Source organism: Stylophora pistillata, chromosome 12 (genome assembly GCF_964205215.1).
Source record: "Stylophora pistillata chromosome 12, jaStyPist1.2, whole genome shotgun sequence".
NCBI classification, from domain to species: domain Eukaryota; kingdom Metazoa; phylum Cnidaria; class Anthozoa; order Scleractinia; family Pocilloporidae; genus Stylophora; species Stylophora pistillata.
In genome coordinates, this window is record NC_142530.1 from 29,105,728 (window position 1) to 29,247,830 (window position 142,103).

Sequence of the window (142,103 nt, forward strand, 5' to 3'; positions counted from 1 at the left end):
GTGCACGCGGGAATCCATTTTATTCGCGTGGTGATGTGTTTCGTGGAAGTAGCAGGCGTGAGTACAAGGCTGACCCCTTCCTCTTGCACAGCCTCTCACTCTCACGCATGCCACTCCGTCGCCCGTGATTTTCCGGAGTTGCGCGTCTATTGCCGACGTTCCCCTGGGTCTAGTGCACCTGGGATTTGATTTTGGTGGCGTTGTCATGCGTTTCGTGGAAGTGGCAGGCGTGAGTACAAGGCTCACCGCCTTCTTTACCACATGTGCCTCATAGTGCACAGCCTCTCACTCGCAGGCGTGCCACCACGGCTCCCGTGACTTGCAGGAGGTGCGCGCCTAACCCCCAACTCCTCTGGGACTATCTAGTGCACGCGGGAATCCATTTTAGCCGCGTGGTGATGTGTTTGGTGGAAGTAGCAGGAGTAAGTACAAGAGTCACCGCCTTCTTTAGCACATGTGCCTCACAGTGCACAGCCTCTCACTGGCAGGCGTGCCACTACGGCTCCCGTGATTTGTCAGGAGCTGCGCGCCTACTCTCCAACTCCCCTGGGACTATCTAGTGCACCCGGGAATCCGTTTTGGCCGCGTGGTGAATGTGTTTCGTGGAAGTAGCAGGCGTGAGTACAAGGCTGACCCCTTCCTCTTGCACAGCCTCTCACTCTCACGCATGCCACTCCGTCGCCCGTGATTTTCCGGAGTTGCGCGTCTATTGCCGAGGTTCCCCTGGGTCTAGTGCACCTGGGATTTGATTTTGGTGGCGTTGTCATGCATTTCGTGGAAGTGGCAGGCGTGAGTACAAGGCTCACCACCTTCTTTACCACATGTGCCTCATAGTGCACAGCCTCTCACTCGCAGGCGTGCCACCACGGCTCCCGTGACTGGCAGGAGGTGCGCGCCTAACCCCCAACTCCCCTGGGACTATCTAGTGCACGCGGGAATCCATTTTAGCCGCGTGGTGATGTGTTTGGTGGAAGTAGCAGGAGTAAGTACAAGAGTCACCGCCTTCTTTAGCACATGTGCCTCACACTGCACAGCCTCTCACTGGCAGGCGTGCCACTACGGCTCCCGTGATTTGGCAGGAGCTGCGCGCCTACTCTCCAACTCCCCTGGGACTATCTAGTGCACCCGGGAATCGGTTTTGGCCGCGTGGTGATGTGTTTCGTGGAAGTAGCAGGCGTGAGTACAAGGCTGACCCCTTCCTCTTGCACAGCCTCTCACTCTCACGCATGCCACTCCGTCGCCCGTGATTTTCCGGAGTTGCGCGTCTATTGCCGACGTTCCCCTGGGTCTAGTGCACCTGGGATTTGATTTTGGTGGCGTTGTCATGCGTTTCGTGGAAGTGGCAGGCGTCAGTACAAGGCTCACCGCCTTCTTCAGCACATGTGCCTCATAGTGCACAGCCTCTCACTCGCAGGCGTGCCACCACGGCTCCCGTGACTTGCAGGAGGTGCGCGCCTAGCCCCCAACTCCCCTGGGACTATCTAGTGCACGCGGGAATCCATTTTATTCGCGTGGTGATGTGTTTCGTGGAAGTAGCAGGCGTGAGTACAAGGCTGACCCCTTCCTCTTGCACAGCCTCTCACTCTCACGCATGCCACTCCGTCGCCCGTGATTTTCCGGAGTTGCGCGTCTATTGCCGACGTTCCCCTGGGTCTAGTGCACCTGGGATTTGATTTTGGTGGCGTTGTCATGCGTTTCGTGGAAGTGGCAGGCGTGAGTACAAGGCTCACCGCCTTCTTTACCACATGTGCCTCATAGTGCACAGCCTCTCACTCGCAGGCGTGCCACCACGGCTCCCGTGACTTGCAGGAGGTGCGCGCCTAACCCCCAACTCCTCTGGGACTATCTAGTGCACGCGGGAATCCATTTTAGCCGCGTGGTGATGTGTTTGGTGGAAGTAGCAGGAGTAAGTACAAGAGTCACCGCCTTCTTTAGCACATGTGCCTCACAGTGCACAGCCTCTCACTGGCAGGCGTGCCACTACGGCTCCCGTGATTTGTCAGGAGCTGCGCGCCTACTCTCCAACTCCCCTGGGACTATCTAGTGCACCCGGGAATCCGTTTTGGCCGCGTGGTGAATGTGTTTCGTGGAAGTAGCAGGCGTGAGTACAAGGCTGACCCCTTCCTCTTGCACAGCCTCTCACTCTCACGCATGCCACTCCGTCGCCCGTGATTTTCCGGAGTTGCGCGTCTATTGCCGACGTTCCCCTTGGTCTAGTGCACCTGGGATTTGATTTTGGTGGCGTTGTCATGCGTTTCGTGGAAGTGGCAGGCGTCAGTACAAGGCTCACCGCCTTCTTCAGCACATGTGCCTCATAGTGCACAGCCTCTCACTCGCAGGCGTGCCACCACGGCTCCCGTGACTTGCAGGAGGTGCGCGCCTAGCCCCCAACTCCCCTGGGACTATCTAGTGCACGCGGGAATCCATTTTATTCGCGTGGTGATGTGTTTCGTGGAAGTAGCAGGCGTGAGTACAAGGCTGACCCCTTCCTCTTGCACAGCCTCTCACTCTCACGCATGCCACTCCGTCGCCCGTGATTTTCCGGAGTTGCGCGTCTATTGCCGACGTTCCCCTGGGTCTAGTGCACCTGGGATTTGATTTTGGTGGCGTTGTCATGCGTTTCGTGGAAGTGGCAGGCGTGAGTACAAGGCTCACCGCCTTCTTTACCACATGTGCCTCATAGTGCACAGCCTCTCACTCGCAGGCGTGCCACCACGGCTCCCGTGACTTGCAGGAGGTGCGCGCCTAACCCCCAACTCCTCTGGGACTATCTAGTGCACGCGGGAATCCATTTTAGCCGCGTGGTGATGTGTTTGGTGGAAGTAGCAGGAGTAAGTACAAGAGTCACCGCCTTCTTTAGCACATGTGCCTCACAGTGCACAGCCTCTCACTGGCAGGCGTGCCACTACGGCTCCCGTGATTTGTCAGGAGCTGCGCGCCTACTCTCCAACTCCCCTGGGACTATCTAGTGCACCCGGGAATCCGTTTTGGCCGCGTGGTGAATGTGTTTCGTGGAAGTAGCAGGCGTGAGTACAAGGCTGACCCCTTCCTCTTGCACAGCCTCTCACTCTCACGCATGCCACTCCGTCGCCCGTGATTTTCCGGAGTTGCGCGTCTATTGCCGAGGTTCCCCTGGGTCTAGTGCACCTGGGATTTGATTTTGGTGGCGTTGTCATGCATTTCGTGGAAGTGGCAGGCGTGAGTACAAGGCTCACCACCTTCTTTACCACATGTGCCTCATAGTGCACAGCCTCTCACTCGCAGGCGTGCCACCACGGCTCCCGTGACTGGCAGGAGGTGCGCGCCTAACCCCCAACTCCCCTGGGACTATCTAGTGCACGCGGGAATCCATTTTAGCCGCGTGGTGATGTGTTTGGTGGAAGTAGCAGGAGTAAGTACAAGAGTCACCGCCTTCTTTAGCACATGTGCCTCACACTGCACAGCCTCTCACTGGCAGGCGTGCCACTACGGCTCCCGTGATTTGGCAGGAGCTGCGCGCCTACTCTCCAACTCCCCTGGGACTATCTAGTGCACCCGGGAATCGGTTTTGGCCGCGTGGTGATTTGTTTCGTGGAAGTAGCAGGCGTGAGTACAAGGCTGACCCCTTCCTCTTGCACAGCCTCTCACTCTCACGCATGCCACTCCGTCCCCCGTGATTTTCCGGAGTTGCGCGTCTATTGCCGACGTTCCCCTGGGTCTAGTGCACCTGGGATTTGATTTTGGTGGCGTTGTCATGCGTTTCGTGGAAGTGGCAGGCGTCAGTACAAGGCTCACCGCCTTCTTCAGCACATGTGCCTCATAGTGCACAGCCTCTCACTCGCAGGCGTGCCACCACGGCTCCCGTGACTTGCAGGAGGTGCGCGCCTAGCCCCCAACTCCCCTGGGACTATCTAGTGCACGCGGGAATCCATTTTATTCGCGTGGTGATGTGTTTCGTGGAAGTAGCAGGCGTGAGTACAAGGCTGACCCCTTCCTCTTGCACAGCCTCTCACTCTCACGCATGCCACTCCGTCGCCCGTGATTTTCCGGAGTTGCGCGTCTATTGCCGACGTTCCCCTGGGTCTAGTGCACCTGGGATTTGACTTTGGTGGCGTTGTCATGCGTTTCGTGGAAGTGGCAGGCGTGAGTACAAGGCTCACCGCCTTCTTTACCACATGTGCCTCATAGTGCACAGCCTCTCACTCGCAGGCGTGCCACCACGGCTCCCGTGACTTGCAGGAGGTGCGCGCCTAACCCCCAACTCCTCTGGGACTATCTAGTGCACGCGGGAATCCATTTTAGCCGCGTGGTGATGTGTTTGGTGGAAGTAGCAGGAGTAAGTACAAGAGTCACCGCCTTCTTTAGCACATGTGCCTCACAGTGCACAGCCTCTCACTGGCAGGCGTGCCACTACGGCTCCCGTGATTTGTCAGGAGCTGCGCGCCTACTCTCCAACTCCCCTGGGACTATCTAGTGCACCCGGGAATCCGTTTTGGCCGCGTGGTGAATGTGTTTCGTGGAAGTAGCAGGCGTGAGTACAAGGCTGACCCCTTCCTCTTGCACAGCCTCTCACTCTCACGCATGCCACTCCGTCGCCCGTGATTTTCCGGAGTTGCGCGTCTATTGCCGAGGTTCCCTTGGGTCTAGTGCACCTGGGATTTGATTTTGGTGGCGTTGTCATGCATTTCGTGGAAGTGGCAGGCGTGAGTACAAGGCTCACCACCTTCTTTACCACATGTGCCTCATAGTGCACAGCCTCTCACTCGCAGGCGTGCCACCACGGCTCCCGTGACTGGCAGGAGGTGCGCGCCTAACCCCCAACTCCCCTGGGACTATCTAGTGCACGCGGGAATCCATTTTAGCCGCGTGGTGATGTGTTTGGTGGAAGTAGCAGGAGTAAGTACAAGAGTCACCGCCTTCTTTAGCACATGTGCCTCACACTGCACAGCCTCTCACTGGCAGGCGTGCCACTACGGCTCCCGTGATTTGGCAGGAGCTGCGCGCCTACTCTCCAACTCCCCTGGGACTATCTAGTGCACCCGGGAATCGGTTTTGGCCGCGTGGTGATGTGTTTCGTGGAAGTAGCAGGCGTGAGTACAAGGCTGACCCCTTCCTCTTGCACAGCCTCTCACTCTCACGCATGCCACTCCGTCGCCCGTGATTTTCCGGAGTTGCGCGTCTATTGCCGACGTTCCCCTGGGTCTAGTGCACCTGGGATTTGATTTTGGTGGCGTTGTCATGCGTTTCGTGGAAGTGGCAGGCGTCAGTACAAGGCTCACCGCCTTCTTCAGCACATGTGCCTCATAGTGCACAGCCTCTCACTCGCAGGCGTGCCACCACGGCTCCCGTGACTTGCAGGAGGTGCGCGCCTAGCCCCCAACTCCCCTGGGACTATCTAGTGCACGCGGGAATCCATTTTATTCGCGTGGTGATGTGTTTCGTGGAAGTAGCAGGCGTGAGTACAAGGCTGACCCCTTCCTCTTGCACAGCCTCTCACTCTCACGCATGCCACTCCGTCGCCCGTGATTTTCCGGAGTTGCGCGTCTATTGCCGACGTTCCCCTGGGTCTAGTGCACCTGGGATTTGATTTTGGTGGCGTTGTCATGCGTTTCGTGGAAGTGGCAGGCGTGAGTACAAGGCTCACCGCCTTCTTTACCACATGTGCCTCATAGTGCACAGCCTCTCACTCGCAGGCGTGCCACCACGGCTCCCGTGACTTGCAGGAGGTGCGCGCCTAACCCCCAACTCCTCTGGGACTATCTAGTGCACGCGGGAATCCATTTTAGCCGCGTGGTGATGTGTTTGGTGGAAGTAGCAGGAGTAAGTACAAGAGTCACCGCCTTCTTTAGCACATGTGCCTCACAGTGCACAGCCTCTCACTGGCAGGCGTGCCACTACGGCTCCCGTGATTTGTCAGGAGCTGCGCGCCTACTCTCCAACTCCCCTGGGACTATCTAGTGCACCCGGGAATCCGTTTTGGCCGCGTGGTGAATGTGTTTCGTGGAAGTAGCAGGCGTGAGTACAAGGCTGACCCCTTCCTCTTGCACAGCCTCTCACTCTCACGCATGCCACTCCGTCGCCCGTGATTTTCCGGAGTTGCGCGTCTATTGCCGACGTTCCCCTGGGTCTAGTGCACCTGGGATTTGATTTTGGTGGCGTTGTCATGCATTTCGTGGAAGTGGCAGGCGTGAGTACAAGGCTCACCACCTTCTTTACCACATGTGCCTCATAGTGCACAGCCTCTCACTCGCAGGCGTGCCACCACGGCTCCCGTGACTGGCAGGAGGTGCGCGCCTAACCCCCAACTCCCCTGGGACTATCTAGTGCACGCGGGAATCCATTTTAGCCGCGTGGTGATGTGTTTGGTGGAAGTAGCAGGAGTAAGTACAAGAGTCACCGCCTTCTTTAGCACATGTGCCTCACACTGCACAGCCTCTCACTGGCAGGCGTGCCACTACGGCTCCCGTGATTTGGCAGGAGCTGCGCGCCTACTCTCCAACTCCCCTGGGACTATCTAGTGCACCCGGGAATCGGTTTTGGCCGCGTGGTGATGTGTTTCGTGGAAGTAGCAGGCGTGAGTACAAGGCTGACCCCTTCCTCTTGCACAGCCTCTCACTCTCACGCATGCCACTCCGTCGCCCGTGATTTTCCGGAGTTGCGCGTCTATTGCCGACGTTCCCCTGGGTCTAGTGCACCTGGGATTTGATTTTGGTGGCGTTGTCATGCGTTTCGTGGAAGTGGCAGGCGTCAGTACAAGGCTCACCGCCTTCTTCAGCACATGTGCCTCATAGTGCACAGCCTCTCACTCGCAGGCGTGCCACCACGGCTCCCGTGACTTGCAGGAGGTGCGCGCCTAGCCCCCAACTCCCCTGGGACTATCTAGTGCACGCGGGAATCCATTTTATTCGCGTGGTGATGTGTTTCGTGGAAGTAGCAGGCGTGAGTACAAGGCTGACCCCTTCCTCTTGCACAGCCTCTCACTCTCACGCATGCCACTCCGTCGCCCGTGATTTTCCGGAGTTGCGCGTCTATTGCCGACGTTCCCCTGGGTCTAGTGCACCTGGGATTTGATTTTGGTGGCGTTGTCATGCGTTTCGTGGAAGGGGCAGGCGTGAGTACAAGGCTCACCGCCTTCTTTACCACATGTGCCTCATAGTGCACAGCCTCTCACTCGCAGGCGTGCCACCACGGCTCCCGTGACTTGCAGGAGGTGCGCGCCTAACCCCCAACTCCTCTGGGACTATCTAGTGCACGCGGGAATCCATTTTAGCCGCGTGGTGATGTGTTTGGTGGAAGTAGCAGGAGTAAGTACAAGAGTCACCGCCTTCTTTAGCACATGTGCCTCACAGTGCACAGCCTCTCACTGGCAGGCGTGCCACTACGGCTCCCGTGATTTGTCAGGAGCTGCGCGCCTACTCTCCAACTCCCCTGGGACTATCTAGTGCACCCGGGAATCCGTTTTGGCCGCGTGGTGAATGTGTTTCGTGGAAGTAGCAGGCGTGAGTACAAGGCTGACCCCTTCCTCTTGCACAGCCTCTCACTCTCACGCATGCCACTCCGTCGCCCGTGATTTTCCGGAGTTGCGCGTCTATTGCCGACGTTCCCCTGGGTCTAGTGCACCTGGGATTTGATTTTGGTGGCGTTGTCATGCGTTTCGTGGAAGTGGCAGGCGTCAGTACAAGGCTCACCGCCTTCTTCAGCACATGTGCCTCATAGTGCACAGCCTCTCACTCGCAGGCGTGCCACCACGGCTCCCGTGACTTGCAGGAGGTGCGCGCCTAGCCCCCAACTCCCCTGGGACTATCTAGTGCACGCGGGAATCCATTTTATTCGCGTGGTGATGTGTTTCGTGGAAGTAGCAGGCGTGAGTACAAGGCTGACCCCTTCCTCTTGCACAGCCTCTCACTCTCACGCATGCCACTCCGTCGCCCGTGATTTTCCGGAGTTGCGCGTCTATTGCCGACGTTCCCCTGGGTCTAGTGCACCTGGGATTTGATTTTGGTGGCGTTGTCATGCGTTTCGTGGAAGTGGCAGGCGTGAGTACAAGGCTCACCGCCTTCTTTACCACATGTGCCTCATAGTGCACAGCCTCTCACTCGCAGGCGTGCCACCACGGCTCCCGTGACTTGCAGGAGGTGCGCGCCTAACCCCCAACTCCTCTGGGACTATCTAGTGCACGCGGGAATCCATTTTAGCCGCGTGGTGATGTGTTTGGTGGAAGTAGCAGGAGTAAGTACAAGAGTCACCGCCTTCTTTAGCACATGTGCCTCACAGTGCACAGCCTCTCACTGGCAGGCGTGCCACTACGGCTCCCGTGATTTGTCAGGAGCTGCGCGCCTACTCTCCAACTCCCCTGGGACTATCTAGTGCACCCGGGAATCCGTTTTGGCCGCGTGGTGAATGTGTTTCGTGGAAGTAGCAGGCGTGAGTACAAGGCTGACCCCTTCCTCTTGCACAGCCTCTCACTCTCACGCATGCCACTCCGTCGCCCGTGATTTTCCGGAGTTGCGCGTCTATTGCCGAGGTTCCCCTGGGTCTAGTGCACCTGGGATTTGATTTTGGTGGCGTTGTCATGCATTTCGTGGAAGTGGCAGGCGTGAGTACAAGGCTCACCACCTTCTTTACCACATGTGCCTCATAGTGCACAGCCTCTCACTCGCAGGCGTGCCACCACGGCTCCCGTGACTGGCAGGAGGTGCGCGCCTAACCCCCAACTCCCCTGGGACTATCTAGTGCACGCGGGAATCCATTTTAGCCGCGTGGTGATGTGTTTGGTGGAAGTAGCAGGAGTAAGTACAAGAGTCACCGCCTTCTTTAGCACATGTGCCTCACACTGCACAGCCTCTCACTGGCAGGCGTGCCACTACGGCTCCCGTGATTTGGCAGGAGCTGCGCGCCTACTCTCCAACTCCCCTGGGACTATCTAGTGCACCCGGGAATCGGTTTTGGCCGCGTGGTGATTTGTTTCGTGGAAGTAGCAGGCGTGAGTACAAGGCTGACCCCTTCCTCTTGCACAGCCTCTCACTCTCACGCATGCCACTCCGTCCCCCGTGATTTTCCTGAGTTGCGCGTCTATTGCCGACGTTCCCCTGGGTCTAGTGCACCTGGGATTTGATTTTGGTGGCGTTGTCATGCGTTTCGTGGAAGTGGCAGGCGTCAGTACAAGGCTCACCGCCTTCTTCAGCACATGTGCCTCATAGTGCACAGCCTCTCACTCGCAGGCGTGCCACCACGGCTCCCGTGACTTGCAGGAGGTGCGCGCCTAGCCCCCAACTCCCCTGGGACTATCTAGTGCACGCGGGAATCCATTTTATTCGCGTGGTGATGTGTTTCGTGGAAGTAGCAGGCGTGAGTACAAGGCTGACCCCTTCCTCTTGCACAGCCTCTCACTCTCACGCATGCCACTCCGTCGCCCGTGATTTTCCGGAGTTGCGCGTCTATTGCCGACGTTCCCCTGGGTCTAGTGCACCTGGGATTTGATTTTGGTGGCGTTGTCATGCGTTTCGTGGAAGTGGCAGGCGTGAGTACAAGGCTCACCGCCTTCTTTACCACATGTGCCTCATAGTGCACAGCCTCTCACTCGCAGGCGTGCCACCACGGCTCCCGTGACTTGCAGGAGGTGCGCGCCTAACCCCCAACTCCTCTGGGACTATCTAGTGCACGCGGGAATCCATTTTAGCCGCGTGGTGATGTGTTTGGTGGAAGTAGCAGGAGTAAGTACAAGAGTCACCGCCTTCTTTAGCACATGTGCCTCACAGTGCACAGCCTCTCACTGGCAGGCGTGCCACTACGGCTCCCGTGATTTGTCAGGAGCTGCGCGCCTACTCTCCAACTCCCCTGGGACTATCTAGTGCACCCGGGAATCCGTTTTGGCCGCGTGGTGAATGTGTTTCGTGGAAGTAGCAGGCGTGAGTACAAGGCTGACCCCTTCCTCTTGCACAGCCTCTCACTCTCACGCATGCCACTCCGTCGCCCGTGATTTTCCGGAGTTGCGCGTCTATTGCCGAGGTTCCCTTGGGTCTAGTGCACCTGGGATTTGATTTTGGTGGCGTTGTCATGCATTTCGTGGAAGTGGCAGGCGTGAGTACAAGGCTCACCACCTTCTTTACCACATGTGCCTCATAGTGCACAGCCTCTCACTCGCAGGCGTGCCACCACGGCTCCCGTGACTGGCAGGAGGTGCGCGCCTAACCCCCAACTCCCCTGGGACTATCTAGTGCACGCGGGAATCCATTTTAGCCGCGTGGTGATGTGTTTGGTGGAAGTAGCAGGAGTAAGTACAAGAGTCACCGCCTTCTTTAGCACATGTGCCTCACACTGCACAGCCTCTCACTGGCAGGCGTGCCACTACGGCTCCCGTGATTTGGCAGGAGCTGCGCGCCTACTCTCCAACTCCCCTGGGACTATCTAGTGCACCCGGGAATCGGTTTTGGCCGCGTGGTGATGTGTTTCGTGGAAGTAGCAGGCGTGAGTACAAGGCTGACCCCTTCCTCTTGCACAGCCTCTCACTCTCACGCATGCCACTCCGTCGCCCGTGATTTTCCGGAGTTGCGCGTCTATTGCCGACGTTCCCCTGGGTCTAGTGCACCTGGGATTTGATTTTGGTGGCGTTGTCATGCGTTTCGTGGAAGTGGCAGGCGTCAGTACAAGGCTCACCGCCTTCTTCAGCACATGTGCCTCATAGTGCACAGCCTCTCACTCGCAGGCGTGCCACCACGGCTCCCGTGACTTGCAGGAGGTGCGCGCCTAGCCCCCAACTCCCCTGGGACTATCTAGTGCACGCGGGAATCCATTTTATTCGCGTGGTGATGTGTTTCGTGGAAGTAGCAGGCGTGAGTACAAGGCTGACCCCTTCCTCTTGCACAGCCTCTCACTCTCACGCATGCCACTCCGTCGCCCGTGATTTTCCGGAGTTGCGCGTCTATTGCCGACGTTCCCCTGGGTCTAGTGCACCTGGGATTTGATTTTGGTGGCGTTGTCATGCGTTTCGTGGAAGTGGCAGGCGTGAGTACAAGGCTCACCGCCTTCTTTACCACATGTGCCTCATAGTGCACAGCCTCTCACTCGCAGGCGTGCCACCACGGCTCCCGTGACTTGCAGGAGGTGCGCGCCTAACCCCCAACTCCTCTGGGACTATCTAGTGCACGCGGGAATCCATTTTAGCCGCGTGGTGATGTGTTTGGTGGAAGTAGCAGGAGTAAGTACAAGAGTCACCGCCTTCTTTAGCACATGTGCCTCACAGTGCACAGCCTCTCACTGGCAGGCGTGCCACTACGGCTCCCGTGATTTGTCAGGAGCTGCGCGCCTACTCTCCAACTCCCCTGGGACTATCTAGTGCACCCGGGAATCCGTTTTGGCCGCGTGGTGAATGTGTTTCGTGGAAGTAGCAGGCGTGAGTACAAGGCTGACCCCTTCCTCTTGCACAGCCTCTCACTCTCACGCATGCCACTCCGTCGCCCGTGATTTTCCGGAGTTGCGCGTCTATTGCCGACGTTCCCCTGGGTCTAGTGCACCTGGGATTTGATTTTGGTGGCGTTGTCATGCGTTTCGTGGAAGTGGCAGGCGTCAGTACAAGGCTCACCGCCTTCTTCAGCACATGTGCCTCATAGTGCACAGCCTCTCACTCGCAGGCGTGCCACCACGGCTCCCGTGACTTGCAGGAGGTGCGCGCCTAGCCCCCAACTCCCCTGGGACTATCTAGTGCACGCGGGAATCCATTTTATTCGCGTGGTGATGTGTTTCGTGGAAGTAGCAGGCGTGAGTACAAGGCTGACCCCTTCCTCTTGCACAGCCTCTCACTCTCACGCATGCCACTCCGTCGCCCGTGATTTTCCGGAGTTGCGCGTCTATTGCCGACGTTTCCCTGGGTCTAGTGCACCTGGGATTTGATTTTGGTGGCGTTGTCATGCGTTTCGTGGAAGTGGCAGGCGTGAGTACAAGGCTCACCGCCTTCTTTACCACATGTGCCTCATAGTGCACATCCTCTCACTCGCAGGCGTGCCACCACGGCTCCCGTGACTTGCAGGAGGTGCGCGCCTAACCCCCAACTCCTCTGGGACTATCTAGTGCACGCGGGAATCCATTTTAGCCGCGTGGTGATGTGTTTGGTGGAAGTAGCAGGAGTAAGTACAAGAGTCACCGCCTTCTTTAGCACATGTGCCTCACAGTGCACAGCCTCTCACTGGCAGGCGTGCCACTACGGCTCCCGTGATTTGTCAGGAGCTGCGCGCCTACTCTCCAACTCCCCTGGGACTATCTAGTGCACCCGGGAATCCGTTTTGGCCGCGTGGTGAATGTGTTTCGTGGAAGTAGCAGGCGTGAGTACAAGGCTGACCCCTTCCTCTTGCACAGCCTCTCACTCTCACGCATGCCACTCCGTCGCCCGTGATTTTCCGGAATTGCGCGTCTATTGCCGACGTTCCCCTGGGTCTAGTGCACCTGGGATTTGATTTTGGTGGCGTTGTCATGCGTTTCGTGGAAGTGGCAGGCGTCAGTACAAGGCTCACCGCCTTCTTCAGCACATGTGCCTCATAGTGCACAGCCTCTCACTCGCAGGCGTGCCACCACGGCTCCCGTGACTTGCAGGAGGTGCGCGCCTAGCCCCCAACTCCCCTGGGACTATCTAGTGCACGCGGGAATCCATTTTATTCGCGTGGTGATGTGTTTCGTGGAAGTAGCAGGCGTGAGTACAAGGCTGACCCCTTCCTCTTGCACAGCCTCTCACTCTCACGCATGCCACTCCGTCGCCCGTGATTTTCCGGAGTTGCGCGTCTATTGCCGACGTTCCCCTGGGTCTAGTGCACCTGGGATTTGATTTTGGTGGCGTTGTCATGCGTTTCGTGGAAGTGGCAGGCGTGAGTACAAGGCTCACCGCCTTCTTTACCACATGTGCCTCATAGTGCACAGCCTCTCACTCGCAGGCGTGCCACCACGGCTCCCGTGACTTGCAGGAGGTGCGCGCCTAACCCCCAACTCCTCTGGGACTATCTAGTGCACGCGGGAATCCATTTTAGCCGCGTGGTGATGTGTTTGGTGGAAGTAGCAGGAGTAAGTAGCAGAGTCACCGCCTTCTTTAGCACATGTGCCTCACAGTGCACAGCCTCTCACTGGCAGGCGTGCCACTACGGCTCCCGTGATTTGTCAGGAGCTGCGCGCCTACTCTCCAACTCCCCTGGGACTATCTAGTGCACCCGGGAATCCGTTTTGGCCGCGTGGTCAATGTGTTTCGTGGAAGTAGCAGGCGTGAGTACAAGGCTGACCCCTTCCTCTTGCACAGCCTCTCACTCTCACGCATGCCACTCCGTCGCCCGTGATTTTCCGGAGTTGCGCGTCTATTGCCGACGTTCCCCTGGGTCTAGTGCACCTGGGATTTGATTTTGGTGGCGTTGTCATGCGTTTCGTGGAAGTGGCAGGCGTCAGTACAAGGCTCACCGCCTTCTTCAGCACATGTGCCTCATAGTGCACAGCCTCTCACTCGCAGGCGTGCCACCACGGCTCCCGTGACTTGCAGGAGGTGCGCGCCTAGCCCCCAACTCCCCTGGGACTATCTAGTGCACGCGGGAATCCATTTTATTCGCGTGGTGATGTGTTTCGTGGAAGTAGCAGGCGTGAGTACAAGGCTGACCCCTTCCTCTTGCACAGCCTCTCACTCTCACGCATGCCACTCCGTCGCCCGTGATTTTCCGGAGTTGCGCGTCTATTGCCGACGTTCCCCTGGGTCTAGTGCACCTGGGATTTGATTTTGGTGGCGTTGTCATGCGTTTCGTGGAAGTGGCAGGCGTGAGTACAAGGCTCACCGCCTTCTTTACCACATGTGCCTCATAGTGCACAGCCTCTCACTCGCAGGCGTGCCACCACGGCTCCCGTGACTTGCAGGAGGTGCGCGCCTAACCCCCAACTCCTCTGGGACTATCTAGTGCACGCGGGAATCCATTTTAGCCGCGTGGTGATGTGTTTGGTGGAAGTAGCAGGAGTAAGTACAAGAGTCACCGCCTTCTTTAGCACATGTGCCTCACAGTGCACAGCCTCTCACTGGCAGGCGTGCCACTACGGCTCCCGTGATTTGTCAGGAGCTGCGCGCCTACTCTCCAACTCCCCTGGGACTATCTAGTGCACCCGGGAATCCGTTTTGGCCGCGTGGTGAATGTGTTTCGTGGAAGTAGCAGGCGTGAGTACAAGGCTGACCCCTTCCTCTTGCACAGCCTCTCACTCTCACGCATGCCACTCCGTCGCCCGTGATTTTCCGGAGTTGCGCGTCTATTGCCGAGGTTCCCCTGGGTCTAGTGCACCTGGGATGTGATTTTGGTGGCGTTGTCATGCATTTCGTGGAAGTGGCAGGCGTGAGTACAAGGCTCACCACCTTCTTTACCACATGTGCCTGATAGTGCACAGCCTCTCACTCGCAGGCGTGCCACCACGGCTCCCGTGACTTGCAGGAGGTGCGCGCCTAACCCCCAACTCCCCTGGGACTATCTAGTGCACGCGGGAATCCATTTTAGCCGCGTGGTGATGTGTTTGGTGGAAGTAGCAGGAGTAAGTACAAGAGTCACCGCCTTCTTTAGCACATGTGCCTCACACTGCACAGCCTCTCACTGGCAGGCGTGCCACTACGGCTCCCGTGATTTGGCAGGAGCTGCGCGCCTACTCTCCAACTCCCCTGGGACTATCTAGTGCACCCGGGAATCGGTTTTGGCCGCGTGGTGATTTGTTTCGTGGAAGTAGCAGGCGTGAGTACAAGGCTGACCCCTTCCTCTTGCACAGCCTCTCACTCTCACGCATGCCACTCCGTCCCCCGTGATTTTCCTGAGTTGCGCGTCTATTGCCGACGTTCCCCTGGGTCTAGTGCACCTGGGATTTGATTTTGGTGGCGTTGTCATGCGTTTCGTGGAAGTGGCAGGCGTCAGTACAAGGCTCACCGCCTTCTTCAGCACATGTGCCTCATAGTGCACAGCCTCTCACTCGCAGGCGTGCCACCACGGCTCCCGTGACTTGCAGGAGGTGCGCGCCTAGCCCCCAACTCCCCTGGGACTATCTAGTGCACGCGGGAATCCATTTTATTCGCGTGGTGATGTGTTTCGTGGAAGTAGCAGGCGTGAGTACAAGGCTGACCCCTTCCTCTTGCACAGCCTCTCACTCTCACGCATGCCACTCCGTCGCCCGTGATTTTCCGGAGTTGCGCGTCTATTGCCGACGTTCCCCTGGGTCTAGTGCACCTGGGATTTGATTTTGGTGGCGTTGTCATGCGTTTCGTGGAAGTGGCAGGCGTGAGTACAAGGCTCACCGCCTTCTTTACCACATGTGCCTCATAGTGCACAGCCTCTCACTCGCAGGCGTGCCACCACGGCTCCCGTGACTTGCAGGAGGTGCGCGCCTAACCCCCAACTCCTCTGGGACTATCTAGTGCACGCGGGAATCCATTTTAGCCGCGTGGTGATGTGTTTGGTGGAAGTAGCAGGAGTAAGTACAAGAGTCACCGCCTTCTTTAGCACATGTGCCTCACAGTGCACAGCCTCTCACTGGCAGGCGTGCCACTACGGCTCCCGTGATTTGTCAGGAGCTGCGCGCCTACTCTCCAACTCCCCTGGGACTATCTAGTGCACCCGGGAATCCGTTTTGGCCGCGTGGTGAATGTGTTTCGTGGAAGTAGCAGGCGTGAGTACAAGGCTGACCCCTTCCTCTTGCACAGCCTCTCACTCTCACGCATGCCACTCCGTCGCCCGTGATTTTCCGGAGTTGCGCGTCTATTGCCGAGGTTCCCTTGGGTCTAGTGCACCTGGGATTTGATTTTGGTGGCGTTGTCATGCATTTCGTGGAAGTGGCAGGCGTGAGTACAAGGCTCACCACCTTCTTTACCACATGTGCCTCATAGTGCACAGCCTCTCACTCGCAGGCGTGCCACCACGGCTCCCGTGACTGGCAGGAGGTGCGCGCCTAACCCCCAACTCCCCTGGGACTATCTAGTGCACGCGGGAATCCATTTTAGCCGCGTGGTGATGTGTTTGGTGGAAGTAGCAGGAGTAAGTACAAGAGTCACCGCCTTCTTTAGCACATGTGCCTCACACTGCACAGCCTCTCACTGGCAGGCGTGCCACTACGGCTCCCGTGATTTGGCAGGAGCTGCGCGCCTACTCTCCAACTCCCCTGGGACTATCTAGTGCACCCGGGAATCGGTTTTGGCCGCGTGGTGATGTGTTTCGTGGAAGTAGCAGGCGTGAGTACAAGGCTGACCCCTTCCTCTTGCACAGCCTCTCACTCTCACGCATGCCACTCCGTCGCCCGTGATTTTCCGGAGTTGCGCGTCTATTGCCGACGTTCCCCTGGGTCTAGTGCACCTGGGATTTGATTTTGGTGGCGTTGTCATGCGTTTCGTGGAAGTGGCAGGCGTCAGTACAAGGCTCACCGCCTTCTTCAGCACATGTGCCTCATAGTGCACAGCCTCTCACTCGCAGGCGTGCCACCACGGCTCCCGTGACTTGCAGGAGGTGCGCGCCTAGCCCCCAACTCCCCTGGGACTATCTAGTGCACGCGGGAATCCATTTTATTCGCGTGGTGATGTGTTTCGTGGAAGTAGCAGGCGTGAGTACAAGGCTGACCCCTTCCTCTTGCACAGCCTCTCACTCTCACGCATGCCACTCCGTCGCCCGTGATTTTCCGGAGTTGCGCGTCTATTGCCGACGTTCCCCTGGGTCTAGTGCACCTGGGATTTGATTTTGGTGGCGTTGTCATGCGTTTCGTGGAAGTGGCAGGCGTGAGTACAAGGCTCACCGCCTTCTTTACCACATGTGCCTCATAGTGCACAGCCTCTCACTCGCAGGCGTGCCACCACGGCTCCCGTGACTTGCAGGAGGTGCGCGCCTAACCCCCAACTCCTCTGGGACTATCTAGTGCACGCGGGAATCCATTTTAGCCGCGTGGTGATGTGTTTGGTGGAAGTAGCAGGAGTAAGTACAAGAGTCACCGCCTTCTTTAGCACATGTGCCTCACAGTGCACAGCCTCTCACTGGCAGGCGTGCCACTACGGCTCCCGTGATTTGTCAGGAGCTGCGCGCCTACTCTCCAACTCCCCTGGGACTATCTAGTGCACCCGGGAATCCGTTTTGGCCGCGTGGTCAATGTGTTTCGTGGAAGTAGCAGGCGTGAGTACAAGGCTGACCCCTTCCTCTTGCACAGCCTCTCACTCTCACGCATGCCACTCCGTCGCCCGTGATTTTCCGGAGTTGCGCGTCTATTGCCGACGTTCCCCTGGGTCTAGTGCACCTGGGATTTGATTTTGGTGGCGTTGTCATGCGTTTCGTGGAAGTGGCAGGCGTCAGTACAAGGCTCACCGCCTTCTTCAGCACATGTGCCTCATAGTGCACAGCCTCTCACTCGCAGGCGTGCCACCACGGCTCCCGTGACTTGCAGGAGGTGCGCGCCTAGCCCCCAACTCCCCTGGGACTATCTAGTGCACGCGGGAATCCATTTTATTCGCGTGGTGATGTGTTTCGTGGAAGTAGCAGGCGTGAGTACAAGGCTGACCCCTTCCTCTTGCACAGCCTCTCACTCTCACGCATGCCACTCCGTCGCCCGTGATTTTCCGGAGTTGCGCGTCTATTGCCGACGTTTCCCTGGGTCTAGTGCACCTGGGATTTGATTTTGGTGGCGTTGTCATGCGTTTCGTGGAAGTGGCAGGCGTGAGTACAAGGCTCACCGCCTTCTTTACCACATGTGCCTCATAGTGCACATCCTCTCACTCGCAGGCGTGCCACCACGGCTCCCGTGACTTGCAGGAGGTGCGCGCCTAACCCCCAACTCCTCTGGGACTATCTAGTGCACGCGGGAATCCATTTTAGCCGCGTGGTGATGTGTTTGGTGGAAGTAGCAGGAGTAAGTACAAGAGTCACCGCCTTCTTTAGCACATGTGCCTCACAGTGCACAGCCTCTCACTGGCAGGCGTGCCACTACGGCTCCCGTGATTTGTCAGGAGCTGCGCGCCTACTCTCCAACTCCCCTGGGACTATCTAGTGCACCCGGGAATCCGTTTTGGCCGCGTGGTGAATGTGTTTCGTGGAAGTAGCAGGCGTGAGTACAAGGCTGACCCCTTCCTCTTGCACAGCCTCTCACTCTCACGCATGCCACTCCGTCGCCCGTGATTTTCCGGAATTGCGCGTCTATTGCCGACGTTCCCCTGGGTCTAGTGCACCTGGGATTTGATTTTGGTGGCGTTGTCATGCGTTTCGTGGAAGTGGCAGGCGTCAGTACAAGGCTCACCGCCTTCTTCAGCACATGTGCCTCATAGTGCACAGCCTCTCACTCGCAGGCGTGCCACCACGGCTCCCGTGACTTGCAGGAGGTGCGCGCCTAGCCCCCAACTCCCCTGGGACTATCTAGTGCACGCGGGAATCCATTTTATTCGCGTGGTGATGTGTTTCGTGGAAGTAGCAGGCGTGAGTACAAGGCTGACCCCTTCCTCTTGCACAGCCTCTCACTCTCACGCATGCCACTCCGTCGCCCGTGATTTTCCGGAGTTGCGCGTCTATTGCCGACGTTCCCCTGGGTCTAGTGCACCTGGGATTTGATTTTGGTGGCGTTGTCATGCGTTTCGTGGAAGTGGCAGGCGTGAGTACAAGGCTCACCGCCTTCTTTACCACATGTGCCTCATAGTGCACAGCCTCTCACTCGCAGGCGTGCCACCACGGCTCCCGTGACTTGCAGGAGGTGCGCGCCTAACCCCCAACTCCTCTGGGACTATCTAGTGCACGCGGGAATCCATTTTAGCCGCGTGGTGATGTGTTTGGTGGAAGTAGCAGGAGTAAGTAGCAGAGTCACCGCCTTCTTTAGCACATGTGCCTCACAGTGCACAGCCTCTCACTGGCAGGCGTGCCACTACGGCTCCCGTGATTTGTCAGGAGCTGCGCGCCTACTCTCCAACTCCCCTGGGACTATCTAGTGCACCCGGGAATCCGTTTTGGCCGCGTGGTCAATGTGTTTCGTGGAAGTAGCAGGCGTGAGTACAAGGCTGACCCCTTCCTCTTGCACAGCCTCTCACTCTCACGCATGCCACTCCGTCGCCCGTGATTTTCCGGAGTTGCGCGTCTATTGCCGACGTTCCCCTGGGTCTAGTGCACCTGGGATTTGATTTTGGTGGCGTTGTCATGCGTTTCGTGGAAGTGGCAGGCGTCAGTACAAGGCTCACCGCCTTCTTCAGCACATGTGCCTCATAGTGCACAGCCTCTCACTCGCAGGCGTGCCACCACGGCTCCCGTGACTTGCAGGAGGTGCGCGCCTAGCCCCCAACTCCCCTGGGACTATCTAGTGCACGCGGGAATCCATTTTATTCGCGTGGTGATGTGTTTCGTGGAAGTAGCAGGCGTGAGTACAAGGCTGACCCCTTCCTCTTGCACAGCCTCTCACTCTCACGCATGCCACTCCGTCGCCCGTGATTTTCCGGAGTTGCGCGTCTATTGCCGACGTTCCCCTGGGTCTAGTGCACCTGGGATTTGATTTTGGTGGCGTTGTCATGCGTTTCGTGGAAGTGGCAGGCGTGAGTACAAGGCTCACCGCCTTCTTTACCACATGTGCCTCATAGTGCACAGCCTCTCACTCGCAGGCGTGCCACCACGGCTCCCGTGACTTGCAGGAGGTGCGCGCCTAACCCCCAACTCCTCTGGGACTATCTAGTGCACGCGGGAATCCATTTTAGCCGCGTGGTGATGTGTTTGGTGGAAGTAGCAGGAGTAAGTACAAGAGTCACCGCCTTCTTTAGCACATGTGCCTCACAGTGCACAGCCTCTCACTGGCAGGCGTGCCACTACGGCTCCCGTGATTTGTCAGGAGCTGCGCGCCTACTCTCCAACTCCCCTGGGACTATCTAGTGCACCCGGGAATCCGTTTTGGCCGCGTGGTGAATGTGTTTCGTGGAAGTAGCAGGCGTGAGTACAAGGCTGACCCCTTCCTCTTGCACAGCCTCTCACTCTCACGCATGCCACTCCGTCGCCCGTGATTTTCCGGAGTTGCGCGTCTATTGCCGAGGTTCCCCTGGGTCTAGTGCACCTGGGATTTGATTTTGGTGGCGTTGTCATGCATTTCGTGGAAGTGGCAGGCGTGAGTACAAGGCTCACCACCTTCTTTACCACATGTGCCTGATAGTGCACAGCCTCTCACTCGCAGGCGTGCCACCACGGCTCCCGTGACTTGCAGGAGGTGCGCGCCTAACCCCCAACTCCCCTGGGACTACCTAGTGCACGCGGGAATCCATTTTAGCCGCGTGGTGATGTGTTTGGTGGAAGTAGCAGGAGTAAGTACAAGAGTCACCGCCTTCTTTAGCACATGTGCCTCACACTGCACAGCCTCTCACTGGCAGGCGTGCCACTACGGCTCCCGTGATTTGGCAGGAGCTGCGCGCCTACTCTCCAACTCCCCTGGGACTATCTAGTGCACCCGGGAATCGGTTTTGGCCGCGTGGTGATGTGTTTCGTGGAAGTAGCAGGCGTGAGTACAAGGCTGACCCCTTCCTCTTGCACAGCCTCTCACTCTCACGCATGCCACTCCGTCGCCCGTGATTTTCCGGAGTTGCGCGTCTATTGCCGAGGTTCCCCTGGGTCTAGTGCACCTGGGATTTGATTTTGGTGGCGTTGTCATGCATTTCGTGGAAGTGGCAGGCGTGAGTACAAGGCTCACCACCTTCTTTACCACATGTGCCTCATAGTGCACAGCCTCTCACTCGCAGGCGTGCCACCACGGCTCCCGTGACTTGCAGGAGGTGCGCGCCTAACCCCCAACTCCCCTGGGACTATCTAGTGCACGCGGGAATCCATTTTAGCCGCGTGGTGATGTGTTTGGTGGAAGTAGCAGGAGTAAGTACAACAGTCACCGCCTTCTTTAGCACATGTGCCTCACACTGCACAGCCTCTCACTGGCAGGCGTGCCACTACGGCTCCCGTGATTTGGCAGGAGCTGCGCGCCTACTCTCCAACTCCCCTGGGACTATCTAGTGCACCCGGGAATCGGTTTTGGCCGCGTGGTGATGTGTTTCGTGGAAGTAGCAGGCGTGAGTACAAGGCTGACCCCTTCCTCTTGCACAGCCTCTCACTCTCACGCATGCCACTCCGTCGCCCGTGATTTTCCGGAGTTGCGCGTCTATTGCCGACGTTCCCCTGGGTCTAGTGCACCTGGGATTTGATTTTGGTGGCGTTGTCATGCGTTTCGTGGAAGTGGCAGGCGTCAGTACAAGGCTCACCGCCTTCTTCAGCACATGTGCCTCATAGTGCACAGCCTCTCACTCGCAGGCGTGCCACCACGGCTCCCGTGACTTGCAGGAGGTGCGCGCCTAGCCCCCAACTCCCCTGGGACTATCTAGTGCACGCGGGAATCCATTTTATTCGCGTGGTGATGTGTTTCGTGGAAGTAGCAGGCGTGAGTACAAGGCTGACCCCTTCCTCTTGCACAGCCTCTCACTCTCACGCATGCCACTCCGTCGCCCGTGATTTTCCGGAGTTGCGCGTCTATTGCCGACGTTCCCCTGGGTCTAGTGCACCTGGGATTTGATTTTGGTGGCGTTGTCATGCGTTTCGTGGAAGTGGCAGGCGTGAGTACAAGGCTCACCGCCTTCTTTACCACATGTGCCTCATAGTGCACAGCCTCTCACTCGCAGGCGTGCCACCACGGCTCCCGTGACTTGCAGGAGGTGCGCGCCTAACCCCCAACTCCTCTGGGACTATCTAGTGCACGCGGGAATCCATTTTAGCCGCGTGGTGATGTGTTTGGTGGAAGTAGCAGGAGTAAGTACAAGAGTCACCGCCTTCTTTAGCACATGTGCCTCACAGTGCACAGCCTCTCACTGGCAGGCGTGCCACTACGGCTCCCGTGATTTGTCAGGAGCTGCGCGCCTACTCTCCAACTCCCCTGGGACTATCTAGTGCACCCGGGAATCCGTTTTGGCCGCGTGGTGAATGTGTTTCGTGGAAGTAGCAGGCGTGAGTACAAGGCTGACCCCTTCCTCTTGCACAGCCTCTCACTCTCACGCATGCCACTCCGTCGCCCGTGATTTTCCGGAGTTGCGCGTCTATTGCCGAGGTTCCCCTGGGTCTAGTGCACCTGGGATTTGATTTTGGTGGCGTTGTCATGCATTTCGTGGAAGTGGCAGGCGTGAGTACAAGGCTCACCACCTTCTTTACCACATGTGCCTCATAGTGCACAGCCTCTCACTCGCAGGCGTGCCACCACGGCTCCCGTGACTGGCAGGAGGTGCGCGCCTAACCCCCAACTCCCCTGGGACTATCTAGTGCACGCGGGAATCCATTTTAGCCGCGTGGTGATGTGTTTGGTGGAAGTAGCAGGAGTAAGTACAAGAGTCACCGCCTTCTTTAGCACATGTGCCTCACACTGCACAGCCTCTCACTGGCAGGCGTGCCACTACGGCTCCCGTGATTTGGCAGGAGCTGCGCGCCTACTCTCCAACTCCCCTGGGACTATCTAGTGCACCCGGGAATCGGTTTTGGCCGCGTGGTGATGTGTTTCGTGGAAGTAGCAGGCGTGAGTACAAGGCTGACCCCTTCCTCTTGCACAGCCTCTCACTCTCACGCATGCCACTCCGTCGCCCGTGATTTTCCGGAGTTGCGCGTCTATTGCCGACGTTCCCCTGGGTCTAGTGCACCTGGGATTTGATTTTGGTGGCGTTGTCATGCGTTTCGTGGAAGTGGCAGGCGTCAGTACAAGGCTCACCGCCTTCTTCAGCACATGTGCCTCATAGTGCACAGCCTCTCACTCGCAGGCGTGCCACCACGGCTCCCGTGACTTGCAGGAGGTGCGCGCCTAGCCCCCAACTCCCCTGGGACTATCTAGTGCACGCGGGAATCCATTTTATTCGCGTGGTGATGTGTTTCGTGGAAGTAGCAGGCGTGAGTACAAGGCTGACCACTTCCTCTTGCACAGCCTCTCACTCTCACGCATGCCACTCCGTCGCCCGTGATTTTCCGGAGTTGCGCGTCTATTGCCGACGTTCCCCTGGGTCTAGTGCACCTGGGATTTGATTTTGGTGGCGTTGTCATGCGTTTCGTGGAAGTGGCAGGCGTGAGTACAAGGCTCACCGCCTTCTTTACCACATGTGCCTCATAGTGCACAGCCTCTCACTCGCAGGCGTGCCACCACGGCTCCCGTGACTTGCAGGAGGTGCGCGCCTAACCCCCAACTCCTCTGGGACTATCTAGTGCACGCGGGAATCCATTTTAGCCGCGTGGTGATGTGTTTGGTGGAAGTAGCAGGAGTAAGTACAAGAGTCACCGCCTTCTTTAGCACATGTGCCTCACAGTGCACAGCCTCTCACTGGCAGGCGTGCCACTACGGCTCCCGTGATTTGTCAGGAGCTGCGCGCCTACTCTCCAACTCCCCTGGGACTATCTAGTGCACCCGGGAATCCGTTTTGGCCGCGTGGTGAATGTGTTTCGTGGAAGTAGCAGGCGTGAGTACAAGGCTGACCCCTTCCTCTTGCACAGCCTCTCACTCTCACGCATGCCACTCCGTCGCCCGTGATTTTCCGGAGTTGCGCGTCTATTGCCGACGTTCCCCTGGGTCTAGTGCACCTGGGATTTGATTTTGGTGGCGTTGTCATGCGTTTCGTGGAAGTGGCAGGCGTCAGTACAAGGCTCACCGCCTTCTTCAGCACATGTGCCTCATAGTGCACAGCCTCTCACTCGCAGGCGTGCCACCACGGCTCCCGTGACTTGCAGGAGGTGCGCGCCTAGCCCCCAACTCCCCTGGGACTATCTAGTGCACGCGGGAATCCATTTTATTCGCGTGGTGATGTGTTTCGTGGAAGTAGCAGGCGTGAGTACAAGGCTGACCCCTTCCTCTTGCACAGCCTCTCACTCTCACGCATGCCACTCCGTCGCCCGTGATTTTCCGGAGTTGCGCGTCTATTGCCGACGTTCCCCTGGGTCTAGTGCACCTGGGATTTGATTTTGGTGGCGTTGTCATGCGTTTCGTGGAAGTGGCAGGCGTGAGTACAAGGCTCACCGCCTTCTTTACCACATGTGCCTCATAGTGCACAGCCTCTCACTCGCAGGCGTGCCACCACGGCTCCCGTGACTTGCAGGAGGTGCGCGCCTAACCCCCAACTCCTCTGGGACTATCTAGTGCACGCGGGAATCCATTTTAGCCGCGTGGTGATGTGTTTGGTGGAAGTAGCAGGAGTAAGTACAAGAGTCACCGCCTTCTTTAGCACATGTGCCTCACAGTGCACAGCCTCTCACTGGCAGGCGTGCCACTACGGCTCCCGTGATTTGTCAGGAGCTGCGCGCCTACTCTCCAACTCCCCTGGGACTATCTAGTGCACCCGGGAATCCGTTTTGGCCGCGTGGTGAATGTGTTTCGTGGAAGTAGCAGGCGTGAGTACAAGGCTGACCCCTTCCTCTTGCACAGCCTCTCACTCTCACGCATGCCACTCCGTCGCCCGTGATTTTCCGGAGTTGCACGTCTATTGCCGAGGTTCCCCTGGGTCTAGTGCACCTGGGATTTGATTTTGGTGGCGTTGTCATGCATTTCGTGGAAGTGGCAGGCGTGAGTACAAGGCTCACCACCTTCTTTACCACATGTGCCTCATAGTGCACAGCCTCTCACTCGCAGGCGTGCCACCACGGCTCCCGTGACTGGCAGGAGGTGCGCGCCTAACCCCCAACTCCCCTGGGACTATCTAGTGCACGCGGGAATCCATTTTAGCCGCGTGGTGATGTGTTTGGTGGAAGTAGCAGGAGTAAGTACAAGAGTCACCGCCTTCTTTAGCACATGTGCCTCACACTGCACAGCCTCTCACTGGCAGGCGTGCCACTACGGCTCCCGTGATTTGGCAGGAGCTGCGCGCCTACTCTCCAACTCCCCTGGGACTATCTAGTGCACCCGGGAATCGGTTTTGGCCGCGTGGTGATGTGTTTCGTGGAAGTAGCAGGCGTGAGTACAAGGCTGACCCCTTCCTCTTGCACAGCCTCTCACTCTCACGCATGCCACTCCGTCGCCCGTGATTTTCCGGAGTTGCGCGTCTATTGCCGACGTTCCCCTGGGTCTAGTGCACCTGGGATTTGATTTTGGTGGCGTTGTCATGCGTTTCGTGGAAGTGGCAGGCGTGAGTACAAGGCTCACCGCCTTCTTTACCACATGTGCCTCATAGTGCACAGCCTCTCACTCGCAGGCGTGCCACCACGGCTCCCGTGACTTGCAGGAGGTGCGCGCCTAACCCCCAACTCCTCTGGGACTATCTAGTGCACGCGGGAATCCATTTTAGCCGCGTGGTGATGTGTTTGGTGGAAGTAGCAGGAGTAAGTACAAGAGTCACCGCCTTCTTTAGCACATGTGCCTCACAGTGCACAGCCTCTCACTGGCAGGCGTGCCACTACGGCTCCCGTGATTTGTCAGGAACTGCGCGCCTACTCTCCAACTCCCCTGGGACTATCTAGTGCACCCGGGAATCCGTTTTGGCCGCGTGGTGAATGTGTTTCGTGGAAGTAGCAGGCGTGAGTACAAGGCTGACCCCTTCCTCTTGCACAGCCTCTCACTCTCACGCATGCCACTCCGTCGCCCGTGATTTTCCGGAGTTGCGCGTCTATTGCCGACGTTCCCCTGGGTCTAGTGCACCTGGGATTTGATTTTGGTGGCGTTGTCATGCGTTTCGTGGAAGTGGCAGGCGTCAGTACAAGGCTCACCGCCTTCTTCAGCACATGTGCCTCATAGTGCACAGCCTCTCACTCGCAGGCGTGCCACCACGGCTCCCGTGACTTGCAGGAGGTGCGCGCCTAGCCCCCAACTCCCCTGGGACTATCTAGTGCACGCGGGAATCCATTTTATTCGCGTGGTGATGTGTTTCGTGGAAGTAGCAGGCGTGAGTACAAGGCTGACCCCTTCCTCTTGCACAGCCTCTCACTCTCACGCATGCCACTCCGTCGCCCGTGATTTTCCGGAGTTGCGCGTCTATTGCCGACGTTCCCCTGGGTCTAGTGCACCTGGGATTTGATTTTGGTGGCGTTGTCATGCGTTTCGTGGAAGTGGCAGGCGTGAGTACAAGGCTCACCGCCTTCTTTACCACATGTGCCTCATAGTGCACAGCCTCTCACTCGCAGGCGTGCCACCACGGCTCCCGTGACTTGCAGGAGGTGCGCGCCTAACCCCCAACTCCTCTGGGACTATCTAGTGCACGCGGGAATCCATTTTAGCCGCGTGGTGATGTGTTTGGTGGAAGTAGCAGGAGTAAGTACAAGAGTCACCGCCTTCTTTAGCACATGTGCCTCACAGTGCACAGCCTCTCACTGGCAGGCGTGCCACTACGGCTCCCGTGATTTGTCAGGAGCTGCGCGCCTACTCTCCAACTCCCCTGGGACTATCTAGTGCACCCGGGAATCCGTTTTGGCCGCGTGGTGAATGTGTTTCGTGGAAGTAGCAGGCGTGAGTACAAGGCTGACCCCTTCCTCTTGCACAGCCTCTCACTCTCACGCATGCCACTCCGTCGCCCGTGATTTTCCGGAGTTGCGCGTCTATTGCCGAGGTTCCCCTGGGTCTAGTGCACCTGGGATTTGATTTTGGTGGCGTTGTCATGCATTTCGTGGAAGTGGCAGGCGTGAGTACAAGGCTCACCACCTTCTTTACCACATGTGCCTCATAGTGCACAGCCTCTCACTCGCAGGCGTGCCACCACGGCTCCCGTGACTGGCAGGAGGTGCGCGCCTAACCCCCAACTCCCCTGGGACTATCTAGTGCACGCGGGAATCCATTTTAGCCGCGTGGTGATGTGTTTGGTGGAAGTAGCAGGAGTAAGTACAAGAGTCACCGCCTTCTTTAGCACATGTGCCTCACACTGCACAGCCTCTCACTGGCAGGCGTGCCACTACGGCTCCCGTGATTTGGCAGGAGCTGCGCGCCTACTCTCCAACTCCCCTGGGACTATCTAGTGCACCCGGGAATCGGTTTTGGCCGCGTGGTGATGTGTTTCGTGGAAGTAGCAGGCGTGAGTACAAGGCTGACCCCTTCCTCTTGCACAGCCTCTCACTCTCACGCATGCCACTCCGTCGCCCGTGATTTTCCGGAGTTGCGCGTCTATTGCCGACGTTCCCCTGGGTCTAGTGCACCTGGGATTTGATTTTGGTGGCGTTGTCATGCGTTTCGTGGAAGTGGCAGGCGTGAGTACAAGGCTCACCGCCTTCTTTACCACATGTGCCTCATAGTGCACAGCCTCTCACTCGCAGGCGTGCCACCACGGCTCCCGTGACTTGCAGGAGGTGCGCGCCTAACCCCCAACTCCTCTGGGACTATCTAGTGCACGCGGGAATCCATTTTAGCCGCGTGGTGATGTGTTTGGTGGAAGTAGCAGGAGTAAGTACAAGAGTCACCGCCTTCTTTAGCACATGTGCCTCACAGTGCACAGCCTCTCACTGGCAGGCGTGCCACTACGGCTCCCGTGATTTGTCAGGAGCTGCGCGCCTACTCTCCAACTCCCCTGGGACTATCTAGTGCACCCGGGAATCCGTTTTGGCCGCGTGGTGAATGTGTTTCGTGGAAGTAGCAGGCGTGAGTATAAGGCTGACCCCTTCCTCTTGCACAGCCTCTCACTCTCACGCATGCCACTCCGTCGCCCGTGATTTTCCGGAGTTGCGCGTCTATTGCCGAGGTTCCCCTGGGTCTAGTGCACCTGGGATTTGATTTTGGTGGCGTTGTCATGCATTTCGTGGAAGTGGCAGGCGTGAGTACAAGGCTCACCACCTTCTTTACCACATGTGCCTCATAGTGCACAGCCTCTCACTCGCAGGCGTGCCACCACGGCTCCCGTGACTGGCAGGAGGTGCGCGCCTAACCCCCAACTCCCCTGGGACTATCTAGTGCACGCGGGAATCCATTTTAGCCGCGTGGTGATGTGTTTGGTGGAAGTAGCAGGAGTAAGTACAAGAGTCACCGCCTTCTTTAGCACATGTGCCTCACACTGCACAGCCTCTCACTGGCAGGCGTGCCACTACGGCTCCCGTGATTTGGCAGGAGCTGCGCGCCTACTCTCCAACTCCCCTGGGACTATCTAGTGCACCCGGGAATCGGTTTTGGCCGCGTGGTGATGTGTTTCGTGGAAGTAGCAGGCGTGAGTACAAGGCTGACCCCTTCCTCTTGCACAGCCTCTCACTCTCACGCATGCCACTCCGTCGCCCGTGATTTTCCGGAGTTGCGCGTCTATTGCCGACGTTCCCCTGGGTCTAGTGCACCTGGGATTTGATTTTGGTGGCGTTGTCATGCGTTTCGTGGAAGTGGCAGGCGTGAGTACAAGGCTCACCGCCTTCTTTACCACATGTGCCTCATAGTGCACAGCCTCTCACTCGCAGGCGTGCCACCACGGCTCCCGTTACTTGCAGGAGGTGCGCGCCTAACCCCCAACTCCTCTGGGACTATCTAGTGCACGCGGGAATCCATTTTAGCCGCGTGGTGATGTGTTTGGTGGAAGTAGCAGGAGTAAGTACAAGAGTCACCGCCTTCTTTAGCACATGTGCCTCACAGTGCACAGCCTCTCACTGGCAGGCGTGCCACTACGGCTCCCGTGATTTGTCAGGAGCTGCGCGCCTACTCTCCAACTCCCCTGGGACTATCTAGTGCACCCGGGAATCCGTTTTGGCCGCGTGGTGAATGTGTTTCGTGGAAGTAGCAGGCGTGAGTACAAGGCTGACCCCTTCCTCTTGCACAGCCTCTCACTCTCACGCATGCCACTCCGTCGCCCGTGATTTTCCGGAGTTGCGCGTCTATTGCCGACGTTCCCCTGGGTCTAGTGCACCTGGGATTTGATTTTGGTGGCGTTGTCATGCGTTTCGTGGAAGTGGCAGGCGTCAGTACAAGGCTCACCGCCTTCTTCAGCACATGTGCCTCATAGTGCACAGCCTCTCACTCGCAGGCGTGCCACCACGGCTCCCGTGACTTGCAGGAGGTGCGCGCCTAGCCCCCAACTCCCCTGGGACTATCTAGTGCACGCGGGAATCCATTTTATTCGCGTGGTGATGTGTTTCGTGGAAGTAGCAGGCGTGAGTACAAGGCTGACCCCTTCCTCTTGCACAGCCTCTCACTCTCACGCATGCCACTCCGTCGCCCGTGATTTTCCGGAGTTGCGCGTCTATTGCCGACGTTCCCCTGGGTCTAGTGCACCTGGGATTTGATTTTGGTGGCGTTGTCATGCGTTTCGTGGAAGTGGCAGGCGTGAGTACAAGGCTCACCGCCTTCTTTACCACATGTGCCTCATAGTGCACAGCCTCTCACTCGCAGGCGTGCCACCACGGCTCCCGTGACTTGCAGGAGGTGCGCGCCTAACCCCCAACTCCTCTGGGACTATCTAGTGCACGCGGGAATCCATTTTAGCCGCGTGGTGATGTGTTTGGTGGAAGTAGCAGGAGTAAGTACAAGAGTCACCGCCTTCTTTAGCACATGTGCCTCACAGTGCACAGCCTCTCACTGGCAGGCGTGCCACTACGGCTCCCGTGATTTGTCAGGAGCTGCGCGCCTACTCTCCAACTCCCCTGGGACTATCTAGTGCACCCGGGAATCCGTTTTGGCCGCGTGGTGAATGTGTTTCGTGGAAGTAGCAGGCGTGAGTACAAGGCTGACCCCTTCCTCTTGCACAGCCTCTCACTCTCACGCATGCCACTCCGTCGCCCGTGATTTTCCGGAGTTGCGCGTCTATTGCCGAGGTTCCCCTGGGTCTAGTGCACCTGGGATTTGATTTTGGTGGCGTTGTCATGCATTTCGTGGAAGTGGCAGGCGTGAGTACAAGGCTCACCACCTTCTTTACCACATGTGCCTCATAGTGCACAGCCTCTCACTCGCAGGCGTGCCACCACGGCTCCCGTGACTGGCAGGAGGTGCGCGCCTAACCCCCAACTCCCCTGGGACTATCTAGTGCACGCGGGAATCCATTTTAGCCGCGTGGTGATGTGTTTGGTGGAAGTAGCAGGAGTAAGTACAAGAGTCACCGCCTTCTTTAGCACATGTGCCTCACACTGCACAGCCTCTCACTGGCAGGCGTGCCACTACGGCTCCCGTGATTTGGCAGGAGCTGCGCGCCTACTCTCCAACTCCCCTGGGACTATCTAGTGCACCCGGGAATCGGTTTTGGCCGCGTGGTGATGTGTTTCGTGGAAGTAGCAGGCGTGAGTACAAGGCTGACCCCTTCCTCTTGCACATCCTCTCACTCTCACGCATGCCACTCCGTCGCCCGTGATTTTCCGGAGTTGCGCGTCTATTGCCGACGTTCCCCTGGGTCTAGTGCACCTGGGATTTGATTTTGGTGGCGTTGTCATGCGTTTCGTGGAAGTGGCAGGCGTCAGTACAAGGCTCACCGCCTTCTTCAGCACATGTGCCTCATAGTGCACAGCCTCTCACTCGCAGGCGTGCCACCACGGCTCCCGTGACTTGCAGGAGGTGCGCGCCTAGCCCCCAACTCCCCTGGGACTATCTAGTGCACGCGGGAATCCATTTTATTCGCGTGGTGATGTGTTTCGTGGAAGTAGCAGGCGTGAGTACAAGGCTGACCCCTTCCTCTTGCACAGCCTCTCACTCTCACGCATGCCACTCCGTCGCCCGTGATTTTCCGGAGTTGCGCGTCTATTGCCGACGTTCCCCTGGGTCTAGTGCACCTGGGATTTGATTTTGGTGGCGTTGTCATGCGTTTCGTGGAAGTGGCAGGCGTGAGTACAAGGCTCACCGCCTTCTTTACCACATGTGCCTCATAGTGCACAGCCTCTCACTCGCAGGCGTGCCACCACGGCTCCCGTGACTTGCAGGAGGTGCGCGCCTAACCCCCAACTCCTCTGGGACTATCTAGTGCACGCGGGAATCCATTTTATTCGCGTGGTGATGTGTTTGGTGGAAGTAGCAGGAGTAAGTACAAGAGTCACCGCCTTCTTTAGCACATGTGCCTCACAGTGCACAGCCTCTCACTGGCAGGCGTGCCACTACGGCTCCCGTGATTTGTCAGGAGCTGCGCGCCTACTCTCCAACTCCCCTGGCACTATCTAGTGCACCCGGGAATCCGTTTTGGACGCTTGGTGAATGTGTTTCGTGGAAGTAGCAGGCGTGAGTACAAGGCTGACCCCTTCCTCTTGCACAGCCTCTCACTCTCACGCATGCCACTCCGTCGCCCGTGATTTTCCGGAGTTGCGCGTCTATTGCCGAGGTTCCCTTGGGTCTAGTGCACCTGGGATTTGATTTTGGTGGCGTTGTCATGCATTTCGTGGAAGTGGCAGGCGTGAGTACAAGGCTCACCACCTTCTTTACCACATGTGCCTCATAGTGCACAGCCTCTCACTCGCAGGCGTGCCACCACGGCTCCCGTGACTGGCAGGAGGTGCGCGCCTAACCCCCAACTCCCCTGGGACTATCTAGTGCACGCGGGAATCCATTTTAGCCGCGTGGTGATGTGTTTGGTGGAAGTAGCAGGAGTAAGTACAAGAGTCACCGCCTTCTTTAGCACATGTGCCTCACACTGCACAGCCTCTCACTGGCAGGCGTGCCACTACGGCTCCCGTGATTTGGCAGGAGCTGCGCGCCTACTCTCCAACTCCCCTGGGACTATCTAGTGCACCCGGGAATCGGTTTTGGCCGCGTGGTGATGTGTTTCGTGGAAGTAGCAGGCGTGAGTACAAGGCTGACCCCTTCCTCTTGCACAGCCTCTCACTCTCACGCATGCCACTCCGTCGCCCGTGATTTTCCGGAGTTGCGCGTCTATTGCCGACGTTCCCCTGGGTCTAGTGCACCTGGGATTTGATTTTGGTGGCGTTGTCATGCGTTTCGTGGAAGTGGCAGGCGTCAGTACAAGGCTCACCGCCTTCTTCAGCACATGTGCCTCATAGTGCACAGCCTCTCACTCGCAGGCGTGCCACCACGGCTCCCGTGACTTGCAGGAGGTGCGCGCCTAGCCCCCAACTCCCCTGGGACTATCTAGTGCACGCGGGAATCCATTTTATTCGCGTGGTGATGTGTTTCGTGGAAGTAGCAGGCGTGAGTACAAGGCTGACCCCTTCCTCTTGCACAGCCTCTCACTCTCACGCATGCCACTCCGTCGCCCGTGATTTTCCGGAGTTGCGCGTCTATTGCCGACGTTCCCCTGGGTCTAGTGCACCTGGGATTTGATTTTGGTGGCGTTGTCATGCGTTTCGTGGAAGTGGCAGGCGTGAGTACAAGGCTCACCGCCTTCTTTACCACATGTGCCTCATAGTGCACAGCCTCTCACTCGCAGGCGTGCCACCACGGCTCCCGTGACTTGCAGGAGGTGCGCGCCTAACCCCCAACTCCTCTGGGACTATCTAGTGCACGCGGGAATCCATTTTAGCCGCGTGGTGATGTGTTTGGTGGAAGTAGCAGGAGTAAGTACAAGAGTCACCGCCTTCTTTAGCACATGTGCCTCACAGTGCACAGCCTCTCACTGGCAGGCGTGCCACTACGGCTCCCGTGATTTGTCAGGAGCTGCGCGCCTACTCTCCAACTCCCCTGGGACTATCTAGTGCACCCGGGAATCCGTTTTGGCCGCGTGGTGAATGTGTTTCGTGGAAGTAGCAGGCGTGAGTACAAGGCTGACCCCTTCCTCTTGCACAGCCTCTCACTCTCACGCATGCCACTCCGTCGCCCGTGATTTTCCGGAGTTGCGCGTCTATTGCCGAGGTTCCCCTGGGTCTAGTGCACCTGGGATTTGATTTTGGTGGCGTTGTCATGCATTTCGTGGAAGTGGCAGGCGTGAGTACAAGGCTCACCACCTTCTTTACCACATGTGCCTCATAGTGCACAGCCTCTCACTCGCAGGCGTGCCACCACGGCTCCCGTGACTGGCAGGAGGTGCGCGCCTAACCCCCAACTCCCCTGGGACTATCTAGTGCACGCGGGAATCCATTTTAGCCGCGTGGTGATGTGTTTGGTGGAAGTAGCAGGAGTAAGTACAAGAGTCACCGCCTTCTTTAGCACATGTGCCTCACACTGCACAGCCTCTCACTGGCAGGCGTGCCACTACGGCTCCCGTGATTTGGCAGGAGCTGCGCGCCTACTCTCCAACTCCCCTGGGACTATCTAGTGCACCCGGGAATCGGTTTTGGCCGCGTGGTGATGTGTTTCGTGGAAGTAGCAGGCGTGAGTACAAGGCTGACCCCTTCCTCTTGCACATCCTCTCACTCTCACGCATGCCACTCCGTCGCCCGTGATTTTCCGGAGTTGCGCGTCTATTGCCGACGTTCCCCTGGGTCTAGTGCACCTGGGATTTGATTTTGGTGGCGTTGTCATGCGTTTCGTGGAAGTGGCAGGCGTCAGTACAAGGCTCACCGCCTTCTTCAGCACATGTGCCTCATAGTGCACAGCCTCTCACTCGCAGGCGTGCCACCACGGCTCCCGTGACTTGCAGGAGGTGCGCGCCTAGCCCCCAACTCCCCTGGGACTATCTAGTGCACGCGGGAATCCATTTTATTCGCGTGGTGATGTGTTTCGTGGAAGTAGCAGGCGTGAGTACAAGGCTGACCCCTTCCTCTTGCACAGCCTCTCACTCTCACGCATGCCACTCCGTCGCCCGTGATTTTCCGGAGTTGCGCGTCTATTGCCGACGTTCCCCTGGGTCTAGTGCACCTGGGATTTGATTTTGGTGGCGTTGTCATGCGTTTCGTGGAAGTGGCAGGCGTGAGTACAAGGCTCACCGCCTTCTTTACCACATGTGCCTCATAGTGCACAGCCTCTCACTCGCAGGCGTGCCACCACGGCTCCCGTGACTTGCAGGAGGTGCGCGCCTAACCCCCAACTCCTCTGGGACTATCTAGTGCACGCGGGAATCCATTTTATTCGCGTGGTGATGTGTTTGGTGGAAGTAGCAGGAGTAAGTACAAGAGTCACCGCCTTCTTTAGCACATGTGCCTCACAGTGCACAGCCTCTCACTGGCAGGCGTGCCACTACGGCTCCCGTGATTTGTCAGGAGCTGCGCGCCTACTCTCCAACTCCCCTGGCACTATCTAGTGCACCCGGGAATCCGTTTTGGACGCTTGGTGAATGTGTTTCGTGGAAGTAGCAGGCGTGAGTACAAGGCTGACCCCTTCCTCTTGCACAGCCTCTCACTCTCACGCATGCCACTCCGTCGCCCGTGATTTTCCGGAGTTGCGCGTCTATTGCCGAGGTTCCCTTGGGTCTAGTGCACCTGGGATTTGATTTTGGTGGCGTTGTCATGCATTTCGTGGAAGTGGCAGGCGTGAGTACAAGGCTCACCACCTTCTTTACCACATGTGCCTCATAGTGCACAGCCTCTCACTCGCAGGCGTGCCACCACGGCTCCCGTGACTGGCAGGAGGTGCGCGCCTAACCCCCAACTCCCCTGGGACTATCTAGTGCACGCGGGAATCCATTTTAGCCGCGTGGTGATGTGTTTGGTGGAAGTAGCAGGAGTAAGTACAAGAGTCACCGCCTTCTTTAGCACATGTGCCTCACACTGCACAGCCTCTCACTGGCAGGCGTGCCACTACGGCTCCCGTGATTTGGCAGGAGCTGCGCGCCTACTCTCCAACTCCCCTGGGACTATCTAGTGCACCCGGGAATCGGTTTTGGCCGCGTGGTGATGTGTTTCGTGGAAGTAGCAGGCGTGAGTACAAGGCTGACCCCTTCCTCTTGCACAGCCTCTCACTCTCACGCATGCCACTCCGTCGCCCGTGATTTTCCGGAGTTGCGCGTCTATTGCCGACGTTCCCCTGGGTCTAGTGCACCTGGGATTTGATTTTGGTGGCGTTGTCATGCGTTTCGTGGAAGTGGCAGGCGTCAGTACAAGGCTCACCGCCTTCTTCAGCACATGTGCCTCATAGTGCACAGCCTCTCACTCGCAGGCGTGCCACCACGGCTCCCGTGACTTGCAGGAGGTGCGCGCCTAGCCCCCAACTCCCCTGGGACTATCTAGTGCACGCGGGAATCCATTTTATTCGCGTGGTGATGTGTTTCGTGGAAGTAGCAGGCGTGAGTACAAGGCTGACCCCTTCCTCTTGCACAGCCTCTCACTCTCACGCATGCCACTCCGTCGCCCGTGATTTTCCGGAGTTGCGCGTCTATTGCCGACGTTCCCCTGGGTCTAGTGCACCTGGGATTTGATTTTGGTGGCGTTGTCATGCGTTTCGTGGAAGTGGCAGGCGTGAGTACAAGGCTCACCGCCTTCTTTACCACATGTGCCTCATAGTGCACAGCCTCTCACTCGCAGGCGTGCCACCACGGCTCCCGTGACTTGCAGGAGGTGCGCGCCTAACCCCCAACTCCTCTGGGACTATCTAGTGCACGCGGGAATCCATTTTAGCCGCGTGGTGATGTGTTTGGTGGAAGTAGCAGGAGTAAGTACAAGAGTCACCGCCTTCTTTAGCACATGTGCCTCACAGTGCACAGCCTCTCACTGGCAGGCGTGCCACTACGGCTCCCGTGATTTGTCAGGAGCTGCGCGCCTACTCTCCAACTCCCCTGGGACTATCTAGTGCACCCGGGAATCCGTTTTGGCCGCGTGGTGAATGTGTTTCGTGGAAGTAGCAGGCGTGAGTACAAGGCTGACCCCTTCCTCTTGCACAGCCTCTCACTCTCACGCATGCCACTCCGTCGCCCGTGATTTTCCGGAGTTGCGCGTCTATTGCCGAGGTTCCCCTGGGTCTAGTGCACCTGGGATTTGATTTTGGTGGCGTTGTCATGCATTTCGTGGAAGTGGCAGGCGTGAGTACAAGGCTCACCACCTTCTTTACCACATGTGCCTCATAGTGCACAGCCTCTCACTCGCAGGCGTGCCACCACGGCTCCCGTGACTGGCAGGAGGTGCGCGCCTAACCCCCAACTCCCCTGGGACTATCTAGTGCACGCGGGAATCCATTTTAGCCGCGTGGTGATGTGTTTGGTGGAAGTAGCAGGAGTAAGTACAAGAGTCACCGCCTTCTTTAGCACATGTGCCTCACACTGCACAGCCTCTCACTGGCAGGCGTGCCACTACGGCTCCCGTGATTTGGCAGGAGCTGCGCGCCTACTCTCCAACTCCCCTGGGACTATCTAGTGCACCCGGGAATCGGTTTTGGCCGCGTGGTGATGTGTTTCGTGGAAGTAGCAGGCGTGAGTACAAGGCTGACCCCTTCCTCTTGCACAGCCTCTCACTCTCACGCATGCCACTCCGTCGCCCGTGATTTTCCGGAGTTGCGCGTCTATTGCCGACGTTCCCCTGGGTCTAGTGCACCTGGGATTTGATTTTGGTGGCGTTGTCATGCGTTTCGTGGAAGTGGCAGGCGTCAGTACAAGGCTCACCGCCTTCTTCAGCACATGTGCCTCATAGTGCACAGCCTCTCACTCGCAGGCGTGCCACCACGGCTCCCGTGACTTGCAGGAGGTGCGCGCCTAGCCCCCAACTCCCCTGGGACTATCTAGTGCACGCGGGAATCCATTTTATTCGCGTGGTGATGTGTTTCGTGGAAGTAGCAGGCGTGAGTACAAGGCTGACCCCTTCCTCTTGCACAGCCTCTCACTCTCACGCATGCCACTCCGTCGCCCGTGATTTTCCGGAGTTGCGCGTCTATTGCCGACGTTCCCCTGGGTCTAGTGCACCTGGGATTTGATTTTGGTGGCGTTGTCATGCGTTTCGTGGAAGTGGCAGGCGTGAGTACAAGGCTCACCGCCTTCTTTACCACATGTGCCTCATAGTGCACAGCCTCTCACTCGCAGGCGTGCCACCACGGCTCCCGTGACTTGCAGGAGGTGCGCGCCTTACCCCCAACTCCTCTGGGACTATCTAGTGCACGCGGGAATCCATTTTAGCCGCGTGGTGATGTGTTTGGTGGAAGTAGCAGGAGTAAGTACAAGAGTCACCGCCTTCTTTAGCACATGTGCCTCACAGTGCACAGCCTCTCACTGGCAGGCGTGCCACTACGGCTCCCGTGATTTGTCAGGAGCTGCGCGCCTACTCTCCAACTCCCCTGGGACTATCTAGTGCACCCGGGAATCCGTTTTGGCCGCGTGGTGAATGTGTTTCGTGGAAGTAGCAGGCGTGAGTACAAGGCTGACCCCTTCCTCTTGCACAGCCTCTCACTCTCACGCATGCCACTCCGTCGCCCGTGATTTTCCGGAGTTGCGCGTCTATTGCCGAGGTTCCCCTGGGTCTAGTGCACCTGGGATTTGATTTTGGTGGCGTTGTCATGCATTTCGTGGAAGTGGCAGGCGTGAGTACAAGGCTCACCACCTTCTTTACCACATGTGCCTCATAGTGCACAGCCTCTCACTCGCAGGCGTGCCACCACGGCTCCCGTGACTGGCAGGAGGTGCGCGCCTAACCCCCAACTCCCCTGGGACTATCTAGTGCACGCGGGAATCCATTTTAGCCGCGTGGTGATGTGTTTGGTGGAAGTAGCAGGAGTAAGTACAAGAGTCACCGCCTTCTTTAGCACATGTGCCTCACACTGCACAGCCTCTCACTGGCAGGCGTGCCACTACGGCTCCCGTGATTTGGCAGGAGCTGCGCGCCTACTCTCCAACTCCCCTGGGACTATCTAGTGCACCCGGGAATCGGTTTTGGCCGCGTGGTGATGTGTTTCGTGGAAGTAGCAGGCGTGAGTACAAGGCTGACCCCTTCCTCTTGCACAGCCTCTCACTCTCACGCATGCCACTCCGTCGCCCGTGATTTTCCGGAGTTGCGCGTCTATTGCCGACGTTCCCCTGGGTCTAGTGCACCTGGGATTTGATTTTGGTGGCGTTGTCATGCGTTTCGTGGAAGTGGCAGGCGTCAGTACAAGGCTCACCGCCTTCTTCAGCACATGTGCCTCATAGTGCACAGCCTCTCACTCGCAGGCGTGCCACCACGGCTCCCGTGACTTGCAGGAGGTGCGCGCCTAGCCCCCAACTCCCCTGGGACTATCTAGTGCACGCGGGAATCCATTTTATTCGCGTGGTGATGTGTTTCGTGGAAGTAGCAGGCGTGAGTACAAGGCTGACCCCTTCCTCTTGCACAGCCTCTCACTCTCACGCATGCCACTCCGTCGCCCGTGATTTTCCGGAGTTGCGCGTCTATTGCCGACGTTCCCCTAGGTCTAGTGCACCTGGGATTTGATTTTGGTGGCGTTGTCATGCGTTTCGTGGAAGTGGCAGGCGTGAGTACAAGGCTCACCGCCTTCTTTACCACATGTGCCTCATAGTGCACAGCCTCTCACTCGCAAGCGTGCCACCACGGCTCCCGTGACTTGCAGGAGGTGCGCGCCTAACCCCCAACTCCTCTGGGACTATCTAGTGCACGCGGGAATCCATTTTAGCCGCGTGGTGATGTGTTTGGTGGAAGTAGCAGGAGTAAGTACAAGAGTCACCGCCTTCTTTAGCACATGTGCCTCACAGTGCACAGCCTCTCACTGGCAGGCGTGCCACTACGGCTCCCGTGATTTGTCAGGAGCTGCGCGCCTACTCTCCAACTCCCCTGGGACTATCTAGTGCACCCGGGAATCCGTTTTGGCCGCGTGGTGAATGTGTTTCGTGGAAGTAGCAGGCGTGAGTACAAGGCTGACCCCTTCCTCTTGCACAGCCTCTCACTCTCACGCATGCCACTCCGTCGCCCGTGATTTTCCGGAGTTGCGCGTCTATTGCCGAGGTTCCCCTGGGTCTAGTGCACCTGGCATTTGATTTTGGTGGCGTTGTCATGCATTTCGTGGAAGTGGCAGGCGTGAGTACAAGGCTCACCACCTTCTTTACCACATGTGCCTCATAGTGCACAGCCTCTCACTCGCAGGCGTGCCACCACGGCTCCCGTGACTGGCAGGAGGTGCGCGCCTAACCCCCAACTCCCCTGGGACTATCTAGTGCACGCGGGAATCCATTTTAGCCGCGTGGTGATGTGTTTGGTGGAAGTAGCAGGAGTAAGTACAAGAGTCACCGCCTTCTTTAGCACATGTGCCTCACACTGCACAGCCTCTCACTGGCAGGCGTGCCACTACGGCTCCCGTGATTTGGCAGGAGCTGCGCGCCTACTCTCCAACTCCCCTGGGACTATCTAGTGCACCCGGGAATCGGTTTTGGCCGCGTGGTGATGTGTTTCGTGGAAGTAGCAGGCGTGAGTACAAGGCTGACCCCTTCCTCTTGCACAGCCTCTCACTCTCACGCATGCCACTCCGTCGCCCGTAATTTTCCGGAGTTGCGCGTCTATTGCCGACGTTCCCCTGGGTCTAGTGCACCTGGGATTTGATTTTGGTGGCGTTGTCATGCGTTTCGTGGAAGTGGCAGGCGTCAGTACAAGGCTCACCGCCTTCTTCAGCACATGTGCCTCATAGTGCACAGCCTCTCACTCGCAGGCGTGCCACCACGGCTCCCGTGACTTGCAGGAGGTGCGCGCCTAGCCCCCAACTCCCCTGGGACTATCTAGTGCACGCGGGAATCCATTTTATTCGCGTGGTGATGTGTTTCGTGGAAGTAGCAGGCGTGAGTACAAGGCTGACCCCTTCCTCTTGCACAGCCTCTCACTCTCACGCATGCCACTCCGTCGCCCGTGATTTTCCGGAGTTGCGCGTCTATTGCCGACGTTCCCCTGGGTCTAGTGCACCTGGGATTTGATTTTGGTGGCGTTGTCATGCGTTTCGTGGAAGTGGCAGGCGTGAGTACAAGGCTCACCGCCTTCTTTACCACATGTGCCTCATAGTGCACAGCCTCTCACTCGCAGGCGTGCCACCACGGCTCCCGTGACTTGCAGGAGGTGCGCGCCTAACCCCCAACTCCTCTGGGACTATCTAGTGCACGCGGGAATCCATTTTAGCCGCGTTGTGATGTGTTTGGTGGAAGTAGCAGGAGTAAGTACAAGAGTCACCGCCTTCTTTAGCACATGTGCCTCACAGTGCACAGCCTCTCACTGGCAGGCGTGCCACTACGGCTCCCGTGATTTGTCAGGAGCTGCGCGCCTACTCTCCAACTCCCCTGGGACTATCTAGTGCACCCGGGAATCCGTTTTGGCCGCGTGGTGAATGTGTTTCGTGGAAGTAGCAGGCGTGAGTACAAGGCTGACCCCTTCCTCTTGCACAGCCTCTCACTCTCACGCATGCCACTCCGTCGCCCGTGATTTTCCGGAGTTGCGCGTCTATTGCCGAGGTTCCCCTGGGTCTAGTGCACCTGGGATTTGATTTTGGTGGCGTTGTCATGCATTTCGTGGAAGTGGCAGGCGTGAGTACAAGGCTCACCACCTTCTTTACCACATGTGCCTCATAGTGCACAGCCTCTCACTCGCAGGCGTGCCACCACGGCTCCCGTGACTGGCAGGAGGTGCGCGCCTAACCCCCAACTCCCCTGGGACTATCTAGTGCACGCGGGAATCCATTTTAGCCGCGTGGTGATGTGTTTGGTGGAAGTAGCAGGAGTAAGTACAAGAGTCACCGCCTTCTTTAGCACATGTGCCTCACACTGCACAGCCTCTCACTGGCAGGCGTGCCACTACGGCTCCCGTGATTTGGCAGGAGCTGCGCGCCTACTCTCCAACTCCCCTGGGACTATCTAGTGCACCCGGGAATCGGTTTTGGCCGCGTGGTGATGTGTTTCGTGGAAGTAGCAGGCGTGAGTACAAGGCTGACCCCTTCTTCTTGCACAGCCTCTCACTCTCACGCATGCCACTCCGTCGCCCGTGATTTTCCGGAGTTGCGCGTCTATTGCCGACGTTCCCCTGGGTCTAGTGCACCTGGGATTTGATTTTGGTGGCGTTGTCATGCGTTTCGTGGAAGTGGCAGGCGTCAGTACAAGGCTCACCGCCTTCTTCAGCACATGTGCCTCATAGTGCACAGCCTCTCACTCGCAGGCGTGCCACCACGGCTCCCGTGACTTGCAGGAGGTGCGCGCCTTACCCCCAACTCCTCTGGGACTATCTAGTGCACGCGGGAATCCATTTTAGCCGCGTGGTGATGTGTTTGGTGGAAGTAGCAGGAGTAAGTACAAGAGTCACCGCCTTCTTTAGCACATGTGCCTCACAGTGCACAGCCTCTCACTGGCAGGCGTGCCACTACGGCTCCCGTGATTTGTCAGGAGCTGCGCGCCTACTCTCCAACTCCCCTGGGACTATCTAGTGCACCCGGGAATCCGTTTTGGCCGCGTGGTGAATGTGTTTCGTGGAAGTAGCAGGCGTGAGTACAAGGCTGACCCCTTCCTCTTGCACAGCCTCTCACTCTCACGCATGCCACTCCGTCGCCCGTGATTTTCCGGAGTTGCGCGTCTATTGCCGAGGTTCCCCTGGGTCTAGTGCACCTGGGATTTGATTTTGGTGGCGTTGTCATGCATTTCGTGGAAGTGGCAGGCGTGAGTACAAGGCTCACCACCTTCTTTACCACATGTGCCTCATAGTGCACAGCCTCTCACTCGCAGGCGTGCCACCACGGCTCCCGTGACTGGCAGGAGGTGCGCGCCTAACCCCCAACTCCCCTGGGACTATCTAGTGCACGCGGGAATCCATTTTAGCCGCGTGGTGATGTGTTTGGTGGAAGTAGCAGGAGTAAGTACAAGAGTCACCGCCTTCTTTAGCACATGTGCCTCACACTGCACAGCCTCTCACTGGCAGGCGTGCCACTACGGCTCCCGTGATTTGGCAGGAGCTGCGCGCCTACTCTCCAACTCCCCTGGGACTATCTAGTGCACCCGGGAATCGGTTTTGGCCGCGTGGTGATGTGTTTCGTGGAAGTAGCAGGCGTGAGTACAAGGCTGACCCCTTCTTCTTGCACAGCCTTTCACTCTCACGCATGCCACTCCGTCGCCCGTGATTTTCCGGAGTTGCGCGTCTATTGCCGACGTTCCCCTGGGTCTAGTGCACCTGGGATTTGATTTTGGTGGCGTTGTCATGCGTTTCGTGGAAGTGGCAGGCGTCAGTACAAGGCTCACCGCCTTCTTCAGCACATGTGCCTCATAGTGCACAGCCTCTCACTCGCAGGCGTGCCACCACGGCTCCCGTGACTTGCAGGAGGTGCGCGCCTAACCCCCAACTCCTCTGGGACTATCTAGTGCACGCGGGAATCCATTTTAGCCGCGTGGTGATGTGTTTGGTGGAAGTAGCAGGAGTAAGTACAAGAGTCACCGCCTTCTTTAGCACATGTGCCTCACAGTGCACAGCCTCTCACTGGCAGGCGTGCCACTACGGCTCCCGTGATTTGTCAGGAGCTGCGCGCCTACTCTCCAACTCCCCTGGGACTATCTAGTGCACCCGGGAATCCGTTTTGGCCGCGTGGTGAATGTGTTTCGTGGAAGTAGCAGGCGTGAGTACAAGGCTGACCCCTTCCTCTTGCACAGCCTCTCACTCTCACGCATGCCACTCCGTCGCCCGTGATTTTCCGGAGTTGCGCGTCTATTGCCGAGGTTCCCCTGGGTCTAGTGCACCTGGGATTTGATTTTGGTGGCGTTGTCATGCATTTCGTGGAAGTGGCAGGCGTGAGTACAAGGCTCACCACCTTCTTTACCACATGTGCCTCATAGTGCACAGCCTCTCACTCGCAGGCGTGCCACCACGGCTCCCGTGACTGGCAGGAGGTGCGCGCCTAACCCCCAACTCCCCTGGGACTATCTAGTGCACGCGGGAATCCATTTTAGCCGCGTGGTGATGTGTTTGGTGGAAGTAGCAGGAGTAAGTACAAGAGTCACCGCCTTCTTTAGCACATGTGCCTCACACTGCACAGCCTCTCACTGGCAGGCGTGCCACTACGGCTCCCGTGATTTGGCAGGAGCTGCGCGCCTACTCTCCAACTCCCCTGGGACTATCTAGTGCACCCGGGAATCGGTTTTGGCCGCGTGGTGATGTGTTTCGTGGAAGTAGCAGGCGTGAGTACAAGGCTGACCCCTTCTTCTTGCACAGCCTCTCACTCTCACGCATGCCACTCCGTCGCCCGTGATTTTCCGGAGATGCGCGTCTATTGCCGACGTTCCCCTGGGTCTAGTGCACCTGGGATTTGATTTTGGTGGCGTTGTCATCCGTTTCGTGGAAGTGGCAGGCGTCAGTACAAGGCTCACCGCCTTCTTCAGCACATGTGCCTCATAGTGCACAGCCTCTCACTCGCAGGCGTGCCACCACGGCTCCCGTGACTTGCAGGAGGTGCGCGCCTAGCCCCCAACTCCCCTGGGACTATCTAGTGCACGCGGGAATCCATTTTATTCGCGTGGTGATGTGTTTCGTGGAAGTAGCAGGCGTGAGTACAAGGCTGACCCCTTCCTCTTGCACAGCCTCTCACTCTCACGCATGCCACTCCGTCGCCCGTGATTTTCCGGAGTTGCGCGTCTATTGCCGACGTTCCCCTGGGTCTAGTGCACCTGGGATTTGATTTTGGTGGCGTTGTCATGCGTTTCGTGGAAGTGGCAGGCGTGAGTACAAGGCTCACCGCCTTCTTTACCACATGTGCCTCATAGTGCACAGCCTCTCACTCGCAGGCGTGCCACCACGGCTCCCGTGACTTGCAGGAGGTGCGCGCCTTACCCCCAACTCCTCTGGGACTATCTAGTGCACGCGGGAATCCATTTTAGCCGCGTGGTGATGTGTTTGGTGGAAGTAGCAGGAGTAAGTACAAGAGTCACCGCCTTCTTTAGCACATGTGCCTCACAGTGCACAGCCTCTCACTGGCAGGCGTGCCACTACGGCTCCCGTGATTTGTCAGGAGCTGCGCGCCTACTCTCCAACTCCCCTGGGACTATCTAGTGCACCCGGGAATCCGTTTTGGCCGCGTGGTGAATGTGTTTCGTGGAAGTAGCAGGCGTGAGTACAAGGCTGACCCCTTCCTCTTGCACAGCCTCTCACTCTCACGCATGCCACTCCGTCGCCCGTGATTTTCCGGAGTTGCGCGTCTATTGCCGAGGTTCCCCTGGGTCTAGTGCACCTGGGATTTGATTTTGGTGGCGTTGTCATGCATTTCGTGGAAGTGGCAGGCGTGAGTACAAGGCTCACCACCTTCTTTACCACATGTGCCTCATAGTGCACAGCCTCTCACTCGCAGGCGTGCCACCACGGCTCCCGTGACTGGCAGGAGGTGCGCGCCTAACCCCCAACTCCCCTGGGACTATCTAGTGCACGCGGGAATCCATTTTAGCCGCGTGGTGATGTGTTTGGTGGAAGTAGCAGGAGTAAGTACAAGAGTCACCGCCTTCTTTAGCACATGTGCCTCACACTGCACAGCCTCTCACTGGCAGGCGTGCCACTACGGCTCCCGTGATTTGGCAGGAGCTGCGCGCCTACTCTCCAACTCCCCTGGGACTATCTAGTGCACCCGGGAATCGGTTTTGGCCGCGTGGTGATGTGTTTCGTGGAAGTAGCAGGCGTGAGTACAAGGCTGACCCCTTCCTCTTGCACAGCCTCTCACTCTCACGCATGCCACTCCGTCGCCCGTGATTTTCCGGAGTTGCGCGTCTATTGCCGACGTTCCCCTGGGTCTAGTGCACCTGGGATTTGATTTTGGTGGCGTTGTCATGCGTTTCGTGGAAGTGGCAGGCGTCAGTACAAGGCTCACCGCCTTCTTCAGCACATGTGCCTCATAGTGCACAGCCTCTCACTCGCAGGCGTGCCACCACGGCTCCCGTGACTTGCAGGAGGTGCGCGCCTAGCCCCCAACTCCCCTGGGACTATCTAGTGCACGCGGGAATCCATTTTATTCGCGTGGTGATGTGTTTCGTGGAAGTAGCAGGCGTGAGTACAAGGCTGACCCCTTCCTCTTGCACAGCCTCTCACTCTCACGCATGCCACTCCGTCGCCCGTGATTTTCCGGAGTTGCGCGTCTATTGCCGACGTTCCCCTGGGTCTAGTGCACCTGGGATTTGATTTTGGTGGCGTTGTCATGCGTTTCGTGGAAGTGGCAGGCGTCAGTACAAGGCTCACCGCCTTCTTCAGCACATGTGCCTCATAGTGCACAGCCTCTCACTCGCAGGCGTGCCACCACGGCTCCCGTGACTTGCAGGAGGTGCGCGCCTAGCCCCCAACTCCCCTGGGACTATCTAGTGCACGCGGGAATCCATTTTATTCGCGTGGTGATGTGTTTCGTGGAAGTAGCAGGCGTGAGTACAAGGCTGACCCCTTCCTCTTGCACAGCCTCTCACTCTCACGCATGCCACTCCGTCGCCCGTGATTTTCCGGAGTTGCGCGTCTATTGCCGACGTTCCCCTGGGTCTAGTGCACCTGGGATTTGATTTTGGTGGCGTTGTCATGCGTTTCGTGGAAGTGGCAGGCGTGAGTACAAGGCTCACCGCCTTCTTTACCACATGTGCCTCATAGTGCACAGCCTCTCACTCGCAGGCGTGCCACCACGGCTCCCGTGACTTGCAGGAGGTGCGCGCCTAACCCCCAACTCCTCTGGGACTATCTAGTGCACGCGGGAATCCATTTTAGCCGCGTGGTGATGTTTTTGGTGGAAGTAGCAGGAGTAAGTACAAGAGTCACCGCCTTCTTTAGCACATGTGCCTCACAGTGCACAGCCTCTCACTGGCAGGCGTGCCACTACGGCTCCCGTGATTTGTCAGGAGCTGCGCGCCTACTCTCCAACTCCCCTGGGACTATCTAGTGCACCCGGGAATCCGTTTTGGCCGCGTGGTGAATGTGTTTCGTGGAAGTAGCAGGCGTGAGTACAAGGCTGACCCCTTCCTCTTGCACAGCCTCTCACTCTCACGCATGCCACTCCGTCGCCCGTGATTTTCCGGAGTTGCGCGTCTATTGCCGAGGTTCCCCTGGGTCTAGTGCACCTGGGATTTGATTTTGGTGGCGTTGTCATGCATTTCGTGGAAGTGGCAGGCGTGAGTACAAGGCTCACCACCTTCTTTACCACATGTGCCTCATAGTGCACAGCCTCTCACTCGCAGGCGTGCCACCACGGCTCCCGTGACTGGCAGGAGGTGCGCGCCTAACCCCCAACTCCCCTGGGACTATCTAGTGCACGCGGGAATCCATTTTAGCCGCGTGGTGATGTGTTTGGTGGAAGTAGCAGGAGTAAGTACAAGAGTCACCGCCTTCTTTAGCACATGTGCCTCACACTGCACAGCCTCTCACTGGCAGGCGTGCCACTACGGCTCCCGTGATTTGGCAGGAGCTGCGCGCCTACTCTCCAACTCCCCTGGGACTATCTAGTGCACCCGGGAATCGGTTTTGGCCGCGTGGTGATGTGTTTCGTGGAAGTAGCAGGCGTGAGTACAAGGCTGACCCCTTCCTCTTGCACAGCCTCTCACTCTCACGCATGCCACTCCGTCGCCCGTGATTTTCCGGAGTTGCGCGTCTATTGCCGACGTTCCCCTGGGTCTAGTGCACCTGGGATTTGATTTTGGTGGCGTTGTCATGCGTTTCGTGGAAGTGGCAGGCGTCAGTACAAGGCTCACCGCCTTCTTCAGCACATGTGCCTCATAGTGCACAGCCTCTCACTCGCAGGCGTGCCACCACGGCTCCCGTGACTTGCAGGAGGTGCGCGCCTAGCCCCCAACTCCCCTGGGACTATCTAGTGCACGCGGGAATCCATTTTATTCGCGTGGTGATGTGTTTCGTGGAAGTAGCAGGCGTGAGTACAAGGCTGACCCCTTCCTCTTGCACAGCCTCTCACTCTCACGCATGCCACTCCGTCGCCCGTGATTTTCCGGAGTTGCGCGTCTATTGCCGACGTTCCCCTGGGTCTAGTGCACCTGGGATTTGATTTTGGTGGCGTTGTCATGCGTTTCGTGGAAGTGGCAGGCGTGAGTACAAGGCTCACCGCCTTCTTTACCACATGTGCCTCATAGTGCACAGCCTCTCACTCGCAGGCGTGCCACCACGGCTCCCGTTACTTGCAGGAGGTGCGCGCCTAACCCCCAACTCCTCTGGGACTATCTAGTGCACGCGGGAATCCATTTTAGCCGCGTGGTGATGTGTTTGGTGGAAGTAGCAGGAGTAAGTACAAGAGTCACCGCCTTCTTTAGCACATGTGCCTCACAGTGCACAGCCTCTCACTGGCAGGCGTGCCACTACGGCTCCCGTGATTTGTCAGGAGCTGCGCGCCTACTCTCCAACTCCCCTGGGACTATCTAGTGCACCCGGGAATCCGTTTTGGCCGCGTGGTGAATGTGTTTCGTGGAAGTAGCAGGCGTGAGTACAAGGCTGACCCCTTCCTCTTGCACAGCCTCTCACTCTCACGCATGCCACTCCGTCGCCCGTGATTTTCCGGAGTTGCGCGTCTATTGCCGACGTTCCCCTGGGTCTAGTGCACCTGGGATTTGATTTTGGTGGCGTTGTCATGCGTTTCGTGGAAGTGGCAGGCGTCAGTACAAGGCTCACCGCCTTCTTCAGCACATGTGCCTCATAGTGCACAGCCTCTCACTCGCAGGCGTGCCACCACGGCTCCCGTGACTTGCAGGAGGTGCGCGCCTAGCCCCCAACTCCCCTGGGACTATCTAGTGCACGCGGGAATCCATTTTATTCGCGTGGTGATGTGTTTCGTGGAAGTAGCAGGCGTGAGTACAAGGCTGACCCCTTCCTCTTGCACAGCCTCTCACTCTCACGCATGCCACTCCGTCGCCCGTGATTTTCCGGAGTTGCGCGTCTATTGCCGACGTTCCCCTGGGTCTAGTGCACCTGGGATTTGATTTTGGTGGCGTTGTCATGCGTTTCGTGGAAGTGGCAGGCGTGAGTACAAGGCTCACCGCCTTCTTTACCACATGTGCCTCATAGTGCACAGCCTCTCACTCGCAGGCGTGCCACCACGGCTCCCGTGACTTGCAGGAGGTGCGCGCCTAACCCCCAACTCCTCTGGGACTATCTAGTGCACGCGGGAATCCATTTTAGCCGCGTGGTGATGTGTTTGGTGGAAGTAGCAGGAGTAAGTACAAGAGTCACCGCCTTCTTTAGCACATGTGCCTCACAGTGCACAGCCTCTCACTGGCAGGCGTGCCACTACGGCTCCCGTGATTTGTCAGGAGCTGCGCGCCTACTCTCCAACTCCCCTGGGACTATCTAGTGCACCCGGGAATCCGTTTTGGCCGCGTGGTGAATGTGTTTCGTGGAAGTAGCAGGCGTGAGTACAAGGCTGACCCCTTCCTCTTGCACAGCCTCTCACTCTCACGCATGCCACTCCGTCGCCCGTGATTTTCCGGAGTTGCGCGTCTATTGCCGAGGTTCCCCTGGGTCTAGTGCACCTGGGATTTGATTTTGGTGGCGTTGTCATGCATTTCGTGGAAGTGGCAGGCGTGAGTACAAGGCTCACCACCTTCTTTACCACATGTGCCTCATAGTGCACAGCCTCTCACTCGCAGGCGTGCCACCACGGCTCCCGTGACTGGCAGGAGGTGCGCGCCTAACCCCCAACTCCCCTGGGACTATCTAGTGCACGCGGGAATCCATTTTAGCCGCGTGGTGATGTGTTTGGTGGAAGTAGCAGGAGTAAGTACAAGAGTCACCGCCTTCTTTAGCACATGTGCCTCACACTGCACAGCCTCTCACTGGCAGGCGTGCCACTACGGCTCCCGTGATTTGGCAGGAGCTGCGCGCCTACTCTCCAACTCCCCTGGGACTATCTAGTGCACCCGGGAATCGGTTTTGGCCGCGTGGTGATGTGTTTCGTGGAAGTAGCAGGCGTGAGTACAAGGCTGACCCCTTCCTCTTGCACATCCTCTCACTCTCACGCATGCCACTCCGTCGCCCGTGATTTTCCGGAGTTGCGCGTCTATTGCCGACGTTCCCCTGGGTCTAGTGCACCTGGGATTTGATTTTGGTGGCGTTGTCATGCGTTTCGTGGAAGTGGCAGGCGTCAGTACAAGGCTCACCGCCTTCTTCAGCACATGTGCCTCATAGTGCACAGCCTCTCACTCGCAGGCGTGCCACCACGGCTCCCGTGACTTGCAGGAGGTGCGCGCCTAGCCCCCAACTCCCCTGGGACTATCTAGTGCACGCGGGAATCCATTTTATTCGCGTGGTGATGTGTTTCGTGGAAGTAGCAGGCGTGAGTACAAGGCTGACCCCTTCCTCTTGCACAGCCTCTCACTCTCACGCATGCCACTCCGTCGCCCGTGATTTTCCGGAGTTGCGCGTCTATTGCCGACGTTCCCCTGGGTCTAGTGCACCTGGGATTTGATTTTGGTGGCGTTGTCATGCGTTTCGTGGAAGTGGCAGGCGTGAGTACAAGGCTCACCGCCTTCTTTACCACATGTGCCTCATAGTGCACAGCCTCTCACTCGCAGGCGTGCCACCACGGCTCCCGTGACTTGCAGGAGGTGCGCGCCTAACCCCCAACTCCTCTGGGACTATCTAGTGCACGCGGGAATCCATTTTATTCGCGTGGTGATGTGTTTGGTGGAAGTAGCAGGAGTAAGTACAAGAGTCACCGCCTTCTTTAGCACATGTGCCTCACAGTGCACAGCCTCTCACTGGCAGGCGTGCCACTACGGCTCCCGTGATTTGTCAGGAGCTGCGCGCCTACTCTCCAACTCCCCTGGCACTATCTAGTGCACCCGGGAATCCGTTTTGGACGCTTGGTGAATGTGTTTCGTGGAAGTAGCAGGCGTGAGTACAAGGCTGACCCCTTCCTCTTGCACAGCCTCTCACTCTCACGCATGCCACTCCGTCGCCCGTGATTTTCCGGAGTTGCGCGTCTATTGCCGAGGTTCCCTTGGGTCTAGTGCACCTGGGATTTGATTTTGGTGGCGTTGTCATGCATTTCGTGGAAGTGGCAGGCGTGAGTACAAGGCTCACCACCTTCTTTACCACATGTGCCTCATAGTGCACAGCCTCTCACTCGCAGGCGTGCCACCACGGCTCCCGTGACTGGCAGGAGGTGCGCGCCTAACCCCCAACTCCCCTGGGACTATCTAGTGCACGCGGGAATCCATTTTAGCCGCGTGGTGATGTGTTTGGTGGAAGTAGCAGGAGTAAGTACAAGAGTCACCGCCTTCTTTAGCACATGTGCCTCACACTGCACAGCCTCTCACTGGCAGGCGTGCCACTACGGCTCCCGTGATTTGGCAGGAGCTGCGCGCCTACTCTCCAACTCCCCTGGGACTATCTAGTGCACCCGGGAATCGGTTTTGGCCGCGTGGTGATGTGTTTCGTGGAAGTAGCAGGCGTGAGTACAAGGCTGACCCCTTCCTCTTGCACAGCCTCTCACTCTCACGCATGCCACTCCGTCGCCCGTGATTTTCCGGAGTTGCGCGTCTATTGCCGACGTTCCCCTGGGTCTAGTGCACCTGGGATTTGATTTTGGTGGCGTTGTCATGCGTTTCGTGGAAGTGGCAGGCGTCAGTACAAGGCTCACCGCCTTCTTCAGCACATGTGCCTCATAGTGCACAGCCTCTCACTCGCAGGCGTGCCACCACGGCTCCCGTGACTTGCAGGAGGTGCGCGCCTAGCCCCCAACTCCCCTGGGACTATCTAGTGCACGCGGGAATCCATTTTATTCGCGTGGTGATGTGTTTCGTGGAAGTAGCAGGCGTGAGTACAAGGCTGACCCCTTCCTCTTGCACAGCCTCTCACTCTCACGCATGCCACTCCGTCGCCCGTGATTTTCCGGAGTTGCGCGTCTATTGCCGACGTTCCCCTGGGTCTAGTGCACCTGGGATTTGATTTTGGTGGCGTTGTCATGCGTTTCGTGGAAGTGGCAGGCGTGAGTACAAGGCTCACCGCCTTCTTTACCACATGTGCCTCATAGTGCACAGCCTCTCACTCGCAGGCGTGCCACCACGGCTCCCGTGACTTGCAGGAGGTGCGCGCCTAACCCCCAACTCCTCTGGGACTATCTAGTGCACGCGGGAATCCATTTTAGCCGCGTGGTGATGTGTTTGGTGGAAGTAGCAGGAGTAAGTACAAGAGTCACCGCCTTCTTTAGCACATGTGCCTCACAGTGCACAGCCTCTCACTGGCAGGCGTGCCACTACGGCTCCCGTGATTTGTCAGGAGCTGCGCGCCTACTCTCCAACTCCCCTGGGACTATCTAGTGCACCCGGGAATCCGTTTTGGCCGCGTGGTGAATGTGTTTCGTGGAAGTAGCAGGCGTGAGTACAAGGCTGACCCCTTCCTCTTGCACAGCCTCTCACTCTCACGCATGCCACTCCGTCGCCCGTGATTTTCCGGAGTTGCGCGTCTATTGCCGAGGTTCCCCTGGGTCTAGTGCACCTGGGATTTGATTTTGGTGGCGTTGTCATGCATTTCGTGGAAGTGGCAGGCGTGAGTACAAGGCTCACCACCTTCTTTACCACATGTGCCTCATAGTGCACAGCCTCTCACTCGCAGGCGTGCCACCACGGCTCCCGTGACTGGCAGGAGGTGCGCGCCTAACCCCCAACTCCCCTGGGACTATCTAGTGCACGCGGGAATCCATTTTAGCCGCGTGGTGATGTGTTTGGTGGAAGTAGCAGGAGTAAGTACAAGAGTCACCGCCTTCTTTAGCACATGTGCCTCACACTGCACAGCCTCTCACTGGCAGGCGTGCCACTACGGCTCCCGTGATTTGGCAGGAGCTGCGCGCCTACTCTCCAACTCCCCTGGGACTATCTAGTGCACCCGGGAATCGGTTTTGGCCGCGTGGTGATGTGTTTCGTGGAAGTAGCAGGCGTGAGTACAAGGCTGACCCCTTCCTCTTGCACATCCTCTCACTCTCACGCATGCCACTCCGTCGCCCGTGATTTTCCGGAGTTGCGCGTCTATTGCCGACGTTCCCCTGGGTCTAGTGCACCTGGGATTTGATTTTGGTGGCGTTGTCATGCGTTTCGTGGAAGTGGCAGGCGTCAGTACAAGGCTCACCGCCTTCTTCAGCACATGTGCCTCATAGTGCACAGCCTCTCACTCGCAGGCGTGCCACCACGGCTCCCGTGACTTGCAGGAGGTGCGCGCCTAGCCCCCAACTCCCCTGGGACTATCTAGTGCACGCGGGAATCCATTTTATTCGCGTGGTGATGTGTTTCGTGGAAGTAGCAGGCGTGAGTACAAGGCTGACCCCTTCCTCTTGCACAGCCTCTCACTCTCACGCATGCCACTCCGTCGCCCGTGATTTTCCGGAGTTGCGCGTCTATTGCCGACGTTCCCCTGGGTCTAGTGCACCTGGGATTTGATTTTGGTGGCGTTGTCATGCGTTTCGTGGAAGTGGCAGGCGTGAGTACAAGGCTCACCGCCTTCTTTACCACATGTGCCTCATAGTGCACAGCCTCTCACTCGCAGGCGTGCCACCACGGCTCCCGTGACTTGCAGGAGGTGCGCGCCTAACCCCCAACTCCTCTGGGACTATCTAGTGCACGCGGGAATCCATTTTATTCGCGTGGTGATGTGTTTGGTGGAAGTAGCAGGAGTAAGTACAAGAGTCACCGCCTTCTTTAGCACATGTGCCTCACAGTGCACAGCCTCTCACTGGCAGGCGTGCCACTACGGCTCCCGTGATTTGTCAGGAGCTGCGCGCCTACTCTCCAACTCCCCTGGCACTATCTAGTGCACCCGGGAATCCGTTTTGGACGCTTGGTGAATGTGTTTCGTGGAAGTAGCAGGCGTGAGTACAAGGCTGACCCCTTCCTCTTGCACAGCCTCTCACTCTCACGCATGCCACTCCGTCGCCCGTGATTTTCCGGAGTTGCGCGTCTATTGCCGAGGTTCCCTTGGGTCTAGTGCACCTGGGATTTGATTTTGGTGGCGTTGTCATGCATTTCGTGGAAGTGGCAGGCGTGAGTACAAGGCTCACCACCTTCTTTACCACATGTGCCTCATAGTGCACAGCCTCTCACTCGCAGGCGTGCCACCACGGCTCCCGTGACTGGCAGGAGGTGCGCGCCTAACCCCCAACTCCCCTGGGACTATCTAGTGCACGCGGGAATCCATTTTAGCCGCGTGGTGATGTGTTTGGTGGAAGTAGCAGGAGTAAGTACAAGAGTCACCGCCTTCTTTAGCACATGTGCCTCACACTGCACAGCCTCTCACTGGCAGGCGTGCCACTACGGCTCCCGTGATTTGGCAGGAGCTGCGCGCCTACTCTCCAACTCCCCTGGGACTATCTAGTGCACCCGGGAATCGGTTTTGGCCGCGTGGTGATGTGTTTCGTGGAAGTAGCAGGCGTGAGTACAAGGCTGACCCCTTCCTCTTGCACAGCCTCTCACTCTCACGCATGCCACTCCGTCGCCCGTGATTTTCCGGAGTTGCGCGTCTATTGCCGACGTTCCCCTGGGTCTAGTGCACCTGGGATTTGATTTTGGTGGCGTTGTCATGCGTTTCGTGGAAGTGGCAGGCGTCAGTACAAGGCTCACCGCCTTCTTCAGCACATGTGCCTCATAGTGCACAGCCTCTCACTCGCAGGCGTGCCACCACGGCTCCCGTGACTTGCAGGAGGTGCGCGCCTAGCCCCCAACTCCCCTGGGACTATCTAGTGCACGCGGGAATCCATTTTATTCGCGTGGTGATGTGTTTCGTGGAAGTAGCAGGCGTGAGTACAAGGCTGACCCCTTCCTCTTGCACAGCCTCTCACTCTCACGCATGCCACTCCGTCGCCCGTGATTTTCCGGAGTTGCGCGTCTATTGCCGACGTTCCCCTGGGTCTAGTGCACCTGGGATTTGATTTTGGTGGCGTTGTCATGCGTTTCGTGGAAGTGGCAGGCGTGAGTACAAGGCTCACCGCCTTCTTTACCACATGTGCCTCATAGTGCACAGCCTCTCACTCACAGGCGTGCCACCACGGCTCCCGTGACTTGCAGGAGGTGCGCGCCTAACCCCCAACTCCTCTGGGACTATCTAGTGCACGCGGGAATCCATTTTAGCCGCGTGGTGATGTGTTTGGTGGAAGTAGCAGGAGTAAGTACAAGAGTCACCGCCTTCTTTAGCACATGTGCCTCACAGTGCACAGCCTCTCACTGGCAGGCGTGCCACTACGGCTCCCGTGATTTGTCAGGAGCTGCGCGCCTACTCTCCAACTCCCCTGGGACTATCTAGTGCACCCGGGAATCCGTTTTGGCCGCGTGGTGAATGTGTTTCGTGGAAGTAGCAGGCGTGAGTACAAGGCTGACCCCTTCCTCTTGCACAGCCTCTCACTCTCACGCATGCCACTCCGTCGCCCGTGATTTTCCGGAGTTGCGCGTCTATTGCCGAGGTTCCCCTGGGTCTAGTGCACCTGGGATTTGATTTTGGTGGCGTTGTCATGCATTTCGTGGAAGTGGCAGGCGTGAGTACAAGGCTCACCACCTTCTTTACCACATGTGCCTCATAGTGCACAGCCTCTCACTCGCAGGCGTGCCACCACGGCTCCCGTGACTGGCAGGAGGTGCGCGCCTAACCCCCAACTCCCCTGGGACTATCTAGTGCACGCGGGAATCCATTTTAGCCGCGTGGTGATGTGTTTGGTGGAAGTAGCAGGAGTAAGTACAAGAGTCACCGCCTTCTTTAGCACATGTGCCTCACACTGCACAGCCTCTCACTGGCAGGCGTGCCACTACGGCTCCCGTGATTTGGCAGGAGCTGCGCGCCTACTCTCCAACTCCCCTGGGACTATCTAGTGCACCCGGGAATCGGTTTTGGCCGCGTGGTGATGTGTTTCGTGGAAGTAGCAGGCGTGAGTACAAGGCTGACCCCTTCCTCTTGCACAGCCTCTCACTCTCACGCATGCCACTCCGTCGCCCGTGATTTTCCGGAGTTGCGCGTCTATTGCCGACGTTCCCCTGGGTCTAGTGCACCTGGGATTTGATTTTGGTGGCGTTGTCATGCGTTTCGTGGAAGTGGCAGGCGTCAGTACAAGGCTCACCGCCTTCTTCAGCACATGTGCCTCATAGTGCACAGCCTCTCACTCGCAGGCGTGCCACCACGGCTCCCGTGACTTGCAGGAGGTGCGCGCCTAGCCCCCAACTCCCCTGGGACTATCTAGTGCACGCGGGAATCCATTTTATTCGCGTGGTGATGTGTTTCGTGGAAGTAGCAGGCGTGAGTACAAGGCTGACCCCTTCCTCTTGCACAGCCTCTCACTCTCACGCATGCCACTCCGTCGCCCGTGATTTTCCGGAGTTGCGCGTCTATTGCCGACGTTCCCCTGGGTCTAGTGCACCTGGGATTTGATTTTGGTGGCGTTGTCATGCGTTTCGTGGAAGTGGCAGGCGTGAGTACAAGGCTCACCGCCTTCTTTACCACATGTGCCTCATAGTGCACAGCCTCTCACTCGCAGGCGTGCCACCACGGCTCCCGTGACTTGCAGGAGGTGCGCGCCTTACCCCCAACTCCTCTGGGACTATCTAGTGCACGCGGGAATCCATTTTAGCCGCGTGGTGATGTGTTTGGTGGAAGTAGCAGGAGTAAGTACAAGAGTCACCGCCTTCTTTAGCACATGTGCCTCACAGTGCACAGCCTCTCACTGGCAGGCGTGCCACTACGGCTCCCGTGATTTGTCAGGAGCTGCGCGCCTACTCTCCAACTCCCCTGGGACTATCTAGTGCACCCGGGAATCCGTTTTGGCCGCGTGGTGAATGTGTTTCGTGGAAGTAGCAGGCGTGAGTACAAGGCTGACCCCTTCCTCTTGCACAGCCTCTCACTCTCACGCATGCCACTCCGTCGCCCGTGATTTTCCGGAGTTGCGCGTCTATTGCCGAGGTTCCCCTGGGTCTAGTGCACCTGGGATTTGATTTTGGTGGCGTTGTCATGCATTTCGTGGAAGTGGCAGGCGTGAGTACAAGGCTCACCACCTTCTTTACCACATGTGCCTCATAGTGCACAGCCTCTCACTCGCAGGCGTGCCACCACGGCTCCCGTGACTGGCAGGAGGTGCGCGCCTAACCCCCAACTCCCCTGGGACTATCTAGTGCACGCGGGAATCCATTTTAGCCGCGTGGTGATGTGTTTGGTGGAAGTAGCAGGAGTAAGTACAAGAGTCACCGCCTTCTTTAGCACATGTGCCTCACACTGCACAGCCTCTCACTGGCAGGCGTGCCACTACGGCTCCCGTGATTTGGCAGGAGCTGCGCGCCTACTCTCCAACTCCCCTGGGACTATCTAGTGCACCCGGGAATCGGTTTTGGCCGCGTGGTGATGTGTTTCGTGGAAGTAGCAGGCGTGAGTACAAGGCTGACCCCTTCCTCTTGCACAGCCTCTCACTCTCACGCATGCCACTCCGTCGCCCGTGATTTTCCGGAGTTGCGCGTCTATTGCCGACGTTCCCCTGGGTCTAGTGCACCTGGGATTTGATTTTGGTGGCGTTGTCATGCGTTTCGTGGAAGTGGCAGGCGTCAGTACAAGGCTCACCGCCTTCTTCAGCACATGTGCCTCATAGTGCACAGCCTCTCACTCGCAGGCGTGCCACCACGGCTCCCGTGACTTGCAGGAGGTGCGCGCCTAGCCCCCAACTCCCCTGGGACTATCTAGTGCACGCGGGAATCCATTTTATTCGCGTGGTGATGTGTTTCGTGGAAGTAGCAGGCGTGAGTACAAGGCTGACCCCTTCCTCTTGCACAGCCTCTCACTCTCACGCATGCCACTCCGTCGCCCGTGATTTTCCGGAGTTGCGCGTCTATTGCCGACGTTCCCCTAGGTCTAGTGCACCTGGGATTTGATTTTGGTGGCGTTGTCATGCGTTTCGTGGAAGTGGCAGGCGTGAGTACAAGGCTCACCGCCTTCTTTACCACATGTGCCTCATAGTGCACAGCCTCTCACTCGCAAGCGTGCCACCACGGCTCCCGTGACTTGCAGGAGGTGCGCGCCTAACCCCCAACTCCTCTGGGACTATCTAGTGCACGCGGGAATCCATTTTAGCCGCGTGGTGATGTGTTTGGTGGAAGTAGCAGGAGTAAGTACAAGAGTCACCGCCTTCTTTAGCACATGTGCCTCACAGTGCACAGCCTCTCACTGGCAGGCGTGCCACTACGGCTCCCGTGATTTGTCAGGAGCTGCGCGCCTACTCTCCAACTCCCCTGGGACTATCTAGTGCACCCGGGAATCCGTTTTGGCCGCGTGGTGAATGTGTTTCGTGGAAGTAGCAGGCGTGAGTACAAGGCTGACCCCTTCCTCTTGCACAGCCTCTCACTCTCACGCATGCCACTCCGTCGCCCGTGATTTTCCGGAGTTGCGCGTCTATTGCCGAGGTTCCCCTGGGTCTAGTGCACCTGGCATTTGATTTTGGTGGCGTTGTCATGCATTTCGTGGAAGTGGCAGGCGTGAGTACAAGGCTCACCACCTTCTTTACCACATGTGCCTCATAGTGCACAGCCTCTCACTCGCAGGCGTGCCACCACGGCTCCCGTGACTGGCAGGAGGTGCGCGCCTAACCCCCAACTCCCCTGGGACTATCTAGTGCACGCGGGAATCCATTTTAGCCGCGTGGTGATGTGTTTGGTGGAAGTAGCAGGAGTAAGTACAAGAGTCACCGCCTTCTTTAGCACATGTGCCTCACACTGCACAGCCTCTCACTGGCAGGCGTGCCACTACGGCTCCCGTGATTTGGCAGGAGCTGCGCGCCTACTCTCCAACTCCCCTGGGACTATCTAGTGCACCCGGGAATCGGTTTTGGCCGCGTGGTGATGTGTTTCGTGGAAGTAGCAGGCGTGAGTACAAGGCTGACCCCTTCCTCTTGCACAGCCTCTCACTCTCACGCATGCCACTCCGTCGCCCGTAATTTTCCGGAGTTGCGCGTCTATTGCCGACGTTCCCCTGGGTCTAGTGCACCTGGGATTTGATTTTGGTGGCGTTGTCATGCGTTTCGTGGAAGTGGCAGGCGTCAGTACAAGGCTCACCGCCTTCTTCAGCACATGTGCCTCATAGTGCACAGCCTCTCACTCGCAGGCGTGCCACCACGGCTCCCGTGACTTGCAGGAGGTGCGCGCCTAGCCCCCAACTCCCCTGGGACTATCTAGTGCACGCGGGAATCCATTTTATTCGCGTGGTGATGTGTTTCGTGGAAGTAGCAGGCGTGAGTACAAGGCTGACCCCTTCCTCTTGCACAGCCTCTCACTCTCACGCATGCCACTCCGTCGCCCGTGATTTTCCGGAGTTGCGCGTCTATTGCCGACGTTCCCCTGGGTCTAGTGCACCTGGGATTTGATTTTGGTGGCGTTGTCATGCGTTTCGTGGAAGTGGCAGGCGTGAGTACAAGGCTCACCGCCTTCTTTACCACATGTGCCTCATAGTGCACAGCCTCTCACTCGCAGGCGTGCCACCACGGCTCCCGTGACTTGCAGGAGGTGCGCGCCTAACCCCCAACTCCTCTGGGACTATCTAGTGCACGCGGGAATCCATTTTAGCCGCGTGGTGATGTGTTTGGTGGAAGTAGCAGGAGTAAGTACAAGAGTCACCGCCTTCTTTAGCACATGTGCCTCACAGTGCACAGCCTCTCACTGGCAGGCGTGCCACTACGGCTCCCGTGATTTGTCAGGAGCTGCGCGCCTACTCTCCAACTCCCCTGGGACTATCTAGTGCACCCGGGAATCCGTTTTGGCCGCGTGGTGAATGTGTTTCGTGGAAGTAGCAGGCGTGAGTACAAGGCTGACCCCTTCCTCTTGCACAGCCTCTCACTCTCACGCATGCCACTCCGTCGCCCGTGATTTTCCGGAGTTGCGCGTCTATTGCCGAGGTTCCCCTGGGTCTAGTGCACCTGGGATTTGATTTTGGTGGCGTTGTCATGCATTTCGTGGAAGTGGCAGGCGTGAGTACAAGGCTCACCACCTTCTTTACCACATGTGCCTCATAGTGCACAGCCTCTCACTCGCAGGCGTGCCACCACGGCTCCCGTGACTGGCAGGAGGTGCGCGCCTAACCCCCAACTCCCCTGGGACTATCTAGTGCACGCGGGAATCCATTTTAGCCGCGTGGTGATGTGTTTGGTGGAAGTAGCAGGAGTAAGTACAAGAGTCACCGCCTTCTTTAGCACATGTGCCTCACACTGCACAGCCTCTCACTGGCAGGCGTGCCACTACGGCTCCCGTGATTTGGCAGGAGCTGCGCGCCTACTCTCCAACTCCCCTGGGACTATCTAGTGCACCCGGGAATCGGTTTTGGCCGCGTGGTGATGTGTTTCGTGGAAGTAGCAGGCGTGAGTACAAGGCTGACCCCTTCTTCTTGCACAGCCTCTCACTCTCACGCATGCCACTCCGTCGCCCGTGATTTTCCGGAGTTGCGCGTCTATTGCCGACGTTCCCCTGGGTCTAGTGCACCTGGGATTTGATTTTGGTGGCGTTGTCATGCGTTTCGTGGAAGTGGCAGGCGTCAGTACAAGGCTCACCGCCTTCTTCAGCACATGTGCCTCATAGTGCACAGCCTCTCACTCGCAGGCGTGCCACCACGGCTCCCGTGACTTGCAGGAGGTGCGCGCCTTACCCCCAACTCCTCTGGGACTATCTAGTGCACGCGGGAATCCATTTTAGCCGCGTGGTGATGTGTTTGGTGGAAGTAGCAGGAGTAAGTACAAGAGTCACCGCCTTCTTTAGCACATGTGCCTCACAGTGCACAGCCTCTCACTGGCAGGCGTGCCACTACGGCTCCCGTGATTTGTCAGGAGCTGCGCGCCTACTCTCCAACTCCCCTGGGACTATCTAGTGCACCCGGGAATCCGTTTTGGCCGCGTGGTGAATGTGTTTCGTGGAAGTAGCAGGCGTGAGTACAAGGCTGACCCCTTCCTCTTGCACAGCCTCTCACTCTCACGCATGCCACTCCGTCGCCCGTGATTTTCCGGAGTTGCGCGTCTATTGCCGAGGTTCCCCTGGGTCTAGTGCACCTGGGATTTGATTTTGGTGGCGTTGTCATGCATTTCGTGGAAGTGGCAGGCGTGAGTACAAGGCTCACCACCTTCTTTACCACATGTGCCTCATAGTGCACAGCCTCTCACTCGCAGGCGTGCCACCACGGCTCCCGTGACTGGCAGGAGGTGCGCGCCTAACCCCCAACTCCCCTGGGACTATCTAGTGCACGCGGGAATCCATTTTAGCCGCGTGGTGATGTGTTTGGTGGAAGTAGCAGGAGTAAGTACAAGAGTCACCGCCTTCTTTAGCACATGTGCCTCACACTGCACAGCCTCTCACTGGCAGGCGTGCCACTACGGCTCCCGTGATTTGGCAGGAGCTGCGCGCCTACTCTCCAACTCCCCTGGGACTATCTAGTGCACCCGGGAATCGGTTTTGGCCGCGTGGTGATGTGTTTCGTGGAAGTAGCAGGCGTGAGTACAAGGCTGACCCCTTCTTCTTGCACAGCCTTTCACTCTCACGCATGCCACTCCGTCGCCCGTGATTTTCCGGAGTTGCGCGTCTATTGCCGACGTTCCCCTGGGTCTAGTGCACCTGGGATTTGATTTTGGTGGCGTTGTCATGCGTTTCGTGGAAGTGGCAGGCGTCAGTACAAGGCTCACCGCCTTCTTCAGCACATGTGCCTCATAGTGCACAGCCTCTCACTCGCAGGCGTGCCACCACGGCTCCCGTGACTTGCAGGAGGTGCGCGCCTAACCCCCAACTCCTCTGGGACTATCTAGTGCACGCGGGAATCCATTTTAGCCGCGTGGTGATGTGTTTGGTGGAAGTAGTAGGAGTAAGTACAAGAGTCACCGCCTTCTTTAGCACATGTGCCTCACAGTGCACAGCCTCTCACTGGCAGGCGTGCCACTACGGCTCCCGTGATTTGTCAGGAGCTGCGCGCCTACTCTCCAACTCCCCTGGGACTATCTAGTGCACCCGGGAATCCGTTTTGGCCGCGTGGTGAATGTGTTTCGTGGAAGTAGCAGGCGTGAGTACAAGGCTGACCCCTTCCTCTTGCACAGCCTCTCACTCTCACGCATGCCACTCCGTCGCCCGTGATTTTCCGGAGTTGCGCGTCTATTGCCGAGGTTCCCCTGGGTCTAGTGCACCTGGGATTTGATTTTGGTGGCGTTGTCATGCATTTCGTGGAAGTGGCAGGCGTGAGTACAAGGCTCACCACCTTCTTTACCACATGTGCCTCATAGTGCACAGCCTCTCACTCGCAGGCGTGCCACCACGGCTCCCGTGACTGGCAGGAGGTGCGCGCCTAACCCCCAACTCCCCTGGGACTATCTAGTGCACGCGGGAATCCATTTTAGCCGCGTGGTGATGTGTTTGGTGGAAGTAGCAGGAGTAAGTACAAGAGTCACCGCCTTCTTTAGCACATGTGCCTCACACTGCACAGCCTCTCACTGGCAGGCGTGCCACTACGGCTCCCGTGATTTGGCAGGAGCTGCGCGCCTACTCTCCAACTCCCCTGGGACTATCTAGTGCACCCGGGAATCGGTTTTGGCCGCGTGGTGATGTGTTTCGTGGAAGTAGCAGGCGTGAGTACAAGGCTGACCCCTTCTTCTTGCACAGCCTCTCACTCTCACGCATGCCACTCCGTCGCCCGTGATTTTCCGGAGATGCGCGTCTATTGCCGACGTTCCCCTGGGTCTAGTGCACCTGGGATTTGATTTTGGTGGCGTTGTCATCCGTTTCGTGGAAGTGGCAGGCGTCAGTACAAGGCTCACCGCCTTCTTCAGCACATGTGCCTCATAGTGCACAGCCTCTCACTCGCAGGCGTGCCACCACGGCTCCCGTGACTTGCAGGAGGTGCGCGCCTAGCCCCCAACTCCCCTGGGACTATCTAGTGCACGCGGGAATCCATTTTATTCGCGTGGTGATGTGTTTCGTGGAAGTAGCAGGCGTGAGTACAAGGCTGACCCCTTCCTCTTGCACAGCCTCTCACTCTCACGCATGCCACTCCGTCGCCCGTGATTTTCCGGAGTTGCGCGTCTATTGCCGACGTTCCCCTGGGTCTAGTGCACCTGGGATTTGATTTTGGTGGCGTTGTCATGCGTTTCGTGGAAGTGGCAGGCGTGAGTACAAGGCTCACCGCCTTCTTTACCACATGTGCCTCATAGTGCACAGCCTCTCACTCGCAGGCGTGCCACCACGGCTCCCGTGACTTGCAGGAGGTGCGCGCCTTACCCCCAACTCCTCTGGGACTATCTAGTGCACGCGGGAATCCATTTTAGCCGCGTGGTGATGTGTTTGGTGGAAGTAGCAGGAGTAAGTACAAGAGTCACCGCCTTCTTTAGCACATGTGCCTCACAGTGCACAGCCTCTCACTGGCAGGCGTGCCACTACGGCTCCCGTGATTTGTCAGGAGCTGCGCGCCTACTCTCCAACTCCCCTGGGACTATCTAGTGCACCCGGGAATCCGTTTTGGCCGCGTGGTGAATGTGTTTCGTGGAAGTAGCAGGCGTGAGTACAAGGCTGACCCCTTCCTCTTGCACAGCCTCTCACTCTCACGCATGCCACTCCGTCGCCCGTGATTTTCCGGAGTTGCGCGTCTATTGCCGAGGTTCCCCTGGGTCTAGTGCACCTGGGATTTGATTTTGGTGGCGTTGTCATGCATTTCGTGGAAGTGGCAGGCGTGAGTACAAGGCTCACCACCTTCTTTACCACATGTGCCTCATAGTGCACAGCCTCTCACTCGCAGGCGTGCCACCACGGCTCCCGTGACTGGCAGGAGGTGCGCGCCTAACCCCCAACTCCCCTGGGACTATCTAGTGCACGCGGGAATCCATTTTAGCCGCGTGGTGATGTGTTTGGTGGAAGTAGCAGGAGTAAGTACAAGAGTCACCGCCTTCTTTAGCACATGTGCCTCACACTGCACAGCCTCTCACTGGCAGGCGTGCCACTACGGCTCCCGTGATTTGGCAGGAGCTGCGCGCCTACTCTCCAACTCCCCTGGGACTATCTAGTGCACCCGGGAATCGGTTTTGGCCGCGTGGTGATGTGTTTCGTGGAAGTAGCAGGCGTGAGTACAAGGCTGACCCCTTCCTCTTGCACAGCCTCTCACTCTCACGCATGCCACTCCGTCGCCCGTGATTTTCCGGAGTTGCGCGTCTATTGCCGACGTTCCCCTGGGTCTAGTGCACCTGGGATTTGATTTTGGTGGCGTTGTCATGCGTTTCGTGGAAGTGGCAGGCGTCAGTACAAGGCTCACCGCCTTCTTCAGCACATGTGCCTCATAGTGCACAGCCTCTCACTCGCAGGCGTGCCACCACGGCTCCCGTGACTTGCAGGAGGTGCGCGCCTAGCCCCCAACTCCCCTGGGACTATCTAGTGCACGCGGGAATCCATTTTATTCGCGTGGTGATGTGTTTCGTGGAAGTAGCAGGCGTGAGTACAAGGCTGACCCCTTCCTCTTGCACAGCCTCTCACTCTCACGCATGCCACTCCGTCGCCCGTGATTTTCCGGAGTTGCGCGTCTATTGCCGACGTTCCCCTGGGTCTAGTGCACCTGGGATTTGATTTTGGTGGCGTTGTCATGCGTTTCGTGGAAGTGGCAGGCGTCAGTACAAGGCTCACCGCCTTCTTCAGCACATGTGCCTCATAGTGCACAGCCTCTCACTCGCAGGCGTGCCACCACGGCTCCCGTGACTTGCAGGAGGTGCGCGCCTAGCCCCCAACTCCCCTGGGACTATCTAGTGCACGCGGGAATCCATTTTATTCGCGTGGTGATGTGTTTCGTGGAAGTAGCAGGCGTGAGTACAAGGCTGACCCCTTCCTCTTGCACAGCCTCTCACTCTCACGCATGCCACTCCGTCGCCCGTGATTTTCCGGAGTTGCGCGTCTATTGCCGACGTTCCCCTGGGTCTAGTGCACCTGGGATTTGATTTTGGTGGCGTTGTCATGCGTTTCGTGGAAGTGGCAGGCGTGAGTACAAGGCTCACCGCCTTCTTTACCACATGTGCCTCATAGTGCACAGCCTCTCACTCGCAGGCGTGCCACCACGGCTCCCGTGACTTGCAGGAGGTGCGCGCCTAACCCCCAACTCCTCTGGGACTATCTAGTGCACGCGGGAATCCATTTTAGCCGCGTGGTGATGTTTTTGGTGGAAGTAGCAGGAGTAAGTACAAGAGTCACCGCCTTCTTTAGCACATGTGCCTCACAGTGCACAGCCTCTCACTGGCAGGCGTGCCACTACGGCTCCCGTGATTTGTCAGGAGCTGCGCGCCTACTCTCCAACTCCCCTGGGACTATCTAGTGCACCCGGGAATCCGTTTTGGCCGCGTGGTGAATGTGTTTCGTGGAAGTAGCAGGCGTGAGTACAAGGCTGACCCCTTCCTCTTGCACAGCCTCTCACTCTCACGCATGCCACTCCGTCGCCCGTGATTTTCCGGAGTTGCGCGTCTATTGCCGAGGTTCCCCTGGGTCTAGTGCACCTGGGATTTGATTTTGGTGGCGTTGTCATGCATTTCGTGGAAGTGGCAGGCGTGAGTACAAGGCTCACCACCTTCTTTACCACATGTGCCTCATAGTGCACAGCCTCTCACTCGCAGGCGTGCCACCACGGCTCCCGTGACTGGCAGGAGGTGCGCGCCTAACCCCCAACTCCCCTGGGACTATCTAGTGCACGCGGGAATCCATTTTAGCCGCGTGGTGATGTGTTTGGTGGAAGTAGCAGGAGTAAGTACAAGAGTCACCGCCTTCTTTAGCACATGTGCCTCACACTGCACAGCCTCTCACTGGCAGGCGTGCCACTACGGCTCCCGTGATTTGGCAGGAGCTGCGCGCCTACTCTCCAACTCCCCTGGGACTATCTAGTGCACCCGGGAATCGGTTTTGGCCGCGTGGTGATGTGTTTCGTGGAAGTAGCAGGCGTGAGTACAAGGCTGACCCCTTCCTCTTGCACAGCCTCTCACTCTCACGCATGCCACTCCGTCGCCCGTGATTTTCCGGAGTTGCGCGTCTATTGCCGACGTTCCCCTGGGTCTAGTGCACCTGGGATTTGATTTTGGTGGCGTTGTCATGCGTTTCGTGGAAGTGGCAGGCGTCAGTACAAGGCTCACCGCCTTCTTCAGCACATGTGCCTCATAGTGCACAGCCTCTCACTCGCAGGCGTGCCACCACGGCTCCCGTGACTTGCAGGAGGTGCGCGCCTAGCCCCCAACTCCCCTGGGACTATCTAGTGCACGCGGGAATCCATTTTATTCGCGTGGTGATGTGTTTCGTGGAAGTAGCAGGCGTGAGTACAAGGCTGACCCCTTCCTCTTGCACAGCCTCTCACTCTCACGCATGCCACTCCGTCGCCCGTGATTTTCCGGAGTTGCGCGTCTATTGCCGACGTTCCCCTGGGTCTAGTGCACCTGGGATTTGATTTTGGTGGCGTTGTCATGCGTTTCGTGGAAGTGGCAGGCGTGAGTACAAGGCTCACCGCCTTCTTTACCACATGTGCCTCATAGTGCACAGCCTCTCACTCGCAGGCGTGCCACCACGGCTCCCGTGACTTGCAGGAGGTGCGCGCCTTACCCCCAACTCCTCTGGGACTATCTAGTGCACGCGGGAATCCATTTTAGCCGCGTGGTGATGTGTTTGGTGGAAGTAGCAGGAGTAAGTACAAGAGTCACCGCCTTCTTTAGCACATGTGCCTCACAGTGCACAGCCTCTCACTGGCAGGCGTGCCACTACGGCTCCCGTAATTTGTCAGGAGCTGCGCGCCTACTCTCCAACTCCCCTGGGACTATCTAGTGCACCCGGGAATCCGTTTTGGCCGCGTGGTGAATGTGTTTCGTGGAAGTAGCAGGCGTGAGTACAAGGCTGACCCCTTCCTCTTGCACAGCCTCTCACTCTCACGCATGCCACTCCGTCGCCCGTGATTTTCCGGAGTTGCGCGTCTATTGCCGAGGTTCCCCTGGGTCTAGTGCACCTGGGATTTGATTTTGGTGGCGTTGTCATGCATTTCGTGGAAGTGGCAGGCGTGAGTACAAGGCTCACCACCTTCTTTACCACATGTGCCTCATAGTGCACAGCCTCTCACTCGCAGGCGTGCCACCACGGCTCCCGTGACTGGCAGGAGGTGCGCGCCTAACCCCCAACTCCCCTGGGACTATCTAGTGCACGCGGGAATCCATTTTAGCCGCGTGGTGATGTGTTTGGTGGAAGTAGCAGGAGTAAGTACAAGAGTCACCGCCTTCTTTAGCACATGTGCCTCACACTGCACAGCCTCTCACTGGCAGGCGTGCCACTACGGCTCCCGTGATTTGGCAGGAGCTGCGCGCCTACTCTCCAACTCCCCTGGGACTATCTAGTGCACCCGGGAATCGGTTTTGGCCGCGTGGTGATGTGTTTCGTGGAAGTAGCAGGCGTGAGTACAAGGCTGACCCCTTCCTCTTGCACAGCCTCTCACTCTCACGCATGCCACTCCGTCGCCCGTGATTTTCCGGAGTTGCGCGTCTATTGCCGACGTTCCCCTGGGTCTAGTGCACCTGGGATTTGATTTTGGTGGCGTTGTCATGCGTTTCGTGGAAGTGGCAGGCGTCAGTACAAGGCTCACCGCCTTCTTCAGCACATGTGCCTCATAGTGCACAGCCTCTCACTCGCAGGCGTGCCACCACGGCTCCCGTGACTTGCAGGAGGTGCGCGCCTAGCCCCCAACTCCCCTGGGACTATCTAGTGCACGCGGGAATCCATTTTATTCGCGTGGTGATGTGTTTCGTGGAAGTAGCAGGCGTGAGTACAAGGCTGACCCCTTCCTCTTGCACAGCCTCTCACTCTCACGCATGCCACTCCGTCGCCCGTGATTTTCCGGAGTTGCGCGTCTATTGCCGACGTTCCCCTGGGTCTAGTGCACCTGGGATTTGATTTTGGTGGCGTTGTCATGCGTTTCGTGGAAGTGGCAGGCGTGAGTACAAGGCTCACCGCCTTCTTTACCACATGTGCCTCATAGTGCACAGCCTCTCACTCGCAGGCGTGCCACCACGGCTCCCGTGACTTGCAGGAGGTGCGCGCCTAACCCCCAACTCCTCTGGGACTATCTAGTGCACGCGGGAATCCATTTTAGCCGCGTGGTGATGTGTTTGGTGGAAGTAGCAGGAGTAAGTACAAGAGTCACCGCCTTCTTTAGCACATGTGCCTCACAGTGCACAGCCTCTCACTGGCAGGCGTGCCACTACGGCTCCCGTGATTTGTCAGGAGCTGCGCGCCTACTCTCCAACTCTCCTGGGACTATCTAGTGCACCCGGGAATCCGTTTTGGCCGCGTGGTGAATGTGTTTCGTGGAAGTAGCAGGCGTGAGTACAAGGCTGACCCCTTCCTCTTGCACAGCCTCTCACTCTCACGCATGCCACTCCGTCGCCCGTGATTTTCCGGAGTTGCGCGTCTATTGCCGAGGTTCCCCTGCGTCTAGTGCACCTGGGATTTGATTTTGGTGGCGTTGTCATGCATTTCGTGGAAGTGGCAGGCGTGAGTACAAGGCTCACCACCTTCTTTACCACATGTGCCTCATAGTGCACAGCCTCTCACTCGCAGGCGTGCCACCACGGCTCCCGTGACTGGCAGGAGGTGCGCGCCTAACCCCCAACTCCCCTGGGACTATCTAGTGCACGCGGGAATCCATTTTAGCCGCGTGGTGATGTGTTTGGTGGAAGTAGCAGGAGTAAGTACAAGAGTCACCGCCTTCTTTAGCACATGTGCCTCACACTGCACAGCCTCTCACTGGCAGGCGTGCCACTACGGCTCCCGTGATTTGGCAGGAGCTGCGCGCCTACTCTCCAACTCCCCTGGGACTATCTAGTGCACCCGGGAATCGGTTTTGGCCGCGTGGTGATGTGTTTCGTGGAAGTAGCAGGCGTGAGTACAAGGCTGACCCCTTCCTCTTGCACAGCCTCTCACTCTCACGCATGCCACTCCGTCGCCCGTGATTTTCCGGAGTTGCGCGTCTATTGCCGACGTTCCCCTGGGTCTAGTGCACCTGGGATTTGATTTTGGTGGCGTTGTCATGCGTTTCGTGGAAGTGGCAGGCGTCAGTACAAGGCTCACCGCCTTCTTCAGCACATGTGCCTCATAGTGCACAGCCTCTCACTCGCAGGCGTGCCACCACGGCTCCCGTGACTTGCAGGAGGTGCGCGCCTAGCCCCCAACTCCCCTGGGACTATCTAGTGCACGCGGGAATCCATTTTATTCGCGTGGTGATGTGTTTCGTGGAAGTAGCAGGCGTGAGTACAAGGCTGACCCCTTCCTCTTGCACAGCCTCTCACTCTCACGCATGCCACTCCGTCGCCCGTGATTTTCCGGAGTTGCGCGTCTATTGCCGACGTTCCCCTGGGTCTAGTGCACCTGGGATTTGATTTTGGTGGCGTTGTCATGCGTTTCGTGGAAGTGGCAGGCGTGAGTACAAGGCTCACCGCCTTCTTTACCACATGTGCCTCATAGTGCACAGCCTCTCACTCGCAGGCGTGCCACCACGGCTCCCGTGACTTGCAGGAGGTGCGCGCCTAACCCCCAACTCCTCTGGGACTATCTAGTGCACGCGGGAATCCATTTTAGCCGCGTGGTGATGTGTTTGGTGGAAGTAGCAGGAGTAAGTACAAGAGTCACCGCCTTCTTTAGCACATGTGCCTCACAGTGCACAGCCTCTCACTGGCAGGCGTGCCACTACGGCTCCCGTGATTTGTCAGGAGCTGCGCGCCTACTCTCCAACTCCCCTGGGACTATCTAGTGCACCCGGGAATCCGTTTTGGCCGCGTGGTGAATGTGTTTCGTGGAAGTAGCAGGCGTGAGTACAAGGCTGACCCCTTCCTCTTGCACAGCCTCTCACTCTCACGCATGCCACTCCGTCGCCCGTGATTTTCCGGAGTTGCGCGTCTATTGCCGAGGTTCCCCTGGGTCTAGTGCACCTGGGATTTGATTTTGGTGGCGTTGTCATGCATTTCGTGGAAGTGGCAGGCGTGAGTACAAGGCTCACCACCTTCTTTACCACATGTGCCTCATAGTGCACAGCCTCTCACTCGCAGGCGTGCCACCACGGCTCCCGTGACTGGCAGGAGGTGCGCGCCTAACCCCCAACTCCCCTGGGACTATCTAGTGCACGCGGGAATCCATTTTAGCCGCGTGGTGATGTGTTTGGTGGAAGTAGCAGGAGTAAGTACAAGAGTCACCGCCTTCTTTAGCACATGTGCCTCACACTGCACAGCCTCTCACTGGCAGGCGTGCCACTACGGCTCCCGTGATTTGGCAGGAGCTGCGCGCCTACTCTCCAACTCCCCTGGGACTATCTAGTGCACCCGGGAATCGGTTTTGGCCGCGTGGTGATGTGTTTCGTGGAAGTAGCAGGCGTGAGTACAAGGCTGACCCCTTCCTCTTGCACAGCCTCTCACTCTCACGCATGCCACTCCGTCGCCCGTGATTTTCCGGAGTTGCGCGTCTATTGCCGACGTTCCCCTGGGTCTAGTGCACCTGGGATTTGATTTTGGTGGCGTTGTCATGCGTTTCGTGGAAGTGGCAGGCGTCAGTACAAGGCTCACCGCCTTCTTCAGCACATGTGCCTCATAGTGCACAGCCTCTCACTCGCAGGCGTGCCACCACGGCTCCCGTGACTTGCAGGAGGTGCGCGCCTAGCCCCCAACTCCCCTGGGACTATCTAGTGCACGCGGGAATCCATTTTATTCGCGTGGTGATGTGTTTCGTGGAAGTAGCAGGCGTGAGTACAAGGCTGACCCCTTCCTCTTGCACAGCCTCTCACTCTCACGCATGCCACTCCGTCGCCCGTGATTTTCCGGAGTTGCGCGTCTATTGCCGACGTTCCCCTAGGTCTAGTGCACCTGGGATTTGATTTTGGTGGCGTTGTCATGCGTTTCGTGGAAGTGGCAGGCGTGAGTACAAGGCTCACCGCCTTCTTTACCACATGTGCCTCATAGTGCACAGCCTCTCACTCGCAGGCGTGCCACCACGGCTCCCGTGACTTGCAGGAGGTGCGCGCCTAACCCCCAACTCCTCTGGGACTATCTAGTGCACGCGGGAATCCATTTTAGCCGCGTGGTGATGTGTTTGGTGGAAGTAGCAGGAGTAAGTACAAGAGTCACCGCCTTCTTTAGCACATGTGCCTCACAGTGCACAGCCTCTCACTGGCAGGCGTGCCACTACGGCTCCCGTGATTTGTCAGGAGCTGCGCGCCTACTCTCCAACTCCCCTGGGACTATCTAGTGCACCCGGGAATCCGTTTTGGCCGCGTGGTGAATGTGTTTCGTGGAAGTAGCAGGCGTGAGTACAAGGCTGACCCCTTCCTCTTGCACAGCCTCTCACTCTCACGCATGCCACTCCGTCGCCCGTGATTTTCCGGAGTTGCGCGTCTATTGCCGAGGTTCCCCTGCGTCTAGTGCACCTGGGATTTGATTTTGGTGGCGTTGTCATGCATTTCGTGGAAGTGGCAGGCGTGAGTACAAGGCTCACCACCTTCTTTACCACATGTGCCTCATAGTGCACAGCCTCTCACTCGCAGGCGTGCCACCACGGCTCCCGTGACTGGCAGGAGGTGCGCGCCTAACCCCCAACTCCCCTGGGACTATCTAGTGCACGCGGGAATCCATTTTAGCCGCGTGGTGATGTGTTTGGTGGAAGTAGCAGGAGTAAGTACAAGAGTCACCGCCTTCTTTAGCACATGTGCCTCACACTGCACAGCCTCTCACTGGCAGGCGTGCCACTACGGCTCCCGTGATTTGGCAGGAGCTGCGCGCCTACTCTCCAACTCCCCTGGGACTATCTAGTGCACCCGGGAATCGGTTTTGGCCGCGTGGTGATGTGTTTCGTGGAAGTAGCAGGCGTGAGTACAAGGCTGACCCCTTCCTCTTGCACAGCCTCTCACTCTCACGCATGCCACTCCGTCGCCCGTGATTTTCCGGAGTTGCGCGTCTATTGCCGACGTTCCCCTGGGTCTAGTGCACCTGGGATTTGATTTTGGTGGCGTTGTCATGCGTTTCGTGGAAGTGGCAGGCGTCAGTACAAGGCTCACCGCCTTCTTCAGCACATGTGCCTCATAGTGCACAGCCTCTCACTCGCAGGCGTGCCACCACGGCTCCCGTGACTTGCAGGAGGTGCGCGCCTAGCCCCCAACTCCCCTGGGACTATCTAGTGCACGCGGGAATCCATTTTATTCGCGTGGTGATGTATTTCGTGGAAGTAGCAGGCGTGAGTACAAGGCTGACCCCTTCCTCTTGCACAGCCTCTCACTCTCACGCATGCCACTCCGTCGCCCGTGATTTTCCGGAGTTGCGCGTCTATTGCCGACGTTCCCCTGGGTCTAGTGCACCTGGGATTTGATTTTGGTGGCGTTGTCATGCGTTTCGTGGAAGTGGCAGGCGTGAGTACAAGGCTCACCGCCTTCTTTACCACATGTGCCTCATAGTGCACAGCCTCTCACTCGCAGGCGTGCCACCACGGCTCCCGTGACTTGCAGGAGGTGCGCGCCTAACCCCCAACTCCTCTGGGACTATCTAGTGCACGCGGGAATCCATTTTAGCCGCGTGGTGATGTGTTTGGTGGAAGTAGCAGGAGTAAGTACAAGAGTCACCGCCTTCTTTAGCACATGTGCCTCACAGTGCACAGCCTCTCACTGGCAGGCGTGCCACTACGGCTCCCGTGATTTGTCAGGAGCTGCGCGCCTACTCTCCAACTCCCCTGGGACTATCTAGTGCACCCGGGAATCCGTTTTGGCCGCGTGGTGAATGTGTTTCGTGGAAGTAGCAGGCGTGAGTACAAGGCTGACCCCTTCCTCTTGCACAGCCTCTCACTCTCACGCATGCCACTCCGTCGCCCGTGATTTTCCGGAGTTGCGCGTCTATTGCCGAGGTTCCCCTGGGTCTAGTGCACCTGGGATTTGATTTTGGTGGCGTTGTCATGCATTTCGTGGAAGTGGCAGGCGTGAGTACAAGGCTCACCACCTTCTTTACCACATGTGCCTCATAGTGCACAGCCTCTCACTCGCAGGCGTGCCACCACGGCTCCCGTGACTGGCAGGAGGTGCGCGCCTAACCCCCAACTCCCCTGGGACTATCTAGTGCACGCGGGAATCCATTTTAGCCGCGTGGTGATGTGTTTGGTGGAAGTAGCAGGAGTAAGTACAAGAGTCACCGCCTTCTTTAGCACATGTGCCTCACACTGCACAGCCTCTCACTGGCAGGCGTGCCACTACGGCTCCCGTGATTTGGCAGGAGCTGCGCGCCTACTCTCCAACTCCCCTGGGACTATCTAGTGCACCCGGGAATCGGTTTTGGCCGCGTGGTGATGTGTTTCGTGGAAGTAGCAGGCGTGAGTACAAGGCTGACCCCTTCCTCTTGCACAGCCTCTCACTCTCACGCATGCCACTCCGTCGCCCGTGATTTTCCGGAGTTGCGCGTCTATTGCCGACGTTCCCCTGGGTCTAGTGCACCTGGGATTTGATTTTGGTGGCGTTGTCATGCGTTTCGTGGAAGTGGCAGGCGTCAGTACAAGGCTCACCGCCTTCTTCAGCACATGTGCCTCATAGTGCACAGCCTCTCACTCGCAGGCGTGCCACCACGGCTCCCGTGACTTGCAGGAGGTGCGCGCCTAGCCCCCAACTCCCCTGGGACTATCTAGTGCACGCGGGAATCCATTTTATTCGCGTGGTGATGTGTTTCGTGGAAGTAGCAGGCGTGAGTACAAGGCTGACCCCTTCCTCTTGCACAGCCTCTCACTCTCACGCATGCCACTCCGTCGCCCGTGATTTTCCGGAGTTGCGCGTCTATTGCCGACGTTCCCCTGGGTCTAGTGCACCTGGGATTTGATTTTGGTGGCGTTGTCATGCGTTTCGTGGAAGTGGCAGGCGTGAGTACAAGGCTCACCGCCTTCTTTACCACATGTGCCTCATAGTGCACAGCCTCTCACTCGCAGGCGTGCCACCACGGCTCCCGTGACTTGCAGGAGGTGCGCGCCTTACCCCCAACTCCTCTGGGACTATCTAGTGCACGCGGGAATCCATTTTAGCCGCGTGGTGATGTGTTTGGTGGAAGTAGCAGGAGTAAGTACAAGAGTCACCGCCTTCTTTAGCACATGTGCCTCACAGTGCACAGCCTCTCACTGGCAGGCGTGCCACTACGGCTCCCGTGATTTGTCAGGAGCTGCGCGCCTACTCTCCAACTCCCCTGGGACTATCTAGTGCACCCGGGAATCCGTTTTGGCCGCGTGGTGAATGTGTTTCGTGGAAGTAGCAGGCGTGAGTACAAGGCTGACCCCTTCCTCTTGCACAGCCTCTCACTCTCACGCATGCCACTCCGTCGCCCGTGATTTTCCGGAGTTGCGCGTCTATTGCCGAGGTTCCCCTGGGTCTAGTGCACCTGGGATTTGATTTTGGTGGCGTTGTCATGCATTTCGTGGAAGTGGCAGGCGTGAGTACAAGGCTCACCACCTTCTTTACCACATGTGCCTCATAGTGCACAGCCTCTCACTCGCAGGCGTGCCACCACGGCTCCCGTGACTGGCAGGAGGTGCGCGCCTAACCCCCAACTCCCCTGGGACTATCTAGTGCACGCGGGAATCCATTTTAGCCGCGTGGTGATGTGTTTGGTGGAAGTAGCAGGAGTAAGTACAAGAGTCACCGCCTTCTTTAGCACATGTGCCTCACACTGCACAGCCTCTCACTGGCAGGCGTGCCACTACGGCTCCCGTGATTTGGCAGGAGCTGCGCGCCTACTCTCCAACTCCCCTGGGACTATCTAGTGCACCCGGGAATCGGTTTTGGCCGCGTGGTGATGTGTTTCGTGGAAGTAGCAGGCGTGAGTACAAGGCTGACCCCTTCCTCTTGCACAGCCTCTCACTCTCACGCATGCCACTCCGTCGCCCGTGATTTTCCGGAGTTGCGCGTCTATTGCCGACGTTCCCCTGGGTCTAGTGCACCTGGGATTTGATTTTGGTGGCGTTGTCATGCGTTTCGTGGAAGTGGCAGGCGTCAGTACAAGGCTCACCGCCTTCTTCAGCACATGTGCCTCATAGTGCACAGCCTCTCACTCGCAGGCGTGCCACCACGGCTCCCGTGACTTGCAGGAGGTGCGGGCCTAGCCCCCAACTCCCCTGGGACTATCTAGTGCACGCGGGAATCCATTTTATTCGCGTGGTGATGTGTTTCGTGGAAGTAGCAGGCGTGAGTACAAGGCTGACCCCTTCCTCTTGCACAGCCTCTCACTCTCACGCATGCCACTCCGTCGCCCGTGATTTTCCGGAGTTGCGCGTCTATTGCCGACGTTCCCCTGGGTCTAGTGCACCTGGGATTTGATTTTGGTGGCGTTGTCATGCGTTTCGTGGAAGTGGCAGGCGTGAGTACAAGGCTCACCGCCTTCTTTACCACATGTGCCTCATAGTGCACAGCCTCTCACTCGCAGGCGTGCCACCACGGCTCCCGTGACTTGCAGGAGGTGCGCGCCTAACCCCCAACTCCTCTGGGACTATCTAGTGCACGCGGGAATCCATTTTAGCCGCGTGGTGATGTGTTTGGTGGAAGTAGCAGGAGTAAGTACAAGAGTCACCGCCTTCTTTAGCACATGTGCCTCACAGTGCACAGCCTCTCACTGGCAGGCGTGCCACTACGGCTCCCGTGATTTGTCAGGAGCTGCGCGCCTACTCTCCAACTCCCCTGGGACTATCTAGTGCACCCGGGAATCCGTTTTGGCCGCGTGGTGAATGTGTTTCGTGGAAGTAGCAGGCGTGAGTACAAGGCTGACCCCTTCCTCTTGCACAGCCTCTCACTCTCACGCATGCCACTCCGTCGCCCGTGATTTTCCGGAGTTGCGCGTCTATTGCCGAGGTTCCCCTGGGTCTAGTGCACCTGGGATTTGATTTTGGTGGCGTTGTCATGCATTTCGTGGAAGTGGCAGGCGTGAGTACAAGGCTCACCACCTTCTTTACCACATGTGCCTCATAGTGCACAGCCTCTCACTCGCAGGCGTGCCACCACGGCTCCCGTGACTGGCAGGAGGTGCGCGCCTAACCCCCAACTCCCCTGGGACTATCTAGTGCACGCGGGAATCCATTTTAGCCGCGTGGTGATGTGTTTGGTGGAAGTAGCAGGAGTAAGTACAAGAGTCACCGCCTTCTTTAGCACATGTGCCTCACACTGCACAGCCTCTCACTGGCAGGCGTGCCACTACGGCTCCCGTGATTTGGCAGGAGCTGCGCGCCTACTCTCCAACTCCCCTGGGACTATCTAGTGCACCCGGGAATCGGTTTTGGCCGCGTGGTGATGTGTTTCGTGGAAGTAGCAGGCGTGAGTACAAGGCTGACCCCTTCCTCTTGCACAGCCTCTCACTCTCACGCATGCCACTCCGTCGCCCGTGATTTTCCGGAGTTGCGCGTCTATTGCCGACGTTCCCCTGGGTCTAGTGCACCTGGGATTTGATTTTGGTGGCGTTGTCATGCGTTTCGTGGAAGTGGCAGGCGTCAGTACAAGGCTCACCGCCTTCTTCAGCACATGTGCCTCATAGTGCACAGCCTCTCACTCGCAGGCGTGCCACCACGGCTCCCGTGACTTGCAGGAGGTGCGCGCCTAGCCCCCAACTCCCCTGGGACTATCTAGTGCACGCGGGAATCCATTTTATTCGCGTGGTGATGTGTTTCGTGGAAGTAGCAGGCGTGAGTACAAGGCTGACCCCTTCCTCTTGCACAGCCTCTCACTCTCACGCATGCCACTCCGTCGCCCGTGATTTTCCGGAGTTGCGCGTCTATTGCCGACGTTCCCCTGGGTCTAGTGCACCTGGGATTTGATTTTGGTGGCGTTGTCATGCGTTTCGTGGAAGTGGCAGGCGTGAGTACAAGGCTCACCGCCTTCTTTACCACATGTGCCTCATAGTGCACAGCCTCTCACTCGCAGGCGTGCCACCACGGCTCCCGTGACTTGCAGGAGGTGCGCGCCTAACCCCCAACTCCTCTGGGACTATCTAGTGCACGCGGGAATCCATTTTAGCCGCGTGGTGATGTGTTTGGTGGAAGTAGCAGGAGTAAGTACAAGAGTCACCGCCTTCTTTAGCACATGTGCCTCACAGTGCACAGCCTCTCACTGGCAGGCGTGCCACTACGGCTCCCGTGATTTGTCAGGAGCTGCGCGCCTACTCTCCAACTCCCCTGGGACTATCTAGTGCACCCGGGAATCCGTTTTGGCCGCGTGGTGAATGTGTTTCGTGGAAGTAGCAGGCGTGAGTACAAGGCTGACCCCTTCCTCTTGCACAGCCTCTCACTCTCACGCATGCCACTCCGTCGCCCGTGATTTTCCGGAGTTGCGCGTCTATTGCCGAGGTTCCCCTGGGTCTAGTGCACCTGGGATTTGATTTTGGTGGCGTTGTCATGCATTTCGTGGAAGTGGCAGGCGTGAGTACAAGGCTCACCACCTTCTTTACCACATGTGCCTCATAGTGCACAGCCTCTCACTCGCAGGCGTGCCACCACGGCTCCCGTGACTGGCAGGAGGTGCGCGCCTAACCCCCAACTCCCCTGGGACTATCTAGTGCACGCGGGAATCCATTTTAGCCGCGTGGTGATGTGTTTGGTGGAAGTAGCAGGAGTAAGTACAAGAGTCACCGCCTTCTTTAGCACATGTGCCTCACACTGCACAGCCTCTCACTGGCAGGCGTGCCACTACGGCTCCCGTGATTTGGCAGGAGCTGCGCGCCTACTCTCCAACTCCCCTGGGACTATCTAGTGCACCCGGGAATCGGTTTTGGCCGCGTGGTGATGTGTTTCGTGGAAGTAGCAGGCGTGAGTACAAGGCTGACCCCTTCCTCTTGCACAGCCTCTCACTCTCACGCATGCCACTCCGTCGCCCGTGATTTTCCGGAGTTGCGCGTCTATTGCCGACGTTCCCCTGGGTCTAGTGCACCTGGGATTTGATTTTGGTGGCGTTGTCATGCGTTTCGTGGAAGTGGCAGGCGTCAGTACAAGGCTCACCGCCTTCTTCAGCACATGTGCCTCATAGTGCACAGCCTCTCACTCGCAGGCGTGCCACCACGGCTCCCGTGACTTGCAGGAGGTGCGCGCCTAGCCCCCAACTCCCCTGGGACTATCTAGTGCACGCGGGAATCCATTTTATTCGCGTGGTGATGTGTTTCGTGGAAGTAGCAGGCGTGAGTACAAGGCTGACCCCTTCCTCTTGCACAGCCTCTCACTCTCACGCATGCCACTCCGTCGCCCGTGATTTTCCGGAGTTGCGCGTCTATTGCCGACGTTCCCCTGGGTCTAGTGCACCTGGGATTTGATTTTGGTGGCGTTGTCATGCGTTTCGTGGAAGTGGCAGGCGTGAGTACAAGGCTCACCGCCTTCTTTACCACATGTGCCTCATAGTGCACAGCCTCTCACTCGCAGGCGTGCCACCACGGCTCCCGTGACTTGCAGGAGGTGCGCGCCTAACCCCCAACTCCTCTGGGACTATCTAGTGCACGCGGGAATCCATTTTAGCCGCGTGGTGATGTGTTTGGTGGAAGTAGCAGGAGTAAGTACAAGAGTCACCGCCTTCTTTAGCACATGTGCCTCACAGTGCACAGCCTCTCACTGGCAGGCGTGCCACTACGGCTCCCGTGATTTGTCAGGAGCTGCGCGCCTACTCTCCAACTCCCCTGGGACTATCTAGTGCACCCGGGAATCCGTTTTGGCCGCGTGGTGAATGTGTTTCGTGGAAGTAGCAGGCGTGAGTACAAGGCTGACCCCTTCCTCTTGCACAGCCTCTCACTCTCACGCATGCCACTCCGTCGCCCGTGATTTTCCGGAGTTGCGCGTCTATTGCCGAGGTTCCCCTGGGTCTAGTGCACCTGGGATTTGATTTTGGTGGCGTTGTCATGCATTTCGTGGAAGTGGCAGGCGTGAGTACAAGGCTCACCACCTTCTTTACCACATGTGCCTCATAGTGCACAGCCTCTCACTCGCAGGCGTGCCACCACGACTCCCGTGACTGGCAGGAGGTGCGCGCCTAACCCCCAACTCCCCTGGGACTATCTAGTGCACGCGGGAATCCATTTTAGCCGCGTGGTGATGTGTTTGGTGGAAGTAGCAGGAGTAAGTACAAGAGTCACCGCCTTCTTTAGCACATGTGCCTCACACTGCACAGCCTCTCACTGGCAGGCGTGCCACTACGGCTCCCGTGATTTGGCAGGAGCTGCGCGCCTACTCTCCAACTCCCCTGGGACTATCTAGTGCACCCGGGAATCGGTTTTGGCCGCGTGGTGATGTGTTTCGTGGAAGTAGCAGGCGTGAGTACAAGGCTGACCCCTTCCTCTTGCACAGCCTCTCACTCTCACGCATGCCACTCCGTCGCCCGTGATTTTCCGGAGTTGCGCGTCTATTGCCGACGTTCCCCTGGGTCTAGTGCACCTCGGATTTGATTTTGGTGGCGTTGTCATGCGTTTCGTGGAAGTGGCAGGCGTCAGTACAAGGCTCACCGCCTTCTTCAGCACATGTGCCTCATAGTGCACAGCCTCTCACTCGCAGGCGTGCCACCACGGCTCCCGTGACTTGCAGGAGGTGCGCGCCTAGCCCCCAACTCCCCTGGGACTATCTAGTGCACGCGGGAATCCATTTTATTCGCGTGGTGATGTGTTTCGTGGAAGTAGCAGGCGTGAGTACAAGGCTGACCCCTTCCTCTTGCACAGCCTCTCACTCTCACGCATGCCACTCCGTCGCCCGTGATTTTCCGGAGTTGCGCGTCTATTGCCGACGTTCCCCTGGGTCTAGTGCACCTGGGATTTGATTTTGGTGGCGTTGTCATGCGTTTCGTGGAAGTGGCAGGCGTGAGTACAAGGCTCACCGCCTTCTTTACCACATGTGCCTCATAGTGCACAGCCTCTCACTCGCAGGCGTGCCACCACGGCTCCCGTGACTTGCAGGAGGTGCGCGCCTTACCCCCAACTCCTCTGGGACTATCTAGTGCACGCGGGAATCCATTTTAGCCGCGTGGTGATGTGTTTGGTGGAAGTAGCAGGAGTAAGTACAAGAGTCACCGCCTTCTTTAGCACATGTGCCTCACAGTGCACAGCCTCTCACTGGCAGGCGTGCCACTACGGCTCCCGTGATTTGTCAGGAGCTGCGCGCCTACTCTCCAACTCCCCTGGGACTATCTAGTGCACCCGGGAATCCGTTTTGGCCGCGTGGTGAATGTGTTTCGTGGAAGTAGCAGGCGTGAGTACAAGGCTGACCCCTTCCTCTTGCACAGCCTCTCACTCTCACGCATGCCACTCCGTCGCCCGTGATTTTCCGGAGTTGCGCGTCTATTGCCGAGGTTCCCCTGGGTCTAGTGCACCTGGGATTTGATTTTGGTGGCGTTGTCATGCATTTCGTGGAAGTGGCAGGCGTGAGTACAAGGCTCACCACCTTCTTTACCACATGTGCCTCATAGTGCACAGCCTCTCACTCGCAGGCGTGCCACCACGGCTCCCGTGACTGGCAGGAGGTGCGCGCCTAACCCCCAACTCCCCTGGGACTATCTAGTGCACGCGGGAATCCATTTTAGCCGCGTGGTGATGTGTTTGGTGGAAGTAGCAGGAGTAAGTACAAGAGTCACCGCCTTCTTTAGCACATGTGCCTCACACTGCACAGCCTCTCACTGGCAGGCGTGCCATTACGGCTCCCGTGATTTGGCAGGAGCTGCGCGCCTACTCTCCAACTCCCCTGGGACTATCTAGTGCACCCGGGAATCGGTTTTGGCCGCGTGGTGATGTGTTTCGTAGAAGTAGCAGGCGTGAGTACAAGGCTGACCCCTTCCTCTTGCACAGCCTCTCACTCTCACGCATGCCACTCCGTCGCCCGTGATTTTCCGGAGTTGCGCGTCTATTGCCGACGTTCCCCTGGGTCTAGTGCACCTGGGATTTGATTTTGGTGGCGTTGTCATGCGTTTCGTGGAAGTGGCAGGCGTCAGTACAAGGCTCACCGCCTTCTTCAGCACATGTGCCTCATAGTGCACAGCCTCTCACTCGCAGGCGTGCCACCACGGCTCCCGTGACTTGCAGGAGGTGCGCGCCTAGCCCCCAACTCCCCTGGGACTATCTAGTGCACGCGGGAATCCATTTTATTCGCGTGGTGATGTGTTTCGTGGAAGTAGCAGGCGTGAGTACAAGGCTGACCCCTTCCTCTTGCACAGCCTCTCACTCTCACGCATGCCACTCCGTCGCCCGTGATTTTCCGGAGTTGCGCGTCTATTGCCGACGTTCCCCTGGGTCTAGTGCACCTGGGATTTGATTTTGGTGGCGTTGTCATGCGTTTCGTGGAAGTGGCAGGCGTGAGTACAAGGCTCACCGCCTTCTTTACCACATGTGCCTCATAGTGCACAGCCTCTCACTCGCAGGCGTGCCACCACGGCTCCCGTGACTTGCAGGAGGTGCGCGCCTAACCCCCAACTCCTCTGGGACTATCTAGTGCACGCGGGAATCCATTTTAGCCGCGTGGTGATGTGTTTGGTGGAAGTAGCAGGAGTAAGTACAAGAGTCACCGCCTTCTTTAGCACATGTGCCTCACAGTGCACAGCCTCTCACTGGCAGGCGTGCCACTACGGCTCCCGTGATTTGTCAGGAGCTGCGCGCCTACTCTCCAACTCCCCTGGGACTATCTAGTGCACCCGGGAATCCGTTTTGGCCGCGTGGTGAATGTGTTTCGTGGAAGTAGCAGGCGTGAGTACAAGGCTGACCCCTTCCTCTTGCACAGCCTCTCACTCTCACGCATGCCACTCCGTCGCCCGTGATTTTCCGGAGTTGCGCGTCTATTGCCGAGGTTCCCCTGGGTCTAGTGCACCTGGGATTTGATTTTGGTGGCGTTGTCATGCATTTCGTGGAATTGGCAGGCGTGAGTACAAGGCTCACCACCTTCTTTACCACATGTGCCTCATAGTGCACAGCCTCTCACTCGCAGGCGTGCCACCACGGCTCCCGTGACTGGCAGGAGGTGCGCGCCTAACCCCCAACTCCCCTGGGACTATCTAGTGCACGCGGGAATCCATTTTAGCCGCGTGGTGATGTGTTTGGTGGAAGTAGCAGGAGTAAGTACAAGAGTCACCGCCTTCTTTAGCACATGTGCCTCACACTGCACAGCCTCTCACTGGCAGGCGTGCCACTACGGCTCCCGTGATTTGGCAGGAGCTGCGCGCCTACTCTCCAACTCCCCTGGGACTATCTAGTGCACCCGGGAATCGGTTTTGGCCGCGTGGTGATGTGTTTCGTGGAAGTAGCAGGCGTGAGTACAAGGCTGACCCCTTCCTCTTGCACAGCCTCTCACTCTCACGCATGCCACTCCGTCGCCCGTGATTTTCCGGAGTTGCGCGTCTATTGCCGACGTTCCCCTGGGTCTAGTGCACCTGGGATTTGATTTTGGTGGCGTTGTCATGCGTTTCGTGGAAGTGGCAGGCGTCAGTACAAGGCTCACCGCCTTCTTCAGCACATGTGCCTCATAGTGCACAGCCTCTCACTCGCAGGCGTGCCACCACGGCTCCCGTGACTTGCAGGAGGTGCGCGCCTAGCCCCCAACTCCCCTGGGACTATCTAGTGCACGCGGGAATCCATTTTATTCGCGTGGTGATGTGTTTCGTGGAAGTAGCAGGCGTGAGTACAAGGCTGACCCCTTCCTCTTGCACAGCCTCTCACCCTCACGCATGCCACTCCGTCGCCCGTGATTTTCCGGAGTTGCGCGTCTATTGCCGACGTTCCCCTGGGTCTAGTGCACCTGGGATTTGATTTTGGTGGCGTTGTCATGCGTTTCGTGGAAGTGGCAGGCGTGAGTACAAGGCTCACCGCCTTCTTTACCACATGTGCCTCATAGTGCACAGCCTCTCACTCGCAGGCGTGCCACCACGGCTCCCGTGACTTGCAGGAGGTGCGCGCCTAACCCCCAACTCCTCTGGGACTATCTAGTGCACGCGGGAATCCATTTTAGCCGCGTGGTGATGTGTTTGGTGGAAGTAGCAGGAGTAAGTACAAGAGTCACCGCCTTCTTTAGCACATGTGCCTCACAGTGCACAGCCTCTCACTGGCAGGCGTGCCACTACGGCTCCCGTGATTTGTCAGGAGCTGCGCGCCTACTCTCCAACTCCCCTGGGACTATCTAGTGCACCCGGGAATCCGTTTTGGCCGCGTGGTGAATGTGTTTCGTGGAAGTAGCAGGCGTGAGTACAAGGCTGACCCCTTCCTCTTGCACAGCCTCTCACTCTCACGCATGCCACTCCGTCGCCCGTGATTTTCCGGAGTTGCGCGTCTATTGCCGAGGTTCCCCTGGGTCTAGTGCACCTGGGATTTGATTTTGGTGGCGTTGTCATGCATTTCGTGGAAGTGGCAGGCGTGAGTACAAGGCTCACCACCTTCTTTACCACATGTGCCTCATAGTGCACAGCCTCTCACTCGCAGGCGTGCCACCACGGCTCCCGTGACTGGCAGGAGGTGCGCGCCTAACCCCCAACTCCCCTGGGACTATCTAGTGCACGCGGGAATCCATTTTAGCCGCGTGGTGATGTGTTTGGTGGAAGTAGCAGGAGTAAGTACAAGAGTCACCGCCTTCTTTAGCACATGTGCCTCACACTGCACAGCCTCTCACTGGCAGGCGTGCCACTACGGCTCCCGTGATTTGGCAGGAGCTGCGCGCCTACTCTCCAACTCCCCTGGGACTATCTAGTGCACCCGGGAATCGGTTTTGGCCGCGTGGTGATGTGTTTCGTGGAAGTAGCAGGCGTGAGTACAAGGCTGACCCCTTCCTCTTGCACAGCCTCTCACTCTCACGCATGCCACTCCGTCGCCCGTGATTTTCCGGAGTTGCGCGTCTATTGCCGACGTTCCCCTGGGTCTAGTGCACCTGGGATTTGATTTTGGTGGCGTTGTCATGCGTTTCGTGGAAGTGGCAGGCGTCAGTACAAGGCTCACCGCCTTCTTCAGCACATGTGCCTCATAGTGCACAGCCTCTCACTCGCAGGCGTGCCACCACGGCTCCCGTGACTTGCACGAGGTGCGCGCCTAGCCCCCAACTCCCCTGGGACTATCTAGTGCACGCGGGAATCCATTTTATTCGCGTGGTGATGTGTTTCGTGGAAGTAGCAGGCGTGAGTACAAGGCTGACCCCTTCCTCTTGCACAGCCTCTCACTCTCACGCATGCCACTCCGTCGCCCGTGATTTTCCGGAGTCGCGCGTCTATTGCCGACGTTCCCCTGGGTCTAGTGCACCTGGGATTTGATTTTGGTGGCGTTGTCATGCGTTTCGTGGAAGTGGCAGGCGTCAGTACAAGGCTCACCGCCTTCTTCAGCACATGTGCCTCATAGTGCACAGCCTCTCACTCGCAGGCGTGCCACCACGGCTCCCGTGACTTGCAGGAGGTGCGCGCCTAGCCCCCAACTCCCCTGGGACTATCTAGTGCACGCGGGAATCCATTTTATTCGCGTGGTGATGTGTTTCGTGGAAGTAGCAGGCGTGAGTACAAGGCTGACCCCTTCCTCTTGCACAGCCTCTCACTCTCACGCATGCCACTCCGTCGCCCGTGATTTTCCGGAGTTGCGCGTCTATTGCCGACGTTCCCCTGGGTCTAGTGCACCTGGGATTTGATTTTGGTGGCGTTGTCATGCGTTTCGTGGAAGTGGCAGGCGTGAGTACAAGGCTCACCGCCTTCTTTACCACATGTGCCTCATAGTGCACAGCCTCTCACTCGCAGGCGTGCCACCACGGCTCCCGTGACTTGCAGGAGGTGCGCGCCTAACCCCCAACTCCTCTGGGACTATCTAGTGCACGCGGGAATCCATTTTAGCCGCGTGGTGATGTGTTTGGTGGAAGTAGCAGGAGTAAGTACAAGAGTCACCGCCTTCTTTAGCACATGTGCCTCACAGTGCACAGCCTCTCACTGGCAGGCGTGCCACTACGGCTCCCGTGATTTGTCAGGAGCTGCGCGCCTACTCTCCAACTCCCCTGGGACTATCTAGTGCACCCGGGAATCCGTTTTGGCCGCGTGGTGAATGTGTTTCGTGGAAGTAGCAGGCGTGAGTACAAGGCTGACCCCTTCCTCTTGCACAGCCTCTCACTCTCACGCATGCCACTCCGTCGCCCGTGATTTTCCGGAGTTGCGCGTCTATTGCCGAGGTTCCCCTGGGTCTAGTGCACCTGGGATTTGATTTTGGTGGCGTTGTCATGCATTTCGTGGAAGTGGCAGGCGTGAGTACAAGGCTCACCACCTTCTTTACCACATGTGCCTCATAGTGCACAGCCTCTCACTCGCAGGCGTGCCACCACGGCTCCCGTGACTGGCAGGAGGTGCGCGCCTAACCCCCAACTCCCCTGGGACTATCTAGTGCACGCGGGAATCCATTTTAGCCGCGTGGTGATGTGTTTGGTGGAAGTAGCAGGAGTAAGTACAAGAGTCACCGCCTTCTTTAGCACATGTGCCTCACACTGCACAGCCTCTCACTGGCAGGCGTGCCACTACGGCTCCCGTGATTTGGCAGGAGCTGCGCGCCTACTCTCCAACTCCCCTGGGACTATCTAGTGCACCCGGGAATCGGTTTTGGCCGCGTGGTGATGTGTTTCGTGGAAGTAGCAGGCGTGAGTACAAGGCTGACCCCTTCCTCTTGCACAGCCTCTCACTCTCACGCATGCCACTCCGTCGCCCGTGATTTTCCGGAGTTGCGCGTCTATTGCCGACGTTCCCCTGGGTCTAGTGCACCTGGGATTTGATTTTGGTGGCGTTGTCATGCGTTTCGTGGAAGTGGCAGGCGTCAGTACAAGGCTCACCGCCTTCTTCAGCACATGTGCCTCATAGTGCACAGCCTCTCACTCGCAGGCGTGCCACCACGGCTCCCGTGACTTGCAGGAGGTGCGCGCCTAGCCCCCAACTCCCCTGGGACTATCTAGTGCACGCGGGAATCCATTTTATTCGCGTGGTGATGTGTTTCGTGGAAGTAGCAGGCGTGAGTACAAGGCTGACCCCTTCCTCTTGCACAGCCTCTCACTCTCACGCATGCCACTCCGTCGCCCGTGATTTTCCGGAGTTGCGCGTCTATTGCCGACGTTCCCCTGGGTCTAGTGCACCTGGGATTTGATTTTGGTGGCGTTGTCATGCGTTTCGTGGAAGTGGCAGGCGTGAGTACAAGGCTCACCGCCTTCTTTACCACATGTGCCTCATAGTGCACAGCCTCTCACTCGCAGGCGTGCCACCACGGCTCCCGTGACTTGCAGGAGGTGCGCGCCTAACCCCCAACTCCTCTGGGACTATCTAGTGCACGCGGGAATCCATTTTAGCCGCGTGGTGATGTGTTTGGTGGAAGTAGCAGGAGTAAGTACAAGAGTCACCGCCTTCTTTAGCACATGTGCCTCACAGTGCACAGCCTCTCACTGGCAGGCGTGCCACTACGGCTCCCGTGATTTGTCAGGAGCTGCGCGCCTACTCTCCAACTCCCCTGGGACTATCTAGTGCACCCGGGAATCCGTTTTGGCCGCGTGGTGAATGTGTTTCGTGGAAGTAGCAGGCGTGAGTACAAGGCTGACCCCTTCCTCTTGCACAGCCTCTCACTCTCACGCATGCCACTCCGTCGCCCGTGATTTTCCGGAGTTGCGCGTCTATTGCCGAGGTTCCCCTGGGTCTAGTGCACCTGGGATTTGATTTTGGTGGCGTTCTCATGCATTTCGTGGAAGTGGCAGGCGTGAGTACAAGGCTCACCACCTTCTTTACCACATGTGCCTCATAGTGCACAGCCTCTCACTCGCAGGCGTGCCACCACGGCTCCCGTGACTGGCAGGAGGTGCGCGCCTAACCCCCAACTCCCCTGGGACTATCTAGTGCACGCGGGAATCCATTTTAGCCGCGTGGTGATGTGTTTGGTGGAAGTAGCAGGAGTAAGTACAAGAGTCACCGCCTTCTTTAGCACATGTGCCTCACACTGCACAGCCTCTCACTGGCAGGCGTGCCACTACGGCTCCCGTGATTTGGCAGGAGCTGCGCGCCTACTCTCCAACTCCCCTGGGACTATCTAGTGCACCCGGGAATCGGTTTTGGCCGCGTGGTGATGTGTTTCGTGGAAGTAGCAGGCGTGAGTACAAGGCTGACCCCTTCCTCTTGCACAGCCTCTCACTCTCACGCATGCCACTCCGTCGCCCGTGATTTTCCGGAGTTGCGCGTCTATTGCCGACGTTCCCCTGGGTCTAGTGCACCTGGGATTTGATTTTGGTGGCGTTGTCATGCGTTTCGTGGAAGTGGCAGGCGTCAGTACAAGGCTCACCGCCTTCTTCAGCACATGTGCCTCATAGTGCACAGCCTCTCACTCGCAGGCGTGCCACCACGGCTCCCGTGACTTGCAGGAGGTGCGCGCCTAGCCCCCAACTCCCCTGGGACTATCTAGTGCACGCGGGAATCCATTTTATTCGCGTGGTGATGTGTTTCGTGGAAGTAGCAGGCGTGAGTACAAGGCTGACCCCTTCCTCTTGCACAGCCTCTCACTCTCACGCATGCCACTCCGTCGCCCGTGATTTTCCGGAGTTGCGCGTCTATTGCCGACGTTCCCCTGGGTCTAGTGCACCTGGGATTTGATTTTGGTGGCGTTGTCATGCGTTTCGTGGAAGTGGCAGGCGTGAGTACAAGGCTCACCGCCTTCTTTACCACATGTGCCTCATAGTGCACAGCCTCTCACTCGCAGGCGTGCCACCACGGCTCCCGTGACTTGCAGGAGGTGCGCGCCTAACCCCCAACTCCTCTGGGACTATCTAGTGCACGCGGGAATCCATTTTAGCCGCGTGGTGATGTGTTTGGTGGAAGTAGCAGGAGTAAGTACAAGAGTCACCGCCTTCTTTAGCACATGTGCCTCACAGTGCACAGCCTCTCACTGGCAGGCGTGCCACTACGGCTCCCGTGATTTGTCAGGAGCTGCGCGCCTACTCTCCAACTCCCCTGGGACTATCTAGTGCACCCGGGAATCCGTTTTGGCCGCGTGGTGAATGTGTTTCGTGGAAGTAGCAGGCGTGAGTACAAGGCTGACCCCTTCCTCTTGCACAGCCTCTCACTCTCACGCATGCCACTCCGTCGCCCGTGATTTTCCGGAGTTGCGCGTCTATTGCCGAGGTTCCCCTGGGTCTAGTGCACCTGGGATTTGATTTTGGTGGCGTTGTCATGCATTTCGTGGAAGTGGCAGGCGTGAGTACAAGGCTCACCACCTTCTTTACCACATGTGCCTCATAGTGCACAGCCTCTCACTCGCAGGCGTGCCACCACGGCTCCCGTGACTGGCAGGAGGTGCGCGCCTAACCCCCAACTCCCCTGGGACTATCTAGTGCACGCGGGAATCCATTTTAGCCGCGTGGTGATGTGTTTGGTGGAAGTAGCAGGAGTAAGTACAAGAGTCACCGCCTTCTTTAGCACATGTGCCTCACACTGCACAGCCTCTCACTGGCAGGCGTGCCACTACGGCTCCCGTGATTTGGCAGGAGCTGCGCGCCTACTCTCCAACTCCCCTGGGACTATCTAGTGCACCCGGGAATCGGTTTTGGCCGCGTGGTGATGTGTTTCGTGGAAGTAGCAGGCGTGAGTACAAGGCTGACCCCTTCCTCTTGCACAGCCTCTCACTCTCACGCATGCCACTCCGTCGCCCGTGATTTTCCGGAGTTGCGCGTCTATTGCCGACGTTCCCCTGGGTCTAGTGCACCTGGGATTTGATTTTGGTGGCGTTGTCATGCGTTTCGTGGAAGTGGCAGGCGTCAGTACAAGGCTCACCGCCTTCTTCAGCACATGTGCCTCATAGTGCACAGCCTCTCACTCGCAGGCGTGCCACCACGGCTCCCGTGACTTGCAGGAGGTGCGCGCCTAGCCCCCAACTCCCCTGGGACTATCTAGTGCACGCGGGAATCCATTTTATTCGCGTGGTGATGTGTTTCGTGGAAGTAGCAGGCGTGAGTACAAGGCTGACCCCTTCCTCTTGCACAGCCTCTCACTCTCACGCATGCCACTCCGTCGCCCGTGATTTTCCGGAGTTGCGCGTCTATTGCCGACGTTCCCCTGGGTCTAGTGCACCTGGGATTTGATTTTGGTGGCGTTGTCATGCGTTTCGTGGAAGTGGCAGGCGTGAGTACAAGGCTCACCGCCTTCTTTACCACATGTGCCTCATAGTGCACAGCCTCTCACTCGCAGGCGTGCCACCACGGCTCCCGTGACTTGCAGGAGGTGCGCGCCTTACCCCCAACTCCTCTGGGACTATCTAGTGCACGCGGGAATCCATTTTAGCCGCGTGGTGATGTGTTTGGTGGAAGTAGCAGGAGTAAGTACAAGAGTCACCGCCTTCTTTAGCACATGTGCCTCACAGTGCACAGCCTCTCACTGGCAGGCGTGCCACTACGGCTCCCGTGATTTGTCAGGAGCTGCGCGCCTACTCTCCAACTCCCCTGGGACTATCTAGTGCACCCGGGAATCCGTTTTGGCCGCGTGGTGAATGTGTTTCGTGGAAGTAGCAGGCGTGAGTACAAGGCTGACCCCTTCCTCTTGCACAGCCTCTCACTCTCACGCATGCCACTCCGTCGCCCGTGATTTTCCGGAGTTGCGCGTCTATTGCCGAGGTTCCCCTGGGTCTAGTGCACCTGGGATTTGATTTTGGTGGCGTTGTCATGCATTTCGTGGAAGTGGCAGGCGTGAGTACAAGGCTCACCACCTTCTTTACCACATGTGCCTCATAGTGCACAGCCTCTCACTCGCAGGCGTGCCACCACGGCTCCCGTGACTGGCAGGAGGTGCGCGCCTAACCCCCAACTCCCCTGGGACTATCTAGTGCACGCGGGAATCCATTTTAGCCGCGTGGTGATGTGTTTGGTGGAAGTAGCAGGAGTAAGTACAAGAGTCACCGCCTTCTTTAGCACATGTGCCTCACACTGCACAGCCTCTCACTGGCAGGCGTGCCACTACGGCTCCCGTGATTTGGCAGGAGCTGCGCGCCTACTCTCCAACTCCCCTGGGACTATCTAGTGCACCCGGGAATCGGTTTTGGCCGCGTGGTGATGTGTTTCGTGGAAGTAGCAGGCGTGAGTACAAGGCTGACCCCTTCCTCTTGCACAGCCTCTCACTCTCACGCATGCCACTCCGTCGCCCGTGATTTTCCGGAGTTGCGCGTCTATTGCCGACGTTCCCCTGGGTCTAGTGCACCTGGGATTTGATTTTGGTGGCGTTGTCATGCGTTTCGTGGAAGTGGCAGGCGTCAGTACAAGGCTCACCGCCTTCTTCAGCACATGTGCCTCATAGTGCACAGCCTCTCACTCGCAGGCGTGCCACCACGGCTCCCGTGACTTGCAGGAGGTGCGCGCCTAGCCCCCAACTCCCCTGGGACTATCTAGTGCACGCGGGAATCCATTTTATTCGCGTGGTGATGTGTTTCGTGGAAGTAGCAGGCGTGAGTACAAGGCTGACCCCTTCCTCTTGCACAGCCTCTCACTCTCACGCATGCCACTCCGTCGCCCGTGATTTTCCGGAGTTGCGCGTCTATTGCCGACGTTCCCCTGGGTCTAGTGCACCTGGGATTTGATTTTGGTGGCGTTGTCATGCGTTTCGTGGAAGTGGCAGGCGTCAGTACAAGGCTCACCGCCTTCTTCAGCACATGTGCCTCATAGTGCACAGCCTCTCACTCGCAGGCGTGCCACCACGGCTCCCGTGACTTGCAGGAGGTGCGCGCCTAGCCCCCAACTCCCCTGGGACTATCTAGTGCACGCGGGAATCCATTTTATTCGCGTGGTGATGTGTTTCGTGGAAGTAGCAGGCGTGAGTACAAGGCTGACCCCTTCCTCTTGCACAGCCTCTCACTCTCACGCATGCCACTCCGTCGCCCGTGATTTTCCGGAGTTGCGCGTCTATTGCCGACGTTCCCCTGGGTCTAGTGCACCTGGGATTTGATTTTGGTGGCGTTGTCATGCGTTTCGTGGAAGTGGCAGGCGTGAGTACAAGGCTCACCGCCTTCTTTACCACATGTGCCTCATAGTGCACAGCCTCTCACTCGCAGGCGTGCCACCACGGCTCCCGTGACTTGCAGGAGGTGCGCGCCTAACCCCCAACTCCTCTGGGACTATCTAGTGCACGCGGGAATCCATTTTAGCCGCGTGGTGATGTGTTTGGTGGAAGTAGCAGGAGTAAGTACAAGAGTCACCGCCTTCTTTAGCACATGTGCCTCACAGTGCACAGCCTCTCACTGGCAGGCGTGCCACTACGGCTCCCGTGATTTGTCAGGAGCTGCGCGCCTACTCTCCAACTCCCCTGGGACTATCTAGTGCACCCGGGAATCCGTTTTGGCCGCGTGGTGAATGTGTTTCGTGGAAGTAGCAGGCGTGAGTACAAGGCTGACCCCTTCCTCTTGCACAGCCTCTCACTCTCACGCATGCCACTCCGTCGCCCGTGATTTTCCGGAGTTGCGCGTCTATTGCCGAGGTTCCCCTGGGTCTAGTGCACCTGGGATTTGATTTTGGTGGCGTTGTCATGCATTTCGTGGAAGTGGCAGGCGTGAGTACAAGGCTCACCACCTTCTTTACCACATGTGCCTCATAGTGCACAGCCTCTCACTCGCAGGCGTGCCACCACGGCTCCCGTGACTGGCAGGAGGTGCGCGCCTAACCCCCAACTCCCCTGGGACTATCTAGTGCACGCGGGAATCCATTTTAGCCGCGTGGTGATGTGTTTGGTGGAAGTAGCAGGAGTAAGTACAAGAGTCACCGCCTTCTTTAGCACATGTGCCTCACACTGCACAGCCTCTCACTGGCAGGCGTGCCACTACGGCTCCCGTGATTTGGCAGGAGCTGCGCGCCTACTCTCCAACTCCCCTGGGACTATCTAGTGCACCCGGGAATCGGTTTTGGCCGCGTGGTGATGTGTTTCGTGGAAGTAGCAGGCGTGAGTACAAGGCTGACCCCTTCCTCTTGCACAGCCTCTCACTCTCACGCATGCCACTCCGTCGCCCGTGATTTTCCGGAGTTGCGCGTCTATTGCCGACGTTCCCCTGGGTCTAGTGCACCTGGGATTTGATTTTGGTGGCGTTGTCATGCGTTTCGTGGAAGTGGCAGGCGTCAGTACAAGGCTCACCGCCTTCTTCAGCACATGTGCCTCATAGTGCACAGCCTCTCACTCGCAGGCGTGCCACCACGGCTCCCGTGACTTGCAGGAGGTGCGCGCCTAGCCCCCAACTCCCCTGGGACTATCTAGTGCACGCGGGAATCCATTTTATTCGCGTGGTGATGTGTTTCGTGGAAGTAGCAGGCGTGAGTACAAGGCTGACCCCTTCCTCTTGCACAGCCTCTCACTCTCACGCATGCCACTCCGTCGCCCGTGATTTTCCGGAGTTGCGCGTCTATTGCCGACGTTCCCCTGGGTCTAGTGCACCTGGGATTTGATTTTGGTGGCGTTGTCATGCGTTTCGTGGAAGTGGCAGGCGTGAGTACAAGGCTCACCGCCTTCTTTACCACATGTGCCTCATAGTGCACAGCCTCTCACTCGCAGGCGTGCCACCACGGCTCCCGTGACTTGCAGGAGGTGCGCGCCTTACCCCCAACTCCTCTGGGACTATCTAGTGCACGCGGGAATCCATTTTAGCCGCGTGGTGATGTGTTTGGTGGAAGTAGCAGGAGTAAGTACAAGAGTCACCGCCTTCTTTAGCACATGTGCCTCACAGTGCACAGCCTCTCACTGGCAGGCGTGCCACTACGGCTCCCGTGATTTGTCAGGAGCTGCGCGCCTACTCTCCAACTCCCCTGGGACTATCTAGTGCACCCGGGAATCCGTTTTGGCCGCGTGGTGAATGTGTTTCGTGGAAGTAGCAGGCGTGAGTACAAGGCTGACCCCTTCCTCTTGCACAGCCTCTCACTCTCACGCATGCCACTCCGTCGCCCGTGATTTTCCGGAGTTGCGCGTCTATTGCCGAGGTTCCCCTGGGTCTAGTGCACCTGGGATTTGATTTTGGTGGCGTTGTCATGCATTTCGTGGAAGTGGCAGGCGTGAGTACAAGGCTCACCACCTTCTTTACCACATGTGCCTCATAGTGCACAGCCTCTCACTCGCAGGCGTGCCACCACGGCTCCCGTGACTGGCAGGAGGTGCGCGCCTAACCCCCAACTCCCCTGGGACTATCTAGTGCACGCGGGAATCCATTTTAGCCGCGTGGTGATGTGTTTGGTGGAAGTAGCAGGAGTAAGTACAAGAGTCACCGCCTTCTTTAGCACATGTGCCTCACACTGCACAGCCTCTCACTGGCAGGCGTGCCACTACGGCTCCCGTGATTTGGCAGGAGCTGCGCGCCTACTCTCCAACTCCCCTGGGACTATCTAGTGCACCCGGGAATCGGTTTTGGCCGCGTGGTGATGTGTTTCGTGGAAGTAGCAGGCGTGAGTACAAGGCTGACCCCTTCCTCTTGCACAGCCTCTCACTCTCACGCATGCCACTCCGTCGCCCGTGATTTTCCGGAGTTGCGCGTCTATTGCCGACGTTCCCCTGGGTCTAGTGCACCTGGGATTTGATTTTGGTGGCGTTGTCATGCGTTTCGTGGAAGTGGCAGGCGTCAGTACAAGGCTCACCGCCTTCTTCAGCACATGTGCCTCATAGTGCACAGCCTCTCACTCGCAGGCGTGCCACCACGGCTCCCGTGACTTGCAGGAGGTGCGCGCCTAGCCCCCAACTCCCCTGGGACTATCTAGTGCACGCGGGAATCCATTTTATTCGCGTGGTGATGTGTTTCGTGGAAGTAGCAGGCGTGAGTACAAGGCTGACCCCTTCCTCTTGCACAGCCTCTCACTCTCACGCATGCCACTCCGTCGCCCGTGATTTTCCGGAGTTGCGCGTCTATTGCCGACGTTCCCCTGGGTCTAGTGCACCTGGGATTTGATTTTGGTGGCGTTGTCATGCGTTTCGTGGAAGTGGCAGGCGTCAGTACAAGGCTCACCGCCTTCTTCAGCACATGTGCCTCATAGTGCACAGCCTCTCACTCGCAGGCGTGCCACCACGGCTCCCGTGACTTGCAGGAGGTGCGCGCCTAGCCCCCAACTCCCCTGGGACTATCTAGTGCACGCGGGAATCCATTTTATTCGCGTGGTGATGTGTTTCGTGGAAGTAGCAGGCGTGAGTACAAGGCTGACCCCTTCCTCTTGCACAGCCTCTCACTCTCACGCATGCCACTCCGTCGCCCGTGATTTTCCGGAGTTGCGCGTCTATTGCCGACGTTCCCCTGGGTCTAGTGCACCTGGGATTTGATTTTGGTGGCGTTGTCATGCGTTTCGTGGAAGTGGCAGGCGTGAGTACAAGGCTCACCGCCTTCTTTACCACATGTGCCTCATAGTGCACAGCCTCTCACTCGCAGGCGTGCCACCACGGCTCCCGTGACTTGCAGGAGGTGCGCGCCTAACCCCCAACTCCTCTGGGACTATCTAGTGCACGCGGGAATCCATTTTAGCCGCGTGGTGATGTGTTTGGTGGAAGTAGCAGGAGTAAGTACAAGAGTCACCGCCTTCTTTAGCACATGTGCCTCACAGTGCACAGCCTCTCACTGGCAGGCGTGCCACTACGGCTCCCGTGATTTGTCAGGAGCTGCGCGCCTACTCTCCAACTCCCCTGGGACTATCTAGTGCACCCGGGAATCCGTTTTGGCCGCGTGGTGAATGTGTTTCGTGGAAGTAGCAGGCGTGAGTACAAGGCTGACCCCTTCCTCTTGCACAGCCTCTCACTCTCACGCATGCCACTCCGTCGCCCGTGATTTTCCGGAGTTGCGCGTCTATTGCCGAGGTTCCCCTGGGTCTAGTGCACCTGGGATTTGATTTTGGTGGCGTTGTCATGCATTTCGTGGAAGTGGCAGGCGTGAGTACAAGGCTCACCACCTTCTTTACCACATGTGCCTCATAGTGCACAGCCTCTCACTCGCAGGCGTGCCACCACGGCTCCCGTGACTGGCAGGAGGTGCGCGCCTAACCCCCAACTCCCCTGGGACTATCTAGTGCACGCGGGAATCCATTTTAGCCGCGTGGTGATGTGTTTGGTGGAAGTAGCAGGAGTAAGTACAAGAGTCACCGCCTTCTTTAGCACATGTGCCTCACACTGCACAGCCTCTCACTGGCAGGCGTGCCACTACGGCTCCCGTGATTTGGCAGGAGCTGCGCGCCTACTCTCCAACTCCCCTGGGACTATCTAGTGCACCCGGGAATCGGTTTTGGCCGCGTGGTGATGTGTTTCGTGGAAGTAGCAGGCGTGAGTACAAGGCTGACCCCTTCCTCTTGCACAGCCTCTCACTCTCACGCATGCCACTCCGTCGCCCGTGATTTTCCGGAGTTGCGCGTCTATTGCCGACGTTCCCCTGGGTCTAGTGCACCTGGGATTTGATTTTGGTGGCGTTGTCATGCGTTTCGTGGAAGTGGCAGGCGTCAGTACAAGGCTCACCGCCTTCTTCAGCACATGTGCCTCATAGTGCACAGCCTCTCACTCGCAGGCGTGCCACCACGGCTCCCGTGACTTGCAGGAGGTGCGCGCCTAGCCCCCAACTCCCCTGGGACTATCTAGTGCACGCGGGAATCCATTTTATTCGCGTGGTGATGTGTTTCGTGGAAGTAGCAGGCGTGAGTACAAGGCTGACCCCTTCCTCTTGCACAGCCTCTCACTCTCACGCATGCCACTCCGTCGCCCGTGATTTTCCGGAGTTGCGCGTCTATTGCCGACGTTCCCCTGGGTCTAGTGCACCTGGGATTTGATTTTGGTGGCGTTGTCATGCGTTTCGTGGAAGTGGCAGGCGTGAGTACAAGGCTCACCGCCTTCTTTACCACATGTGCCTCATAGTGCACAGCCTCTCACTCGCAGGCGTGCCACCACGGCTCCCGTGACTTGCAGGAGGTGCGCGCCTAACCCCCAACTCCTCTGGGACTATCTAGTGCACGCGGGAATCCATTTTAGCCGCGTGGTGATGTGTTTGGTGGAAGTAGCAGGAGTAAGTACAAGAGTCACCGCCTTCTTTAGCACATGTGCCTCACAGTGCACAGCCTCTCACTGGCAGGCGTGCCACTACGGCTCCCGTGATTTGTCAGGAGCTGCGCGCCTACTCTCCAACTCCCCTGGGACTATCTAGTGCACCCGGGAATCCGTTTTGGCCGCGTGGTGAATGTGTTTCGTGGAAGTAGCAGGCGTGAGTACAAGGCTGACCCCTTCCTCTTGCACAGCCTCTCACTCTCACGCATGCCACTCCGTCGCCCGTGATTTTCCGGAGTTGCGCGTCTATTGCCGAGGTTCCCCTGGGTCTAGTGCACCTGGGATTTGATTTTGGTGGCGTTGTCATGCATTTCGTGGAAGTGGCAGGCGTGAGTACAAGGCTCACCACCTTCTTTACCACATGTGCCTCATAGTGCACAGCCTCTCACTCGCAGGCGTGCCACCACGGCTCCCGTGACTGGCAGGAGGTGCGCGCCTAACCCCCAACTCCCCTGGGACTATCTAGTGCACGCTGGAATCCATTTTAGCCGCGTGGTGATGTGTTTGGTGGAAGTAGCAGGAGTAAGTACAAGAGTCACCGCCTTCTTTAGCACATGTGCCTCACACTGCACAGCCTCTCACTGGCAGGCGTGCCACTACGGCTCCCGTGATTTGGCAGGAGCTGCGCGCCTACTCTCCAACTCCCCTGGGACTATCTAGTGCACCCGGGAATCGGTTTTGGCCGCGTGGTGATGTGTTTCGTGGAAGTAGCAGGCGTGAGTACAAGGCTGACCCCTTCCTCTTGCACAGCCTCTCACTCTCACGCATGCCACTCCGTCGCCCGTGATTTTCCGGAGTTGCGCGTCTATTGCCGACGTTCCCCTGGGTCTAGAGCACCTGGGATTTGATTTTGGTGGCGTTGTCATGCGTTTCGTGGAAGTGGCAGGCGTCAGTACAAGGCTCACCGCCTTCTTCAGCACATGTGCCTCATAGTGCACAGCCTCTCACTCGCAGGCGTGCCACCACGGCTCCCGTGACTTGCAGGAGGTGCGCGCCTAGCCCCCAACTCCCCTGGGACTATCTAGTGCACGCGGGAATCCATTTTATTCGCGTGGTGATGTGTTTCGTGGAAGTAGCAGGCGTGAGTACAAGGCTGACCCCTTCCTCTTGCACAGCCTCTCACTCTCACGCATGCCACTCCGTCGCCCGTGATTTTCCGGAGTTGCGCGTCTATTGCCGACGTTCCCCTGGGTCTAGTGCACCTGGGATTTGATTTTGGTGGCGTTGTCATGCGTTTCGTGGAAGTGGCAGGCGTGAGTACAAGGCTCACCGCCTTCTTTACCACATGTGCCTCATAGTGCACAGCCTCTCACTCGCAGGCGTGCCACCACGGCTCCCGTGACTTGCAGGAGGTGCGCGCCTTACCCCCAACTCCTCTGGGACTATCTAGTGCACGCGGGAATCCATTTTAGCCGCGTGGTGATGTGTTTGGTGGAAGTAGCAGGAGTAAGTACAAGAGTCACCGCCTTCTTTAGCACATGTGCCTCACAGTGCACAGCCTCTCACTGGCAGGCGTGCCACTACGGCTCCCGTGATTTGTCAGGAGCTGCGCGCCTACTCTCCAACTCCCCTGGGACTATCTAGTGCACCCGGGAATCCGTTTTGGCCGCGTGGTGAATGTGTTTCGTGGAAGTAGCAGGCGTGAGTACAAGGCTGACCCCTTCCTCTTGCACAGCCTCTCACTCTCACGCATGCCACTCCGTCGCCCGTGATTTTCCGGAGTTGCGCGTCTATTGCCGAGGTTCCCCTGGGTCTAGTGCACCTGGGATTTGATTTTGGTGGCGTTGTCATGCATTTCGTGGAAGTGGCAGGCGTGAGTACAAGGCTCACCACCTTTTTTACCACATGTGCCTCATAGTGCACAGCCTCTCACTCGCAGGCGTGCCACCACGGCTCCCGTGACTGGCAGGAGGTGCGCGCCTAACCCCCAACTCCCCTGGGACTATCTAGTGCACGCGGGAATCCATTTTAGCCGCGTGGTGATGTGTTTGGTGGAAGTAGCAGGAGTAAGTACAAGAGTCACCGCCTTCTTTAGCACATGTGCCTCACACTGCACAGCCTCTCACTGGCAGGCGTGCCACTACGGCTCCCGTGATTTGGCAGGAGCTGCGCGCCTACTCTCCAACTCCCCTGGGACTATCTAGTGCACCCGGGAATCGGTTTTGGCCGCGTGGTGATGTGTTTCGTGGAAGTAGCAGGCGTGAGTACAAGGCTGACCCCTTCCTCTTGCACAGCCTCTCACTCTCACGCATGCCACTCCGTCGCCCGTGATTTTCCGGAGTTGCGCGTCTATTGCCGACGTTCCCCTGGGTCTAGTGCACCTGGGATTTGATTTTGGTGGCGTTGTCATGCGTTTCGTGGAAGTGGCAGGCGTCAGTACAAGGCTCACCGCCTTCTTCAGCACATGTGCCTCATAGTGCACAGCCTCTCACTCGCAGGCGTGCCACCACGGCTCCCGTGACTTGCAGGAGGTGCGCGCCTAGCCCCCAACTCCCCTGGGACTATCTAGTGCACGCGGGAATCCATTTTATTCGCGTGGTGATGTGTTTCGTGGAAGTAGCAGGCGTGAGTACAAGGCTGACCCCTTCCTCTTGCACAGCCTCTCACTCTCACGCATGCCACTCCGTCGCCCGTGATTTTCCGGAGTTGCGCGTCTATTGCCGACGTTCCCCTGGGTCTAGTGCACCTGGGATTTGATTTTGGTGGCGTTGTCATGCGTTTCGTGGAAGTGGCAGGCGTCAGTACAAGGCTCACCGCCTTCTTCAGCACATGTGCCTCATAGTGCACAGCCTCTCACTCGCAGGCGTGCCACCACGGCTCCCGTGACTTGCAGGAGGTGCGCGCCTAGCCCCCAACTCCCCTGGGACTATCTAGTGCACGCGGGAATCCATTTTATTCGCGTGGTGATGTGTTTCGTGGAAGTAGCAGGCGTGAGTACAAGGCTGACCCCTTCCTCTTGCACAGCCTCTCACTCTCACGCATGCCACTCCGTCGCCCGTGATTTTCCGGAGTTGCGCGTCTATTGCCGACGTTCCCCTGGGTCTAGTGCACCTGGGATTTGATTTTGGTGGCGTTGTCATGCGTTTCGTGGAAGTGGCAGGCGTGAGTACAAGGCTCACCGCCTTTTTTACCACATGTGCCTCATAGTGCACAGCCTCTCACTCGCAGGCGTGCCACCACGGCTCCCGTGACTTGCAGGAGGTGCGCGCCTAACCCCCAACTCCTCTGGGACTATCTAGTGCACGCGGGAATCCATTTTAGCCGCGTGGTGATGTGTTTGGTGGAAGTAGCAGGAGTAAGTACAAGAGTCACCGCCTTCTTTAGCACATGTGCCTCACAGTGCACAGCCTCTCACTGGCAGGCGTGCCACTACGGCTCCCGTGATTTGTCAGGAGCTGCGCGCCTACTCTCCAACTCCCCTGGGACTATCTAGTGCACCCGGGAATCCGTTTTGGCCGCGTGGTGAATGTGTTTCGTGGAAGTAGCAGGCGTGAGTACAAGGCTGACCCCTTCCTCTTGCACAGCCTCTCATTCTCACGCATGCCACTCCGTCGCCCGTGATTTTCCGGAGTTGCGCGTCTATTGCCGAGGTTCCCCTGGGTCTAGTGCACCTGGGATTTGATTTTGGTGGCGTTGTCATGCATTTCGTGGAAGTGGCAGGCGTGAGTACAAGGCTCACCACCTTCTTTACCACATGTGCCTCATAGTGCACAGCCTCTCACTCGCAGGCGTGCCACCACGGCTCCCGTGACTGGCAGGAGGTGCGCGCCTAACCCCCAACTCCCCTGGGACTATCTAGTGCACGCGGGAATCCATTTTAGCCGCGTGGTGATGTGTTTGGTGGAAGTAGCAGGAGTAAGTACAAGAGTCACCGCCTTCTTTAGCACATGTGCCTCACACTGCACAGCCTCTCACTGGCAGGCGTGCCACTACGGCTCCCGTGATTTGGCAGGAGCTGCGCGCCTACTCTCCAACTCCCCTGGGACTATCTAGTGCACCCGGGAATCGGTTTTGGCCGCGTGGTGATGTGTTTCGTGGAAGTAACAGGCGTGAGTACAAGGCTGACCCCTTCCTCTTGCACAGCCTCTCACTCTCACGCATGCCACTCCGTCGCCCGTGATTTTCCGGAGTTGCGCGTCTATTGCCGACGTTCCCCTGGGTCTAGAGCACCTGGGATTTGATTTTGGTGGCGTTGTCATGCGTTTCGTGGAAGTGGCAGGCGTCAGTACAAGGCTCACCGCCTTCTTCAGCACATGTGCCTCATAGTGCACAGCCTCTCACTCGCAGGCGTGCCACCACGGCTCCCGTGACTTGCAGGAGGTGCGCGCCTAGCCCCCAACTCCCCTGGGACTATCTAGTGCACGCGGGAATCCATTTTATTCGCGTGGTGATGTGTTTCGTGGAAGTAGCAGGCGTGAGTACAAGGCTGACCCCTTCCTCTTGCACAGCCTCTCACTCTCACGCATGCCACTCCGTCGCCCGTGATTTTCCGGAGTTGCGCGTCTATTGCCGACGTTCCCCTGGGTCTAGTGCACCTGGGATTTGATTTTGGTGGCGTTGTCATGCGTTTCGTGGAAGTGGCAGGCGTGAGTACAAGGCTCACCGCCTTCTTTACCACATGTGCCTCATAGTGCACAGCCTCTCACTCGCAGGCGTGCCACCACGGCTCCCGTGACTTGCAGGAGGTGCGCGCCTTACCCCCAACTCCTCTGGGACTATCTAGTGCACGCGGGAATCCATTTTAGCCGCGTGGTGATGTGTTTGGTGGAAGTAGCAGGAGTAAGTACAAGAGTCACCGCCTTCTTTAGCACATGTGCCTCACAGTGCACAGCCTCTCACTGGCAGGCGTGCCACTACGGCTCCCGTGATTTGTCAGGAGCTGCGCGCCTACTCTCCAACTCCCCTGGGACTATCTAGTGCACCCGGGAATCCGTTTTGGCCGCGTGGTGAATGTGTTTCGTGGAAGTAGCAGGCGTGAGTACAAGGCTGACCCCTTCCTCTTGCACAGCCTCTCACTCTCACGCATGCCACTCCGTCGCCCGTGATTTTCCGGAGTTGCGCGTCTATTGCCGAGGTTCCCCTGGGTCTAGTGCACCTGGGATTTGATTTTGGTGGCGTTGTCATGCATTTCGTGGAAGTGGCAGGCGTGAGTACAAGGCTCACCACCTTCTTTACCACATGTGCCTCATAGTGCACAGCCTCTCACTCGCAGGCGTGCCACCACGGCTCCCGTGACTGGCAGGAGGTGCGCGCCTAACCCCCAACTCCCCTGGGACTATCTAGTGCACGCGGGAATCCATTTTAGCCGCGTGGTGATGTGTTTGGTGGAAGTAGCAGGAGTAAGTACAAGAGTCACCGCCTTCTTTAGCACATGTGCCTCACACTGCACAGCCTCTCACTGGCAGGCGTGCCACTACGGCTCCCGTGATTTGGCAGGAGCTGCGCGCCTACTCTCCAACTCCCCTGGGACTATCTAGTGCACCCGGGAATCGGTTTTGGCCGCGTGGTGATGTGTTTCGTGGAAGTAGCAGGCGTGAGTACAAGGCTGACCCCTTCCTCTTGCACAGCCTCTCACTCTCACGCATGCCACTCCGTCGCCCGTGATTTTCCGGAGTTGCGCGTCTATTGCCGACGTTCCCCTGGGTCTAGTGCACCTGGGATTTGATTTTGGTGGCGTTGTCATGCGTTTCGTGGAAGTGGCAGGCGTCAGTACAAGGCTCACCGCCTTCTTCAGCACATGTGCCTCATAGTGCACAGCCTCTCACTCGCAGGCGTGCCACCACGGCTCCCGTGACTTGCAGGAGGTGCGCGCCTAGCCCCCAACTCCCCTGGGACTATCTAGTGCACGCGGGAATCCATTTTATTCGCGTGGTGATGTGTTTCGTGGAAGTAGCAGGCGTGAGTACAAGGCTGACCCCTTCCTCTTGCACAGCCTCTCACTCTCACGCATGCCACTCCGTCGCCCGTGATTTTCCGGAGTTGCGCGTCTATTGCCGACGTTCCCCTGGGTCTAGTGCACCTGGGATTTGATTTTGGTGGCGTTGTCATGCGTTTCGTGGAAGTGGCAGGCGTGAGTACAAGGCTCACCGCCTTCTTTACCACATGTGCCTCATAGTGCACAGCCTCTCACTCGCAGGCGTGCCACCACGGCTCCCGTGACTTGCAGGAGGTGCGCGCCTAACCCCCAACTCCTCTGGGACTATCTAGTGCACGCGGGAATCCATTTTAGCCGCGTGGTGATGTGTTTGGTGGAAGTAGCAGGAGTAAGTACAAGAGTCACCGCCTTCTTTAGCACATGTGCCTCACAGTGCACAGCCTCTCACTGGCAGGCGTGCCACTACGGCTCCCGTGATTTGTCAGGAGCTGCGCGCCTACTCTCCAACTCCCCTGGGACTATCTAGTGCACCCGGGAATCCGTTTTGGCCGCGTGGTGAATGTGTTTCGTGGAAGTAGCAGGCGTGAGTACAAGGCTGACCCCTTCCTCTTGCACAGCCTCTCACTCTCACGCATGCCACTCCGTCGCCCGTGATTTTCCGGAGTTGCGCGTCTATTGCCGAGGTTCCCCTGGGTCTAGTGCACCTGGGATTTGATTTTGGTGGCGTTGTCATGCATTTCGTGGAAGTGGCAGGCGTGAGTACAAGGCTCACCACCTTCTTTACCACATGTGCCTCATAGTGCACAGCCTCTCACTCGCAGGCGTGCCACCACGGCTCCCGTGACTGGCAGGAGGTGCGCGCCTAACCCCCAACTCCCCTGGGACTATCTAGTGCACGCGGGAATCCATTTTAGCCGCGTGGTGATGTGTTTGGTGGAAGTAGCAGGAGTAAGTACAAGAGTCACCGCCTTCTTTAGCACATGTGCCTCACACTGCACAGCCTCTCACTGGCAGGCGTGCCACTACGGCTCCCGTGATTTGGCAGGAGCTGCGCGCCTACTCTCCAACTCCCCTGGGACTATCTAGTGCACCCGGGAATCGGTTTTGGCCGCGTGGTGATGTGTTTCGTGGAAGTAGCAGGCGTGAGTACAAGGCTGACCCCTTCCTCTTGCACAGCCTCTCACTCTCACGCATGCCACTCCGTCGCCCGTGATTTTCCGGAGTTGCGCGTCTATTGCCGACGTTCCCCTGGGTCTAGTGCACCTGGGATTTGATTTTGGTGGCGTTGTCATGCGTTTCGTGGAAGTGGCAGGCGTCAGTACAAGGCTCACCGCCTTCTTCAGCACATGTGCCTCATAGTGCACAGCCTCTCACTCGCAGGCGTGCCACCACGGCTCCCGTGACTTGCAGGAGGTGCGCGCCTAGCCCCCAACTCCCCTGGGACTATCTAGTGCACGCGGGAATCCATTTTATTCGCGTGGTGATGTGTTTCGTGGAAGTAGCAGGCGTGAGTACAAGGCTGACCCCTTCCTCTTGCACAGCCTCTCACTCTCACGCATGCCACTCCGTCGCCCGTGATTTTCCGGAGTTGCGCGTCTATTGCCGACGTTCCCCTGGGTCTAGTGCACCTGGGATTTGATTTTGGTGGCGTTGTCATGCGTTTCGTGGAAGTGGCAGGCGTGAGTACAAGGCTCACCGCCTTCTTTACCACATGTGCCTCATAGTGCACAGCCTCTCACTCGCAGGCGTGCCACCACGGCTCCCGTGACTTGCAGGAGGTGCGCGCCTAACCCCCAACTCCTCTGGGACTATCTAGTGCACGCGGGAATCCATTTTAGCCGCGTGGTGATGTGTTTGGTGGAAGTAGCAGGAGTAAGTACAAGAGTCACCGCCTTCTTTAGCACATGTGCCTCACAGTGCACAGCCTCTCACTGGCAGGCGTGCCACTACGGCTCCCGTGATTTGTCAGGAGCTGCGCGCCTACTCTCCAACTCCCCTGGGACTATCTAGTGCACCCGGGAATCCGTTTTGGCCGCGTGGTGAATGTGTTTCGTGGAAGTAGCAGGCGTGAGTACAAGGCTGACCCCTTCCTCTTGCACAGCCTCTCACTCTCACGCATGCCACTCCGTCGCCCGTGATTTTCCGGAGTTGCGCGTCTATTGCCGAGGTTCCCCTGGGTCTAGTGCACCTGGGATTTGATTTTGGTGGCGTTGTCATGCATTTCGTGGAAGTGGCAGGCGTGAGTACAAGGCTCACCACCTTCTTTACCACATGTGCCTCATAGTGCACAGCCTCTCACTCGCAGGCGTGCCACCACGGCTCCCGTGACTGGCAGGAGGTGCGCGCCTAACCCCCAACTCCCCTGGGACTATCTAGTGCACGCGGGAATCCATTTTAGCCGCGTGGTGATGTGTTTGGTGGAAGTAGCAGGAGTAAGTACAAGAGTCACCGCCTTCTTTAGCACATGTGCCTCACACTGCACAGCCTCTCACTGGCAGGCGTGCCACTACGGCTCCCGTGATTTGGCAGGAGCTGCGCGCCTACTCTCCAACTCCCCTGGGACTATCTAGTGCACCCGGGAATCGGTTTTGGCCGCGTGGTGATGTGTTTCGTGGAAGTAGCAGGCGTGAGTACAAGGCTGACCCCTTCCTCTTGCACAGCCTCTCACTCTCACGCATGCCACTCCGTCGCCCGTGATTTTCCGGAGTTGCGCGTCTATTGCCGACGTTCCCCTGGGTCTAGTGCACCTGGGATTTGATTTTGGTGGCGTTGTCATGCATTTCGTGGAAGTGGCAGGCGTGAGTACAAGGCTCACCACCTTCTTTACCACATGTGCCTCATAGTGCACAGCCTCTCACTCGCAGGCGTGCCACCACGGCTCCCGTGACTGGCAGGAGGTGCGCGCCTAACCCCCAACTCCCCTGGGACTATCTAGTGCACGCGGGAATCCATTTTAGCCGCGTGGTGATGTGTTTGGTGGAAGTAGCAGGAGTAAGTACAAGAGTCACCGCCTTCTTTAGCACATGTGCCTCACACTGCACAGCCTCTCACTGGCAGGCGTGCCACTACGGCTCCCGTGATTTGGCAGGAGCTGCGCGCCTACTCTCCAACTCCCCTGGGACTATCTAGTGCACCCGGGAATCGGTTTTGGCCGCGTGGTGATGTGTTTCGTGGAAGTAGCAGGCGTGAGTACAAGGCTGACCCCTTCCTCTTGCACAGCCTCTCACTCTCACGCATGCCACTCCGTCGCCCGTGATTTTCCGGAGTTGCGCGTCTATTGCCGACGTTCCCCTGGGTCTAGTGCACCTGGGATTTGATTTTGGTGGCGTTGTCATGCGTTTCGTGGAAGTGGCAGGCGTCAGTACAAGGCTCACCGCCTTCTTCAGCACATGTGCCTCATAGTGCACAGCCTCTCACTCGCAGGCGTGCCACCACGGCTCCCGTGACTTGCAGGAGGTGCGCGCCTAGCCCCCAACTCCCCTGGGACTATCTAGTGCACGCGGGAATCCATTTTATTCGCGTGGTGATGTGTTTCGTGGAAGTAGCAGGCGTGAGTACAAGGCTGACCCCTTCCTCTTGCACAGCCTCTCACTCTCACGCATGCCACTCCGTCGCCCGTGATTTTCCGGAGTTGCGCGTCTATTGCCGACGTTCCCCTGGGTCTAGTGCACCTGGGATTTGATTTTGGTGGCGTTGTCATGCGTTTCGTGGAAGTGGCAGGCGTGAGTACAAGGCTCACCGCCTTCTTTACCACATGTGCCTCATAGTGCACAGCCTCTCACTCGCAGGCGTGCCACCACGGCTCCCGTGACTTGCAGGAGGTGCGCGCCTAACCCCCAACTCCTCTGGGACTATCTAGTGCACGCGGGAATCCATTTTAGCCGCGTGGTGATGTGTTTGGTGGAAGTAGCAGGAGTAAGTACAAGAGTCACCGCCTTCTTTAGCACATGTGCCTCACAGTGCACAGCCTCTCACTGGCAGGCGTGCCACTACGGCTCCCGTGATTTGTCAGGAGCTGCGCGCCTACTCTCCAACTCCCCTGGGACTATCTAGTGCACCCGGGAATCCGTTTTGGCCGCGTGGTGAATGTGTTTCGTGGAAGTAGCAGGCGTGAGTACAAGGCTGACCCCTTCCTCTTGCACAGCCTCTCACTCTCACGCATGCCACTCCGTCGCCCGTGATTTTCCGGAGTTGCGCGTCTATTGCCGAGGTTCCCCTGGGTCTAGTGCACCTGGGATTTGATTTTGGTGGCGTTGTCATGCATTTCGTGGAAGTGGCAGGCGTGAGTACAAGGCTCACCACCTTCTTTACCACATGTGCCTCATAGTGCACAGCCTCTCACTCGCAGGCGTGCCACCACGGCTCCCGTGACTGGCAGGAGGTGCGCGCCTAACCCCCAACTCCCCTGGGACTATCTAGTGCACGCGGGAATCCATTTTAGCCGCGTGGTGATGTGTTTGGTGGAAGTAGCAGGAGTAAGTACAAGAGTCACCGCCTTCTTTAGCACATGTGCCTCACACTGCACAGCCTCTCACTGGCAGGCGTGCCACTACGGCTCCCGTGATTTGGCAGGAGCTGCGCGCCTACTCTCCAACTCCCCTGGGACTATCTAGTGCACCCGGGAATCGGTTTTGGCCGCGTGGTGATGTGTTTCGTGGAAGTAGCAGGCGTGAGTACAAGGCTGACCCCTTCCTCTTGCACAGCCTCTCACTCTCACGCATGCCACTCCGTCGCCCGTGATTTTCCGGAGTTGCGCGTCTATTGCCGACGTTCCCCTGGGTCTAGTGCACCTGGGATTTGATTTTGGTGGCGTTGTCATGCATTTCGTGGAAGTGGCAGGCGTGAGTACAAGGCTCACCACCTTCTTTACCACATGTGCCTCATAGTGCACAGCCTCTCACTCGCAGGCGTGCCACCACGGCTCCCGTGACTGGCAGGAGGTGCGCGCCTAACCCCCAACTCCCCTGGGACTATCTAGTGCACGCGGGAATCCATTTTAGCCGCGTGGTGATGTGTTTGGTGGAAGTAGCAGGAGTAAGTACAAGAGTCACCGCCTTCTTTAGCACATGTGCCTCACACTGCACAGCCTCTCACTGGCAGGCGTGCCACTACGGCTCCCGTGATTTGGCAGGAGCTGCGCGCCTACTCTCCAACTCCCCTGGGACTATCTAGTGCACCCGGGAATCGGTTTTGGCCGCGTGGTGATGTGTTTCGTGGAAGTAGCAGGCGTGAGTACAAGGCTGACCCCTTCCTCTTGCACAGCCTCTCACTCTCACGCATGCCACTCCGTCGCCCGTGATTTTCCGGAGTTGCGCGTCTATTGCCGACGTTCCCCTGGGTCTAGTGCACCTGGGATTTGATTTTGGTGGCGTTGTCATGCGTTTCGTGGAAGTGGCAGGCGTCAGTACAAGGCTCACCGCCTTCTTCAGCACATGTGCCTCATAGTGCACAGCCTCTCACTCGCAGGCGTGCCACCACGGCTCCCGTGACTTGCAGGAGGTGCGCGCCTAGCCCCCAACTCCCCTGGGACTATCTAGTGCACGCGGGAATCCATTTTATTCGCGTGGTGATGTGTTTCGTGGAAGTAGCAGGCGTGAGTACAAGGCTGACCCCTTCCTCTTGCACAGCCTCTCACTCTCACGCATGCCACTCCGTCGCCCGTGATTTTCCGGAGTTGCGCGTCTATTGCCGACGTTCCCCTGGGTCTAGTGCACCTGGGATTTGATTTTGGTGGCGTTGTCATGCGTTTCGTGGAAGTGGCAGGCGTGAGTACAAGGCTCACCGCCTTCTTTACCACATGTGCCTCATAGTGCACAGCCTCTCACTCGCAGGCGTGCCACCACGGCTCCCGTGACTTGCAGGAGGTGCGCGCCTAACCCCCAACTCCTCTGGGACTATCTAGTGCACGCGGGAATCCATTTTAGCCGCGTGGTGATGTGTTTGGTGGAAGTAGCAGGAGTAAGTACAAGAGTCACCGCCTTCTTTAGCACATGTGCCTCACAGTGCACAGCCTCTCACTGGCAGGCGTGCCACTACGGCTCCCGTGATTTGTCAGGAGCTGCGCGCCTACTCTCCAACTCCCCTGGGACTATCTAGTGCACCCGGGAATCCGTTTTGGCCGCGTGGTGAATGTGTTTCGTGGAAGTAGCAGGCGTGAGTACAAGGCTGACCCCTTCCTCTTGCACAGCCTCTCACTCTCACGCATGCCACTCCGTCGCCCGTGATTTTCCGGAGTTGCGCGTCTATTGCCGAGGTTCCCCTGGGTCTAGTGCACCTGGGATTTGATTTTGGTGGCGTTGTCATGCATTTCGTGGAAGTGGCAGGCGTGAGTACAAGGCTCACCACCTTCTTTACCACATGTGCCTCATAGTGCACAGCCTCTCACTCGCAGGCGTGCCACCACGGCTCCCGTGACTGGCAGGAGGTGCGCGCCTAACCCCCAACTCCCCTGGGACTATCTAGTGCACGCGGGAATCCATTTTAGCCGCGTGGTGATGTGTTTGGTGGAAGTAGCAGGAGTAAGTACAAGAGTCACCGCCTTCTTTAGCACATGTGCCTCACACTGCACAGCCTCTCACTGGCAGGCGTGCCACTACGGCTCCCGTGATTTGGCAGGAGCTGCGCGCCTACTCTCCAACTCCCCTGGGACTATCTAGTGCACCCGGGAATCGGTTTTGGCCGCGTGGTGATGTGTTTCGTGGAAGTAGCAGGCGTGAGTACAAGGCTGACCCCTTCCTCTTGCACAGCCTCTCACTCTCACGCATGCCACTCCGTCGCCCGTGATTTTCCGGAGTTGCGCGTCTATTGCCGACGTTCCCCTGGGTCTAGTGCACCTGGGATTTGATTTTGGTGGCGTTGTCATGCGTTTCGTGGAAGTGGCAGGCGTCAGTACAAGGCTCACCGCCTTCTTCAGCACATGTGCCTCATAGTGCACAGCCTCTCACTCGGAGGCGTGCCACCACGGCTCCCGTGACTTGCAGGAGGTGCGCGCCTAGCCCCCAACTCCCCTGGGACTATCTAGTGCACGCGGGAATCCATTTTATTCGCGTGGTGATGTGTTTCGTGGAAGTAGCAGGCGTGAGTACAAGGCTGACCCCTTCCTCTTGCACAGCCTCTCACTCTCACGCATGCCACTCCGTCGCCCGTGATTTTCCGGAGTTGCGCGTCTATTGCCGACGTTCCCCTGGGTCTAGTGCACCTGGGATTTGATTTTGGTGGCGTTGTCATGCGTTTCGTGGAAGTGGCAGGCGTGAGTACAAGGCTCACCGCCTTCTTTACCACATGTGCCTCATAGTGCACAGCCTCTCACTCGCAGGCGTGCCACCACGGCTCCCGTGACTTGCAGGAGGTGCGCGCCTAACCCCCAACTCCTCTGGGACTATCTAGTGCACGCGGGAATCCATTTTAGCCGCGTGGTGATGTGTTTGGTGGAAGTAGCAGGAGTAAGTACAAGAGTCACCGCCTTCTTTAGCACATGTGCCTCACAGTGCACAGCCTCTCACTGGCAGGCGTGCCACTACGGCTCCCGTGATTTGTCAGGAGCTGCGCGCCTACTCTCCAACTCCCCTGGGACTATCTAGTGCACCCGGGAATCCGTTTTGGCCGCGTGGTGAATGTGTTTCGTGGAAGTAGCAGGCGTGAGTACAAGGCTGACCCCTTCCTCTTGCACAGCCTCTCACTCTCACGCATGCCACTCCGTCGCCCGTGATTTTCCGGAGTTGCGCGTCTATTGCCGAGGTTCCCCTGGGTCTAGTGCACCTGGGATTTGATTTTGGTGGCGTTGTCATGCATTTCGTGGAAGTGGCAGGCGTGAGTACAAGGCTCACCACCTTCTTTACCACATGTGCCTCATAGTGCACAGCCTCTCACTCGCAGGCGTGCCACCACGGCTCCCGTGACTGGCAGGAGGTGCGCGCCTAACCCCCAACTCCCCTGGGACTATCTAGTGCACGCGGGAATCCATTTTAGCCGCGTGGTGATGTGTTTGGTGGAAGTAGCAGGAGTAAGTACAAGAGTCACCGCCTTCTTTAGCACATGTGCCTCACACTGCACAGCCTCTCACTGGCAGGCGTGCCACTACGGCTCCCGTGATTTGGCAGGAGCTGCGCGCCTACTCTCCAACTCCCCTGGGACTATCTAGTGCACCCGGGAATCGGTTTTGGCCGCGTGGTGATGTGTTTCGTGGAAGTAGCAGGCGTGAGTACAAGGCTGACCCCTTCCTCTTGCACAGCCTCTCACTCTCACGCATGCCACTCCGTCGCCCGTGATTTTCCGGAGTTGCGCGTCTATTGCCGACGTTCCCCTGGGTCTAGTGCACCTGGGATTTGATTTTGGTGGCGTTGTCATGCGTTTCGTGGAAGTGGCAGGCGTCAGTACAAGGCTCACCGCCTTCTTCAGCACATGTGCCTCATAGTGCACAGCCTCTCACTCGCAGGCGTGCCACCACGGCTCCCGTGACTTGCAGGAGGTGCGCGCCTAGCCCCCAACTCCCCTGGGACTATCTAGTGCACGCGGGAATCCATTTTATTCGCGTGGTGATGTGTTTCGTGGAAGTAGCAGGCGTGAGTACAAGGCTGACCCCTTCCTCTTGCACAGCCTCTCACTCTCACGCATGCCACTCCGTCGCCCGTGATTTTCCGGAGTTGCGCGTCTATTGCCGACGTTCCCCTGGGTCTAGTGCACCTGGGATTTGATTTTGGTGGCGTTGTCATGCGTTTCGTGGAAGTGGCAGGCGTGAGTACAAGGCTCACCGCCTTCTTTACCACATGTGCCTCATAGTGCACAGCCTCTCACTCGCAGGCGTGCCACCACGGCTCCCGTGACTTGCAGGAGGTGCGCGCCTAACCCCCAACTCCTCTGGGACTATCTAGTGCACGCGGGAATCCATTTTAGCCGCGTGGTGATGTGTTTGGTGGAAGTAGCAGGAGTAAGTACAAGAGTCACCGCCTTCTTTAGCACATGTGCCTCACAGTGCACAGCCTCTCACTGGCAGGCGTGCCACTACGGCTCCCGTGATTTGTCAGGAGCTGCGCGCCTACTCTCCAACTCCCCTGGGACTATCTAGTGCACCCGGGAATCCGTTTTGGCCGCGTGGTGAATGTGTTTCGTGGAAGTAGCAGGCGTGAGTACAAGGCTGACCCCTTCCTCTTGCACAGCCTCTCACTCTCACGCATGCCACTCCGTCGCCCGTGATTTTCCGGAGTTGCGCGTCTATTGCCGAGGTTCCCCTGGGTCTAGTGCACCTGGGATTTGATTTTGGTGGCGTTGTCATGCATTTCGTGGAAGTGGCAGGCGTGAGTACAAGGCTCACCACCTTCTTTACCACATGTGCCTCATAGTGCACAGCCTCTCACTCGCAGGCGTGCCACCACGGCTCCCGTGACTGGCAGGAGGTGCGCGCCTAACCCCCAACTCCCCTGGGACTATCTAGTGCACGCGGGAATCCATTTTAGCCGCGTGGTGATGTGTTTGGTGGAAGTAGCAGGAGTAAGTACAAGAGTCACCGCCTTCTTTAGCACATGTGCCTCACACTGCACAGCCTCTCACTGGCAGGCGTGCCACTACGGCTCCCGTGATTTGGCAGGAGCTGCGCGCCTACTCTCCAACTCCCCTGGGACTATCTAGTGCACCCGGGAATCGGTTTTGGCCGCGTGGTGATGTGTTTCGTGGAAGTAGCAGGCGTGAGTACAAGGCTGACCCCTTCCTCTTGCACAGCCTCTCACTCTCACGCATGCCACTCCGTCGCCCGTGATTTTCCGGAGTTGCGCGTCTATTGCCGACGTTCCCCTGGGTCTAGTGCACCTGGGATTTGATTTTGGTGGCGTTGTCATGCATTTCGTGGAAGTGGCAGGCGTGAGTACAAGGCTCACCACCTTCTTTACCACATGTGCCTCATAGTGCACAGCCTCTCACTCGCAGGCGTGCCACCACGGCTCCCGTGACTGGCAGGAGGTGCGCGCCTAACCCCCAACTCCCCTGGGACTATCTAGTGCACGCGGGAATCCATTTTAGCCGCGTGGTGATGTGTTTGGTGGAAGTAGCAGGAGTAAGTACAAGAGTCACCGCCTTCTTTAGCACATGTGCCTCACACTGCACAGCCTCTCACTGGCAGGCGTGCCACTACGGCTCCCGTGATTTGGCAGGAGCTGCGCGCCTACTCTCCAACTCCCCTGGGACTATCTAGTGCACCCGGGAATCGGTTTTGGCCGCGTGGTGATGTGTTTCGTGGAAGTAGCAGGCGTGAGTACAAGGCTGACCCCTTCCTCTTGCACAGCCTCTCACTCTCACGCATGCCACTCCGTCGCCCGTGATTTTCCGGAGTTGCGCGTCTATTGCCGACGTTCCCCTGGGTCTAGTGCACCTGGGATTTGATTTTGGTGGCGTTGTCATGCGTTTCGTGGAAGTGGCAGGCGTCAGTACAAGGCTCACCGCCTTCTTCAGCACATGTGCCTCATAGTGCACAGCCTCTCACTCGCAGGCGTGCCACCACGGCTCCCGTGACTTGCAGGAGGTGCGCGCCTAGCCCCCAACTCCCCTGGGACTATCTAGTGCACGCGGGAATCCATTTTATTCGCGTGGTGATGTGTTTCGTGGAAGTAGCAGGCGTGAGTACAAGGCTGACCCCTTCCTCTTGCACAGCCTCTCACTCTCACGCATGCCACTCCGTCGCCCGTGATTTTCCGGAGTTGCGCGTCTATTGCCGACGTTCCCCTGGGTCTAGTGCACCTGGGATTTGATTTTGGTGGCGTTGTCATGCGTTTCGTGGAAGTGGCAGGCGTGAGTACAAGGCTCACCGCCTTCTTTACCACATGTGCCTCATAGTGCACAGCCTCTCACTCGCAGGCGTGCCACCACGGCTCCCGTGACTTGCAGGAGGTGCGCGCCTAACCCCCAACTCCTCTGGGACTATCTAGTGCACGCGGGAATCCATTTTAGCCGCGTGGTGATGTGTTTGGTGGAAGTAGCAGGAGTAAGTACAAGAGTCACCGCCTTCTTTAGCACATGTGCCTCACAGTGCACAGCCTCTCACTGGCAGGCGTGCCACTACGGCTCCCGTGATTTGTCAGGAGCTGCGCGCCTACTCTCCAACTCCCCTGGGACTATCTAGTGCACCCGGGAATCCGTTTTGGCCGCGTGGTGAATGTGTTTCGTGGAAGTAGCAGGCGTGAGTACAAGGCTGACCCCTTCCTCTTGCACAGCCTCTCACTCTCACGCATGCCACTCCGTCGCCCGTGATTTTCCGGAGTTGCGCGTCTATTGCCGAGGTTCCCCTGGGTCTAGTGCACCTGGGATTTGATTTTGGTGGCGTTGTCATGCATTTCGTGGAAGTGGCAGGCGTGAGTACAAGGCTCACCACCTTCTTTACCACATGTGCCTCATAGTGCACAGCCTCTCACTCGCAGGCGTGCCACCACGGCTCCCGTGACTGGCAGGAGGTGCGCGCCTAACCCCCAACTCCCCTGGGACTATCTAGTGCACGCGGGAATCCATTTTAGCCGCGTGGTGATGTGTTTGGTGGAAGTAGCAGGAGTAAGTACAAGAGTCACCGCCTTCTTTAGCACATGTGCCTCACACTGCACAGCCTCTCACTGGCAGGCGTGCCACTACGGCTCCCGTGATTTGGCAGGAGCTGCGCGCCTACTCTCCAACTCCCCTGGGACTATCTAGTGCACCCGGGAATCGGTTTTGGCCGCGTGGTGATGTGTTTCGTGGAAGTAGCAGGCGTGAGTACAAGGCTGACCCCTTCCTCTTGCACAGCCTCTCACTCTCACGCATGCCACTCCGTCGCCCGTGATTTTCCGGAGTTGCGCGTCTATTGCCGACGTTCCCCTGGGTCTAGTGCACCTGGGATTTGATTTTGGTGGCGTTGTCATGCGTTTCGTGGAAGTGGCAGGCGTCAGTACAAGGCTCACCGCCTTCTTCAGCACATGTGCCTCATAGTGCACAGCCTCTCACTCGCAGGCGTGCCACCACGGCTCCCGTGACTTGCAGGAGGTGCGCGCCTAGCCCCCAACTCCCCTGGGACTATCTAGTGCACGCGGGAATCCATTTTATTCGCGTGGTGATGTGTTTCGTGGAAGTAGCAGGCGTGAGTACAAGGCTGACCCCTTCCTCTTGCACAGCCTCTCACTCTCACGCATGCCACTCCGTCGCCCGTGATTTTCCGGAGTTGCGCGTCTATTGCCGACGTTCCCCTGGGTCTAGTGCACCTGGGATTTGATTTTGGTGGCGTTGTCATGCGTTTCGTGGAAGTGGCAGGCGTGAGTACAAGGCTCACCGCCTTCTTTACCACATGTGCCTCATAGTGCACAGCCTCTCACTCGCAGGCGTGCCACCACGGCTCCCGTGACTTGCAGGAGGTGCGCGCCTAACCCCCAACTCCTCTGGGACTATCTAGTGCACGCGGGAATCCATTTTAGCCGCGTGGTGATGTGTTTGGTGGAAGTAGCAGGAGTAAGTACAAGAGTCACCGCCTTCTTTAGCACATGTGCCTCACAGTGCACAGCCTCTCACTGGCAGGCGTGCCACTACGGCTCCCGTGATTTGTCAGGAGCTGCGCGCCTACTCTCCAACTCCCCTGGGACTATCTAGTGCACCCGGGAATCCGTTTTGGCCGCGTGGTGAATGTGTTTCGTGGAAGTAGCAGGCGTGAGTACAAGGCTGACCCCTTCCTCTTGCACAGCCTCTCACTCTCACGCATGCCACTCCGTCGCCCGTGATTTTCCGGAGTTGCGCGTCTATTGCCGAGGTTCCCCTGGGTCTAGTGCACCTGGGATTTGATTTTGGTGGCGTTGTCATGCATTTCGTGGAAGTGGCAGGCGTGAGTACAAGGCTCACCACCTTCTTTACCACATGTGCCTCATAGTGCACAGCCTCTCACTCGCAGGCGTGCCACCACGGCTCCCGTGACTGGCAGGAGGTGCGCGCCTAACCCCCAACTCCCCTGGGACTATCTAGTGCACGCGGGAATCCATTTTAGCCGCGTGGTGATGTGTTTGGTGGAAGTAGCAGGAGTAAGTACAAGAGTCACCGCCTTCTTTAGCACATGTGCCTCACACTGCACAGCCTCTCACTGGCAGGCGTGCCACTACGGCTCCCGTGATTTGGCAGGAGCTGCGCGCCTACTCTCCAACTCCCCTGGGACTATCTAGTGCACCCGGGAATCGGTTTTGGCCGCGTGGTGATGTGTTTCGTGGAAGTAGCAGGCGTGAGTACAAGGCTGACCCCTTCCTCTTGCACAGCCTCTCACTCTCACGCATGCCACTCCGTCGCCCGTGATTTTCCGGAGTTGCGCGTCTATTGCCGACGTTCCCCTGGGTCTAGTGCACCTGGGATTTGATTTTGGTGGCGTTGTCATGCATTTCGTGGAAGTGGCAGGCGTGAGTACAAGGCTCACCACCTTCTTTACCACATGTGCCTCATAGTGCACAGCCTCTCACTCGCAGGCGTGCCACCACGGCTCCCGTGACTGGCAGGAGGTGCGCGCCTAACCCCCAACTCCCCTGGGACTATCTAGTGCACGCGGGAATCCATTTTAGCCGCGTGGTGATGTGTTTGGTGGAAGTAGCAGGAGTAAGTACAAGAGTCACCGCCTTCTTTAGCACATGTGCCTCACACTGCACAGCCTCTCACTGGCAGGCGTGCCACTACGGCTCCCGTGATTTGGCAGGAGCTGCGCGCCTACTCTCCAACTCCCCTGGGACTATCTAGTGCACCCGGGAATCGGTTTTGGCCGCGTGGTGATGTGTTTCGTGGAAGTAGCAGGCGTGAGTACAAGGCTGACCCCTTCCTCTTGCACAGCCTCTCACTCTCACGCATGCCACTCCGTCGCCCGTGATTTTCCGGAGTTGCGCGTCTATTGCCGACGTTCCCCTGGGTCTAGTGCACCTGGGATTTGATTTTGGTGGCGTTGTCATGCGTTTCGTGGAAGTGGCAGGCGTCAGTACAAGGCTCACCGCCTTCTTCAGCACATGTGCCTCATAGTGCACAGCCTCTCACTCGCAGGCGTGCCACCACGGCTCCCGTGACTTGCAGGAGGTGCGCGCCTAGCCCCCAACTCCCCTGGGACTATCTAGTGCACGCAAGAATCCATTTTATTCGCGTGGTGATGTGTTTCGTGGAAGTAGCAGGCGTGAGTACAAGGCTGACCCCTTCCTCTTGCACAGCCTCTCACTCTCACGCATGCCACTCCGTCGCCCGTGATTTTCCGGAGTTGCGCGTCTATTGCCGACGTTCCCCTGGGTCTAGTGCACCTGGGATTTGATTTTGGTGGCGTTGTCATGCGTTTCGTGGAAGTGGCAGGCGTGAGTACAAGGCTCACCGCCTTCTTTACCACATGTGCCTCATAGTGCACAGCCTCTCACTCGCAGGCGTGCCACCACGGCTCCCGTGACTTGCAGGAGGTGCGCGCCTAACCCCCAACTCCTCTGGGACTATCTAGTGCACGCGGGAATCCATTTTAGCCGCGTGGTGATGTGTTTGGTGGAAGTAGCAGGAGTAAGTACAAGAGTCACCGCCTTCTTTAGCACATGTGCCTCACAGTGCACAGCCTCTCACTGGCAGGCGTGCCACTACGGCTCCCGTGATTTGTCAGGAGCTGCGCGCCTACTCTCCAACTCCCCTGGGACTATCTAGTGCACCCGGGAATCCGTTTTGGCCGCGTGGTGAATGTGTTTCGTGGAAGTAGCAGGCGTGAGTACAAGGCTGACCCCTTCCTCTTGCACAGCCTCTCACTCTCACGCATGCCACTCCGTCGCCCGTGATTTTCCGGAGTTGCGCGTCTATTGCCGAGGTTCCCCTGGGTCTAGTGCACCTGGGATTTGATTTTGGTGGCGTTGTCATGCATTTCGTGGAAGTGGCAGGCGTGAGTACAAGGCTCACCACCTTCTTTACCACATGTGCCTCATAGTGCACAGCCTCTCACTCGCAGGCGTGCCACCACGGCTCCCGTGACTGGCAGGAGGTGCGCGCCTAACCCCCAACTCCCCTGGGACTATCTAGTGCACGCGGGAATCCATTTTAGCCGCGTGGTGATGTGTTTGGTGGAAGTAGCAGGAGTAAGTACAAGAGTCACCGCCTTCTTTAGCACATGTGCCTCACACTGCACAGCCTCTCACTGGCAGGCGTGCCACTACGGCTCCCGTGATTTGGCAGGAGCTGCGCGCCTACTCTCCAACTCCCCTGGGACTATCTAGTGCACCCGGGAATCGGTTTTGGCCGCGTGGTGATGTGTTTCGTGGAAGTAGCAGGCGTGAGTACAAGGCTGACCCCTTCCTCTTGCACAGCCTCTCACTCTCACGCATGCCACTCCGTCGCCCGTGATTTTCCGGAGTTGCGCGTCTATTGCCGACGTTCCCCTGGGTCTAGTGCACCTGGGATTTGATTTTGGTGGCGTTGTCATGCGTTTCGTGGAAGTGGCAGGCGTCAGTACAAGGCTCACCGCCTTCTTCAGCACATGTGCCTCATAGTGCACAGCCTCTCACTCGCAGGCGTGCCACCACGGCTCCCGTGACTTGCAGGAGGTGCGCGCCTAGCCCCCAACTCCCCTGGGACTATCTAGTGCACGCGGGAATCCATTTTATTCGCGTGGTGATGTGTTTCGTGGAAGTAGCAGGCGTGAGTACAAGGCTGACCCCTTCCTCTTGCACAGCCTCTCACTCTCACGCATGCCACTCCGTCGCCCGTGATTTTCCGGAGTTGCGCGTCTATTGCCGACGTTCCCCTGGGTCTAGTGCACCTGGGATTTGATTTTGGTGGCGTTGTCATGCGTTTCGTGGAAGTGGCAGGCGTGAGTACAAGGCTCACCGCCTTCTTTACCACATGTGCCTCATAGTGCACAGCCTCTCACTCGCAGGCGTGCCACCACGGCTCCCGTGACTTGCAGGAGGTGCGCGCCTAACCCCCAACTCCTCTGGGACTATCTAGTGCACGCGGGAATCCATTTTAGCCGCGTGGTGATGTGTTTGGTGGAAGTAGCAGGAGTAAGTACAAGAGTCACCGCCTTCTTTAGCACATGTGCCTCACAGTGCACAGCCTCTCACTGGCAGGCGTGCCACTACGGCTCCCGTGATTTGTCAGGAGCTGCGCGCCTACTCTCCAACTCCCCTGGGACTATCTAGTGCACCCGGGAATCCGTTTTGGCCGCGTGGTGAATGTGTTTCGTGGAAGTAGCAGGCGTGAGTACAAGGCTGACCCCTTCCTCTTGCACAGCCTCTCACTCTCACGCATGCCACTCCGTCGCCCGTGATTTTCCGGAGTTGCGCGTCTATTGCCGAGGTTCCCCTGGGTCTAGTGCACCTGGGATTTGATTTTGGTGGCGTTGTCATGCATTTCGTGGAAGTGGCAGGCGTGAGTACAAGGCTCACCACCTTCTTTACCACATGTGCCTCATAGTGCACAGCCTCTCACTCGCAGGCGTGCCACCACGGCTCCCGTGACTGGCAGGAGGTGCGCGCCTAACCCCCAACTCCCCTGGGACTATCTAGTGCACGCGGGAATCCATTTTAGCCGCGTGGTGATGTGTTTGGTGGAAGTAGCAGGAGTAAGTACAAGAGTCACCGCCTTCTTTAGCACATGTGCCTCACACTGCACAGCCTCTCACTGGCAGGCGTGCCACTACGGCTCCCGTGATTTGGCAGGAGCTGCGCGCCTACTCTCCAACTCCCCTGGGACTATCTAGTGCACCCGGGAATCGGTTTTGGCCGCGTGGTGATGTGTTTCGTGGAAGTAGCAGGCGTGAGTACAAGGCTGACCCCTTCCTCTTGCACAGCCTCTCACTCTCACGCATGCCACTCCGTCGCCCGTGATTTTCCGGAGTTGCGCGTCTATTGCCGACGTTCCCCTGGGTCTAGTGCACCTGGGATTTGATTTTGGTGGCGTTGTCATGCGTTTCGTGGAAGTGGCAGGCGTCAGTACAAGGCTCACCGCCTTCTTCAGCACATGTGCCTCATAGTGCACAGCCTCTCACTCGCAGGCGTGCCACCACGGCTCCCGTGACTTGCAGGAGGTGCGCGCCTAGCCCCCAACTCCCCTGGGACTATCTAGTGCACGCGGGAATCCATTTTATTCGCGTGGTGATGTGTTTCGTGGAAGTAGCAGGCGTGAGTACAAGGCTGACCCCTTCCTCTTGCACAGCCTCTCACTCTCACGCATGCCACTCCGTCGCCCGTGATTTTCCGGAGTTGCGCGTCTATTGCCGACGTTCCCCTGGGTCTAGTGCACCTGGGATTTGATTTTGGTGGCGTTGTCATGCGTTTCGTGGAAGTGGCAGGCGTGAGTACAAGGCTCACCGCCTTCTTTACCACATGTGCCTCATAGTGCACAGCCTCTCACTCGCAGGCGTGCCACCACGGCTCCCGTGACTTGCAGGAGGTGCGCGCCTAACCCCCAACTCCTCTGGGACTATCTAGTGCACGCGGGAATCCATTTTAGCCGCGTGGTGATGTGTTTGGTGGAAGTAGCAGGAGTAAGTACAAGAGTCACCGCCTTCTTTAGCACATGTGCCTCACAGTGCACAGCCTCTCACTGGCAGGCGTGCCACTACGGCTCCCGTGATTTGTCAGGAGCTGCGCGCCTACTCTCCAACTCCCCTGGGACTATCTAGTGCACCCGGGAATCCGTTTTGGCCGCGTGGTGAATGTGTTTCGTGGAAGTAGCAGGCGTGAGTACAAGGCTGACCCCTTCCTCTTGCACAGCCTCTCACTCTCACGCATGCCACTCCGTCGCCCGTGATTTTCCGGAGTTGCGCGTCTATTGCCGAGGTTCCCCTGGGTCTAGTGCACCTGGGATTTGATTTTGGTGGCGTTGTCATGCATTTCGTGGAAGTGGCAGGCGTGAGTACAAGGCTCACCACCTTCTTTACCACATGTGCCTCATAGTGCACAGCCTCTCACTCGCAGGCGTGCCACCACGGCTCCCGTGACTGGCAGGAGGTGCGCGCCTAACCCCCAACTCCCCTGGGACTATCTAGTGCACGCGGGAATCCATTTTAGCCGCGTGGTGATGTGTTTGGTGGAAGTAGCAGGAGTAAGTACAAGAGTCACCGCCTTCTTTAGCACATGTGCCTCACACTGCACAGCCTCTCACTGGCAGGCGTGCCACTACGGCTCCCGTGATTTGGCAGGAGCTGCGCGCCTACTCTCCAACTCCCCTGGGACTATCTAGTGCACCCGGGAATCGGTTTTGGCCGCGTGGTGATGTGTTTCGTGGAAGTAGCAGGCGTGAGTACAAGGCTGACCCCTTCCTCTTGCACAGCCTCTCACTCTCACGCATGCCACTCCGTCGCCCGTGATTTTCCGGAGTTGCGCGTCTATTGCCGACGTTCCCCTGGGTCTAGTGCACCTGGGATTTGATTTTGGTGGCGTTGTCATGCATTTCGTGGAAGTGGCAGGCGTGAGTACAAGGCTCACCACCTTCTTTACCACATGTGCCTCATAGTGCACAGCCTCTCACTCGCAGGCGTGCCACCACGGCTCCCGTGACTGGCAGGAGGTGCGCGCCTAACCCCCAACTCCCCTGGGACTATCTAGTGCACGCGGGAATCCATTTTAGCCGCGTGGTGATGTGTTTGGTGGAAGTAGCAGGAGTAAGTACAAGAGTCACCGCCTTCTTTAGCACATGTGCCTCACACTGCACAGCCTCTCACTGGCAGGCGTGCCACTACGGCTCCCGTGATTTGGCAGGAGCTGCGCGCCTACTCTCCAACTCCCCTGGGACTATCTAGTGCACCCGGGAATCGGTTTTGGCCGCGTGGTGATGTGTTTCGTGGAAGTAGCAGGCGTGAGTACAAGGCTGACCCCTTCCTCTTGCACAGCCTCTCACTCTCACGCATGCCACTCCGTCGCCCGTGATTTTCCGGAGTTGCGCGTCTATTGCCGACGTTCCCCTGGGTCTAGTGCACCTGGGATTTGATTTTGGTGGCGTTGTCATGCGTTTCGTGGAAGTGGCAGGCGTCAGTACAAGGCTCACCGCCTTCTTCAGCACATGTGCCTCATAGTGCACAGCCTCTCACTCGCAGGCGTGCCACCACGGCTCCCGTGACTTGCAGGAGGTGCGCGCCTAGCCCCCAACTCCCCTGGGACTATCTAGTGCACGCAAGAATCCATTTTATTCGCGTGGTGATGTGTTTCGTGGAAGTAGCAGGCGTGAGTACAAGGCTGACCCCTTCCTCTTGCACAGCCTCTCACTCTCACGCATGCCACTCCGTCGCCCGTGATTTTCCGGAGTTGCGCGTCTATTGCCGACGTTCCCCTGGGTCTAGTGCACCTGGGATTTGATTTTGGTGGCGTTGTCATGCGTTTCGTGGAAGTGGCAGGCGTGAGTACAAGGCTCACCGCCTTCTTTACCACATGTGCCTCATAGTGCACAGCCTCTCACTCGCAGGCGTGCCACCACGGCTCCCGTGACTTGCAGGAGGTGCGCGCCTAACCCCCAACTCCTCTGGGACTATCTAGTGCACGCGGGAATCCATTTTAGCCGCGTGGTGATGTGTTTGGTGGAAGTAGCAGGAGTAAGTACAAGAGTCACCGCCTTCTTTAGCACATGTGCCTCACAGTGCACAGCCTCTCACTGGCAGGCGTGCCACTACGGCTCCCGTGATTTGTCAGGAGCTGCGCGCCTACTCTCCAACTCCCCTGGGACTATCTAGTGCACCCGGGAATCCGTTTTGGCCGCGTGGTGAATGTGTTTCGTGGAAGTAGCAGGCGTGAGTACAAGGCTGACCCCTTCCTCTTGCACAGCCTCTCACTCTCACGCATGCCACTCCGTCGCCCGTGATTTTCCGGAGTTGCGCGTCTATTGCCGAGGTTCCCCTGGGTCTAGTGCACCTGGGATTTGATTTTGGTGGCGTTGTCATGCATTTCGTGGAAGTGGCAGGCGTGAGTACAAGGCTCACCACCTTCTTTACCACATGTGCCTCATAGTGCACAGCCTCTCACTCGCAGGCGTGCCACCACGGCTCCCGTGACTGGCAGGAGGTGCGCGCCTAACCCCCAACTCCCCTGGGACTATCTAGTGCACGCGGGAATCCATTTTAGCCGCGTGGTGATGTGTTTGGTGGAAGTAGCAGGAGTAAGTACAAGAGTCACCGCCTTCTTTAGCACATGTGCCTCACACTGCACAGCCTCTCACTGGCAGGCGTGCCACTACGGCTCCCGTGATTTGGCAGGAGCTGCGCGCCTACTCTCCAACTCCCCTGGGACTATCTAGTGCACCCGGGAATCGGTTTTGGCCGCGTGGTGATGTGTTTCGTGGAAGTAGCAGGCGTGAGTACAAGGCTGACCCCTTCCTCTTGCACAGCCTCTCACTCTCACGCATGCCACTCCGTCGCCCGTGATTTTCCGGAGTTGCGCCTCTATTGCCGACGTTCCCCTGGGTCTAGTGCACCTGGGATTTGATTTTGGTGGCGTTGTCATGCGTTTCGTGGAAGTGGCAGGCGTCAGTACAAGGCTCACCGCCTTCTTCAGCACATGTGCCTCATAGTGCACAGCCTCTCACTCGCAGGCGTGCCACCACGGCTCCCGTGACTTGCAGGAGGTGCGCGCCTAGCCCCCAACTCCCCTGGGACTATCTAGTGCACGCGGGAATCCATTTTATTCGCGTGGTGATGTGTTTCGTGGAAGTAGCAGGCGTGAGTACAAGGCTGACCCCTTCCTCTTGCACAGCCTCTCACTCTCACGCATGCCACTCCGTCGCCCGTGATTTTCCGGAGTTGCGCGTCTATTGCCGACGTTCCCCTGGGTCTAGTGCACCTGGGATTTGATTTTGGTGGCGTTGTCATGCGTTTCGTGGAAGTGGCAGGCGTGAGTACAAGGCTCACCGCCTTCTTTACCACATGTGCCTCATAGTGCACAGCCTCTCACTCGCAGGCGTGCCACCACGGCTCCCGTGACTTGCAGGAGGTGCGCGCCTAACCCCCAACTCCTCTGGGACTATCTAGTGCACGCGGGAATCCATTTTAGCCGCGTGGTGATGTGTTTGGTGGAAGTAGCAGGAGTAAGTACAAGAGTCACCGCCTTCTTTAGCACATGTGCCTCACAGTGCACAGCCTCTCACTGGCAGGCGTGCCACTACGGCTCCCGTGATTTGTCAGGAGCTGCGCGCCTACTCTCCAACTCCCCTGGGACTATCTAGTGCACCCGGGAATCCGTTTTGGCCGCGTGGTGAATGTGTTTCGTGGAAGTAGCAGGCGTGAGTACAAGGCTGACCCCTTCCTCTTGCACAGCCTCTCACTCTCACGCATGCCACTCCGTCGCCCGTGATTTTCCGGAGTTGCGCGTCTATTGCCGAGGTTCCCCTGGGTCTAGTGCACCTGGGATTTGATTTTGGTGGCGTTGTCATGCATTTCGTGGAAGTGGCAGGCGTGAGTACAAGGCTCACCACCTTCTTTACCACATGTGCCTCATAGTGCACAGCCTCTCACTCGCAGGCGTGCCACCACGGCTCCCGTGACTGGCAGGAGGTGCGCGCCTAACCCCCAACTCCCCTGGGACTATCTAGTGCACGCGGGAATCCATTTTAGCCGCGTGGTGATGTGTTTGGTGGAAGTAGCAGGAGTAAGTACAAGAGTCACCGCCTTCTTTAGCACATGTGCCTCACACTGCACAGCCTCTCACTGGCAGGCGTGCCACTACGGCTCCCGTGATTTGGCAGGAGCTGCGCGCCTACTCTCCAACTCCCCTGGGACTATCTAGTGCACCCGGGAATCGGTTTTGGCCGCGTGGTGATGTGTTTCGTGGAAGTAGCAGGCGTGAGTACAAGGCTGACCCCTTCCTCTTGCACAGCCTCTCACTCTCACGCATGCCACTCCGTCGCCCGTGATTTTCCGGAGTTGCGCGTCTATTGCCGACGTTCCCCTGGGTCTAGTGCACCTGGGATTTGATTTTGGTGGCGTTGTCATGCGTTTCGTGGAAGTGGCAGGCGTCAGTACAAGGCTCACCGCCTTCTTCAGCACATGTGCCTCATAGTGCACAGCCTCTCACTCGCAGGCGTGCCACCACGGCTCCCGTGACTTGCAGGAGGTGCGCGCCTAGCCCCCAACTCCCCTGGGACTATCTAGTGCACGCGGGAATCCATTTTATTCGCGTGGTGATGTGTTTCGTGGAAGTAGCAGGCGTGAGTACAAGGCTGACCCCTTCCTCTTGCACAGCCTCTCACTCTCACGCATGCCACTCCGTCGCCCGTGATTTTCCGGAGTTGCGCGTCTATTGCCGACGTTCCCCTGGGTCTAGTGCACCTGGGATTTGATTTTGGTGGCGTTGTCATGCGTTTCGTGGAAGTGGCAGGCGTGAGTACAAGGCTCACCGCCTTCTTTACCACATGTGCCTCATAGTGCACAGCCTCTCACTCGCAGGCGTGCCACCACGGCTCCCGTGACTTGCAGGAGGTGCGCGCCTAACCCCCAACTCCTCTGGGACTATCTAGTGCACGCGGGAATCCATTTTAGCCGCGTGGTGATGTGTTTGGTGGAAGTAGCAGGAGTAAGTACAAGAGTCACCGCCTTCTTTAGCACATGTGCCTCACAGTGCACAGCCTCTCACTGGCAGGCGTGCCACTACGGCTCCCGTGATTTGTCAGGAGCTGCGCGCCTACTCTCCAACTCCCCTGGGACTATCTAGTGCACCCGGGAATCCGTTTTGGCCGCGTGGTGAATGTGTTTCGTGGAAGTAGCAGGCGTGAGTACAAGGCTGACCCCTTCCTCTTGCACAGCCTCTCACTCTCACGCATGCCACTCCGTCGCCCGTGATTTTCCGGAGTTGCGCGTCTATTGCCGAGGTTCCCCTGGGTCTAGTGCACCTGGGATTTGATTTTGGTGGCGTTGTCATGCATTTCGTGGAAGTGGCAGGCGTGAGTACAAGGCTCACCACCTTCTTTACCACATGTGCCTCATAGTGCACAGCCTCTCACTCGCAGGCGTGCCACCACGGCTCCCGTGACTGGCAGGAGGTGCGCGCCTAACCCCCAACTCCCCTGGGACTATCTAGTGCACGCGGGAATCCATTTTAGCCGCGTGGTGATGTGTTTGGTGGAAGTAGCAGGAGTAAGTACAAGAGTCACCGCCTTCTTTAGCACATGTGCCTCACACTGCACAGCCTCTCACTGGCAGGCGTGCCACTACGGCTCCCGTGATTTGGCAGGAGCTGCGCGCCTACTCTCCAACTCCCCTGGGACTATCTAGTGCACCCGGGAATCGGTTTTGGCCGCGTGGTGATGTGTTTCGTGGAAGTAGCAGGCGTGAGTACAAGGCTGACCCCTTCCTCTTGCACAGCCTCTCACTCTCACGCATGCCACTCCGTCGCCCGTGATTTTCCGGAGTTGCGCGTCTATTGCCGAGGTTCCCCTGGGTCTAGTGCACCTGGGATTTGATTTTGGTGGCGTTGTCATGCATTTCGTGGAAGTGGCAGGCGTGAGTACAAGGCTCACCACCTTCTTTACCACATGTGCCTCATAGTGCACAGCCTCTCACTCGCAGGCGTGCCACCACGGCTCCCGTGACTGGCAGGAGGTGCGCGCCTAACCCCCAACTCCCCTGGGACTATCTAGTGCACGCGGGAATCCATTTTAGCCGCGTGGTGATGTGTTTGGTGGAAGTAGCAGGAGTAAGTACAAGAGTCACCGCCTTCTTTAGCACATGTGCCTCACACTGCACAGCCTCTCACTGGCAGGCGTGCCACTACGGCTCCCGTGATTTGGCAGGAGCTGCGCGCCTACTCTCCAACTCCCCTGGGACTATCTAGTGCACCCGGGAATCGGTTTTGGCCGCGTGGTGATGTGTTTCGTGGAAGTAGCAGGCGTGAGTACAAGGCTGACCCCTTCCTCTTGCACAGCCTCTCACTCTCACGCATGCCACTCCGTCGCCCGTGATTTTCCGGAGTTGCGCGTCTATTGCCGACGTTCCCCTGGGTCTAGTGCACCTGGGATTTGATTTTGGTGGCGTTGTCATGCGTTTCGTGGAAGTGGCAGGCGTCAGTACAAGGCTCACCGCCTTCTTCAGCACATGTGCCTCATAGTGCACAGCCTCTCACTCGCAGGCGTGCCACCACGGCTCCCGTGACTTGCAGGAGGTGCGCGCCTAGCCCCCAACTCCCCTGGGACTATCTAGTGCACGCGGGAATCCATTTTATTCGCGTGGTGATGTGTTTCGTGGAAGTAGCAGGCGTGAGTACAAGGCTGACCCCTTCCTCTTGCACAGCCTCTCACTCTCACGCATGCCACTCCGTCGCCCGTGATTTTCCGGAGTTGCGCGTCTATTGCCGACGTTCCCCTGGGTCTAGTGCACCTGGGATTTGATTTTGGTGGCGTTGTCATGCGTTTCGTGGAAGTGGCAGGCGTGAGTACAAGGCTCACCGCCTTCTTTACCACATGTGCCTCATAGTGCACAGCCTCTCACTCGCAGGCGTGCCACCACGGCTCCCGTGACTTGCAGGAGGTGCGCGCCTAACCCCCAACTCCTCTGGGACTATCTAGTGCACGCGGGAATCCATTTTAGCCGCGTGGTGATGTGTTTGGTGGAAGTAGCAGGAGTAAGTACAAGAGTCACCGCCTTCTTTAGCACATGTGCCTCACAGTGCACAGCCTCTCACTGGCAGGCGTGCCACTACGGCTCCCGTGATTTGTCAGGAGCTGCGCGCCTACTCTCCAACTCCCCTGGGACTATCTAGTGCACCCGGGAATCCGTTTTGGCCGCGTGGTGAATGTGTTTCGTGGAAGTAGCAGGCGTGAGTACAAGGCTGACCCCTTCCTCTTGCACAGCCTCTCACTCTCACGCATGCCACTCCGTCGCCCGTGATTTTCCGGAGTTGCGCGTCTATTGCCGAGGTTCCCCTGGGTCTAGTGCACCTGGGATTTGATTTTGGTGGCGTTGTCATGCATTTCGTGGAAGTGGCAGGCGTGAGTACAAGGCTCACCACCTTCTTTACCACATGTGCCTCATAGTGCACAGCCTCTCACTCGCAGGCGTGCCACCACGGCTCCCGTGACTGGCAGGAGGTGCGCGCCTAACCCCCAACTCCCCTGGGACTATCTAGTGCACGCGGGAATCCATTTTAGCCGCGTGGTGATGTGTTTGGTGGAAGTAGCAGGAGTAAGTACAAGAGTCACCGCCTTCTTTAGCACATGTGCCTCACACTGCACAGCCTCTCACTGGCAGGCGTGCCACTACGGCTCCCGTGATTTGGCAGGAGCTGCGCGCCTACTCTCCAACTCCCCTGGGACTATCTAGTGCACCCGGGAATCGGTTTTGGCCGCGTGGTGATGTGTTTCGTGGAAGTAGCAGGCGTGAGTACAAGGCTGACCCCTTCCTCTTGCACAGCCTCTCACTCTCACGCATGCCACTCCGTCGCCCGTGATTTTCCGGAGTTGCGCGTCTATTGCCGACGTTCCCCTGGGTCTAGTGCACCTGGGATTTGATTTTGGTGGCGTTGTCATGCGTTTCGTGGAAGTGGCAGGCGTCAGTACAAGGCTCACCGCCTTCTTCAGCACATGTGCCTCATAGTGCACAGCCTCTCACTCGCAGGCGTGCCACCACGGCTCCCGTGACTTGCAGGAGGTGCGCGCCTAGCCCCCAACTCCCCTGGGACTATCTAGTGCACGCGGGAATCCATTTTATTCGCGTGGTGATGTGTTTCGTGGAAGTAGCAGGCGTGAGTACAAGGCTGACCCCTTCCTCTTGCACAGCCTCTCACTCTCACGCATGCCACTCCGTCGCCCGTGATTTTCCGGAGTTGCGCGTCTATTGCCGACGTTCCCCTGGGTCTAGTGCACCTGGGATTTGATTTTGGTGGCGTTGTCATGCGTTTCGTGGAAGTGGCAGGCGTGAGTACAAGGCTCACCGCCTTCTTTACCACATGTGCCTCATAGTGCACAGCCTCTCACTCGCAGGCGTGCCACCACGGCTCCCGTGACTTGCAGGAGGTGCGCGCCTAACCCCCAACTCCTCTGGGACTATCTAGTGCACGCGGGAATCCATTTTAGCCGCGTGGTGATGTGTTTGGTGGAAGTAGCAGGAGTAAGTACAAGAGTCACCGCCTTCTTTAGCACATGTGCCTCACAGTGCACAGCCTCTCACTGGCAGGCGTGCCACTACGGCTCCCGTGATTTGTCAGGAGCTGCGCGCCTACTCTCCAACTCCCCTGGGACTATCTAGTGCACCCGGGAATCCGTTTTGGCCGCGTGGTGAATGTGTTTCGTGGAAGTAGCAGGCGTGAGTACAAGGCTGACCCCTTCCTCTTGCACAGCCTCTCACTCTCACGCATGCCACTCCGTCGCCCGTGATTTTCCGGAGTTGCGCGTCTATTGCCGAGGTTCCCCTGGGTCTAGTGCACCTGGGATTTGATTTTGGTGGCGTTGTCATGCATTTCGTGGAAGTGGCAGGCGTGAGTACAAGGCTCACCACCTTCTTTACCACATGTGCCTCATAGTGCACAGCCTCTCACTCGCAGGCGTGCCACCACGGCTCCCGTGACTGGCAGGAGGTGCGCGCCTAACCCCCAACTCCCCTGGGACTATCTAGTGCACGCGGGAATCCATTTTAGCCGCGTGGTGATGTGTTTGGTGGAAGTAGCAGGAGTAAGTACAAGAGTCACCGCCTTCTTTAGCACATGTGCCTCACACTGCACAGCCTCTCACTGGCAGGCGTGCCACTACGGCTCCCGTGATTTGGCAGGAGCTGCGCGCCTACTCTCCAACTCCCCTGGGACTATCTAGTGCACCCGGGAATCGGTTTTGGCCGCGTGGTGATGTGTTTCGTGGAAGTAGCAGGCGTGAGTACAAGGCTGACCCCTTCCTCTTGCACAGCCTCTCACTCTCACGCATGCCACTCCGTCGCCCGTGATTTTCCGGAGTTGCGCGTCTATTGCCGACGTTCCCCTGGGTCTAGTGCACCTGGGATTTGATTTTGGTGGCGTTGTCATGCATTTCGTGGAAGTGGCAGGCGTGAGTACAAGGCTCACCACCTTCTTTACCACATGTGCCTCATAGTGCACAGCCTCTCACTCGCAGGCGTGCCACCACGGCTCCCGTGACTGGCAGGAGGTGCGCGCCTAACCCCCAACTCCCCTGGGACTATCTAGTGCACGCGGGAATCCATTTTAGCCGCGTGGTGATGTGTTTGGTGGAAGTAGCAGGAGTAAGTACAAGAGTCACCGCCTTCTTTAGCACATGTGCCTCACACTGCACAGCCTCTCACTGGCAGGCGTGCCACTACGGCTCCCGTGATTTGGCAGGAGCTGCGCGCCTACTCTCCAACTCCCCTGGGACTATCTAGTGCACCCGGGAATCGGTTTTGGCCGCGTGGTGATGTGTTTCGTGGAAGTAGCAGGCGTGAGTACAAGGCTGACCCCTTCCTCTTGCACAGCCTCTCACTCTCACGCATGCCACTCCGTCGCCCGTGATTTTCCGGAGTTGCGCGTCTATTGCCGACGTTCCCCTGGGTCTAGTGCACCTGGGATTTGATTTTGGTGGCGTTGTCATGCGTTTCGTGGAAGTGGCAGGCGTCAGTACAAGGCTCACCGCCTTCTTCAGCACATGTGCCTCATAGTGCACAGCCTCTCACTCGCAGGCGTGCCACCACGGCTCCCGTGACTTGCAGGAGGTGCGCGCCTAGCCCCCAACTCCCCTGGGACTATCTAGTGCACGCGGGAATCCATTTTATTCGCGTGGTGATGTGTTTCGTGGAAGTAGCAGGCGTGAGTACAAGGCTGACCCCTTCCTCTTGCACAGCCTCTCACTCTCACGCATGCCACTCCGTCGCCCGTGATTTTCCGGAGTTGCGCGTCTATTGCCGACGTTCCCCTGGGTCTAGTGCACCTGGGATTTGATTTTGGTGGCGTTGTCATGCGTTTCGTGGAAGTGGCAGGCGTGAGTACAAGGCTCACCGCCTTCTTTACCACATGTGCCTCATAGTGCACAGCCTCTCACTCGCAGGCGTGCCACCACGGCTCCCGTGACTTGCAGGAGGTGCGCGCCTAACCCCCAACTCCTCTGGGACTATCTAGTGCACGCGGGAATCCATTTTAGCCGCGTGGTGATGTGTTTGGTGGAAGTAGCAGGAGTAAGTACAAGAGTCACCGCCTTCTTTAGCACATGTGCCTCACAGTGCACAGCCTCTCACTGGCAGGCGTGCCACTACGGCTCCCGTGATTTGTCAGGAGCTGCGCGCCTACTCTCCAACTCCCCTGGGACTATCTAGTGCACCCGGGAATCCGTTTTGGCCGCGTGGTGAATGTGTTTCGTGGAAGTAGCAGGCGTGAGTACAAGGCTGACCCCTTCCTCTTGCACAGCCTCTCACTCTCACGCATGCCACTCCGTCGCCCGTGATTTTCCGGAGTTGCGCGTCTATTGCCGAGGTTCCCCTGGGTCTAGTGCACCTGGGATTTGATTTTGGTGGCGTTGTCATGCATTTCGTGGAAGTGGCAGGCGTGAGTACAAGGCTCACCACCTTCTTTACCACATGTGCCTCATAGTGCACAGCCTCTCACTCGCAGGCGTGCCACCACGGCTCCCGTGACTGGCAGGAGGTGCGCGCCTAACCCCCAACTCCCCTGGGACTATCTAGTGCACGCGGGAATCCATTTTAGCCGCGTGGTGATGTGTTTGGTGGAAGTAGCAGGAGTAAGTACAAGAGTCACCGCCTTCTTTAGCACATGTGCCTCACACTGCACAGCCTCTCACTGGCAGGCGTGCCACTACGGCTCCCGTGATTTGGCAGGAGCTGCGCGCCTACTCTCCAACTCCCCTGGGACTATCTAGTGCACCCGGGAATCGGTTTTGGCCGCGTGGTGATGTGTTTCGTGGAAGTAGCAGGCGTGAGTACAAGGCTGACCCCTTCCTCTTGCACAGCCTCTCACTCTCACGCATGCCACTCCGTCGCCCGTGATTTTCCGGAGTTGCGCGTCTATTGCCGACGTTCCCCTGGGTCTAGTGCACCTGGGATTTGATTTTGGTGGCGTTGTCATGCGTTTCGTGGAAGTGGCAGGCGTCAGTACAAGGCTCACCGCCTTCTTCAGCACATGTGCCTCATAGTGCACAGCCTCTCACTCGCAGGCGTGCCACCACGGCTCCCGTGACTTGCAGGAGGTGCGCGCCTAGCCCCCAACTCCCCTGGGACTATCTAGTGCACGCGGGAATCCATTTTATTCGCGTGGTGATGTGTTTCGTGGAAGTAGCAGGCGTGAGTACAAGGCTGACCCCTTCCTCTTGCACAGCCTCTCACTCTCACGCATGCCACTCCGTCGCCCGTGATTTTCCGGAGTTGCGCGTCTATTGCCGACGTTCCCCTGGGTCTAGTGCACCTGGGATTTGATTTTGGTGGCGTTGTCATGCGTTTCGTGGAAGTGGCAGGCGTGAGTACAAGGCTCACCGCCTTCTTTACCACATGTGCCTCATAGTGCACAGCCTCTCACTCGCAGGCGTGCCACCACGGCTCCCGTGACTTGCAGGAGGTGCGCGCCTAACCCCCAACTCCTCTGGGACTATCTAGTGCACGCGGGAATCCATTTTAGCCGCGTGGTGATGTGTTTGGTGGAAGTAGCAGGAGTAAGTACAAGAGTCACCGCCTTCTTTAGCACATGTGCCTCACAGTGCACAGCCTCTCACTGGCAGGCGTGCCACTACGGCTCCCGTGATTTGTCAGGAGCTGCGCGCCTACTCTCCAACTCCCCTGGGACTATCTAGTGCACCCGGGAATCCGTTTTGGCCGCGTGGTGAATGTGTTTCGTGGAAGTAGCAGGCGTGAGTACAAGGCTGACCCCTTCCTCTTGCACAGCCTCTCACTCTCACGCATGCCACTCCGTCGCCCGTGATTTTCCGGAGTTGCGCGTCTATTGCCGAGGTTCCCCTGGGTCTAGTGCACCTGGGATTTGATTTTGGTGGCGTTGTCATGCATTTCGTGGAAGTGGCAGGCGTGAGTACAAGGCTCACCACCTTCTTTACCACATGTGCCTCATAGTGCACAGCCTCTCACTCGCAGGCGTGCCACCACGGCTCCCGTGACTGGCAGGAGGTGCGCGCCTAACCCCCAACTCCCCTGGGACTATCTAGTGCACGCGGGAATCCATTTTAGCCGCGTGGTGATGTGTTTGGTGGAAGTAGCAGGAGTAAGTACAAGAGTCACCGCCTTCTTTAGCACATGTGCCTCACACTGCACAGCCTCTCACTGGCAGGCGTGCCACTACGGCTCCCGTGATTTGGCAGGAGCTGCGCGCCTACTCTCCAACTCCCCTGGGACTATCTAGTGCACCCGGGAATCGGTTTTGGCCGCGTGGTGATGTGTTTCGTGGAAGTAGCAGGCGTGAGTACAAGGCTGACCCCTTCCTCTTGCACAGCCTCTCACTCTCACGCATGCCACTCCGTCGCCCGTGATTTTCCGGAGTTGCGCGTCTATTGCCGACGTTCCCCTGGGTCTAGTGCACCTGGGATTTGATTTTGGTGGCGTTGTCATGCGTTTCGTGGAAGTGGCAGGCGTCAGTACAAGGCTCACCGCCTTCTTCAGCACATGTGCCTCATAGTGCACAGCCTCTCACTCGCAGGCGTGCCACCACGGCTCCCGTGACTTGCAGGAGGTGCGCGCCTAGCCCCCAACTCCCCTGGGACTATCTAGTGCACGCGGGAATCCATTTTATTCGCGTGGTGATGTGTTTCGTGGAAGTAGCAGGCGTGAGTACAAGGCTGACCCCTTCCTCTTGCACAGCCTCTCACTCTCACGCATGCCACTCCGTCGCCCGTGATTTTCCGGAGTTGCGCGTCTATTGCCGACGTTCCCCTGGGTCTAGTGCACCTGGGATTTGATTTTGGTGGCGTTGTCATGCGTTTCGTGGAAGTGGCAGGCGTGAGTACAAGGCTCACCGCCTTCTTTACCACATGTGCCTCATAGTGCACAGCCTCTCACTCGCAGGCGTGCCACCACGGCTCCCGTGACTTGCAGGAGGTGCGCGCCTAACCCCCAACTCCTCTGGGACTATCTAGTGCACGCGGGAATCCATTTTAGCCGCGTGGTGATGTGTTTGGTGGAAGTAGCAGGAGTAAGTACAAGAGTCACCGCCTTCTTTAGCACATGTGCCTCACAGTGCACAGCCTCTCACTGGCAGGCGTGCCACTACGGCTCCCGTGATTTGTCAGGAGCTGCGCGCCTACTCTCCAACTCCCCTGGGACTATCTAGTGCACCCGGGAATCCGTTTTGGCCGCGTGGTGAATGTGTTTCGTGGAAGTAGCAGGCGTGAGTACAAGGCTGACCCCTTCCTCTTGCACAGCCTCTCACTCTCACGCATGCCACTCCGTCGCCCGTGATTTTCCGGAGTTGCGCGTCTATTGCCGAGGTTCCCCTGGGTCTAGTGCACCTGGGATTTGATTTTGGTGGCGTTGTCATGCATTTCGTGGAAGTGGCAGGCGTGAGTACAAGGCTCACCACCTTCTTTACCACATGTGCCTCATAGTGCACAGCCTCTCACTCGCAGGCGTGCCACCACGGCTCCCGTGACTGGCAGGAGGTGCGCGCCTAACCCCCAACTCCCCTGGGACTATCTAGTGCACGCGGGAATCCATTTTAGCCGCGTGGTGATGTGTTTGGTGGAAGTAGCAGGAGTAGGTACAAGAGTCACCGCCTTCTTTAGCACATGTGCCTCACACTGCACAGCCTCTCACTGGCAGGCGTGCCACTACGGCTCCCGTGATTTGGCAGGAGCTGCGCGCCTACTCTCCAACTCCCCTGGGACTATCTAGTGCACCCGGGAATCGGTTTTGGCCGCGTGGTGATGTGTTTCGTGGAAGTAGCAGGCGTGAGTACAAGGCTGACCCCTTCCTCTTGCACAGCCTCTCACTCTCACGCATGCCACTCCGTCGCCCGTGATTTTCCGGAGTTGCGCGTCTATTGCCGACGTTCCCCTGGGTCTAGTGCACCTGGGATTTGATTTTGGTGGCGTTGTCATGCGTTTCGTGGAAGTGGCAGGCGTCAGTACAAGGCTCACCGCCTTCTTCAGCACATGTGCCTCATAGTGCACAGCCTCTCACTCGCAGGCGTGCCACCACGGCTCCCGTGACTTGCAGGAGGTGCGCGCCTAGCCCCCAACTCCCCTGGGACTATCTAGTGCACGCGGGAATCCATTTTATTCGCGTGGTGATGTGTTTCGTGGAAGTAGCAGGCGTGAGTACAAGGCTGACCCCTTCCTCTTGCACAGCCTCTCACTCTCACGCATGCCACTCCGTCGCCCGTGATTTTCCGGAGTTGCGCGTCTATTGCCGACGTTCCCCTGGGTCTAGTGCACCTGGGATTTGATTTTGGTGGCGTTGTCATGCGTTTCGTGGAAGTGGCAGGCGTGAGTACAAGGCTCACCGCCTTCTTTACCACATGTGCCTCATAGTGCACAGCCTCTCACTCGCAGGCGTGCCACCACGGCTCCCGTGACTTGCAGGAGGTGCGCGCCTAACCCCCAACTCCTCTGGGACTATCTAGTGCACGCGGGAATCCATTTTAGCCGCGTGGTGATGTGTTTGGTGGAAGTAGCAGGAGTAAGTACAAGAGTCACCGCCTTCTTTAGCACATGTGCCTCACAGTGCACAGCCTCTCACTGGCAGGCGTGCCACTACGGCTCCCGTGATTTGTCAGGAGCTGCGCGCCTACTCTCCAACTCCCCTGGGACTATCTAGTGCACCCGGGAATCCGTTTTGGCCGCGTGGTGAATGTGTTTCGTGGAAGTAGCAGGCGTGAGTACAAGGCTGACCCCTTCCTCTTGCACAGCCTCTCACTCTCACGCATGCCACTCCGTCGCCCGTGATTTTCCGGAGTTGCGCGTCTATTGCCGAGGTTCCCCTGGGTCTAGTGCACCTGGGATTTGATTTTGGTGGCGTTGTCATGCATTTCGTGGAAGTGGCAGGCGTGAGTACAAGGCTCACCACCTTCTTTACCACATGTGCCTCATAGTGCACAGCCTCTCACTCGCAGGCGTGCCACCACGGCTCCCGTGACTGGCAGGAGGTGCGCGCCTAACCCCCAACTCCCCTGGGACTATCTAGTGCACGCGGGAATCCATTTTAGCCGCGTGGTGATGTGTTTGGTGGAAGTAGCAGGAGTAAGTACAAGAGTCACCGCCTTCTTTAGCACATGTGCCTCACACTGCACAGCCTCTCACTGGCAGGCGTGCCACTACGGCTCCCGTGATTTGGCAGGAGCTGCGCGCCTACTCTCCAACTCCCCTGGGACTATCTAGTGCACCCGGGAATCGGTTTTGGCCGCGTGGTGATGTGTTTCGTGGAAGTAGCAGGCGTGAGTACAAGGCTGACCCCTTCCTCTTGCACAGCCTCTCACTCTCACGCATGCCACTCCGTCGCCCGTGATTTTCCGGAGTTGCGCGTCTATTGCCGACGTTCCCCTGGGTCTAGTGCACCTGGGATTTGATTTTGGTGGCGTTGTCATGCGTTTCGTGGAAGTGGCAGGCGTCAGTACAAGGCTCACCGCCTTCTTCAGCACATGTGCCTCATAGTGCACAGCCTCTCACTCGCAGGCGTGCCACCACGGCTCCCGTGACTTGCAGGAGGTGCGCGCCTAGCCCCCAACTCCCCTGGGACTATCTAGTGCACGCGGGAATCCATTTTATTCGCGTGGTGATGTGTTTCGTGGAAGTAGCAGGCGTGAGTACAAGGCTGACCCCTTCCTCTTGCACAGCCTCTCACTCTCACGCATGCCACTCCGTCGCCCGTGATTTTCCGGAGTTGCGCGTCTATTGCCGACGTTCCCCTGGGTCTAGTGCACCTGGGATTTGATTTTGGTGGCGTTGTCATGCGTTTCGTGGAAGTGGCAGGCGTGAGTACAAGGCTCACCGCCTTCTTTACCACATGTGCCTCATAGTGCACAGCCTCTCACTCGCAGGCGTGCCACCACGGCTCCCGTGACTTGCAGGAGGTGCGCGCCTAACCCCCAACTCCTCTGGGACTATCTAGTGCACGCGGGAATCCATTTTAGCCGCGTGGTGATGTGTTTGGTGGAAGTAGCAGGAGTAAGTACAAGAGTCACCGCCTTCTTTAGCACATGTGCCTCACAGTGCACAGCCTCTCACTGGCAGGCGTGCCACTACGGCTCCCGTGATTTGTCAGGAGCTGCGCGCCTACTCTCCAACTCCCCTGGGACTATCTAGTGCACCCGGGAATCCGTTTTGGCCGCGTGGTGAATGTGTTTCGTGGAAGTAGCAGGCGTGAGTACAAGGCTGACCCCTTCCTCTTGCACAGCCTCTCACTCTCACGCATGCCACTCCGTCGCCCGTGATTTTCCGGAGTTGCGCGTCTATTGCCGAGGTTCCCCTGGGTCTAGTGCACCTGGGATTTGATTTTGGTGGCGTTGTCATGCATTTCGTGGAAGTGGCAGGCGTGAGTACAAGGCTCACCACCTTCTTTACCACATGTGCCTCATAGTGCACAGCCTCTCACTCGCAGACGTGCCACCACGGCTCCCGTGACTGGCAGGAGGTGCGCGCCTAACCCCCAACTCCCCTGGGACTATCTAGTGCACGCGGGAATCCATTTTAGCCGCGTGGTGATGTGTTTGGTGGAAGTAGCAGGAGTAAGTACAAGAGTCACCGCCTTCTTTAGCACATGTGCCTCACACTGCACAGCCTCTCACTGGCAGGCGTGCCACTACGGCTCCCGTGATTTGGCAGGAGCTGCGCGCCTACTCTCCAACTCCCCTGGGACTATCTAGTGCACCCGGGAATCGGTTTTGGCCGCGTGGTGATGTGTTTCGTGGAAGTAGCAGGCGTGAGTACAAGGCTGACCCCTTCCTCTTGCACAGCCTCTCACTCTCACGCATGCCACTCCGTCGCCCGTGATTTTCCGGAGTTGCGCGTCTATTGCCGACGTTCCCCTGGGTCTAGTGCACCTGGGATTTGATTTTGGTGGCGTTGTCATGCGTTTCGTGGAAGTGGCAGGCGTCAGTACAAGGCTCACCGCCTTCTTCAGCACATGTGCCTCATAGTGCACAGCCTCTCACTCGCAGGCGTGCCACCACGGCTCCCGTGACTTGCAGGAGGTGCGCGCCTAGCCCCCAACTCCCCTGGGACTATCTAGTGCACGCGGGAATCCATTTTATTCGCGTGGTGATGTGTTTCGTGGAAGTAGCAGGCGTGAGTACAAGGCTGACCCCTTCCTCTTGCACAGCCTCTCACTCTCACGCATGCCACTCCGTCGCCCGTGATTTTCCGGAGTTGCGCGTCTATTGCCGACGTTCCCCTGGGTCTAGTGCACCTGGGATTTGATTTTGGTGGCGTTGTCATGCGTTTCGTGGAAGTGGCAGGCGTGAGTACAAGGCTCACCGCCTTCTTTACCACATGTGCCTCATAGTGCACAGCCTCTCACTCGCAGGCGTGCCACCACGGCTCCCGTGACTTGCAGGAGGTGCGCGCCTAACCCCCAACTCCTCTGGGACTATCTAGTGCACGCGGGAATCCATTTTAGCCGCGTGGTGATGTGTTTGGTGGAAGTAGCAGGAGTAAGTACAAGAGTCACCGCCTTCTTTAGCACATGTGCCTCACAGTGCACAGCCTCTCACTGGCAGGCGTGCCACTACGGCTCCCGTGATTTGTCAGGAGCTGCGCGCCTACTCTCCAACTCCCCTGGGACTATCTAGTGCACCCGGGAATCCGTTTTGGCCGCGTGGTGAATGTGTTTCGTGGAAGTAGCAGGCGTGAGTACAAGGCTGACCCCTTCCTCTTGCACAGCCTCTCACTCTCACGCATGCCACTCCGTCGCCCGTGATTTTCCGGAGTTGCGCGTCTATTGCCGAGGTTCCCCTGGGTCTAGTGCACCTGGGATTTGATTTTGGTGGCGTTGTCATGCATTTCGTGGAAGTGGCAGGCGTGAGTACAAGGCTCACCACCTTCTTTACCACATGTGCCTCATAGTGCACAGCCTCTCACTCGCAGGCGTGCCACCACGGCTCCCGTGACTGGCAGGAGGTGCGCGCCTAACCCCCAACTCCCCTGGGACTATCTAGTGCACGCGGGAATCCATTTTAGCCGCGTGGTGATGTGTTTGGTGGAAGTAGCAGGAGTAGGTACAAGAGTCACCGCCTTCTTTAGCACATGTGCCTCACACTGCACAGCCTCTCACTGGCAGGCGTGCCACTACGGCTCCCGTGATTTGGCAGGAGCTGCGCGCCTACTCTCCAACTCCCCTGGGACTATCTAGTGCACCCGGGAATCGGTTTTGGCCGCGTGGTGATGTGTTTCGTGGAAGTAGCAGGCGTGAGTACAAGGCTGACCCCTTCCTCTTGCACAGCCTCTCACTCTCACGCATGCCACTCCGTCGCCCGTGATTTTCCGGAGTTGCGCGTCTATTGCCGACGTTCCCCTGGGTCTAGTGCACCTGGGATTTGATTTTGGTGGCGTTGTCATGCGTTTCGTGGAAGTGGCAGGCGTCAGTACAAGGCTCACCGCCTTCTTCAGCACATGTGCCTCATAGTGCACAGCCTCTCACTCGCAGGCGTGCCACCACGGCTCCCGTGACTTGCAGGAGGTGCGCGCCTAGCCCCCAACTCCCCTGGGACTATCTAGTGCACGCGGGAATCCATTTTATTCGCGTGGTGATGTGTTTCGTGGAAGTAGCAGGCGTGAGTACAAGGCTGACCCCTTCCTCTTGCACAGCCTCTCACTCTCACGCATGCCACTCCGTCGCCCGTGATTTTCCGGAGTTGCGCGTCTATTGCCGACGTTCCCCTGGGTCTAGTGCACCTGGGATTTGATTTTGGTGGCGTTGTCATGCGTTTCGTGGAAGTGGCAGGCGTGAGTACAAGGCTCACCGCCTTCTTTACCACATGTGCCTCATAGTGCACAGCCTCTCACTCGCAGGCGTGCCACCACGGCTCCCGTGACTTGCAGGAGGTGCGCGCCTAACCCCCAACTCCTCTGGGACTATCTAGTGCACGCGGGAATCCATTTTAGCCGCGTGGTGATGTGTTTGGTGGAAGTAGCAGGAGTAAGTACAAGAGTCACCGCCTTCTTTAGCACATGTGCCTCACAGTGCACAGCCTCTCACTGGCAGGCGTGCCACTACGGCTCCCGTGATTTGTCAGGAGCTGCGCGCCTACTCTCCAACTCCCCTGGGACTATCTAGTGCACCCGGGAATCCGTTTTGGCCGCGTGGTGAATGTGTTTCGTGGAAGTAGCAGGCGTGAGTACAAGGCTGACCCCTTCCTCTTGCACAGCCTCTCACTCTCACGCATGCCACTCCGTCGCCCGTGATTTTCCGGAGTTGCGCGTCTATTGCCGAGGTTCCCCTGGGTCTAGTGCACCTGGGATTTGATTTTGGTGGCGTTGTCATGCATTTCGTGGAAGTGGCAGGCGTGAGTACAAGGCTCACCACCTTCTTTACCACATGTGCCTCATAGTGCACAGCCTCTCACTCGCAGGCGTGCCACCACGGCTCCCGTGACTGGCAGGAGGTGCGCGCCTAACCCCCAACTCCCCTGGGACTATCTAGTGCACGCGGGAATCCATTTTAGCCGCGTGGTGATGTGTTTGGTGGAAGTAGCAGGAGTAGGTACAAGAGTCACCGCCTTCTTTAGCACATGTGCCTCACACTGCACAGCCTCTCACTGGCAGGCGTGCCACTACGGCTCCCGTGATTTGGCAGGAGCTGCGCGCCTACTCTCCAACTCCCCTGGGACTATCTAGTGCACCCGGGAATCGGTTTTGGCCGCGTGGTGATGTGTTTCGTGGAAGTAGCAGGCGTGAGTACAAGGCTGACCCCTTCCTCTTGCACAGCCTCTCACTCTCACGCATGCCACTCCGTCGCCCGTGATTTTCCGGAGTTGCGCGTCTATTGCCGACGTTCCCCTGGGTCTAGTGCACCTGGGATTTGATTTTGGTGGCGTTGTCATGCGTTTCGTGGAAGTGGCAGGCGTCAGTACAAGGCTCACCGCCTTCTTCAGCACATGTGCCTCATAGTGCACAGCCTCTCACTCGCAGGCGTGCCACCACGGCTCCCGTGACTTGCAGGAGGTGCGCGCCTAGCCCCCAACTCCCCTGGGACTATCTAGTGCACGCGGGAATCCATTTTATTCGCGTGGTGATGTGTTTCGTGGAAGTAGCAGGCGTGAGTACAAGGCTGACCCCTTCCTCTTGCACAGCCTCTCACTCTCACGCATGCCACTCCGTCGCCCGTGATTTTCCGGAGTTGCGCGTCTATTGCCGACGTTCCCCTGGGTCTAGTGCACCTGGGATTTGATTTTGGTGGCGTTGTCATGCGTTTCGTGGAAGTGGCAGGCGTGAGTACAAGGCTCACCGCCTTCTTTACCACATGTGCCTCATAGTGCACAGCCTCTCACTCGCAGGCGTGCCACCACGGCTCCCGTGACTTGCAGGAGGTGCGCGCCTAACCCCCAACTCCTCTGGGACTATCTAGTGCACGCGGGAATCCATTTTAGCCGCGTGGTGATGTGTTTGGTGGAAGTAGCAGGAGTAAGTACAAGAGTCACCGCCTTCTTTAGCACATGTGCCTCACAGTGCACAGCCTCTCACTGGCAGGCGTGCCACTACGGCTCCCGTGATTTGTCAGGAGCTGCGCGCCTACTCTCCAACTCCCCTGGGACTATCTAGTGCACCCGGGAATCCGTTTTGGCCGCGTGGTGAATGTGTTTCGTGGAAGTAGCAGGCGTGAGTACAAGGCTGACCCCTTCCTCTTGCACAGCCTCTCACTCTCACGCATGCCACTCCGTCGCCCGTGATTTTCCGGAGTTGCGCGTCTATTGCCGAGGTTCCCCTGGGTCTAGTGCACCTGGGATTTGATTTTGGTGGCGTTGTCATGCATTTCGTGGAAGTGGCAGGCGTGAGTACAAGGCTCACCACCTTCTTTACCACATGTGCCTCATAGTGCACAGCCTCTCACTCGCAGGCGTGCCACCACGGCTCCCGTGACTGGCAGGAGGTGCGCGCCTAACCCCCAACTCCCCTGGGACTATCTAGTGCACGCGGGAATCCATTTTAGCCGCGTGGTGATGTGTTTGGTGGAAGTAGCAGGAGTAGGTACAAGAGTCACCGCCTTCTTTAGCACATGTGCCTCACACTGCACAGCCTCTCACTGGCAGGCGTGCCACTACGGCTCCCGTGATTTGGCAGGAGCTGCGCGCCTACTCTCCAACTCCCCTGGGACTATCTAGTGCACCCGGGAATCGGTTTTGGCCGCGTGGTGATGTGTTTCGTGGAAGTAGCAGGCGTGAGTACAAGGCTGACCCCTTCCTCTTGCACAGCCTCTCACTCTCACGCATGCCACTCCGTCGCCCGTGATTTTCCGGAGTTGCGCGTCTATTGCCGACGTTCCCCTGGGTCTAGTGCACCTGGGATTTGATTTTGGTGGCGTTGTCATGCGTTTCGTGGAAGTGGCAGGCGTCAGTACAAGGCTCACCGCCTTCTTCAGCACATGTGCCTCATAGTGCACAGCCTCTCACTCGCAGGCGTGCCACCACGGCTCCCGTGACTTGCAGGAGGTGCGCGCCTAGCCCCCAACTCCCCTGGGACTATCTAGTGCACGCGGGAATCCATTTTATTCGCGTGGTGATGTGTTTCGTGGAAGTAGCAGGCGTGAGTACAAGGCTGACCCCTTCCTCTTGCACAGCCTCTCACTCTCACGCATGCCACTCCGTCGCCCGTGATTTTCCGGAGTTGCGCGTCTATTGCCGACGTTCCCCTGGGTCTAGTGCACCTGGGATTTGATTTTGGTGGCGTTGTCATGCGTTTCGTGGAAGTGGCAGGCGTGAGTACAAGGCTCACCGCCTTCTTTACCACATGTGCCTCATAGTGCACAGCCTCTCACTCGCAGGCGTGCCACCACGGCTCCCGTGACTTGCAGGAGGTGCGCGCCTAACCCCCAACTCCTCTGGGACTATCTAGTGCACGCGGGAATCCATTTTAGCCGCGTGGTGATGTGTTTGGTGGAAGTAGCAGGAGTAAGTACAAGAGTCACCGCCTTCTTTAGCACATGTGCCTCACAGTGCACAGCCTCTCACTGGCAGGCGTGCCACTACGGCTCCCGTGATTTGTCAGGAGCTGCGCGCCTACTCTCCAACTCCCCTGGGACTATCTAGTGCACCCGGGAATCCGTTTTGGCCGCGTGGTGAATGTGTTTCGTGGAAGTAGCAGGCGTGAGTACAAGGCTGACCCCTTCCTCTTGCACAGCCTCTCACTCTCACGCATGCCACTCCGTCGCCCGTGATTTTCCGGAGTTGCGCGTCTATTGCCGAGGTTCCCCTGGGTCTAGTGCACCTGGGATTTGATTTTGGTGGCGTTGTCATGCATTTCGTGGAAGTGGCAGGCGTGAGTACAAGGCTCACCACCTTCTTTACCACATGTGCCTCATAGTGCACAGCCTCTCACTCGCAGGCGTGCCACCACGGCTCCCGTGACTGGCAGGAGGTGCGCGCCTAACCCCCAACTCCCCTGGGACTATCTAGTGCACGCGGGAATCCATTTTAGCCGCGTGGTGATGTGTTTGGTGGAAGTAGCAGGAGTAGGTACAAGAGTCACCGCCTTCTTTAGCACATGTGCCTCACACTGCACAGCCTCTCACTGGCAGGCGTGCCACTACGGCTCCCGTGATTTGGCAGGAGCTGCGCGCCTACTCTCCAACTCCCCTGGGACTATCTAGTGCACCCGGGAATCGGTTTTGGCCGCGTGGTGATGTGTTTCGTGGAAGTAGCAGGCGTGAGTACAAGGCTGACCCCTTCCTCTTGCACAGCCTCTCACTCTCACGCATGCCACTCCGTCGCCCGTGATTTTCCGGAGTTGCGCGTCTATTGCCGACGTTCCCCTGGGTCTAGTGCACCTGGGATTTGATTTTGGTGGCGTTGTCATGCGTTTCGTGGAAGTGGCAGGCGTCAGTACAAGGCTCACCGCCTTCTTCAGCACATGTGCCTCATAGTGCACAGCCTCTCACTCGCAGGCGTGCCACCACGGCTCCCGTGACTTGCAGGAGGTGCGCGCCTAGCCCCCAACTCCCCTGGGACTATCTAGTGCACGCGGGAATCCATTTTATTCGCGTGGTGATGTGTTTCGTGGAAGTAGCAGGCGTGAGTACAAGGCTGACCCCTTCCTCTTGCACAGCCTCTCACTCTCACGCATGCCACTCCGTCGCCCGTGATTTTCCGGAGTTGCGCGTCTATTGCCGACGTTCCCCTGGGTCTAGTGCACCTGGGATTTGATTTTGGTGGCGTTGTCATGCGTTTCGTGGAAGTGGCAGGCGTGAGTACAAGGCTCACCGCCTTCTTTACCACATGTGCCTCATAGTGCACAGCCTCTCACTCGCAGGCGTGCCACCACGGCTCCCGTGACTTGCAGGAGGTGCGCGCCTAACCCCCAACTCCTCTGGGACTATCTAGTGCACGCGGGAATCCATTTTAGCCGCGTGGTGATGTGTTTGGTGGAAGTAGCAGGAGTAAGTACAAGAGTCACCGCCTTCTTTAGCACATGTGCCTCACAGTGCACAGCCTCTCACTGGCAGGCGTGCCACTACGGCTCCCGTGATTTGTCAGGAGCTGCGCGCCTACTCTCCAACTCCCCTGGGACTATCTAGTGCACCCGGGAATCCGTTTTGGCCGCGTGGTGAATGTGTTTCGTGGAAGTAGCAGGCGTGAGTACAAGGCTGACCCCTTCCTCTTGCACAGCCTCTCACTCTCACGCATGCCACTCCGTCGCCCGTGATTTTCCGGAGTTGCGCGTCTATTGCCGAGGTTCCCCTGGGTCTAGTGCACCTGGGATTTGATTTTGGT